Source organism: Phacochoerus africanus, chromosome 6 (genome assembly GCF_016906955.1).
Source record: "Phacochoerus africanus isolate WHEZ1 chromosome 6, ROS_Pafr_v1, whole genome shotgun sequence".
In the NCBI taxonomy this organism is placed as follows: Eukaryota; Metazoa; Chordata; class Mammalia; order Artiodactyla; family Suidae; genus Phacochoerus; species Phacochoerus africanus.
The window spans coordinates 7,815,417-7,957,806 of record NC_062549.1 but is presented as its reverse complement, the minus strand read 5'-3'; the positions used below and the strand labels follow the sequence as shown (position 1 = coordinate 7,957,806).

Sequence of the window (142,390 nt, the reverse complement as noted above, 5' to 3'; positions counted from 1 at the left end):
TGACTTGTGGCTAAAAAGAGCTGGTAAACCAGGAGGAGAAAATAATTCCCAGTTGATCTTCCAAATCCTAGATGGCTCTGCACCCATTGAACCTGAACCACTCTGAAGGCTGCATCGTTTATTTCATGCTCCTCTCCCACCCCCACCCCTTGCAGCCAGCTCATGCCCTGCCAAAGTCCACCTGGAATGAACCCTCGCCACCAGGGACCTTCCAAAAATCCACCCTCTGAATTCCTCTTCCCTTCCCTGGTCTCCTGCCAAACCTTGAACCTCTCCAATGAACCTTATCTCCTCTCTTCCGATAAATGGTTATCCGTGTATCTACTGATTTCTTTCCACTTGGCTGTACATCGAGGACTTTGTCTTATTCAACTACATAAACAAGAGAGTTATCAGGGCCAATCCTCAAAGAATTGAACCATCTATAGGAGCGTCCTGGCTAAAGAGAAGGCCTGGCTGTCCAATTACTCATTCTTCCTTGGCACAGACTAAGCATATAATAGGCCCTTAATGAATATTAAGAAATAATTTATGTCAATCTGATATAAAAACCGTATTTAAAAATGAGCAGATGATTTTTTTTCGAAAGAAGACATGCTGATGGCCAACAGGTACGTGAAAAGATGCCCAGCATCACTAAGTAGCAGGAAAAGCAAATCGAAGCCACCGTGAGAGTCTGCCTCACCCCTGTTGTAATGGCTACTGCGAAACAGACGAGAGAAGTGCAGCCGAGGATGTGGAGAAAAGAGAAGGCTCGTGCTCTCTTGGTGGGAGTGTAAGCTGGTGCAGCCACCGTGGAAAACAGGAGGAGGGGTCCTCCAAAAGTTAATAATAGCACAACCGTATGGTCCATTTCCACTCCTGGGTATTTAATGCCAAGGAAATGAAAACACTAACTCAAAAATGTATCTATGCGTCCAGGTTTATGCAGCAATATAAGCGTCCAGTGATGGCAATGAAAGCAGCCCAATGCCTCTCTGTCCCCCTGGGACCCCACCCCCACCCCCAGGCTAGGGGTTGCTTCTGGGCTCATCTTGAAGTGAATTTGGAATCTGAACAGGGGACCTAGTCAGACACTGACAGCTACCCAGGACCTCCCCAGTATCTGTGGTTTGGAGGTTAAAGGGTGAACTTGAATTTCTTCACCACCTCATGGGGTCTTTACATTTTAAATATGGGGAGCTCCCTGGTGGCCAAGTGGTTATGGATCCTCTGTTGTCACTATGGCAGTACAGGTTCAATCCCCAGGGCCTGAGAACTTCCCCATGCTGTGGGTACCACCAAAAAACAAAACAAAACATAAGTTCCCACCATGGCTCAGTGGTTAACGAATCCAACTAGGAACCATGAGGTGGAGGGTTTGATCCCTGGCTTCGCTCAGTGGGTTAAGGATCTGGCATTGCTGTGAGCTGTGGTGTAGGTCAGAGATGCAGCTCGGACCCCGAGTTGCTGTTGCTGTGGTGTAGGCCGGTGGCTACAGCTCTGATTCAACCCCTAGCCGGGAACCTCCATATGCCATGGGAGCAGCCCTGGAAAAGACAAAAAAAAAAAAAAAGAAAGAAAGAAAAGCCTTTTACATCTGGATTTCCAGAGTTCCTGCTGTGGCTCAGCAGGTTAAGAATCCAACTAATAGTGTCCATGAGGAGGCAGGTTCAATCCCGGGCCTTGCTCAGTGGGTTAAGGATCTGGTTTTGCCGTGAACTGTGGTGTAGGTCGCAGACGTGGCTTGAATTTGGTGGTGTAGGCCTGCAGCTTCAGCTCCGATTCGAGCCCTGGCCTGGGAACTTCCATATATCACAGATGTGGCCATAAAAAAAAATCTGGATTCCCGGATCCTAGAAGCCCAGCCCAGTTTTGGCAGAGCAGGAAAGGAAAGAAGCTGTTTTGCTCTCATTCATCCACTTAATAAATGTTTATAGAACTCCTACTATGTGCCAGAAACTACCCACTGGGTGTGAATTGGTGAATAGGAAAGACGCAATCCCTGCCCTGGGTGAGCTTCGAGTCTGCTGGGGGCAGAACACAATCACCCAGTGAACACGCACCCAAATGCCCTGTGTCACTGTGACACTTGCTCTGAAGGCAGGAAAAGGACTAGAGCGAGTGCAAGAAGTCACGGGGGCTGGGGTGAAACCGACTCTGTCGACGTGATTCGTGGAACATTTCTATGGAAAGGAAACACTGAAGCCAAGACTTGGAGGGTGAGAGGAAGGGAGTCGAGGTGGCAGAGCCTTCCAGGCCGGGGATCCGCGTGTGGGACCCGAGGCGGGAAAGCGCCTGGCTCCTTGGATGCAGGAGGCGAAGGGAGGCCGGGTGAGGAGCAGATGGGAGGAGGCCAGGCCCCCGGGGCCCATGGGAGGAGCTGGGTTTTGTTTGAGGCGCCCGGGAGCCCCCTGTGTCTGGTGTGACCCTGAGCCCTCTGGCATGCTGCTTATTCCCCACTAGGCTGGAGACAAGGCCCTGCCCCTCGGGCACACACCTGCAGATCCCAAGCTCAAGCCGGGCCTTGGCTGCCTCGAGAAAAGGAAGTGTGACTCCGCCCATGACTTTTCTATCAGCCTGAGCATGGGGAAGTTCCTGGGCCAGGGATGGAACCTGTGCCACAGCAGTGACACCCTGGATCCTTTAACCCCTAGATCACCAAAGAACTCTTCCCCCACAGTGTGTGTGTGTGTGTGTGTGTGTGTGTGTGTTTAGCCGCACCCACGGCACATGGAGGTTCCCAGGGTAGGGGCTGAATCAGAGCTGCAGCTGCCGGCCTACACCACAGCCACAGCAACACCAGATCTGAACCTCATCTGTGATCTACACCACAGCTTTCAGCAATGCTGGATCCTTAACTCACTGAGTGAGGCCAGGGATCGAACCCAAGTCCTCATGGATACTAGTCGGGTTTGTTACAGCTGAGCCACAACGGAAACTCCCAGACACTCCTGTTTTGCTCCCACGCCAAGGTCCCCTGGGCAGTTCGCTGGGTCCCCAGAGCTGGTGATTCTGCTTGGAACTTCCGGCCACTGCAGGCAGAGGGGAAGGAGAGACGCTCTCAGGGTCGGGAAAGGAATGAGGGCGTCCCCCTCCCTGAGGAGTAGCCTTTGGCTCATGACCCTTGATTCCAAGGCTGCCTCTGTGCCTAGCATCCCTTTCGGGGCTGGTTTCGGGGCTCCATGTCTGGCAGAACCGACTTTGTGTCCTGGGACCACCCCCCCTCTTCCCCGCTGTGTGACTTCAGGCAGGTTGCTTGACCTCTCTCTACTCTGCAGGCATCTCCTGCATGCCCGGCTCAGGGCTGTAAGGGGTGAAGTTCAGGAGTTTTATTCCTCCCTCCCCTCCGACCTGGAGGCAGTCCCTTCCCAGTGGTACAAACAGGAACTGAGCAGGCTGGGATGGCTGTTGAAAAGAACTTTCTGGCCGAGAGGGCGTGTCTGTACAGTTTGGTTGTCTGCCCCCAGGACTCTGGGAAACGTTCCAGACCTGAGCAAGTTTATCAGATTCCTTTCTTTACCCACCCAGCCTTGAATTTCATGGAAAACAAAACAGAAAAGAAAAAACAAAGCAACCTCAAACTTGAGTCAGTTACTGCATGGAGTTTAAAGTCTTTTAAAGCTGAGTTTCTGCCCTTGACCATTGGTTAAATGGATGTATGCAGGCAGTGTCTCCAAGCTCTCAGAGCCCGTGTCCTTGGGCTCTGGGTGTAAAATGAACACAGTAACAAAGACCCAGTCATTGTTGCCGTGGGTTTAAGGATGAGCAGGCATTCCTGGAGAGCATGCCGAATGGTCCTAGGCAGGAGGCCCATGATCTTGGTGTGGCCACGATCGCTGGCATCGCGCTGGGCAGCCCGACCTCACGCCAGCCTCTGCCTCCCCTCCCAAACACGTCCACATCCCTAATGCCTGGAATACGTTACTTTATGCAGAAAAAGGGGCTTTGCAGATGCGACTAAGGATCTTTAAATGGACCAATATGATCGCAAGGGTCCTCAAGAGAGGGAGGCAGGAGGAGCAGAGTCAGAGCTAAAAGGAGCTGATGGGACCACGGACCCGGAGTGGGAGGCGAGGTCATGCGGGGCCAGGGGCCAAGAAACGTGGGTGGAACCTAGAAGGTGGGAAAGGCAAGGATCAGATTCCCCCTCGGAGCCTCCAGAAGAAACACAGCCCTGCCGGCATCTTGACTTTCGCCTTCTGACCAGCAGAACTGGAAGACCATACATCGCTGTTGCCTTCGGGTACTGAGTTTGCGGTGATTTGTTGGGGCAGCCACAGAAAACTAACCCAGACCCTCATGAGCCGAGGAGGCTGAGACCCTGGAGCTCCCAGTTGCCTCCCTTTCCTGGCTCTGCACCTCTAGCCTTTTCTCTGACTCTGTTCCCTGATATTCAGCATCGTCCGTGCTCCCGGCACTGAGCCCAGCTCCCCGGGTGCCCACGGCTGAATGTGTTCTCTGCACATTTGGTGCTGTTTACACCACCGTAAACGTGTATTTATATTTATATATTTATATGCATTTATAACTCGTGCATTTAGGAGCTCTGATGTTTGGTGCATAAATATGTACAGTTGTATTTTACCGGGGAACTGAAGGCTGTGGATGCTCCTTTGGCCATTTCTTTCTTTCATCTTTTGGTTGACAGTTCTGACTCATAACAGCTGATAAAACACAGGCAGATGGCGGTTGGTTTGGACTTGTGGCCAGTACTCAAAGGAGGAAGGTTATGCTGGATGGAACAAAAGCGAGTTTTAAGTTACTTAAGCTGCCCTTCATGTTACAGAAAAACACACGAGAAAGATGAGTCGGGCAATTGGGGTCTGGGGTCCCCCTGCAGCCTGGAGGGTTGATGCCGATTGCCTTGAGTTGTGGTAGCTGATGGATGATGGGGGCCACCCACTTGTGACTTAGGGGTTCAAAGGGAGCAAAATCGTGGTTGCAGGTGTGTGTGATCCACAGAAAGGCCCCTCCCTCCCTGCTCCCTCCCATTTCCATGAAGGCTCTGGGGCTGATGGGCTGAGCCTCTCAAAGATCCTGTGGTTTCCTGTTGATTCTGAATCTCCCCTGAGACTGCGAGCTCCCGGAGGTCAGCTTCTGCTTCATCTTCAGTCCTCAGCACCTGGCAAGAGCCTTGGACCCGGTTCAGAGTGGGTACCCAGCAGACATGCGCAGACTCTAACTTCCGCTTCTCTGGCCTCCTCTCCTGAACGAGGCGATGGCAGTGCTTCATACCTCCATCACTCTCTGTTTACCAAAAACTCCTCCCAAGGTCCAGAGGAAAGAATGTCCATCTGAGTTCAAGTTCCAATGCACCCCCTGGCTTGACCTCTGGGAAACCTCGCCTGTGCGGGCTCCCTTCAGCCGTGGAGTGGGGAAGAGCACCCTCAGGGGTGGACAGGTCTGCCTCCCCCAGGAGATCTCACAGTGCATGCTGGACCCTTCTCCTGTGGCTGCCAGTGTCTCCTTCCTTCTGAAGCAGGAGGGACCTCTGCTTTATGCCTCCAGGGCTCTTCATTGACCTCAGCCTAAAGGTCGTGCCTGGCAAGGCCCTCTCAGCTCCGGCCTGGCCCTTTGCCTCCCTGGGCCCTTTGCACCCCTCGCTTCTAGCTCCTCACCCACTGGGGATGTTTAGGCCTCCGTGGCCCTGCCTCCGTCCCTTCCCTCTGCCCTCCACGCCAGGCCCATGCAGGTGGTCCAGAGCAGTGGTTACGGGGTGGGCTCTGCTGGGGTTGTAGCCTCAGTTCTCCCGCCCCTTAGCAGCGCGGCCTGCGACATGGGACTGAGCATCTCTGGCTCTCTCTTTCCTCCTTGGTCTAATGGGAAAGCAGTACACTTCCTTCTGAAGCCGTGGATGATCTAAGGAATTTTTGCAGGTAGAACTTGGACCATTGCCCGTTATGCACACCATGCGATGTCAGTACTAACTCAGTCTTTTTGCTCAGAGATTCTTCTCTGGCATTTTCAGTCTCAGCTCAAACCTTAGTCCTTCCATGGAGGCTTCTTTGAAATCTTCTGCTATTTTGGGGGTGTTGTCTCTTCTGCTATCAATTCTATCAGAGTTTTCCTCACATATTTCGGAGCTCTGATGTTTGGGGCATAAACATTTATAGTTGTCATATCTTCCCAGGGAATTGACCCGTTTATCATTATATAACCTCCTCCTTAGATTCATGTGGCAGTTTTCACTTACAGCTGTTTTGTCTGTTACTAGTAAAACCACACCTACTCTATTTTGGTCACCACTTTTTTTTTTTTGGTCTTTTTTTGCTATTTCTTTGGGCCGCTCCCGCGGCATATGGAGATTCCCAGGCTAGGGGTCAAATCGGAGCTGTAGCCACCGGCCTATGCCAGAGCCACAGCAACACAGGATCCGAGCCACATCTGCAGCCCCCACCAGAGCTCACGGCAACGCCGGATCCTCAACCCACTGAGCAAGGCCAGGGATCGAACCTGCAACCTCATGGTTCCTAGTCGGATTCATTTACCACTGAGCCATGACGGCAACTCCAAGAAAATATTTTTTTAAAAAAGAGACTATGCGAAATTGTCAATCAGCACAAATGTTTTCTCCATTCCCTTGGGGTGCTTTGTCACTAACAATATTAATTACTTTAGGGAGTTCCCGTCGTGGCACAGTGGTTAACGAATCTGACTAGGAACCATGAGGTTGCGGGTTCGGTCCCTGCCCTTGCTCAGTGGGTTAACAATCCGGCGTTGCCATGAGCTCTGGTGTAGGTTGCATACTCGGCTCGGACCCCGCGTTGCTGTGGCTCTGGCGTAGGCCGGTGGCTACAGCTCCGATTGGACCCCTAGCCTGGGAACCTCCATATGCCGCGGGAGCGGCCCAAGAAATAGCAACAACAACAACAACACAAAAGACAAAAGACAAAAAAAAATTACTTTAAAACAAACAAACAAACGAAAACTTAAATAGATCAGTGTGTCATTCCCCTGGCTCTTAAGCAGTTTTCTGGTAGACTCTGCCATGCACTTCTGGCTTCCTTCTCTCCCTGCCTTCTTCCAGGTTCATTGGTTACTCTATCATAATAGTCTCATATCTTGAAAGTCCATAGGAGGGGTGGCATCCTAAGAAAATAACCAGAGCTGCAAAAATAATTCTGGGTACAATGTTAATCATCAAAGCCTTTGTTGCAATGCAAGCTTTGATACAATCTCGATGCCCAGCTATTATGTACTGAACAGGGATGATAAAGATAAACCGTATGCTGGAACCATAACCATCATAAAAGGCATGTTTGCACGTATTTGTTGAACAAGGAAATTAAAACTCGGGATATGCTAGATTAAAAAGCAGGATAAGATAACTGTATATATAAAACTATAATTTCAATCACCCAAAAAATGTGTGTAGCAAAAAGAATCTGAAAATTAAATTACAAAAACGTTAGCAGTGTTTCTCTCTGGGTTGGGATTTCCGGTGTACTTTCTTTCCACATTTTTGTATTCTTTAGACTTTACATAATGTGAGAGTATTATGTCTAGAATCATAAAAAGGGAAGAGAAATGCACATATTTGCAATGGCAGGAAACACAGTTTCACCCGGTTTGAATTGCATGGGTGGGACGCGGTGGAGGTGGCAGCTGGTTTTATGGCTGCCTCCGTCCAGCTGAAAAAGAACATTCCAGAAAACCCGCAACAGGTGGGGAGCGCATCAAGGGGAGTTTCTCTTCCCACTGCCCCTGAGATGGTCAGAAGTGGAAGAGGTGGCCTGGCTGGGGCAGGATCCCGCACAATCGGTTGAGATGCACATGGTCCGGCCGACCTGCAACAACATCCCAGGGAGACCCTGTGCACCCCTGCCTGAGGCCGATGCCACCCGTGTCCCAGGCCTGCTCTCTCGGAGGCCCATTGCTTCTTTCCCCAGGACTGCAGTGTCCCCCAGAGCCAGGGCAGTCTCCGCCTGTGCCCGGAGGAGCCCAAGAGGTCCAGGAGCCAACACGATCAACAATGGGAGCTGGTGGCTGTAATCAGTAGTTTTCACCCCTTGATGAGACGGCGCTGGGTCAGGCTCCCTGCAGTCTCCCAGAGAACCCCTTCAGGACGAGCCCCAGGGACCCAAAGCTGTGACCTGCACATGGATGCATCTGGTATCAGTGTTTGTCTCACTTTCCCCCCCGAGTGCTCTCTGAGATATTTCCAGTAAGATACTACGCTACCAAGCTACCAACAGGCAGACCCTTGCGTTAGGGTCTAATTCTTGGGAAACTCAGCCTAAGACATTAGATGTCTCTCGCTGGCTCTGCTCCGGCTTTTTTTTTTTTTTTTTTTTTGGTCTTTTTGGGGCCACACCTGCGATGTATGGAGGTTCCAAGGCTAGGTGTCAAATCTGAGGTGCAGCCTACGCCACAGTCACAACAACCCCAGATCCGAGCTGCGTCTGCACCTGCACCACAGCTCATGGCAACACCGGATGCCTAACGCCCTGAGCCAGGCCAGGGATCGAACCTGCTTCTTCATGGATGCTAATCAGATTTGTTGCTGCTGAGCCACAACGGGACTCCACTAATCGGGTTCTTAACAGCTGAGCCACAGGGGAACCCCTGCTCTGGCTCTTTGAATATTCTTTGCTCCTCCTCCCTCTCACCCCAGGGACTCATGAAAGTCACCTGTCTTGTCCCAGGTACTCGCTCCTTTCTGGCGTGCCCTGCCTGCCCTTCTCTGGTTCCCGACCCCCTGCCCTAATCTTTGCATAAAGACCCATCTGTGCTTTCTTTTCCAGTTTTGCAAAATTGGTGGCCATTATGTGCGGATTCTCTGCTCTGGCTATTTCCCTGGTTCCATGGGCCTTTATTTTTTATTTTTATTTTTTGTCTTTTTGCCATTTCTTGGGCTGCTCTCATGGCATATGGAGGTTCCCAGGCTAGGAGTCAAAACGGAGCCATAGCCGCTGGCCCACGCCAGAGCCACAGCAATGCAGGATCTGAGCCTGAGCTGATGTCTGCAACCTACACCACAGCTCACGGCAACGCCAGATCCTTAACCCACTGAGCAAGGCCAGGGATCGAACCCTCAGCCTCATGGTTCCTAGTCGGTTTCGTTAACCACTGAGCCACGACAGGAACTCCCCATGGGCCTTTATGACTCTGCATGAGGGACTGTCAGCTGTCCTCCACCACCCATCATCTGCTCCATTCCATTCCCTCATCCTTTAAGCCAGGGGATAAAGATAGAAACCCCAAGGAGTTTGCTGGAATCCTTCAATGAGATCGTGGCTGGAGGAGCCAAGCACGGTGCCAGCACCCACCAGTTATGGACCCCCTGCTGGCCACACATCCGTGGATGCCAGTGCACTCTCCGCCTGAGTTCTGCTCCTGGTTTGGGACCTGGGACCAGGAGGGTGGCCTGGGGAGGGAGCTCAGCCCGGCTCTTATGGGTGGAGCCATATGAGTCATGATACATTTACAGAAATCATAACATTGGCTGGATTCCTACTGGCCCAGAGAAAGGCTCATGTTTAACCCAACTGATGGCCAACGATCAGTTTGGATGGGTCCACGGCATAGTAGCCATCTTGCTAACAACAACAGCAAAGGCAACAAAAATAACAATAACTTGTTTCTTGATTTTCTAATGCTCCAATAATGTGAAAAATAAGGTAAAAATAGAAGATGGAGAAATGAGGAAAACAAAGGGAAGATATCCAACTTAGTTATAACTAGGGTTTCTGAGAAAGAAACCAGAAAAATAGAAGAAAAATTATTCACATATGTATTAGAGAGAAACTTTCCTGAAATAAATATGCAGATTCAATGGGCAAAGTCCCAGGGGGAAAAATGTCTGCAAAATAACCAATGCCAAGATGTAGTTATGGAACTTCACCGCTAAGGATAAGACCTTGGAGACGTTCAGGTAGAAAAAGCAATCACGTGTGAGGGGGGATAAAGCCAGGCTGACTTCTGACTTTTCTCCAGCAGTTTTAACTGCCAGAGACAATGGCGATGACATTTTGAAGGAAGGAAGCAGGGCTCCAACATGTAAAATCCAGCCGAGCTGACTTTTGTGTATGAAGGCAATAGGCAGATATTTGCAGTCAAGAAACCAGAGGGTTCATGAGTTCTTTTTGGGAAAAAAGAAGAAAACAAGATAAAAACCAGTTGATCTGAATTCTTGTCACCCAAGCAATAAATCAAATACTGGATGCTGAGATGGAGAAATTCCGCAAACTGATTAATGATGAACCCTGAGTCCATGTAAACACCCAGGGGATTCAAAGCAAATGCAAGAACTAGGATGCTGAATAGACTGCAAGTTGTATCACATTTAATATTAAGGAGTTCCCGTTGTGGCTCAGTGGTTAACAAGCCACACGAGTATCCATGAGGATGTGGGTTTGATCCCTGGCCCCACTCCCTGGGTTAAAGATGCAGCATTGCCGTGAACTGTGGTGTAGTTGGCAGACGAGGCTTGGATCTGGCATTGCTGTGGCTGTGGTGTAGGCTGGCAGCTTCAGCTCCAATTGGACCCCTAACCTGGGAACCTCCATATGGGTACGGCCCCAAAATGACCAAAAAAAAAAAAAAGTTAATATTGAAGTATCACCAGCCCTAGATGCAACAACCTGCTGGTGGATATAAAAAATATTAGGCACATACACAAGGGTGTAGACTCCCTTTTTGTTATTACTCATTCATCATTCATTCAACAAATATTCATAGCGAACTTACTGTGTGCCAAAACAAGGCAAAGTCTTTGCCCTTGTGGAGCTGACATTCTACTGGGCACTGGGACAATAATTCCCACCACCTGTGTAATTTGGGGTCTTGTTATGAATCCCTTGAGGTGTTTCAAAACCTGTCATACGTGTTCAGACTTTTAAGTGTTCTTTTTACTTGCAATGCTTTTCCTACTTTTCCTGTTTTGCTTTTTTTAACTCCTATTAACTTTAAATACTCAGTTTAAGCATTTCCTCTTCCAGGAAGTCTTCCCTGATCTCACGGTCTGGCTGTTTTTGCTATCTTGATATTTAACACACATTTTGTAATAGGCTTTTATTTATTTGTCAATTCTTCTAGAAGCTGAGCTATTCGAGACGTAGACGATGTTTTTGTGTTTTGCTTTCTGATCAGAGGACCAAGCAGAGTCATAAGTACTGGATAACTGTTTCTTGAATAGATAGATGAGCAGAGGAACCGTAGCTGGATGGAGGGGAGGATGGATGGATGGAGGGATGGATGGAGGGGTAACTGGATGATGAATAAAAGAACGGATAGATAAATCGTTTAATGGGCAGATGGAGGATGACTAGTTGTATGGATGGATGGTAAAGAATGGACAGATAGTTGAATGTAGGTATGATGTATTTATGAATGAACTAAAGATTGGGCGAATGGGGAGTTGGATGGGTGATGGATTAAAGAATGGATGGACTGATTGCATGGGGGATGGACAGCAGGGGGGCAGTGGATGAGCTTGTCCCCCCTTTACAGCAATACCCTCTATAATCCACCGTCTTATTGTAAACTAGAAACCTAACCATGTCACCGAGTCTCAATCTTTCTCCTCTCCATTATCTACTTAATAAAGTCCAGGCCTTTGTGATGTGTAGGGCCCTCTATGATCTGGGTTTTTCTTTCCTCCACAGGCTATGTCTCAAAGTTTCTTCAGCCCCAACTCAACCAACACCTATTACATATAAGTAGCTACAAGCTCCAATTTGGAATTACAGTCAATTTCTTGACATGCCTCTAAGTGGCATCTTTTCCCTTTTAAGTTTCTGTTTATCCTGTTGCTCTTCTGGGATTTATTTTTCCCCCAAGTTTCTTTTTCTTCTTGTTTGTCATTCCATTCTCTGTATAAAATTACATCTCTCTCTCTCTCTTTTTTTTTTTTAATCATTTTTGGCCACCCTGTGGCATATGGAGTTCCTGGGCCAGGAATCAGATCCAAGGTGCAGGTGTAACCTACACTGCAGGGATAGCAACACCAGAGCCTTTTAAACCACTGTACTGGGCGGAGATCAAACCTGACTCCTGGTGCTGCAGAGACACTCCCAGTCCTGTTGTGCCACAGCGGGAACTCCTAGAATTACATCCTTACATCGAAAACTCTCGAAGTTTCTTATGTGTTTACCTGTTTGTCATCTGTACTAGCCTGTGAGTTCCTTGAGACCATAGTCCTAAATCTTGTTCCGTTCAGAATGAGATACCACACACGGCAAAGAATGAGTACTCAGTAAGTATATGTGAAAATAGAATTGTGTGACAGGCAGACTAATGGCCCTTAAAGGTGTTCACGTCCCAACCCCCGGAGTCTGGGAATATCTTATTTTTGTGGCAAAAGGTAATTTTCGTATGGGACAAAGTTAAGAATTAGTTCATAAGATAGGGAGCGTGTGCTGGTTTGTCCAGGTGGGACCCAGGTTATCACACAGGTCCTTAAAAAAGCAGGAAGGAGGTAAAAGGGTCAGAAAAGGAGATATGATGATGGAAGCACCTGTCTCTGAATGAGGCGATTTCTGATTTTGAAAATGGAGGAAAGGAGCTCCTCTTGTGGCTCAGCGGGTTAAGAACCTGACAGAGTCTCCATAAGGATGGCTGTTTGATCCCTGGCCTTGCTCGGTGGGTTAAGGATCCAGTGTTGCCGCAAGCTGCAGTGTGGGTCACAGATACAGCTGGGACCTGCCATTGCCATGACTGTGGCATAGGCTGGCGGCTGCAGCTCTGATTCAACTCCTAGCCTGAGAACTTCTATATGTGGCAGGAGAGGCCCTAAAAAGTGGAAAAAGAAAAAAAAAAAAAAAAAGAAAGAAAAGAAAATGGGGGAGGGAGGGCATGAGCCAAGAAATGCAGGCTGACTCTGGAAGCTGGAAAAGACAAGGAAACAAAATTTCCCCTGGGGCCTCCAGAGGGCATCACAGCTCTGCTGACCCCTGAATTTTAGCTCAATGAGTCCCACCTAGGACTCCTGACCCCCAGAACTGTAAGATCCCAAGTTCGTATAGTGTGGAGGCACCCACTAGCAAACGGACAGCGATCTCTAGAGCAGCGAGAGGAAAGAGCATCACACAAAGAACGCTCACACGTCTGGAAGGCCCCCTGACCTTCCCCTGAGCTCTGCACGCTGTGTTGCTACGTCATTTAGCCCCCGGAGGCTGGGGGGTGAAGGGACCGTCACCTGGGTACTAAGTGGCCGGTGGGGGTTGGAACTTTGGCTTCAGAACCCCAGCTCTTGGCTGCTCCCCTGAAACAAAGCACGCTGGGTAACCTCACATCTGTGATCCCAAGACCCACCGGTTGCCTGTGTTAGCGGCGCTTCTGAGAAGGAATCTAAAAGGATCTTAGTTCCATCCTAATACAGACCCAGAGACGGGAAACCCTCTTTCCTCTTTCACTTTATTTTCGGCCTCTCTCTCCCTCCTTCCCTGGGGAGGAAGGAGAACAGTGGCGTGGTGGCGACCAGGCCGGGAGCCAAGGGAGCTGGGAGGCAGGTCGGGGAGCCAGCCAGGCATACCCCCCACCTCTGCCCTGCACCCCCCCCCCCAGTCCTGGCCTCCCACTGAGGAGCGGAGGCCTTAGGGTGCCAAGTTGGCCTCGGGCGCCAGCCAGGTGGGCTGTGGCTTTTCCCAGAAATCCTCACTCTGTGCCAGTCTTCTCCTGGAATCCGCGTTGCCCACAGTGCCAGGCAGAGTTCTGGTTCTGCTGCTCTGCTCAGCTCCAGTGAGAGCGGGAAGCCCAGGGCTGAGAGCAGCTGCGCATGGCCTTGGGCAGGACAGGCCTCGGGGTCCCTCTCCTGAGCTCTGCTGGAGGCCCACACGCTCGGCTCCCTGAGCGCAGAGCAGAGGAGAGGAGATGTGGCCAGCGAACAGAAGGAAAACAGCTCCCCCCCAACCCCCTCAACCCCCCCAACAATCAAAGGAACACCACTGGTGACCTACCACGTTCCTGCAGTTCAAAATGCTAGTACTCGTGCTCTCTCAAAGGTCCTGGAACAAATTTGCTGGAAGTCCATTGAGTTTGTTTTTTTTGTTTTTGTTCATGTTTTTGTTTGCTTTTTAGGCCTGCACCTGCCGCTTATGGAAGTTCCCAGGCTAGGGGTTGAATCGGAGCTGTAGTGGCCGGCCTATGTCACAGCCACACCAACACCAGATCCTTAACCCATTGAGCAGGGCCAGGGGTCAAACCCGCATCCTCATGGATACTAGTTGGGTTCTTAATTGGCTGAGCCACAACAGGAACTCCCTCAATTTAGGTTTATGTATTACTTTGAAAACTTCTTACCCTGTACCACTAATTCTACTTCTAGAGAATCACAATCAAAAGGGAAAGAAGACAAAGCAGATATCTGAACAATAATTTATGAAGAAACATCACCATTATTGTGTTAGGTATAAGAATAAAAAGAGGAAAAAAAATACAAAAGTCAGATTAGGGGATCAGGGAGTTCCCTTGTGGCACAGCAGGCTAAGGACCTGACATTGTCACTACAGCATCTTAGGTCGCTGCTGTGGCATAGGTTCAATCCCTGGCCTGGGAACTTCCGAAATCTGTGGGCTTGGCCAAAAAAAAAGTTAGGGGATCAGTTACTTTTTGTTAATTCCGTATCACAGTACGTAGACTGTAAAATGAAAATTGTATAGGACTTCAATAGCATGAGAAGCTTTTGCTGACAAACGATTATGTGAAAATGAGAAAATACAGAAGTTCCCCTGTGATTCAGTGGGTTAAGGATCAAGTGTTGTCACTGCAGCAGCCTGGGTCACTGCTGCAGCATGGGTTCAATCCCTGGTCCAGGAACTTCCCCATGCCACAGGCACAGCCAAAAAAAAAAATGGAGAGAAAATATAAACATATGCATCCTGTGTGATTCAATAAGGATGCAAACACACACACACACACATTTTTAAAAGAACACACTAGAATGCTAAACATGTTTAATTCTGTGGCTGCAGCATAGGTACATAGGTTTTATTTTCTTTCTTATAATTATTCTTACAAAGTTGTTCCAAAATAACTTTATATCAATTTTAGGTTACTTTTGGAGATCCCACTGTGGCTCAGTGGGTTAAGAACCGGACATAGTGTTCATAAGAATTTGAGTTCAATCCTGGCCTCACTCAGGGGGTTAAGGATCTGGCACTGCTACAAGCTGCAGATCCAGCTTTGCTGAGACTTTGACGCAGGCCTGCAGCTGCAGCCCTGATTTGACCCTGGCCTGAGAACTTCCATATGCCACAGGTGTGTCCCCCCAAAAAAAATTTTTTTTAATTTTATGTTACTTTTTTTTTCCATTTTTGTTTTCATTTTTATTTTGGCTATGTCCATGGCACAGGGAAGTTCCTGGGCCAGGGATCAATTCTGCACCATAGCAATGACCCGAGCCGCAGCAGGGACACCACCAGATCCTTCCATGCTAGGCCACCAGGGAACTCCTAGTTTATTTTTATTTAATTTCATCATTTTTTCCCTAAGTTACTTTTACATCCGAGTAAAGGCAGGTGTTATTTGTTTAACCCACATCAGAGAAACACTGTCTCCTTTATTCCTCATGGTTCCTAAGTGTTGACTCTGTGGTCAGTGCTAATCAGGTGGGCGTTACGGAGTCGCTCAGGGCACAGGAAGGCGGCGAGGGCTGTGGCTGGCCCAGTGACACGGAGCCCTCACGAAGCCCCTCTTCTAATAAAAAGAGGCAGGTCTGTCTGCGAGCTCCGCCAACACCTGCACATTGAAGCCATCAGCCTGGGGGTTGTCCGCTGACCTCGCCAGGGCTTGAAACATGCCTTCCCGGGAAGGATTCCAGGCCCTTCAGGTGGACGTTTATATTTTCGGAAACAAAACTGTTCAACAACAGGCAAAAGCCTTCTCTGCCTCCACTTTCAAACCCCCACATCCGATCTCACAATGCGGTGTCTCCAGCTTCCTCCTCCCCCGTGTGCGTGTGATGTGGCACAATTACTATCTCATTCCTTGAGCTTAGAGAACCATTTCTGGAATTTCAGCCCTGGTGTCTGAGCCACAGGCCCCTTCCCTGCTCCTTCCTATGGTATAGCCGGTCCTCTTTCCCCAGAAGACCTGGCGGTGCAGCCAGGAGGCTGAGAGCAGAGTGAGAGCCAGAGCCCCGAGCCTGAAGTCCGGCTTCATCACCTACAAGCTGTACGACCCTGAGCAAACCCCTAAGCCCCTTAGAGCTCAGTTTCTTCTTCTGAAAAATGGGCACAAGCCTGTGCCACTTTCAAGGAGATGGCTTTATGAGTGTTCCTTGGTCTGAATAAATATTTCCTGAGTTCTTCGTGTGTGAGGCCCCTGGCTCAGGGGGGAAGAGGCTGGGCTGGTAAACCACATTCCACAAAAGAAGGAAAAAGCCCTGATGTGTGGCCTTTGCCAGACGCTGTGGTGTAAACACGCCCACCCTCATCCATTTCAAGCTACCAAAGGTTTAACTGCTTGACAAGATTCCTGCCTCTTTAACAATCAGCACTTTTTTTTTTTTTGTCTTTTAGGGCCGCACCCACAGCATATTGGAGGTTCCCAGGCTACGGGGCTAATTGGAGCTGTAGCCGCCACAACCACAGGCACAGCAATGCCAGATCTGAGCCGCGTCTACAAGACCTACACCGCAGCTCATGGCAACGCCAGATCCTTAACCCACCGAGCAAGGCCAGGGATTGAACCTGTGATCTCATGGATGATAGATTCATTTCCGCTGAGCCACAACAGGAACTCCCAACAATCGGCTTTTAGGATCTTACGAACTTTGGCACGCTGTCTGCCCCAAAAGGACAAACTTAATCCCAGCCTTCACAGGCTCCTAGTTTAATGGGAGAAAACTAAGAACCATTTGTATAGTAATTTAATATTTATATGTCTCACCTCTAGGCTTTGTGATAGAAGAGACAATTTTTTTTATTTCCCCAATACATTGGTTTTTTTCCTACTGTCCAGCATGGTGACCCAGTTACACATACATGTACACATTCTTTTTTCTCACATTGTCATGCTCCATCATAAGTGACTAGACATAGTTCCCAGTGCTACACAGCAGGATCTCATTGCTCATCCATTCCAAAGGCAGTACTCTGCATCTATTAACCCCAAGCTCCCATTCCACCCCACTCCCTCCCCCTCCTCCTTGGCAACCACAAGTGTAATCACCAAGTCCATGAGTTTCTTTTCTGTGGAAAGGTTCATTTGTGCCCTATATTAGATTCCAGATATGTGGTATCATATGGTATTGCTCTTTCTGCCTTACTTTACTCAGGATGAAAGTCTCTAGTTCCATCCATGTTGCTGCAAATGGCATTATTTTGTTCTTTTTTATGGCAGAGTATTATCCCACTGTGTATATATACACCACATCTTCCTAATCCAATCATCTGTCGATGGACATTTGGGTTGGTTCCATGTCTTAGCTGTTGTGAATAGAGCTGCAATGAACATTTGGGTGCATGTGTCTTTTTTAAGGCAAGTTTTGCCCGGATATATGCCCAAGAGGGGGACTGCTGGGTTATACGGAAGTTCTACGTATAGATTTCTAAAGTACCTCCATACTGTTCTCCATAGTGGTTGCACCAGCTTACATTCCCACCAACAGTGTAGGAGGCTTCCCTTTTCTCCACACCCCCTCCAGCATTTGTTATTTGTGGATTTATTAATGATGGCCATTCTGATTGGTATGAGGTAGAAGCTCATGGTAGTCTTGATTTGCATTTCTCTAATAATCAGTGATGTTGAGCTTTTTTTTCATGTGCTTGTTGGCCCTCTGTATCTTCTTTGGAGAAATGTCTATTCAGGTCTTTTGCCCATTTTTCCGTTGGGTTGTTGGCTTTTTTGCCATTGAGTTGTATAAGTTGTTTGTATATTTTAGACATTAAGCCCTTGTCAGTTGCATCATTTGAAACTATTTTCTCCCATTCCGTAAGTTGTCTTTTTATTTTCTTTTTGGTTTCCTTTGCTGTGCAAAAGCTTGTCAGTTTGGTTAGGTCCCATTAGTTTATTTTTGCTTTTATGTCTGTTGCCTTGGGAGACTGACCTGAGAAAACATTTGTAAGGCTGATGTCAGAGAATGTTTTGCCTGTGTTCTCTTCCAGGAGTTTGATAGTGTTTTGTCATATTGAAGTCTTTCAGCCATTCTGAGTTTATTTTTGTGCATGGTGTGAGGGTGTGTTCTAGTTTCATTGCTTTGCATGATGCTGTCCAGGTTTCCCAGCAAGACTGGCTGAAAAGACTGTCTTTTCCCCATTTTATGTTCTTGCGTCCTTTGTCGAAGATTAATTGACCATAGGTGTCTGGGTTTGTTTCTGGGTTCTCTATTCTGATCCATTGGTCTGTATGTCTGTTTTGGTACCAATTTTTATTTTTAAAAAAGTTTTTCTTGTCATGTTATCTTTAGTTCTGGCCGACAGGAAGAGACTTAGTAACACATGCTGGATAAATGAATAAATGTCTTGAATAAAAACAAAATGATTGAGTATTGAGTTAAATACCAAGATGCAGGAGTTCCTATCGTGGTGCAGTGGAAACGAATCTGACTAGGACCCATGAAGTTGTGGGTTCGATTCCTGGCTTTGCTCAGCAGGTTAAGGATCCGGCATTACTGTGAGCTGTGGTGTAGGTCGCAGACATGGCTCTGATCTGGCGTTGCTGTGGCTGTGGTGTAGACCAGCAGCTGTAGCTGATTCAACCCCTAGCCTGGGAACCTCCAAATGCCGTGGGTGCAGCCCTAAAAAAAAAAAAAAAAAAAAAAAACAACCAAAACTCAGATGCAGAATAACAGGGAGGAAGTCTTTTCAATAGTTGGCATCTCCAAGAAAGATATACAGAAACAGAAATTTCTCTGATGGCCTAGCAGGTTAAGGCTCCTGCTTTTTCACCACTGTGGTTCTGGTTGCTGCCGTGCACTGCAGGTTCCATCCCTGGCCCTGGGGAACTTCCACATACCACCAGTGTGGCAAAAAATTAAAAAAAAAAAATTAAGGAGTTCCCGTTGTGGCTAGGTGGTTAACTAACCTGACTAGTATCCAGGAGGATATAGGTTCAATCCCTGGCCTTGATCAGTGGGTTAACGATCTGGCATTGCCACGAGCTGTGTTGTAGGTTGCAGATGTGGCTCGGACCCCGAGTTACTGTGGCTGTGGTGTAGGCCAACAGCTACAGCTCCGATTCCACCCGTAGCCTGGGAAACTCCATGTGCTGCAGGTGCGGCCCTAAAAAGCAAACAAATAAAAATTAAAATTAAAAAAAAAATAAATTAAAAAGAGAAACCGAAACTCTCTAGAAACTGAAATAAGCGTTGCAAGTCTCATTAAAAAAAAAAAAAAAAAGAATAGAAACCGTGTACTTAAAGACAGGGCAGAGTTGTCTGTTATATAGAAATTATTCAGTAACGCACCCACCCCAAGCCACATCTGTGACCTACACCACAGCTCATGGCAATACTGGATCCTTAACCCACTGAGCAAGGCCTGGGATCGAACCCACGTCCTCATGGATACTAGTCAGGTTCATTACTGCTGAGCCATGATGGGAACTCTGACACTCCCTGAGACCTGAGGACGCTGAGGCTCTGAAACCCTGAGTCACTTGCTTGAGGACACAGCCAGATGCCCATACCCGGCTCTTGGTCTCAGACCTCTGCGGCCTGGCCCACATAGCCTGCCTGACACCATCGGGATGGCCCCTCTGTGCCAGGTCCACCCCACCTGTGCCCCCTCAGCTGCTAGACAGGCCCCTCTCCAAGGGCCTGGTCACGGGGGCCCTGAGGACAAACACAAGACTTCGGATGACATCAGGGATGAGAGAAGGGGCTCCTTCACCCACAGGGTTCTTATGAGGGTCTCGCAAGTCCTCCTTGGTTGCCCTCTGTCCCATCACATGCTCCTCAGCACGGGTAGGAGAGTTCACGGCTAAGCAGCGCCTGTGGGATGGACAAAGGCACATCCCTCGCGGAGGCGGGCACGGAGGCTTGAGAGGCTGGGTGGCCCACAGTGGGGAAGAGGAGCGGGGCCCAGACCTCGAGACGGGAGGCTCAGGGCTCAGGGCCCCGTCCCCAGGGGAGGCCGCATGTCCCCAACCCAGTGTCAGATGTGCCCCCAGCCCAAAGTCCCCGGGGAAGCTGGAGCCACGGAGCTGTGTTTATAAAAGGCAGGTCTGGAGCCTTGGGTCCTGGTTACTCATTACATTTTATTAAATGCTGAGCGCGCCAACGCCCAGAAATAGGCCAAGGGTGCTAAGTCACCGAAAGGCCAAGCCAGACAAACAAGAGCCTTACTGATGAGCTTTTCCAGGCCTGCCAGCTGCTCGGCCGCCTTGGGGAGGCCCAAGCCACCCTTTCTGCCAAGGTAGCCAAGGATCAAAGGCTGGGCCTGTTTGGGGGGCCTCACAAGCCAGCCGGAAAAGGCCCCTGGAGTGGCCCGATCACCCCATTGTGGAGTGTTTTCCAGGGAAGGTGGCCCTTGAGCCCTGCTTCCTCTGACCCCTCAAGGCTCCCCCATAGAGAACCCAGCTTTCCCTGCTCTCTGCCCCCCCGGGGATCTCAGGCACTCAGCTCTCTCCCTTCCCACTGGACCCAGGGCCTCGGCTGCCACCCCACCTGGCTCCAAGCTGGGGACACTGGAAAACTCTTTTTTTTTTTTTTGCTTTTTTTAGGGCCGCACCCGCAGCATATGGAGGTTTTCAGGCTAGGGGTCTAATCAGAGCTTCAGCTACCGGCCTACACCACAGCTCACGGCAACGCCGAATCCTTAACCCACTGAGCCAGGCCAGGGATCGAACCCGCAACCTCATGGTTCCTAGTTGGATTCGTTTCCACTGTGCCACGACGGGAACTCCCGGTAACTCTCTCTGGCGCCCCCAAAGTGAGCCCACACGTCTTCTTGCCTTCAAAGTTCTCGTGAATAATATTTGTAGAAAAACAGAAGGGGGGGACGAAAAATGACCATTCTGAGAAGCAAACAGTAACAACAAAAAAGAAGTTCTAGGAGTTTCCACTGTGGCTCAGCATGTTAAGAACCTGGCTAGTATCCATGAGGATGCGGGTTCGATCCCTGGCCCTGCTCAGTGGGTTAATGATCCGGCATTGCCATGAGCTGCAGTGTAGGTCACAGATACAGCTTGGATCTGGATCCGGAGTGGCTGTGGCTGTGGCATAGGCCTCAGCTGCAACTCCAATTTGATCCCTAGCCTGAGAACTTCCATATGCCACAGGCACGACCCTGAAAAAAGAGAAATAAATAAAAAACAAAGAGAAGTTCTGGAATCTTTCCAAGTCCCCAGGGCGTAGTCTTAGTTGATGGGTGTAAGAGGGTGACCATATGAGTTTCCTGAGGCTACTGCAAAAAAAATGCCACAAACTTAGGGGCTTAAAGCCACATGAACTGCTTACCTTATAGTTCTGGGGGTAAGGAGTCCAAACTGGTACTGTGTCCCTTCTGGAAGCACAAGGAGAGAAGCTTTTGCTTTCTTTTGGCTGCACCCAGGGCATGCAGAAGTTCCTGGGCCGGGGACCGAAGCCGCACCACAGCAGTAACAACACCGGGTCCTAATCGCTGAGTCCCCAGGGAACTCCAAGAATCAACACCCACCAGACTGTTTCTCTTTCCAGCTTCCACTGTGCACCTTCTTGCCTGCTGTCCCTTGGCTGAGGGCGCCACATCCCTCTGCTGTGACACCTCCGTCTGGGACTCTGCCGCTCTGGTCTCCCTCTCATAAGGACCTTTGTGACTATATTAAGTGCAGCGAGCCAATGCAGGATGATCTACTCATTTCAAGACCCTTAACTTAATCACATTTGCAAAATCCCTCTCGCCAGGTAAGGTAACCTGTTCCCAGGTTCCGGGGTCAGCTTCGGGGAGGGGCCGTTATTCAGAGAGCACAGTGGGTTTCACTCTCTCTGCACTGAGCAGGGTCACCAAACTTCCCACTGGCCCACAAGTACAGGCATCCCAGAATTTCCATCCTTAGGGACAGCTGTCCAGGGCCGGGGGGAGCCTTCCCTTGGGGTGACAAGGGGCAGCTGTGCCCTGGGGGTGGAGGGAGGGCACTCGTGCTGCCAGGTCACATCCTCACCTTGGACCCTGATGAGGGTCTGGCTTCTATCCTCAACCAGGGCTCATCTCTGGGTCTTGGCTTTGGATGAGGCCAGGTCAAGGTCATGAGTAACCTGGAGAAATTAGTCCAGCTCCTGACCCTCTGTTTGCTCCTGTGCACAAAAGCGTCCCTGCCCTCTCCTCCCCAGAGCTAGTGTGAGGATTGGAAAGGGTAAACTAGAACTCTCAGATAACGCCCACAAAGGTCTCCTTGCCCTTTGGAAGAAGGAGGATAAGATCTCAGAAAAACACAGCTTGGATTCCGGCGCTCCTGGCTTGAAATGCTCCAGCCGCTTCCACCAGCACATTAAGCTCAAGCTCCGGGCCCAGGCCTCCAGGGACCGCCCACCTCTCTACCCTCAGCCCAGATGATCCCTGCCAGCCCACTTCCGCTTCCTTGAATACATCAGGCCCACTTCCGGGATTTGCCCTTCTTCCTTTTCTGTCTAGAACACTCTTCCCCAGTCGCCTGAGAACCAGTCTCCCTCTCTCCCTTTAGGCCCTTGGCCCAAATCCCATCACTTAGGGCCGCTCCATCTGAGTTGGTTCCCCTGCTTACTCCCCATCGGCCCACTGCGTCTCCTTCCTTCATCGCTCCTCCTCCTGGGCATCCGGGGGAACCAACTCAGTTCCTGAAGTGAGGGGTGCCCACGTGACTGCCTTCATCGCCAATGGCCCATGGCAGAAGGGACTCCCTTCCTCACATCGCTCCCTTAGGCAAACCCCCTGCAGCGTTCTTCCTGCTCTCCCTGCCCTCGTCTGTGAGGCCAGGTACAGAGCATCCTGGGAACTAGGAGGTCCTAGCAGATGTGGGGTGGGGGTGGGGGTGTCATATGCAAGTAAAGCCTGCTCCCCTGAGAAATAAAACATAGCCCACCATATCGGTAAACAAAAGATGCCACAGTCATCAGCTTGATCCCAATACAACGAGGAGGAGGTGACATCCCATGATTTCTGAGTCCAGGTCAGAACAGGCAATGCAGTTTCTTCCTTGTCTGCTGGGATACTTGCTTCTGGCAACCTGCGCTGACTTGGGAGGGGACCACGTCCCCTGAGGCCACCAAAGAGGACCACATGGAGATGCCGTGATGCTGGCTTTGGTCATCAGCCCCAGCTGAGGCTGCACCAGCCACCAAGCCGGAAAGTGCGGATGCCTTTCAGTGTTTCTGGCTACCTGTGGTTGTGACCTCCCCTTCAGCCAAGTCTTCCCGGGAAAGATGCCATATTACTGCACTCAGTCCCAGCTTCCCACCCCAGAACTCAGGAGAAGAATAAAACTGTGATTTGCTGGAAATTCCCATTGCGGCTCAGGGGTAACAAGCCTGACTAATATCCATGAGGATGCAGTTAAACCCCTGGCCTCACTCAGTGGGTTAAGGATCCAGCATTACTATGAACTGTGGTATAGGTTGCAGATGCGGCTTGGATCTTCTTGTTGCTGTGGCTGTGGTGTAAGTGGGCTGCTGTAGCTCTGATTCGACCCCTAGCCTGGGAACTTGCAATATGCAATGTGAGGCCCTTAAAAAAGAAAAAATATTGTGGGGAGTCCCCATCGTGGCACAGCGAAAACGAATCCAACTAGGAACAATTAGGTTGCGGGTTCAATCCCTGGCCTTGCTCAGCGGGTTAAGCATCCAGTGTTGCTGTGAGCGTGGCGTAGATCACAAGACCTGGCTTGGATCTGGCACTGCTGTGGCTGTGGTGTAGGCTGGTAGCTATAGCTCCAATTTGACCCTTAGCATGGGAACCTCCATATGCCAAAGGTGCAGCCTTAAAAAGTAAGCAAGCAAGAAAGAAAGAAAGAAAAGAGGAAAAAAATTGTGGTTTGCCATCACTGGGTTTGGGGGTGCTTTGCTCTACTATAATAGATAGAACCACTAGAACTGCCCTTTCCTGCTCTCCCAGAGGCAAAAAAAGATTTGCCTAAGCATTTCATTATCCACTTCTTTGGTTGTCTGACTCTCTGCCCTCAGGGTTTCAGATTCCACCCCAAGTGGCTTGTGAAGGTATTTTGCTAAACAAAACTTCTCCCTGGGGTGTGTTCTGATGCCAGCAATTAAGATAGCAAAGTGTTTTATCTCTGCCAAGTTTTTGACTGCTTGGCATCTAGAGATGCTGAATTAATGTTAGTTTTGAATTCCGTATTCTTCTTTGAACTCCTGGGGAGCCAGATGAATAGGAGGCTTGGGTAAGGGAGTAACTTTAGAATTCCAGAGATTGTGCCATTGGATCATGGGGGATTCCGCACTTGTATCAAGCAAGACCCAATGATGAAAGAACCCTTAGCAGGAAGTTTAATGGAAGGCATTTAATACAGAGACTTCGTTACAGTGCTGTGGGGAGAAATGAGAAGACTTCCATGTGGGATTACCAGATAAAATACACAGTGGCCAGTTACATTTGCATTTCAGGTAAACAAGAATATTTTTGCGTGTAAGTATGTCCTTTGCAATATTTGGGAATCCCGACTGCTGTTCATCTGCGATGCAAATTGACCTGGACTTCCTGTATTTTTATTTCTTGATTCTGGTAAACTCTACTCACAGGGGACTTTGAGCCAACCCAGAAGTTAGCAATAGCAGGAAACATCCCTTCCTTGGGCTGGGAGACAAGAAGGGAGAGGTTGTTACCAGGGTCTAAGTGCTGAGGCTGTCCCCTGGAGCTGGCACACTGGCAGGCACTGCCTCCCTGGGGCTGGAACCAGGGAGCAGGTGCAGCCCTGAAGCAGAGGGACAATGGGCATAGCTTCCTCCTCCCTCCTGCCCTCTGTCCCCCACCAGTGCCTCCCATTGGCTGAACCCAGCCAGAAGTTGTTGGCAAGCAAGCTTGGGAAGTGTCATTTGCAGGAGTTAGCCCTCTGGGATATAGGTAGAGTAGCCAAGGGCACGGTGTCTACACTGTGCATTTCACCATACGTGTCAAAAATACATTAGACTTCTGTAACCTTCCAATGTTTATGGCACTGCATTAAGCAATCATAGGCACTGTGCCCTCCAATCTTTAGCCAAACTGCAAGGGAGACATGGTCCTTTTTCACATTTTATGGATGAGAACATTGAGGCTTGGCAAAATTAAGAAATTTGCCCAAGCCTACATAAGGGATGTGGCCGGGTCAGGTCTTTGCTCCATCAGCAGGAGGCACTTCATCCTGTGGACAGGGTCAGGGAAGTGTGGGAGTCAGAGAACCACGGAAACCACAGTTCATCACAGACCATTGGGTCTGGAAGGGGCACCTTCTTGTTCTGTGTCCATAGGCTTCATCTACCACTGTTCTGAAATGCCCCTCCCGATGTGCCTCCCCCACCCCCACCACTTTGTTGACCTGAGGCTGGCATGACACATACTTCCCACGCAAGTTCCTGGGCATCCGGACCTACCGAGCGCCTTCTCGGGCCAGTGTTGCACGTGCACAGGGACCTTCAAAGCCTAATGAAGGCCAGCCCTGCTCTGTGTTGTGGGGCCATGGCTAAGTCACCACACCTCCCTGAATCCAGAGCTGGGGGCCTCTGCCTCCCGCTCTATGCAGCTCTGCAAGCAGCAAACATGGTCGTGGATGCGAACGTGCCAGGGGAAGGTCGGAATTTGGAATTCGGCCTGGTGTTCCTGGGGACCCCTGACTCCCAGCACAAAGTACCCCCCGTGGGGTCCACTCCCCCCACCCCCAACCCCAGGTGTGTCCTTCCAGGGGATGTCTCAGTTCAAAACTGCTAACCTGAGTCTTCGGCCTTGGGAAAGTCCCCTCCATGCCACCCAAGACCCCAGGCTCTGAGGCTCACAGAGGGTCAGATCAGGAGAGGGTTTCTGGGACCTGGCCACTCAAATTCGTAGCCTAGAGAATTGGGGTCAGAGGAGGAACAGGTTGGTCCTATGGCTTTCCAGTGGGTTGGGAATGATGCCGCGGGGTGGGGGGCAACTCTCTCACCTTCCCACTACGCCCCCCTCAGCCTTCTGCTGCATCTCTCGCATTTACCTGACTATCTATCCAGCCAGCACCTTTTTATTTTTATTTTTTCTCTTTAAGGCCGCATCCGCCGCACATGGAGGTTCCCAGGCTAGGGGTCCAATCGGAGCCACAGCTGCCGGCCTACACCACAGCTGCAGCAACGCCAGATCCGAGCCGCAGGTGCAACCTACACCACAGCTCACAGCAACACCGGATTCTTAACCCATGGAGTGAGGCCAGGGATGGAACCCGCAACCTCACGTTTCCTAGTTGGATTCGTTTCCACTGCACCACGACGGGACCTCCCCAGCCAGCATCTTTAAGGTGATGCTTTGGCCATTCAGCCAGCACTGACTGAGCACTTGCCAGCTGCCAGGCCCTGTCCTGGGCACTGACTGAGAACAAGAGGACCCCCCTCCCCCATCTCTGACTGAGAGCTGCCCAGGGGACCAGGCGGACAGGAAGGCCAAGACACAGGTCCTTGGAAAAGCATGTTCTGAAGGCAGAAGGCTCTGGAAGCCTGGCAAGATGGGCCGGGGTCGGGGGAGAAGGTGGGTGTCAGAAGGGAAGGGGGATGTGTCCTCCAGCCAAAGCGGAGAGGGTAGCAGATGACTCTCCTGAGGGCCAGAGGGTTCGTCCTGTCCCCATCCAGCCAGCTAGCGCCACAGCAGGAAGGGAGGCAATAGCCACAGCCCAGCAAGGAGAGGTGGCCGAGCTGGAGGGCAAGGGCAGGGCTGGGGCAGGACCTTGGCCCCCTGGGCAGGGACCTGGTTTCCCAAGGAGCCGGCACCCTGGGAAGAATCTGCCCAGAGGCATCTCCTGATCAGCTGGGCTCTTTCCAAGCCTCCCACTCTCTGCCGAGCCTACGTGCATCGGACGGGGAAGCCTGACTCTTTCGCAACCGGGACCTGGAGAGGCTGGCCTGTGCATTTTCCGTCTTTATTCGGAAAGCTCAGCTGGTAAAGGGAAGCCACGTGTGTGCAACAGGAAGTCGGGTTTCCAGGACGTGCCTGCAGTCACAGCTCTATTTCTGGAACAATTCTATGGGCTCAGATTTCTTTAGAAAACTTAAGTTTAAATGAAACCCTGACAGCCAGCTTTTCTCTCTCATTGTTTCTGGTCCTGACCCACCACCCCCGCCTTCCCTCCTCTTCCATCACAGAGCTCTGGCTGTGAGGAATGTGTAACCTGAAGGCCTTCCTTCAGGGCTTCTAGAAGAATCCCCCCGTCGGACACAGGGCTGCTCCTGCCTTCACTGGGGAGTCCGCAGTGGAAGAAGGATCTGCACAGAAGGAGCCCGGCGAAGGGAATAAGCACAGGAACACACCCAGCTCCTGGTCCACACTGCAGCCCTTCGGATAACAGGAGGCATTGATGGAGCCTAGGCTGGGGTCCCTCCCTAGGGTCTGGGCTGGTCCGTCTGCCATTCCCTGAGCCCACAGCATGGAGCCCTTGGCCCAGGCAGACTCGGGTCTCAACAGGGCAGGACCAGGGGGCCTCTCACCAGCCAGCTCCTTGATGTGGGTGACGTCAGGGAAAGACGCGGGTGGAGACACTGCCCCTCTGAATCCCAGATGCTCCACCGCAGCTCCCAGCCTCCCGCCTCTTGTTGGGACCACGTGGGTAGCTCTGGCCCCTGGACCTTGAGCGGAAGCTGTGGGTGTCAACTCCAAGCAGAGAGAGTTAAGAATGAGTGAGTCAGACTTCCCGTCTCAGCAGAAATGAACCCGACTAATATCCACGAGGATGCAGGTTCAATGCCTGGTCTTGCTCAGTGGCATAAGGATCCATCGGGATGAAGGTCGCAGACACGGCTCAGATCTGGCTTTGCTATGGCTGTGGTGCAGGCTGGCAGTTGTAGCTCCGATTCTCCCCCTAGCCCGGGAACCTCCATCTGGCACGGGTACGGCCCTAAAAAGACAAAAAAAAAAAAAAAAGAATTAGTGAGTTATCACCCCTCCCGCCCTTTGCCCGTGACCTTGAAGGCCACCGATTGAAGTTGGAGTTGGCACAAGATGAAAACAGCTAGGGGACCCAAGTCACCACGGGGAGAGATTGCCAAACCCCTCAGACTGTGACACTGCAGGAAACAAACCTTGTTATTCGGTTGTAAGTCACTGGGAGGTAGGGCTTACTGGTGGCCGCAGCACTAGCCTGACAGAGCCAGGTCTGACCTTGAATCCCCCTGATCCCTTACGGAGTGTGTGGCTGCAGCAAGTAACCTAGGTCTCTGAGCCTCAGACCTTCCATGAAGGTGGCAACGCCATCTCACCCTTAGGCCTCTTGTGAGAACGAAGTGAGAAAATGCATCACGAAAGCCTGGCACACGGAAAGGACTCAGAGGCTGGGATGCTGCCTTCTTGGCTTTATAGCTACTCTGTCATTTAATACCCACTTTACAGATTGAAAAACTAAGGTTCCAGAGGTCCAGTTGTGGCTCAGTAGAAATGAATCCAGCTAGTATCCCTGAGGTTGTGGGTTCGATTCCTGGCCTTGCTCAGGGGGTTAAAGATCTGACGTCGCCATGAGCTGTGGTGTAGGTCATAAAAGAGGGTTGGATCCCAAGTTGCTATGGCTGTGGTGTAGGCCAGCAGCTGCAGCTCCAATTTCACCCCCAGCCTGGGAACCTCCCTATGCCATGGGTGCTGCCCTAAAAAGCAAAAAGAAGAAGAAGAAAGAAAAGAAACTAAGGTTCCAAGAGATCAGGCTTACACATAGGTTACAAAGCTATGAGTCTCAGAAAAAGAGTAAGAGTCTGGGAGTTCCCACCGTGGCTCAGCAGAAAGGAATCTGACTAGTATCCATGAAAACACTGGTTAGATCCCTGGCCTCGCCTAGTGGGTTAAAGATCTGAGCTATGAGCCGTGGTGTAGGTCGCAGATGTGGCTCAGATCTGGCATTGCTTTGGCTGTGGCATAGGCCAGTGGCTACAGCTCTGATGGGACCCCTAGCCTGGGAACCTCCATATGCTGCGGGTATGGCCCTAAAAGCCACCCCTCTTCCCCCCCAAAAAAGAAGAAGAGGGAGAGTCTGAAGCTAGTGAAGTTCTGAGGCCCAGAGTTCCAGGCCTAAGGCCAGCTCTGCTGGGTGACAACGGGACACCATGCAAAGCTTTTTAGCCAGTTGACATTTGCTCGGGGTTTTGAGCTTTTCCGGCTGCATCCAGGCTTTCCCCTCCTTGACTCACTTCTCTTGGCTGAGTGGCAGAGATCTCAACGCCCTTCCTTCTCTGGAGGGTGTGGACCTGATATTCTCTGGTGCCAAATCTTTCTACTTCTGACCTGGACTTGTGTGTTTTCTCTTGTGGTTTTCCAGCCCCTTTGGTCCCAACCCAATGGTGCTGAAAATCTGGCTGAAGGTGATTCCATTGCACCCTCTGGTGGCCACTGTCTCTTGTTGTTCCGGTTGATCCCTTGGCCAAGGTCAGGGTGAAACTTCTGGCTGTACCAGGCATTCCCAGGGCAGGGGCACCAGTCCGTGGGGGCTCACCTCCACCATGCTTGGTTCAGAGCAAACAGGCAGTTCCCTGGCCCCAAGCTCTTGGAGGTGGGGTGGGGGGGACTCAGGCCCTTGCTTTTGAGGCCCTTCCTGGCTATACCCTTCCTCCCTGGCAAGTCACTTCACTTCCTGGAAGTTAGGTTTCCTTGTTCGATTCTCCTCTAGAAGGAACGCTGCCTCTTGGCAGGGTTGTTGCAGGATTAAATAAGATTAGTGGAGGCAGAGCACTAGGCCCTTTTGACAGCACGTGAAAGGGAATCGTGTGTTTTATTAATAATATTCTACTTTTCATGGTGTGGCCGCTGTCTGGCTGCCAGCCTGTCCCCCACTAAGACTGTGACCTTCCGATGGGAGAGAACTCGTCTGCCCATCCTCTGTCCCTAGTGGCCCTCGGTATATTTATCAAATGAAATATATATATTTAGGTGTATAGTTTTATGCCTGTGACCTCTAAATGCTGCTTATAGCTGCATCCCAAACTTTGATATGTAGAATTTTATTATCACTCTAAACATCTTCTTTTTGATTTCTTCTTTGATCTGTTGGTGAGCTATATCTCATAAGGACATAATATATATACATATATTTATTTTACATATACATGTAAAGTCTGTTAGTTTTTCACACACTCCCATGAGCAGGCAAATCAGGAATCATCCAATCATCCTGCCTACTGCACAGAGAAGGCTCGTGTCTGAATCCAAGGCTTTGACTCCTGGGGCTTGGGGGTGCCCCTGGTCCCTCCCAGCCCCCTTCCTGGGGGACTTACAAAGGGGAAGAATGTTCCAGCAATCCACAAATCGACACTAACTACGGCTCCCTGTTTTGGACAAAGTTTCAGGAAAGTTGTTTTAAAACATGCCCAGTCCACCTGTTTTAAAACACGAGGGGAAAGAGTTCTCAGAATGGGTTGGTCACTACCAGATGTTAAGCCTGGCGGTTCCTGGACCTGACGGCAGCCTCAGGACATTCAGCTTTCCATGGTAATAGGTCGTGGACAAGCACCCCTTCCCCAGGGCTGGGGTTCGGGATTGATAGCAGCCAGGACCCTTTGCTGAGGGTTACCGTGGGGCAGCAAGTGGGTCAGGCATGTGGCTTCCAGGAGGACCCCCCACCCCTGGCTCGTTGCCCTGATTTGTGAGCCTGCGGACCTGCCCCCCTCCCAGCCCACGGCCGCTCCTGTCCAGCCCCAGCAGCAGTGTCTGGGGAGAGGACCGCGTCCTCTGTCGGCCACGCTGATGTTCCTGCACTGCCATCCGGGCGCAGCACCTTCTTTCCTCATCACGGGGTCCAGAATAAAAAGCTTTAGATCCTCAGGGTTCCCCGTGGAGGGCCCTGACTAATTTCTTTCCCTGCTGGGGGCTGCCGCCTGGGACCAGGGAGTGATGAGCGCCTGCCTGGCGGAGCGTGCCCAGTGGAGTCCAGCTTTGTGCATCGCCACCTGGTGGCCACCGGTCCACACTGCAACTCTAATGTGATACCAACCAGGAGCAAGTCTGGGGGGAAAATGCGTCTCTGAAGGAGCAGAGGGGTCAGGAAGCCTGGTAAAGACAGAGGAGAGCATGGGTATGGCATACCTCATTTAATCCTCAACGCATGTTTAGAGGGGAGGTACTTCATTATCCCAGCTTTATCCATAAGGAAAGATGCACAGAGAGGTTAAGTAATTTCCTCTCTCTCACACAGCTTATAAGCAGGAACCAAGCAGCCCGACTCCTGGGCACCTGTGTTAATCTCTGCACCATCCCGCCTCCAGGGGCTGCCTGAAGAAGGTCATCACAGACAAACTCATCGAATGACTCAGGAGTTGTCACCACAAGGAACAGGGAGCCCCAGACCCGGAGAGGGAAGACTTGGCTTGAACCTCACCTCTGCCCTCAGATGGCTATATTTCTGCACCTGTTCCTCATACGGAAACACCATAACCCCTCACCAGCTCTGTAGGGCTGTTGAGAGAGAGTTCAAGATCCTGCCCAGGGCAGTGGGTGCAAACTGTAAAGTGCCACACAAATGAGGAGGTAGTATTGTTACACCAACTTTACATTACAGGTGCCCAAGAGTGGACTGCTGGAGCTTTTTAAAAACTGGGAAATTTGTATCAACTTTGGATCAGACTCGGACCCATCCATGGGTGCGCTCACCCCTCCAGGAAGGATAGATGCTGACCATGCCCACCCGGGGCTATTTCATCCAGCAAATAGCGTGTGCCTCCTCCAGCCTATGATGTGTTTATTCTTTTTTTTTTTTTTTTTTGTCTTTTTAGGGCTGCACTTGCAGCATCTGGAGGTTCCCAGGCTAGGGGTTGAATCAGAGCTGCAGCTGTCAGCCTACATCACAGCCACAGCCATACCAGATCTGCAAGCTATCCCACAGCTCACGGCCACACCGGATCCTTAACCCACTGAGCAAGGCCAGGGACCAAACCCACATCCTCATGGATCCTAGTCGGATTTGCAACCCACTGAGCCACAGCGGGAACCCCCACGATGTGTTTATTCTTGATCTCACACCCCCTCTGAGGGGCCTGCATTGTGGTGCCCACCAGACAGAAGAGGCAGCTGAGGTTCAGAGAGGTTGGGTGACTTGCCGCAGTCACACAGCAGGGAGAGGCAAAGCTGCGTTTAGGAGGAAACTCTCCATATCCTGACCATCTGGCCACTTGGTAGAGGCGGACATTAACCCAGGCAGCGCCTCGTGCAGACTGAAAACATCTCCTGAAGGGAAGCTCTGAAAGGCAGCCCCAAGGGACAGCCCTTACAGAAAAACCAACATACACATCCAAATGATAAAATAATTATTTTATTTGCTTTGATTTGCATCATTAGACATGTTCAACAATAAATTAAAAAACAAAAACAAAACCCAGAGCAGAGGCTGAGGAAGACAGACCCTGGCCAATTTCATTCAAAAAAGCATCCAGATGAACGCTCGGCTGCAAAACGCGGGAGCGAGGTGGGGGACAGAGTGGAGAGGACACCACCACCAACCAACCCAACCCAACCCAACCGCCAAGAGGAAAAAGTGCTCAGGAAACTTTGGCTTTGGCTGCAGTTCTTTTAAATGATAACGTCCTGGGCGCCTATCCATGCTCACCTCCCGGGGCTGGGAGGGGGCTCGCGACCCAGGCCCCGGCCAGCGCTGGTGTCTGGTCCAGGGCCTCGGGCGGGTGGAGGACAAGGACAGTGCAGGATGAGTGTGGGTCTCTGATGAGCTGGGAGGGAAATGAGGCAGGAGGCAGGCGGGCTGCTGGGAGGAAATGCAGGGCCCTGTGGTGCGGCTTTCCTGGCCCTGCTCTTCCTCCAACACCCTCTTTTTTTTTTTTTTTTTTTTCTTTTTAGGACCGCGTGTGCGGCATATGGAAGTTCCCAGGCTAGGGGTGGAATCAGAGCTGTAGCTGCCCGCCTACACCACAGCCACAGCAACTAGGGATCTGAGCTGCGTTTGCAACCTGCACCACAGCTCACGGCAACACCGAATCCTTAACCCACTGAGCAGGGTCAGGGATTGAATCTGCCTCCTCGTGGAAACTAGTCGGGTTCGTTATCGTTGAGCCACAACGGGAGCTGCTGACCCCCTCTCCTTTTCTCTGCAGAGGTGTCACGGAAGGACACCCCCCGCCCCCCCCCGAGCAGGGCTCACAGCTTCTTAGCCCAGACCCCAGGAGAGGATGACGGCCAGCGGCCAGTGGCCAGATCTGTGCAAACCCGACGCCCACAAGAGAAACAGTGACAATCCCGAGCTCTTTGGAGGGGCGAGGACAGGTGCCCAGGCCTGATGGCAGGTGCCCCGAGTCAGCCGTCTTTGGCTTCCCTGCAGAAAGCCCTTCCGACCAGTTGTGGGAGGGAGTGGGCTCTTTCATCGTTTCTTTTTTTCCTTTGGGTTCAGGTGACTTTGGAGAGGACAGTTTGAGTAAACATCACAGTTCTACACATTCTCTGTGATTCTCTTCCACTTTTGACCCCAAGGCTCAGTTTGCCTGGAGGCAGGGTTGGCCTCTTGCCAGCCCTTGTGGCCACAGCCGAGCCACGGATGCCGCCAAGCCTCTGAACCTGCCTCTCGCTCTAGGAATGGCCTGCCCCGCCTTCTGACCTGGCTTCCTTTCAGGTCCTATTTCCTGGCATCCGGCTTCTCCCACCAAGCCCAGCCCATGTGGCCGGCTGGACAATACCTGATGAAGCCAGGGTTTCAAAGGGAGTCAATTTAAGTCCTTTCTTCTCTGCCCCAGCTGACTACAAACCCGGCCTCCTTTCTCCAACAGGTGGGCGGGGGCCGGTCTCAGGGTGGGGGGTGTGTGGCTGCCAAGTGTTGCTTTTGCTCCAGCTTGAGAAAACAGCCTCTTGGGGCAGGGGCAGATGTCATCAGCCAGGCCTTTATCTTTTTTTTTTTTTTCCTAAGGTCTACACCTGCGGCATATGGAAATTTCCAGGCCAGGGGTTGAATCAGAGCTGCAGCTGCCGGCTGACACCACAGCCATAGCAACACTAGATCTGAACCACATCTGCAACCTACTTGTGGCAATGCGGGATCCTTATCCCACTGAGCAAGGTCAGGGCTCAAACCCGCACCCTCATGGATACCAGCCAGATCCTTGACCAGCTGAGCCACGAAGGGAACTCCCAGCCCAGGCTTTTGATTTTCAGGCTCAGCACTGATTTTTGCAGACAAGGACACCTCAGTTCCAAGGAGCTCCCTATCTGCAGAGCGGACAGAGGCCTGGGCTGGGCTCCGGGGGCCCTGGGAAGCCCAGCTGCATATAATGGATCTAGGAGAGCCTCCCCGCATGGGTGCTGCTTACCCTGCAGCTGATGCTCAAATCCCCATGGGAAGCCCTTTTGTCCAGCTCTCAGCCACCCTTTTACCCCAGCACAGGCCCCGCTGGTTTCAGGCAATAGTGCATTAACCTCGGCTGCAACGGCTGGCTCTTTAAGAGGTGGCTGCTGGGAAGCCAATGAGACACAAAGAGACGTCTGCTGGGGCTATGGGACAGCAAAGTGTTGTCTCTGCCACTGGAAGGATGGTGTGAGAAGGCATAGGTCCCAGCTTGCCTCAGGACCCCGTGGGCAGCCTGAGAATGAAGCCGAGCAGAGGCAGAAACCTACACCCACGGATTCTTTGAGGGGCTGGATGAGCCTGGCTGGGAAAGCCCACCTCTGGGTGCTTTAAATAGGGAACCAACAACATCCCATTTCATCAAAATCTGTTCGACTTGCGCTATTTGTCACAATTGGTTCACATTTGCAAGTCACTTCCCTTTTCTGGCCTTGCTTTTCTCATCTGTAAAGCGGGAGAGCCGGATGGCCAGGGCTGGAAGGCCATCCAGTGGGAGAGAGGGAGAGGTGGGGTGGGGACCGGGCGGCTGGCCCAGGTGGCGTGCAGCTTGGCCATGTGCACCTGTCCACTCGGGGGACCTGAGCTGACTCAGCCCAGCCCAAGGAAGCAGTGCTCCCTCTGAAGCCGTCATCCCCAAATGGACTCGGCCTCCAAAGGTCAGCCCGCACTGTTTCCACGTCGGTGTCCACGTCCTCAAGGTGAGTCCCCGGGATTAATCAGCCGACCAACACATGCCCGCTGCGTCCTTCACGTCAAGCACGGCCGTGAACTCTAGCCTCTGAGGATTTATGTTCGGAAGAAGGACCTCACACGCATCTATGAGCCTTTATTGGTCAGAGCAGCTTCAGTTTGGGAGAATGTTCAAGCTGGAACAAGGTTTTGTTTTGTTTGTATTCTGGATTCTGAATCTTTGAGAATCTCATGAAAATGATGGAACCTCTCCCCAGGAAAAATACTCAAAGAAAGACTCGGGGGAAAAACAAACGGCACGTGATTTCTGGAGGTTTTTGAGTGCCCGCTGCCAGGTCTGAGTTCTGGTTATTCCTCCTCCCCAGGCAGGGGAGGGCAGGGCTTGCCAGAGGGCTGCAGGGAGCGGTGGAGGCAGCCCCGCCACACACACTTCCCAGACTGGCAGCCTTGATACCCTACCGGGATATGACCCTGCCTCTCAAATACCAGTGGCCTTTTAGGAAAAAAAAAAAAAATTTTTAATGAAATGTCAGTACCTGGAGCCAACAATCACTGCCCTCTTAATGTCTGCGACTCTACTCCCCACCCAGCCCTAAGATGGTGCCACTGGGTTTGCAGATTTCTGGCCTGAGATGGAATCCAAGTCCACAAGGAGCAAGAAGAAAGGAGGGGTTGGAAGAGAAGGCAGCGTAGCACATTCTGCAAACCCACCAGCCTGACACCCCAGGCTGTGCCCACCAGTGAGCCCTCGAGCCTGAGACACCCCTGTACCCCTCCACCCTGGCTGAAGATTCCCACAAAACTGGCTTCCAGCGCCCACGCCCCAGCTACCAGGCGAGGCGAGAGCAATTGAACCACAGAGGACAGACGGTGTCTGCTGAATTTTCAAAAACAAAACAATAAATAATCAGGAAGGCTGACGAGGAAGAAAGAGCAGCTGGGATGTGAAGGATGAGGTATCACCTTTCCCCGCTGATGGTCGCCTTCCCAGGATGTCCCCGCAAACCCCCAGGACACCACGCAGGTGGCCCACGGGGATCGGGCCCAGAGCGCAGACCCTTGGGGAAATTGCAGGCTGGTGGCGGCCCCTCTGCGTGGCTCTGGAAGGTGACGGGCACCAAAGCCAAACAGTCTGAGGAACGAAGAAGGGACAGTCCATGGCCGATGGGCCTCGGGATGGCGCAGGGCATCCGCCGAGCTTTGCTCCGACTCAGGCGCTGGCTCGGGAACCTAGAAAAGCTGTCGCCAGCTCCAAAGCAAGGGAAGCGCATTGCTGGGTCCCTTCCCAGGGTGGGGCTTTGCCTCATTTCAGCCCACGCAGGCATTTCTCCCAAGTACAAAGGCACATGGAAGTGGTCAAATCTGCTCTCAGCCATCGTTATAACCTCAAAGCTGGATGACTCCAGGGAACGTCAGCTTGGGAGGACGGCGCCTCCCAGATGCTTAGTGTCTCTGAGGACCTGTGGGGTGGGGAGCCACCACAGGTGGCCTCCGGGCAGAAAGGGGAGGGGGGGTAGTCCTGCCACGCGAGCGGGCCCTATGTGGCCTTCCCGGAGGGGCCCCCCCACCCCCGCCCCCGATCAGGAACTTCCTGGCGAGAAACAAAATGTTGGCCCTGCACCCCTCGGCAGAGGAGCATATCTGCACATCCTCCCTGGAAACCATTCTCTCCCTTGGAACCTGGGCATCCAGATGGAACCTCTCCCGAGCCCCCCACCATCCCCCAGCCCAGGGCAGCGGTGGCGAGGGGTTCTCCCCACCCAAGATGGGTTCTGAGACTCGCTCTGCAGCCCTGGCAGGGCTCGGCGACCTTGCTGAGCAGAGGCTGCCAAATGTCAGGGTGCAAGAGCTGCGAGGGGCACCTGGGCACACCCCTGAGGCTGGGCCACCAAGTTCCCGGGGCTGCACGTCGAGAGGTGAGCTGGTGCAAGTGTCCTTAACCTGCGCGGCGTCATCTGCCCTTGAAGATCCGGACCTTGTTGATGGAAGCCAAGATGGTTGTCACGTTGGACTCGAAGTCCCCGTCGTGCACCCCGGTCTTTCGAAAAGCCCCCGCCGAAGGGTTGTTCTCCCAGTAGTGGTGCCAGTTCCCTTTGCTGTCCGCCCCAAAGCCATACAAGTCCACCTGCCGGGGGCAAAGCAAAGGTGAGACCCGGACAGAGGGGCTGCAGGTGGAACCTCTGAGAAAGGGAGCCTGTATCCCTGGAGTCTGTAAACACCACTTCCAAGGACTCACAGAAACCACTCCACTCCCCCCAGGAGCCCCGAACCCCCAGGGGCTTTTGGGGAAGCAGAGACAAGTTAAGGCAAAAGTCGAGTCCACTGCCGAAGGCACAGTGGGAGGCTCCTGCGTGCAGCTGGCCCTGAGGGGGCTGGGGCCCCTTCTGGGGGTGGGGGGTACAAACTCTCTCCCAAGGCTTGAGGAACAGGGGTTCAAAGCCAGCCTCCTGCCCCCAAACCCAGCTCTGCCTCCGGCTACTACACCCTGCAGGCACCAGTTCCCTTCTCTGAGCCCCACTTTGCTCATCTGGAAAATGGGCCAAGGGTGACAACCACAGTGAGGTGGACGCTGCCCCTTTTCTCCTCTTAGGTGACATCCCCTGGTCCAGGGGTCCTCACTGTCCAGTGGAGGGGGGGCTTCTTTCTTTGATGCTTTTTAGGGCTGCTCCTGCGGCATATGGAGGTTCCCAGGCGAGGGATCAAATCGGAGCTGCAGCTGCCGGCCTGCGCCAGAGCCACAGCCACGCCAGGTCAGAGCCACGTCTGTGACCTACACCACAGCTCAGGGCAACACCGGATCCTTAACCCACTGAGCGAGGCCAGGGATCGGACCTGCGTCCTCATGGACGCCAGTCAGATTTGTTAAATACAGAGCCACGATGGGAACTCCCCACCACAAATGATTTTTAATGCACAGTCCAGACTGAAGCCTTGGCCCCAGACAACTCCGCAGATGACAACTTGCTCCTTTATTCGCCCCCAGAACTGAGCTTCCAGCCACTGGGCCCGGCTCTGCCTCGGGAGCTCACACAGGAGGAGAACATGCTACAGAGGCGGCATTGCACAAGCCCTGCCAGAGACGGGAGCTGAGCTTCCAGAAGAGACAGGCTGTGCTGGGGCCTGGGGGTGGGTGGGTGGAGGTCAGCCCGACCGCAGACGCTCTGCTGCCCACCCCCCTCTTTTTATAATGCTCTGTTGGTTTGTTCTGTTTTGTTTTGATTTTCTTTTTAGGCCGCTCAGCAGCATATGGAGTCCCCAGGCCGGGGATCAGATCCGAGCTGCAGCTGCGAACTACGCTGCAACTGTGGCAATGCCAGATCCTTTAACCCACTGTGCCGGGCCGGGTATCGAACCCACGTCCTGCACAGACACCTCCAATCCCATTGTACCACAGCGGCAACTCCTCACCACCCCTCTTGGCAACCTGGGATGAGCAGCCCTGGTGCCCTGGGAGCGGCGGGCGGCGGGGAGGGCATCCTACCTCGTCACAGATGTGCAGGGAGAAGATCACGGAGAGGATGCCGGTGGACGGGTAGCGCCCGTGGCCCTGCAGCCACCTGTCGAAGACGTACTTGATGAAGGCCGGGTGATAAATCAGGATCTGCAGGGGGAGGACACGGCCCTGCATGAGGGCTGGCGCGGGCACAAGCGCGTGGAAGGTGCCACCCGCTGTTGTGGCCACGGGGGACACAGCGGCGACTGGAACTCACACCCCTGTGCTTGTGGGGCTGGCTACGCTCTCAGGGGCAAAGACAGACTGTAACCTCAATCACAAAGGGACAGAAGATGCTAGAAAAGAATGATGAGACTGTGGAGAGGAATGAAGCAGAGACAGGTGACAAAGCACTGGGAGAAAAAGGCTCACTGACAAGGTGACATCTGATTAACAATCAAATGAGGCTGGGGTGTGCCCATCGTGGCGCAGCGGAAACAAATCTGCGTAGCATCCACGAAGACGCAGGTTCGATCCCTGGCCTCACTCAGTGGGTTAAAGATCTGGTGTTGCCATGAGCTGTGGTGTAGGTCACAGATGTGGCTCAGATCTGGCGTTGCTGTGACTCTGGTGTAGGCCAGTGGCTACAGCTCCGATTAGACCCCTAGCCTGGGAACCTCCATATACAGTGGGTACGGGCCTAAGAAGACAGACAAAAAAAAAAAAAAAAAAATGAGGCCAGGGACGTGAGACTTGCTGGAGAAGGTTCTGGGGAGCAGCAGGAGCTGGGAACAAGGACACTCTTGTCACGCTAGGGGAAGACACACACTCTGAGCCACCCCTTCTGCCTGACCTGGGTCTGACTGACCTCCAGTCTTTAAAATAAGCCCGCGTGCTAAGTTTCCCTCTCCTTGCATTACAGATAAGGAAACTGAGGCTCAGAGAGGCTTAGTAACATGCTCAAGGTCACATCGCCAGCACTGGGAGGACCTCAGCTCCAGCCTAGCTGTGCGTCTCTGGGCAATTTACCTGACCTCTCTGAACCTGATCGTCCATGTACATATGACAGCATGAGCTAAGGTCTGGGGTGGTGGGCCCTTCCTTCATCCCCCTGCCCTCTACCTATGTCTCATCCAACCCCGTACCAGGGCCACTGGGGAAGGTGGCGACATGGAGACACAGGAGGTCAGGTCTGCCTTTGAGATGCTCACGCCGCAGGGCAGCAGTTCTCAAAGGGCACCAGCATCCCCAGGGGACTTGTACAAACCCAGGGTTTCTGATTCAGCAGATCTGGGGTGGGCCTGAGGATTTGCATCGGTGACAAGCCCCCATTTGCGGACCCTCTCTGGGGGCCATCTCTCTACTCTCTAAGTGGGGGGCCATGACCTCCCCCAGCCTGGGGGCCCAGGGACTCTCCGTGGCGAGATGATGCTCCCCAACAGCAGACGGAGCCTTGAGACCAAGGCTGAGCTCAGAGGACAAAGCACTTGAGTCTCGTCTCACCTTCTCCTTTTTGACTTTGATCTTGGCGGGGACAGGAACATAGGTGCTGTGGGAGGACAAGGAGGGTGGTTAGTGTGGGGAGGGAGCTGCCTGGACATCAGCTGCGGGGGCTGGAGAGGCAGGTGGGGCGAGGGGGGCAGGCACAGGCATCCCGAGGGACCCCATCTCCTCAGCAGTGGCCCATCGCGGACGCCAGAGGGCGCTCGTGGCTAATCCGAGGGCCGTGTGCTGTTTCATGCTGCCTTCTCCCACTCAAAGGTTAAGAGGCTCCAGGCACCCCTCAGCAGAAGGAGCACAGGGTGGGGGCACAGCACCCATGCCCCGCTGCTGGGAGTCTGGCTGATGAGGCTCACAAAGACCTCTCTTCCACCTGCAAAGTTACATGTGCCCCCAAGATGAGGGCATGGATGCCCAGGCACCCGGCCTCCCGGTGCACCTAACTCGGGTACAATTCACGCTCCAGCTGTGGGACCAGGAGGAGGAGACGGCAGCTGAGCCCTGGCCTGGTCCAGCTCCCCGCCCACCCCAGTCCGTTTCTCTCGCCGCCCTCCTCCTGAGAGCCCAGCCCCCCAGTTTCCTGCACCTGAATCCCTCTGGCTTCCTAACTGGGCCTCACACCAGTTAGGAGGCATTAGGCCACCTGGACACCAAAGCCACTTCTCTTCAGGCAAGAATGGGGTGAGGGGCGAGCCTGGCTCTGCATAGCGGCCAAGCCTCCAGGTCTCCCTAGAGGACAGAGGTCATGAGACAGACTACGGTCAAGGGAGAGACACGAGCCGAGGGCCGCCCGGTGCCCAGGACACATGCGAAGACGTGGGCTCCCCGATGCTTGAGCTGATGAGGCCCCCGACCCCGTCTCCCTGCCCATGCCCCCACCAGCCAGGCCATCTGACAGTCTGAGAAGTAGCGAGGGGCCGGCATCACCACAGAGACGAGGAAGGGGTCAGAGCCACCACCTGCCGCATCCTTTCCAGGGAGGGCCCGGGGTCTGTTCAGGGGGAGTCTTGAGGAGGAGGAAGGCTGGAACTTGGGGTTCATTAGAGTGAGGGGAGGAGGGGGACCACGAAGATCCAGAGGCGGCCTGGGGGCTGGGGCTCTGCCTTCCAGGAGGAGGCTTGGAGGAGCAGGTGGTTTCGGTAGAGGAACAGCATGAGCTCGGCCACAGTGAGGGGAACAGCATGGCGGGAGGCTCAGAGGCCGTCCTTGGCGAGGAGCAGCCGGGCAGGCAGGACCCTCCCCCAGGTGCCCCAAGGGGACTTACTGGGAGATGGTGCCGGTGGTGGTGGCACTGATCACCCACTCCAGGTCGGTGGTCTTGAAGGGGACCAGGATCATGCTGACCTCCTGCGCCAGCTCCCGGAAGCTCTCGGGGTACACGAAATGGTGGGTGGTCTTGCTCCCGACGTCGGCCTCAAACCCCTCCGTGGGGGCCTTGTTCATCCTGAGGGGGAGGGGGGAGAAGGATACACGTCACGTCGGGGGCACAGGTTCTGAGGGTCGGCGCTGGCTCTGAAAGGTCCGCCCTCCGTCATTCAGCCCCAGCTTCCTCATCTGTACAATGGGGCCATTAAGGCACAGCCCCAGGCTTTTGTGACTTTGTCCTCACTTGCGATCTCATCGGAGCCCAACCACGGCCACCAGTGCTGGCCTCCTGTGCAGGATGCACTGGCCGGGTCCAGGGACGAACCTCATTAACCCTTAATGTAACTGTGTCCAGTAAATATTCTATGGTCCTACTTTTAAGGCTGAAGAAATCTGAGAGCAAAGAATTTATCCCAGGACACAGAGCTACCCTGGCAGCCTTGAATTCGGGGCCTGTCTGACCCTGAACCTGACTCCTTGGCCCTCATAGTAGACCATTCCCACTGGACTCCAGGTACACTGAGGCTCCCAGGGGCTGGGTGAGCATCTAAAGACAGAAGGTCAGAGGTCACAGAAACAGGTGACGATTCCAGAAGGTGCCTGTGTTTCTCACGCAGGGGCGCTGGTGTCCCTGGGTCAGGCGACTGGCATGGTGGCATCTTCCCGGAACATCTATTTGACTTTGGTGACTGGGAAACTTTTATTTTCTTGCTTTTCAGGGCTGCACCTGCAGCATATGGAGGTTCCCAGGCTAGGTCAAATCAGAGCTGTAGCCGCCGGTCTACACCACAACCAGAGCAATGTGGGATCCGAGCCGTGTCTGCAACCTACACCACAGCTCACGGCAATGCCGGGTCCTTAACCCACTGAGCAAGGCCAGGGATTGAACCCATGTCCTCATGGATCCCAGCTGGGTTCTTAACCTGCTGGGCCACAACAGGAACTCCCGGGGAAACATATTTTAGCTAAAAATATATAGTTATGTTGTGGCCTAAACTGCAAAACGAGGGTGGATTTTAAAGATTAAACAAGAGTGTTTCAAGTTAGTTCTGCCCTCACGCCAGGCCTCTCCAGGCCAAGCTCCCGGCCCACCGGGTCCCTCTGTTGAGGGTTTTCTCTCTGCATCCAGAGAGGCGCTGCTGGTCCAGCTGCATCCTGCAGTGCAGGTGGGGAAACCAAGGCCCCGAGGGTGCAGGGAGGGGTCCGGGGTCATCAGGTGAGGCTCGGCACACCCGGACTGGGCTTTCGACCTCCTGACCTTGAGCCAAGGGTCTGGCGCTCACCTCAGCACGAAGTCGTGGCTGTCTATCTGAGGCCCATAGTAGGACTCCTTCAGGTTGCCCGAGTTGCCCACGACGGCGCAGCGCCGGCAGCTGACCAGCCTCTTCTCCAGCAGGGGGTCCACGTTCCCAGGCACCACCTGGAACAGCTCCCTGATGGTGTCGTTCAAGTTATTGGGCTGCTTCTCCCGCTGGAGCCTCTGTGGGCCGAGGATGGAGGGCTCGGGTCAGCCTGGCTGTGCCCCTGCTGCTGGGCTCGGTTACCTGGCCCCTCCCGGGTACCCATCTTTCTGCTGGGCACCTGGCCATGCAGGCGGCTCAGATGACACCTCCCCTGCCAGGATCCCAAGGGCCCCCCAGGGAGGTGGGAAGGCGAGAGATCTCTCATTCATTCTGCAAGGATTTATTAAGGACCTACTATGTGCTAGGTACAGCTCTGGCATCTTGAGGCAATGAGACTGGCCAGTAGGAGTAAAGCAGCCTCCAGCCCACCTCCCCTGCCTCTGCTCACCCTCCCACCCTCTCAGCTCCTGCAGCCCCGGGACCACTGGATGCCAGCCAGAGCCAAGAATCAGCCCTCTGCCAGAGGCACCGAGGCATCCGGCGTCTGCTGAGCCAACGCTTCTCATCCTTGAAGACGACGTCCAAGATCAGCTGCGCGGGGACCTCCCTGCCACCCGGCGGGGGAAGACGACCAGCCCGGGACGGAGGGGTTTTCCTCGATGCAGGACTCTCTGTGCTAAGAATGGGACAAGTGGGTCGCCCCACTGAGGCCTTCTGTACACACACACCCCCCCAAAAAAAGAACTGCAATCAGGATCATGAGCAGATTTTCGTTCACCCCTGTTCAGAACAGCACGAGTGCCAAAAGCTAAACGGTCAAAACCCCTACAAGGGTGTGTCAGGGTGAGTCGATAAAACAACGTAACACAACACAGCATCACCGGCTATGAAGAAGGAACATTTCAGTATATGCTACAAATGGCAGAGTCTCGAAGGCACTTAACGCTTAGTGAAACAAGCCGGACACAGAACGACACACACACTGCACGCGTCCACTTACAGAAGATGCTAGACTTGCCAGATTCATGGAGACAGAAAGGTGATCAGTGGTTGCCAGGGGCTGAGAGGGGTGGGAGGGGCTAAGGATTGTTTACGGGGACCGGGGTTTGGAGGGGGTGGAGTAGTGTGTTGGCAGTGGTGATGGTTACTGAGTGTGATGGATGCATTTAATGCCACTGAATTGCACGCTTATAAGTAGTTAAGAGAATACATTCTGTGTCATGTATATTTCCTCACAAGACAAAAACAACATCTGGACGAAACACCGACTCTGACAGGATCTCCGAGGGCAGGGCCTGGCCCACAAATACACGCTCACCTGAGAACCCCACATCTCACCGGGGATCCCACTAATGTGCGAGAAATGGGCCCCAGACCCGGCATTTCTAACAGGCTCCTGCTGAAGTTCCTGAGCCACGGGTCCCATCGGAGCTGCTGGCCTGCGCCACAGCCACAGCCACAGCCACAGCCACGCAGGATCCGAGCCACGTCTGCGACCTACACCACAGCTAACGGCAACGCTGGATCCTTAACCCACCCAGCGAGGCCAGGGATTGAACCCACGTCCTCATGGATACTGGTCGGGCTCTTAACCCTCTGGGCCACAACAGGAAGTCCCCCCGGGATGGTGTCGATGCCAGTATTCTGTGTTGCGTCTGGAGGACAGGAGTGCTTTCCGGATGCGGTGTCCCAATTCTTTATTCAAAATATGTGGTCCATGTGCTTCAAGAAATCCAGAAGCTCTGAAGGCCTGCTCTTTCTCTTGATTTCTATGTGTGAGGCCCCTCCTCCCCGCCCTCCCGTCCTCTCCCCCCGCCACCCTGAGGAACCCCTTTCACGTGGCCACCGGAGGCTAAACGCCTGCAAAGAAGGACTGCAGGTCAGGGCTGGGATCGGGATGCGGAAGGACAGTCTGTTGAGATGTAGCATCAGGGGCTCCGGTGGTGGCTCAGCAGGTTACCAACCTGACTAGTATCCATGAGGACACAGGTTCGAGCCCCTGGCCTCGCTCATTGGGTGGGAGATCTGGCATTGCCATGAGCTGTGGTGTAGGTCACAGGCATGGCTCGGATCCCACATGGCTGTGGCTGTGGTATAGGCTGGCAGCTACAGTTCCAATTGGATCCGTAGCCTGGGAACCTCCATATGCCACAGGTGTGGCCCTTAAAAAAAAAAAAAAAAAAGATGGTAACATCACATGGGAAAATGCTCAGCTTTCACAAATGCTGAAAGGATGCAAATTCACTATTCCTTGCCCATTAAAGCAGCAAAAATAAATTAAAACGTTAAAACCTAATGTCTGCAGTGTTGTAGAGAAACCTGGTGAGGTGACTATTATTACCTCCACCTGAGACTCAGCACGAGGTTCCTCAGGACCAATCTTGATTAGATAAAGAAAGTCAGGAGCAAAACCCAGGGACCCTGTGTCCCCATCCCTACCGCTCTGCCTTGTGATTGTCTGCTTTCCCTTCGCCCCGATGCGGCCCTGCAACCCAGAAAGGGAAGCCTGTCGTTTCCATGTCACTATATTGGCATCTCGTAGGTGCTCAATAAATCTTGTGTGAATGGCCATTTCTCACCCCCCCTCAATCACTTTGCGTTCAACAACCAGAATGACTTTTCACACAACTGGCTGCGATCAGGGGACTCCTCTGGGTAAAATTCTACGTTGGTTTCCTGTTGCACTTTGAATGAACCCCAGACTCCTCCCCCTGGGTCTTGCCCACTCCCAGAACTCCTCTCCTGGCAGCCTCCTGGGCTCAAGGCCACATAGGGCTTCACAGCTCCAAACACCAAGCTGCCCCAGGACTCTTGCATTTGCTATTCCTGTGACCAGCAGCACTTTCTCCAGATCCTTCCATGGCCAGTGCCCTCTCTGCCTCTGGATATCAGCTCAAGTTCTGCCCCTTCCCTGGCGATCCCACTTACCAAGTTCCCCACTGAAAGCTTTTCCCTATAGCGAACCTCATTGGTCCCCCTGGGAGCACTTCCCTATGAGCCTGTCTTATTTATTTGTTTCCTATCTGTCTCTCTTCGCCAGAACATCATTCCGTGAGAATAGAGATCTTGTCGTTTTTCTTCTCAATACCTGTAGTGGGTTGAACTGTGACCTCTAAAAAGATGCCTCCAAACCCTAACCCCTGAGAATGTGACTTTACTTGGAAAAAGGGTCCTTGCGGATGTAATTAAGGAATCAGAGCGGAAGTCATCCTGGATAGAGGGTGGGCTCTAAAGTCAATGACAGGTGTCTTTCCAGAGAGGCGTTTGGGACCCCGGGAGGCCCGGAGAAGAGACCACGTGCAGGCGGAGGAAGACTGGAGGGAGGGTGCGTCTGCAAGGCCAGGAATTCAAAGTATTGCCGGCGATGCTCAGAAGCTGGGAGAGTGGCAAGCGCCCGACCCTCCCTCGGAGCCCCCAGGAGGGACCAAACAGCTGATGCTTTGATCTCAGAGCTCCGCCTCCAGAATCACAAGAGAATGCATTTCTGTCGCTTTAAGCCACCAAGTCTGAGGTCTGCTGCTGCAGCAGACACAGGAAATGAATGCAGACCCCCGGCTCAGACATCCCTAGCGGATCCTCAGTAAACAGATGCTGAACGGGTGAATGAATGAAGGACTGGTATTCTGAATTCTGGAAAGCGCCTGGCAGGGCTCCCGGGGCACACCCATGGGACCGGGAGCCCCCACCCATGCCAGCGCCAGTCCCGCCCCTCAGCCCCCCGCTCTCACCAGCCACCACTTGTAAGTGTCTTCCTCCAGGAGCGCGTTCTTGGCCGTCAGCAGCGGCTGCATGGACCGGTTGAATCGCTCATCGAACCAGGCGGAGACCCTCTGCTGCTCGATGCAGCGGGTGCAGGTGCAGGGCCTGTAGGGGTATTTCATGAGCTTCTTGAAGTTCTCGGAGAGCTCGATGACCATCTGCTTGGGGAACCAGGCGGTGGTGACCACGGTGTGCGAGTAGTTGAGGAAGAAGGAGGTGAGGAAGATGAAGAGGACCAGGAGGGTGAGCACCTTGAGGGTGCTCTTCTTCCTCACGGGTGCCATGTCTGCCTCCCCGGCCGGGGCGCGGGGCAGGGGGACCCCAGGGATGGGGTGCAGGAACCCACGCCTAACGGACGGGCACCTCCCAAGAAAGATCCCAGAGACGGAAGGGAAGCTCGGTCACAAGGCAAGGCAGGGACTCCCAGGGAACCCCAAAGCCTCCCTCGGCCAACTCTGCTTCGGGGCAATGGCCACGGGCGGTGTCAGACGTGGCACCGTGATGTTCAAAGGCTACGTGGACCACTCATGGTGGGTTGGCTCCGCGGGCGTATAATTAGTCTTTCCAGAAAATAGAGCGGCCTGCTTGTCACCAATCCTTAAAGAGCCGATAATGTCTTGTGATGAGGCTTTCATCAAACTTAACAACGCTGACTTTTTTCCGCATCCGAGGAGGTGGAAGGGTCATCAATCCTTGTGACCATCCAGGGTCCCTGGGGTCGAGAACCTCGAAGGTCACGGGGCAGGTCAGAGGGAAGTTGTTTTTGCCACTCTCCTCCAGAAAGGATCTTAATCAGAGCCTGGTCTTGTCCATGCTGTCACCAGAGATGCGGCAATGAAGCAGGCAGCCGGACGAGGACACTGAAGGGCATCTGTGGCATCTGCACAGAAAAGAGGAAGAAAGTGGGGAGACTGTTACCTTTCATAAAACAGTATCGCTCTTTCTCCATGGCCTCGCATCATCTTCCACTCTGTGGTCAAGCCGACGTGGCAGGTGGCTACGGACACGTTTTTAGCCTCTTGAGCCTCAGCGTGTGCAGGGGTCCCCTGACCGAGCAGTGAACGCCCGTTCTGCAAGGTTGCTAAATGACACGGGAGGTGCCCGCCCACTCTTCCTGCACCCAGAACCTAGGGCATCTAAGCAAACCACCCACGTTTGCGAAATGAGTTAGTGGCGCAAGCACCACCAGGCACACAGATTGCTGAGCCTATGCTACTTTCTCTTGCGTGGAGGCTGAAGTTCAATGACAACCAAAATGGAATGCTTTGGGAGTGGCCCAGGCTTCCACCTGGCCCAGGTTTGGTCCTGGTTTACCAGTTGTCTGACTTTGAGAACGTTATTCAACCTTCCTGGCCCTCAGTTTCCCCTTCTGAAAAATGGGTCAATAATACGCCCACGGATAGAATGGTTATAAGACAAAAGGACTGATGCCAAGTGTCTCGTATTCATTAAGCAATGGCTAAACTTTCATTTTCCATTTTCAATATGTGAACAGATATTTTTGGATGACCCACTAAGAGCCGGATGTGACGGTTTATTCATTCACATCTAGTTCTTCAGATAATCGAGGAAGTATACTATCTGCTAGATAAGGTTTCTCAGGTCGTCCTTAGGAGAAATGGAGATTCAAAGGCATGAAATGACTTGCCCAAGGTCACGGGGAAAGGAAGAAGCGAGGTCTGAATCTAGATCCACCCCCCTCAGATCCCACACCCTGGAGGGGCTGGGGCACCAGGAACAGGGCAGATGTTCTGCCCTGGACGGGGCACCCTGTCTGGTGCCTGGCCTGCAGCTGACCACGGTTGGAGGGATGTAGAGAAAGAGGCCATGAATTAACCCAAGAAAGCCACCAGGGACTCTTCAGAGGCCCATAGCACAAGCCCCCACATCTCGCTGACTTGCTGGGCTTCCACCGAGGGCAGCTGGGGGCATCCGCTGAACCTGACCATGGCTGGGTTGGCCCTTACCTGGACCTACACCCCACCTCCATTTGTCTCATCAATTCCTTCCCCATCTTCAACGTGCAGATGGTCAACGAGCAGGATATAATTTTTCCAGGAAAGTGACAGCAGAAGGGAGGTTTTTTTGGGTTTTTTTGTTTGTTTGTTTTTTTCAGAGCTGGACCTTTGGCATATGGAAGTTCCCAGGCTGGGGGTTGAATCAGAGCCGCAGCTGCCAGCCTACACCACAGCCACAGCATCTCAGGATTCGGGCTGCATCTGAGACCTACACCACAGCTCACAGCAACGCCGGATCTTTAACCCACCGAGCGAGGCCAGGGATCAAACCCGGGTCCTCGTGGATCCTAGTCAGGGTCATTAACCACTGCGCCATGACAGGAACTCCGAGAAGGGAGATGGATTACATTTTGGGAGGAAGAGAGGCAGCTCAAAAACCAGATGACTTCCACGGTGGCTTTCCAGAGACAACCAGGGCTCCAGAGGTGCTGCAGCCCCTGCAGCTTCCTCAGCCCAGGTGAGGTTGAGGCAAGGTCATTCCATTTGCCTCCTGCTCCACGCTACCTGTCACGACAAACTGACGTGCTGAGAACCTAATGGTGTCCCAAGTTGTCCCTTCCAGCTGCCCCCTGCTCCTCCATCAAGTCCCAGGTCTGTCCTCTGAGTTAGATGAACCCGCTTGTCCTCAAGGACAGGCTCTGATTGAACTTGGCAGGCAGAGGATTCCCACCTCCCCCGACCAGTAACTGGTCCAGGGATGGAGAGGTAGCTTAATTCATCCAGAGTGAAGCTCCTGATCTTTGTTCTTTTGCTCTGGCCAGTTTGCCCTTTGGTTATGAGGCCAGGGTCATACTGGACATCTTGCCAGCTCATCAGAAGAGGGGAGAGCTGAATGGGGCCAGGCAAACAGTGCTGAATCCCCCAGTCTAGCCACTCCTGCAGCCCACCCTGCACTCGACTATTCAGTGGCCTGAGAGAATAAAGCCCCTTTACCATGTAAAGCAGACTGCCTGTAACTGGAAGCAATATGACTGACCTACAGGTCACAATTGCTCTGCCTCTGAGTCCTGCCCAGGCTGTCCCCATCATCCAGAAAAATCCATCCCACCCTGCGTGGCTCCAGCTCATTCTCCGGGGCTCAGCTGGCCCTGCCTCCTGGAGGGAGACCTGCCCACGCCTGGCCTGAGCAGGGGCCTCTCCTGCTTGCACAGCATTCCAGCTCCACGCTGGCTGCCCTGTTGTGCTTATCCGGCTCTTCCCCACACTCGGAGCTCCATGAGGACAGAAACTCAGTCCCACTCGCCGTGGCAGCCACCCTGTCACTGGGGACACACATGGTGTGAACACAGAGGTGAACAAAGGGCAAGGCGAGGACCACCGATTCAGAGGAGAGAGCCAAGCGGGAAAGCACAGACACAGAGGCTGATTCCCACCAGGCAGCACGCCCCACTTGCTGTGTGACTATGAACAAGTTACCGACCTTCTCTGAACCATCCCTTCAACTGGGAAGTGGGGCTGATAACACAGATCCTGCCCATTCCTGGGGGCTGTCAACCAGGCCAGGCCTGTCCATTGATCTGATTCACTCCCCACCAATCTCATGGGTCCCTGAGTTGTGCCAGGTTCTGGGCTGGGTGACGGGGATCCACTATGAACGATTCTAAGGTGGGAGCTTCCTGGGCACCTGCGAGGCTCCAGTGCCTTTGAGAGAAAGGAGGCTGGCATCCCTGGATGGAGTGGAGCAGCCGTGAATGTGGGTGACCTGAAGAGTACATGGGGCTGCAGAAGCCAGGATCAAGGCCGAGTTTCTCTGAGTGACGTGGAGACACACAGGCCAGTCTGAGCAGAGCAGCCACACCGTCTCGTTACATTTGTCTTTGCAACGGGCTGAGCCCACGAAGCTCCTACTGACTGTATCCCGATGCCAAGGCCAGAGACAAGTTCACTGCAACAGACGACGGCGGAACCATGTGGACCAAACAGAACTGTGAATCAGGGTCCCTGCTGAGTCCCAGCTCCGAGACAGAGACGTTAATGGTCTAACCGATGCTGGAGGTCGCGCGAGAGCTGGGACGGAGGGCAAGTCTAAGCTGCAGAAGCAGGGGGACCGTGACGCCCTCCTCCCATCCCATCTGGAAGGTCCTGGCAGCTGCATCTACAAGACCAGCGCTCTCATTCTCATCCCCCTGACCAGCAGGCACTTTCAGCCTGGTATCCCTTAGCACTTTCGAAAGCCCTAGAAAAACCTGCAGTGGAAAAGCAAGCCCTCCACCTTTCCCCCAGCGCCAGGGAAGAGACAGGAACACAAGACTTTCTGAGTTCTATGAAGCGAGGCAGCTGCAACACTCCGAGCAGTGGCCCTGGCCCCCCTGACATGAAACCTAGGCCAAGACGCCACAGGCCAGAGATCGCAGGGTGCCAAGTGCGTGGTGAGGGAGGCTGGCCACGCCTCTCAAAGCAAAGAGGAAGAGGAGGGCGGGGGAGGGGACATAGCTCCCGGTCCTTTCTGCAAAGAGGCGGTCATCTCACGGCCACCATCTCACGGCCACCGATGGGGGGCCCGGAGGCCCTGTATGTGACAGTCTGACAAGGCGACCGCACAAAGTGGACACAGACCAGAGCTCTTTCAAGAACTCAGGAAGGAAGAACTTCCCGAAGGAGAGTCACTCATGAAGATGAACTCCCCTGGCAATGGGGACATGGCAGCGATTACCAGCCACTGAGAAGCATTGTTTCAAAGCCTTGGAAAAGCAAATGCGTGAACGGGATGGGTTTGTGAATGTCGAGTGACGCCCCTGCAGCACAGTTCTTACGAAGCCGTGATGCTCTCCGGGCTCGCTGCAGAGCCTCCTGCCCTAGACCTTTGGCGGAATGACAGAGCAAACACTGCAGGTTGTCGGCGGTGCCAGCACTTCTCACAAAGAGCTGCAGGACTGTCCCCCAGGGGAGCCTCATATCACCTGGGAGAAATGAGCAAGCACGCTTGTCTCCTGAAACGGGAAAAGGTTCAGAGAAGGCGAGTGACTTGTCCAAAGTCACACAGCAAGATGGTGGCAAAGCCAGCACTTTGTTCCAGGCTTCCGCCTCCTCCTCCGGCTTCCTCTGTAGACATGGCTAATTGTCCTATGTCACCCGGGACCTGGCCTATGTCACAGCCACAGCAGCTCAGGATCCAAGTTTTGTCTGTGACCTACACACCACAGCACATGACAACGCTGGATCCCCAATCCACCGAGCGAGGCCAGGGATCAAAACTGCATCCTCATGGATACTAGTCAGATTTCTTTTCCCTGCACCACAATGGGAGCTCCTTTCATCACAGTTATTTATTTATTTATTTTTTGTCCTTTTTAGGGCTGCACCTGCAGCATGTGAAGATTCCCAGACTAGGGGTGTAGCTGGAGCTACAGCCGCCGGCCTGCACCACAGCCACAGCAACGCCAGATCCGAGCCGCATCTGTGACCTACACCACAGCTCACAGCAACACCGGATCCTTAACCCACTGAGCGAGGCCAGGGATCGAACCCACAACCTCATGGATACTAGTCGGATTGGTTTCTGCTGTGCCACAGTGGGAACTCCTTCACAGTTATTTTAAAGACCACATTTGGACGAGGTGCGGGTCCATTTCTGTTGTCTGTTTTCTTTCCTTATCTCTCTTTGGTCATTCGGTTCTGTCTCCCAGACTGCCTAGTAACGGTGGACACTGCACGTGCTGAAGGTGTAGCGGCTGAGGCGGAGGCTGCCCTTATTCGGGAGGGATCTTTTGCTCCTGGAGGCAGGGCACACAGGGACACGCGTCGTTCTGGCTGGGGACTGCGCTGACCAGGGCTGCACGCAGTTATCATGATGGCTGTTTCTGGTCTGACTTCCTTACAGGGCCTAGGTCTTCTCAAGGTTGGGCTGCCCACCAAAAGCCCCCTTCCTTGCAAGGCCTCGTGTCCAATTTCTGTCTCCCGAGCACCGTGAGACTGTCAAAAGCTCAGCCTAGTTTTACATTTTCTCAGCTGCTGTTTGCAGCTTGTTTCCTTAGGCTCTGGTCCCAGGCAACTCAAATCCTGGCCAATGTCTTGAAAGGAAAAAGAGCTGAAGAATGAAATGACTCTTCCTGTGGTTTCTGTTGCTCCAGGTTCTGGGCCCCTTCGTTTCAGCTGAATTTAGTGGAGTCCTGAAGCCCATTTGTTGTTGTTGCTGCTGCTCTTTTCATCTTTTCTAGCACCACACCCTCGGCACATGGAGGTTCCCAGGCTAGGGGTCTAATCGGAGCTGTTGCCGCCGGCCTACACCAGAGCCACAGCAACGCCAGATCCGAGCCGCGTCTGCGACCTACACCACAGCTCACGGCAACGCCGGATGCTTAACCCACTGAGCGAGGCCAGGGATCAAACCCGCAACCTCATGTTCCTAGTCGGATTTGTTAACCACTGAGCCATGATGGGAACTCCCTGAAGCCCATTTTTATTTCATCTCATTCTTATTATTTTTCATTCCTGGCCTGTGAGAATGCTCAGCGCTGAGCTGCTTCTCTCCCCTTGTCCTCCTGAGCCTCCTATGAGCCAGGGCACCCCTCACAGAGGAAGGTGGCAGGAAAATCAGGCTCACCCCGCCTCCTTTCCCTTCTCTAAAGGATCTTTGTCCCTCAAGTCCTGGCTGCCTTGGTTGCTCTCTAATACCTTCGAAGAGATACATTTCCAAGTTCCCGTTGTGGCTCAGTGGGTTGAGAACCCAATTGGTATATCCATGAGGATGCAGGTTCGATCCCTGGCCTCGCTCAGTGAGTTAAAGATCCAGTGTTGCTGTAAGGTGCAGCATAGACTGCAGACGAGGCTCAGATCCTGTGTTGCTGTGGCTGTGGCGTAGGCTGGGCAGGTACAGCTCCAATTCTACCCCTAGCCTGGGAACTTCCATATGCCATGGGTATGGCCCTAAAAAGGAAAAAGGAAAAGAAAAAGAAAAAGAAAAAAAAAGAAAAAAAAAGAGCTAAATTTCTACCTTACCCAGCTCTTAGAGTCCTTGGTGGGGTAAATGGTCTGACAAAAACCTCAGCCACAGCCGGAAGCGGAAGGCACGGTATCTTTCCTCTGCCTCTCCATGTGCCTGGCGCCTGATGTGGCATCCTGCACATCTCAGGGGCTTGGTAAATCCAGAAAAGGGGGAGGGGCAGAGAGGCTCAGCAGTGCCAGGGTAAAGCTCCTCCCGGCAGCTGAGCGAGCAGATGGTGGGAGGGAAGGAAGCAAATCAACAGGCGGACGGTTAACAGCTGCAGCCTCTCCTCTGCCACCACCTCCCTGCCCCCGAAGAGGCCCAGCTCCATCTGCCTTCACTCTGCGTCCTCACACACCAGCTCTGGGATACACAGTGAGGCTGACTTGCCGGCTCAACTCATCCTGAGAACATGATGAGTTATTGGGGGGATCAGCATCTGTGACCCTTCCGATCACTGAAAAATGGATCCCACCATGTCTTGGCCTCTAAAGTCCTGGCTGGTCCAGGGTGGCACATGGTGGCATGAAATCAGAGCTGATGGTGAAGGGCCCCCCAAACCTTCTATCAAAGGAGAAGGATTCTGGGAAAGCGGCCAAGATGGTGGAGTGGGAAGACCTTAAATTCACCTCCTCCCAGGGGCCCAACGAAAGGACAGCTATTTACGGAGCAACAACTGAGCAGAAAACATCTCCTACAACTAAGGACATACAGAAGGAACCACAGGAGTTCCTGTTGTGGCTCAGTGGTTAACGAATCCAACTAGGAACCATGAGGTTGTAGGTTCGATCCCTGGACTCGCTCAGTGGGTTAAGGATCCGGCGTTGCCGGGAGCTGTGGTGTAGGTTGCAGACATGACTTGGATCCCGCCTTGCTGTGGCTCTGGTGTAGGCCACAGGCTACAGTTCCAATTCGACCCCTAGCCTAGGAACCTCCATATGCCATCGGTGCGGCCCTGGAAAAGATGGAAAAAAAAAAAAGAAGAAGAAGGAACCACAGCAAGAGGAGTAGGAGGGGCAGACTCACCAGTTCTGGGAGGCCTCAGACCAAGCAACTAACTGGGCAAGGACAAAGCCCCACCCACCAGCAAGACAACTGCTATAAGACTCCCTGAGCCCACAGTGGCCTCTGGGCCCAGCCTACCCACCAGAGGGCTCATGACCAAGCCTTGCACACCAGTGCCCTGACATTAGCCCTGGGACCAGTCTTACCCACTAGTGGGCAAACACCAGCCCCAGGAACTACTGAGCACTGGCTCTACCCACCAGCATGCCAATATACCAACTGTGAGACCCTCAGGGCCCTGCAGTCAGAGACCCCAGGACCCAGCTCTGCCCATTAACATGCTAACACTAGCCCCAGTAGGCCCTGGGCTCTAGCCCAACCCATCAGCAGGCTGACACCAACCCCAGGAAATACCTGCCTTCCCATTTGAGCCCCAGCCCAGCCCACCAGAAGACAGGCCAACACCAGCTCCAAGACACAGCGGACACCTCAGCTAGCTGCTCCAGGATGCAGCTAACTGATCTCAGCTTTGGGACATCCCAGGTCATGCAACTAGCCATGCCAGGATCTGACTCTGGCCACTAGCAGGATAACTTGAGATCCAGGAAGACTGGCCCTGCAACCATCTATCCTGGAACCCAGCTCCATCCGCCAGTGGGCCAGCACTAGCCTTAGGGGCCCCTAGGGACTCACAGCCAGGTGTCTCATTACTCAACCACTCCAACCAGTGGCTGGTAACCTCTGCACAAGGCATGGCCAGGCAACCAACAAGACTGGGAGCAGCCACATCTACCAGAGAATCCACAGTAATCAACCCACCATAACAGAAAGACTCTCAGACTCTTCATAGGGGGCACCCCTAGAATATAAAGCTCTGGTGACCAGAGAGGACTGTGCTGCTGGGATACATAACATGTCTCCTACAAACGACCACTTTTCTAAGGTAGGGAAACACAACCAACCCACCAAATACGTAGAAATAAAAATAGTACATTAGGCAAAATGAGGCAACAGAGGAATATGTTCCAAACAAAGGAATAATAAAAAAAAAAACCCTAGAAGAAGAACTAAGTGACGTGGAGAAAAGCAAAATCCATGTGATAAAAGATTCATGGTAATGATTATAAAGATGTTCAAAGGACTTGAGAGAAGACTGGAGGCACAGAGTGAGAAGTTACAGTTTTTTACTAAAGAGAAAATATAAAGAAGAACCAAATAGAGATAAAGAATACAACGACTGAAAATGAAATCAATAGTAGATTAGAAGATGATGTAAAGGAAAGGGTCAGCAAGCTGGAAGACATAGGAGTGGAAATCGCTGAAGTTGAAGAGGAAAAATTAAAAATATACATGCTGTCTGCAAGAGACTCATCTCAGATCTAAAGACACACACAGACTGAAAGTAAGGGGATGAAAAAAGGTATTCCTTGTGATGATCATTGCACAACTATAAATGTGATCGAGTAGGAAAAAAAGATATTCCATGCAAATGGAAATGAAAAGTATTGTAAAAAGGTTTATAATACTTTTATCAGACAAAATACTCTTTAAAACAAAGAATATAACAAGAGACAAAGAAGGATATTACATAATAATTGAAGGATCAATCTAAGAAGAGGATATAGCAAATATAAATATATATGCACCAACATGGGTGTACCTAAATACACAAAGCAAATATTTACAGAAATAAGAGAAGGATTATAATGGTAATAGAAAATAGGGGGAGACTTCAGCATCCCACTTACATCAATGAACAGATCATCCAAAGAGAAAAATCAACAAGGAAACTGGGCTTACATGACACATTAGACCAAATGGACTGTGTATAGCTATAATATTCCATCCAAAAGTCACAAAATGCAAGTCACAGAATTTCAAGTGCACATGCAACATTCTCCACAATAGATCATCCATTAGGCCACAAAACAGGTAAATTTAAGAAAACTGAAATCATTTAAAGCATCTTTCCAACCACAATGTTATGAGACTAGAAATCAACTACAAGGAAAAAAATACAGAAAACATGGACACATGGAGGCTAAAAAATATAGTACTCAAAGAACCAATGGATCACGAGAGAAATCAATGAAGAAATAAAAAATACATGGAGACAAATGAAAATGAAAACACAATAATTCAAAATCTATGAGATGCAGCAAAAGCAGTTCAAAGAGGGAAGTTTACAGTGATAAAAGCCCAACTCAGGAAACTAGAAAAGTCTCAAATAAACAGCCTAAACTTAGACCTAAATGAACCAGAACTACAAGATGCATGTAAGTAATCATTATGCTGTACATCTTGAAATTATACAGAGCTGTATGTCAATTATATCTCAATAAAACTAGAAGCAAAAAATACCCCAAAGATCTCCAAGTGACCAATAAAAAATAAATTTAAAAAAGAAGAATGACTCTTTCCTGAACTGCTCTGGAGCCCTCTGGTCAATGAACAGTTGCTATCCAGATACTTTGGTTCAGTAAAGAACATGCTAGTGGATCATGACCCATGTTAATTGGAATAAAAACAAATTTGAGCCAGACATGCCTGGGTTCAAATCCCAACTGTCCCCACCCCCAGTTTTGTTCTCAGGGACAAGGCCCTGAATCTCTCTAATACTTGGCCTCAGAATCCACGAAGTTGGACTCATAATGCCCAAAAGGAGGGCTGCCATAGGGTAACATGATTTGCACCAAAATGACCAGCTTGGATTCAGGGCATAGGGCAGGGACATTATAAATTTCAATTCTCCTTCCTTCTTCCTAAGGCTCCTTATTTGTAAAAAGTCCAACAGAGGCCCCGGCTTGCCCTACTGGCAGGGTTGTTTAGAAGACCAAATGAAATCAGGCATGAAAGAACAAAGTGGTGGAATTAGGAAAATGATGAGTCTGACTTGTTTCATCAGTGTCTTCCATTCCTCAAGGGAAAGGACAACCAGCCCTTTTTTGCTTTCTGTTCTACTGCCCTGGACTTCTGAGAACCTACAGGGAAGGGGTCCCAGAGCAATGAATGGGCTAGAGGTGTAGGAGGTACATGTAATTCACATGGCCAAATTCTCTCTTCTAAAGGTTAACCTATGTGCATGTGAGGGCTTTTAGGCATCCCAGTACTTCTGTTTGCAGGGCTGCCATGCTATCTTGTGTCTCTTGGACTGAGGATTCTTTCCTCTGTGCTCTCTTCCCTGTACTGCAGGGGCTGGATGTCTAGAAACTACACTTCCCAGCTTCCCCCGACCACAGGCTGGATGTAATTGAGAATCAGCCAGTAAAAGAAGGGTAACCAGCAGGGAAGCAGGGTTGTCCTCCCTCCCGCGGTGGCAGAGGCTGCAGGGTGGTCTGAGGTTTGCACCCAGTCTGCAGGGTAGTCTCAGATTCCGTGCTGGCTTCCTCTAGCTTCCTGGCCCCTGGACCCCAGCCTGGAACAGCAGGACCAATATACCTGAGGGCACCCACCCCAGTCACCTTTCCAATAACTCCATAAACAACCGGATTCATAATCCAGATCCTTCTGCTTGAGGCTTCTGCCTCAGTGAAGCTTCATCACGTGGGGATAAGGTGGTGCCCACATCACAGGACTGGGCCAAGAAAGACCTGCATCAGTAGGTAAAGCCTGAAGAGCTGTGCCAGGCACACAGCGAGGGCTCCCCCTAGTGTTGGGTTTTATTACTGACATCCCTCCAGGGGTTTCTGTTTTCCAGCAGGGAGTGCCAGTTACCACCCCTGCCCCCTCTCTTGGGCCCCCCTTCAGGGAACAGATGTGGAGGCTGAGCTCAGGAAGGGGAAGTGATTCATCCAGTGACACACAGCAAAGTGCCAGCGCTAAGAGGGGAGCCCAACTCCAGGACAGGCTTGGCTCTTTAGAAGGAACCCACTCCATTCACTCAGTTGCCCTGGTGTGGCTGTTTCTATGCTTCCCAGGGGAAGGAGTTTGGCCGGTGTCCTTGGCTGAGACAGAATGGGGAAGGAGCCAGCAGGGGCCGAGGTGGAGAGTCCAGAATGAGTCTGGCTGCTGCGGCCAGGGGTGGGGCCTGTAGGAAAGTCCTAAAAGCACAGAGTCCTTTGCAGAGTGACCCAGGGTTGGCTGTCTGAGCTTCAAGCCCCTCGTGTAGAAAATGGGGGCCATTCCTGCCCCTAAGGGGGCTGGGAAAGCACTAATGAACCTATTAACAGGGGACACCGTCCATTCATGGGGGGCTCCCTCTTTGCCAGATCCTTCTTTAAGCACAGCACTGGATCAAACTGCCAGAGCCCATGACAATCCCAGCACTAGTACTGGGTACCATCTCCATCTTTCAGAGGCAGGAGCAGAGGCCCACCGCTGTCAACAACCTGTCCACAGGGAGCTAGGATGCTGGGCAGGGAGAGCCCAGCAGGTAGAGGATGCAAACCCTCCTTTCCCTGTTTTGTTTTCAGCCCAGCCCCACCCTCTGAGTCACACAGGAAATTGGCAGCCAGGCTCCTGTGGCCCAGCCTGGACCTGGACCAGCCTCAGCTGCAGCCAGACCCAGGCCCCTCCAGAAAACATGATCCCAGAGAAGCCCAGCCTGGACGAGGTGAGGCCTAAGACGTCCACAGCCATGGAGAGGCCCACGGGCCACGACAGTAAGTAACACGGATATCCTGCCTGACTTTCCAGCCGATCAGCTTGTCCCACAGATGTCACACTGGAGGTTGCAATATCAGCTCCTGTTCCTGTCTAGAGGCCAGCCTTTCAGATCGGGAATTTGCCAGCCCCATCACTGCACGAGCTAATTCCTCATCATTCATCTCTGACTCTGCGTGCGCATCCATTCTCTTGGTTTTGTCTCTCTGGAGAACCCGCTGAGACGGCCTCCTGCAGTGCTGGAGTGGAGCGTAATGGGGTGCGCTGGCAAGCACCCCAAGAACATGCTCATGGCCGGAGGGCTGCAGGAGGGCCTGGTAACTAGGCAGAGATGACAAGGGCCTCCCAGCAGAGGAAGCTGCAGGCGCAAAGGCCTGTCAGGAGAGCAGGCGAGTCCGAGATGAGACAGTCAAGTGGAGCAGAAAAGCAGAGAGGAGGATGCAAGATGGGCTTGGGGGGGGGGCGGGCAGGGGAGGTCTCGCAGCCCCATAGGGCTGGGGCCACATAGCAGGAGCCGTGAGACCCCCCCGCCCGGGCTGGAAGCAGTGGGGTTTCCTGTTCAGGCTCAGGGAGATCCCCACTTGCCTAAGTCACATGGGTGGGTTGCAAGAAAATCAGGACTGAAAGAAGGACACTTCCTGCGGCGCCACCCCCTCCCCACCCTGCCGAATGTGCAGGGCCAGCGGCACCCCGTCCCCTCCCTGCCAGCCAGGGTGGGCCAAATGTGCGCAGCCAGGCCTGCGGGGGCTGGGGGGGCGGTGCTTGGGCAGTGAGCCGGGCACCTTGGCTTTCCCTCCAGATGTTCCCTCCACCTCTCACATCCTGCTCTGGGCCCCGGGGAGGGCCTGGGGGCCTGCACCCTTGGGTCCTCACACTGGCTGGCCTCCTCTGGGCTTTGGCCCATGGAGATGCCAAAGGGAGACTGGAGGGAGAGAAGGGGCTGAGGTCAGCTGCCTAGTGCCCCCCTGTGGGGCAGCCAGGAGCTGGCATCCTCTCGCCCTCGTCAAGCAGCCCTCTCCAGGCAAGGGCTCTGCCCTGCGGTCCCGGTAACATCCTGACCCTCTTCCTCTTGCCTCTTTAGCCCTAGGATTAGAAACACCCCACTGTTTTCATCTCCAGGGACCACACCATCCTTGTGTTTCCCGCCCCAGACCACACCCCTAGGAACCACCCTCTGGGCGGACTGCCCTGCCCCCCCCCCCCCCCCCCCCCCCCCCCGCTCTGAGCACAGCATCTGCATCTGTCTGGCCTGGTGCAAACCCCAGGGCCGATGCAAGTGGCATCCCCTGGAGGCTTGGTCCCCTGGGAGCCCCGCCTCCCCACCCCAACCCTCCCCAGAGAAACCAGCTGCTCTAGGAACAGCCTTGGCAGCTCAGAGGATTTGCAGGAAGAGCTGGCTCAGGCCCGCTGGATCCTCCTGAGCCCCAGCTCCCCTTCTGCCTTAGGAGCTGCTCTTTCCAGAATCTTCCCAACCCTGTTCTCACTGCTGCCAGGACTCACCCATCTTGTTCCCCTCATGCCTTGAGACAGCCCATGGCAGGGATGAGGTGGGAGCTCTGGGTGGGCACCACTCAGGCTCCAGGCTCGCCACATTCTAGGTTCCACTGGGGGGCACCCTAACAAGCTCCGCCCCCAGCCTGCCACCCACTGGAGGGCAGAGGAGCCACAGGGCCAGGCCCCTGTAGCCCTTGGCTGCTCTGGAGGGTGATGAGCTTGACACACACACACACCCAGCTCCTGACCCCCGGTCTGTGCCCAATTCTCCCACACTCTCCCCCATCCGCTCTCTGACTTCTGCTCAACTTAAAACATCCAGGCATCAGAGAGAATCCTCATTGTTTTTCCAGCAGACAGAGGCCCATAGATCATCTCTAACCAGATCCGGGAGCCTCTGGGAGTGTCTCCTTCATCCCATCTCAGGACTGACTGGGCAGCCGCAACAGCCAATTTATCCACCCAGTCTGCCCCGCCGGCTGTGTCAATACCTAAGGTTTTCGTGCTGGACACTTGGCAAAGCGCCCAGTGGACCTCTGGGGCAGGTACCCTTTGCTCTGCTCTGCAGGGGAGGGAGCTGGGCTCTGAGAGGCTAGGCTTTCCCAAGGCTGGGCAGCCTCATAGGATCAGCCAGGGTGTGAAAGAGACAGTGGCTGGTCCAGTGGGGGAGGTGGTATTGTCACCTCCATTTTACAGATGGGGGAGCCGAGGCCATGGACTTGGGTACCTTTCTCAAGGTCACAGGGTTAGGGAGGGCAGGAGCTGATTCCCATGCCTGCGCTCCAATGCCGCCCTGCCTGGCTTCTCACCTGGCCGGGTCTCTACAGCCAGCCTGGCTATCCTCCATGCTCATGAAGGACCAGCATCGCCAAGGAGGGCCCCCAAGGGCCCCCATGATTCATAAGTGGCAGGGTGGTGACAACTGAAGGGAGAGGGAAGGCTCTGTGGAGGAGGAGGCCCCTGGCATTGATGGAGGAAAGCAGAGAGAGTGGGGTAAACCAGGCAGCACCCGGAAAGCACATGGCAGAGGCAGCGGTGATGGGGGCAGTTGGCACAGTCATGGAAAAGAGGGTGCCCTTTGGAGTGGCTCGGGGTGGGGGGCACCCTATAGTCATGGACGTCTTTAGGAACGAGGACTTTGGGATGAAGGCGGTGGGGAGCCAGTGATGGTTTCCGAGCTGCAGATGGTAGCCATACAATCGGTACATGGAGTCCGGACTGGGGGTAAGGGGTGCACACAGCGCCCCCTGGAGTCCGGAGAGCAGCCCCACCGCCATCCTGGTGCCTTGGGAAGCCCATTTTGGGGGGGTCCTCGGTTTCCCTACCTCTTCCAGTGCTGACTTGACTGTTTGCCCATTTCCTCGACACCCCAAAAGTGCGGGCAGGCTGAGAGAACCCTCTCGAGCGCCTGCAAACCCTCGTCATTACCTTCCCCTGGGACCTCCTGCCTGCTCCTTTGCCAGGGGGCTGGAGGGGAGAGCCCCGCTTCCGGAAGCACGTGCGGTGCCTCAGAACAGGCAGTTTGGAGATGCGCCCCGAGAAACATGATTAACCAGGATTAGGGTCATGTGAGAAGGAGCTGGATATATTTTCATATTCTGAGCTGCACAAAAGGAATTTAAATCCACAAATCTTCTTGAGTGTGTAGACCGAGGGGCGCTCAGTTCAGAGCCCAAAGACATCCACACACCATTCAAAGCGTGTAATACGGTCAGGAATTTAAGGAGTCCCACTGCGTATGCACATCCAGGCCGACACTGGCCCCCAGAGAAGAGGGCTTTCCCTGACTGGGGTGGTACCGAACTCATGACAAGGGAAAGAGGATTCAGAACTATGAACCCCCACCTCCGAGGTCTGCCCCTGGTTCTTTTCTACTTTGTTTTGTTTTTTGCTTTTTGTTTTTTGTTTTTTTCCACTTTTTTAGGGCTGCACCTGCAGCATATGGAAGTTCCCAGGACAGGGGTTGAATCTGAGCCACATCTGCAACCTACACCACAGCTCACGGCAACACCAGATCCTTAACCCAATGAGCGAGGCCAGGGATCGGACCTGCATCCCCATGGATCCTAGTCAGGTTCTTAACCCCAATGAGCCACAGTGAGAACTCTGTGCCCCTAGTTCTAAAGAGCTTTGCAGACGGGAAGGGCTGGAAAGAGGACAGGGGCTACAGTTCCAAAGCCTGACTAGCTGTGTGACCTTGGACGAGTCACCTGACCGCACTGTGCCACACCTATGCAAAATCAAACCAGTTAAGAATGCGTGCCTTAGGAGTCCCAAAGGAACAGGATGAGCCAGCAACGAGCTCTGGCCTCCACGTGGGCCAGTCGCCTCTCTGATTCCTCCTCTGAACTCATCCTACTAAGAGAAGACGTATTCTGTGCCCTGACTTGGAACTAACTGCAGCTCTAAGTTCTGGTCTAAGAGTTGCTGGCTCAGTGACTCTATGAATATGCCCATTTCACAGAAGAGAAAATGGAGGCTTAGAGAGGCTAAGCATTTGGCTCAAGGCTGTGCATTTTGTAAGAGTGACGCTAAAAAGAGATGCAAGCAGTAGAGCTGCAGGGTCCCAGCTCTGCGCCTAAGTGTCTGTCCCACCGGCGGGTCCTGGCTGGAGCCCTTCACCTCTCTAGCGGGTGCATCCATGCGAGCTGAGGCCTGTGTCCCCCACTCAGCCCCCCCACCCCCACCCCCACCCCCCAAGGTGTTCACACTCACAGCAGCTACTCACCCTCTAAGCAATGAAGAAGCTTAAGTCGAGCAGGAGAGAGAAAGAGTGAGCTGTGCAGACCCCCAGAATGGTGAATGCCCACGCTCTGTGGCCAGGGGTGCCCTCGGGACAGAGCTGTTCTGCCCCAGCTCTGGGGGGTTGGGGGAGTGCCTCAGGCAGGAGACGGCACCATTTGTCCTCTGCCGCCCATCAAAGGGCCTCCCACTTGGGGACACAGCACTTTCAGAGCCTCTTGTTCTGCCTAATTTTGCTTTAAAACTCACAGGCCTCCTTTCATCTTCTCCTGAAACGCCTGGTGAGAGGCGGGCTTTGAAGAGGCTGGCTGCTGTCCCGGGGTCTCAGAGGCCGGCCAGGATGGCAAGTCCAGGCGGGTCTCTGGGTCTGGCGGAGCACACCTGGCACCAGGCAGGGTCTCCATCTCAAGAGTGCCAGCCCTCCTAGGTGGCCAGCGGGGTGACCTCACCACGCCTTCCTCACCTGTAGACAGGACGATGAAAATGCTCATCTTTGAGGGTCCTGGGCTGACACGGGGACCACAGGGGCTTGGGTAATGACAGGTCTCTCCAGATGTGCAGCACAGAGCAGGAGTCAGGGACGGTGAAAAGGAATTTGTAATTTATGACAAGACCAGGAAATTTTTCTTCACTGTAGGGGCCTCCCGCTTCCATTCTAAGTGTGTATTGTGCATGTGCATTAACCAGACCTCCTTAGGAGAAAACCTTCCTTCTTAATCTTGAAAGGGCTCACGGTGACACGCGACACTGTTCTTAAGCATACATCCGCGTTGTGTAAACTGTCCATAATACGTCATTTGATGCATGAAACTACACATTTTGGGAATTCCCGTTGTGGTGCAGCGGAAACAAATTTGACTATTATTCATGAGGTTGCAGGTTCAATCCCTGGCCTCGCTCAGTGGGTTGAGGATCCGGCACTGCCGTGAGCTGTGGTGTAGGTCACAGACGCGGCTCGGATCTGGCGTTGCTGTGGCTCTGGTGTAGGCCGGTAGCTACAGCTCCAATTTGACCCCCAGCCTGGGAACTTCCATACACAGTGGATTTGGCCCCAAAAAGGAAAAAAAAAAAGAACCAAAGACCTTACACGTCTGGACCACAAACAGGCAGAACAGTCCACAGAATTTTCTGAAAGACTATCTCCTGGGCTGTAATCCCCAGGTTGGCTGGAATACAATTTTCCATTTTGGGGAGTTCTTTTGTGGCATTGCGGGTTAAGGATCTGGCATGGTCATTGCAGCAGCTGGGCTGGATGTTGTGGTGAGGGTTTGACCCCTGGCCTGGGGAACTTCCACGTGCCAAGAGTGCAGCTGGAAAAATTTTTTTTCCATTTCTTTCTTAGATGGACTATTGATGAATGCTTTTTCATCCACCTGGACAAAATCTGAAGGGGGCAGCCCTAGCTGTCTTCTCTCCTTCTGTTCCTTTTTTTTGGGGGGGGGGGGCACACAGACATTCCCGGGCCAGGGATCAAACTGACGCCACAGCAGTGACAAGGCTGGATCCTTAACCCACTGAGCCACCAGGGCCTCCTTTTTTTTTTTCTTTTTTTTTTTTTCTTTCGGCTCTCTTCTTTTGCTCTCTGCTGACCCTCTCACCTCCTCCTTTCCGCTCCCAATGAATGGCCAACCCCTCCATCAGGGCAGAGACTGCAGGTGAATATGCTACCTGAGAGTCTGTGTGTGGGGAGAACAAGAGCTGCGTATCAAACGGTTTGGTTCTCAGTAAGGAAGAGAAATCCTCTCAAACCTGGGATGAGCTGGCCTCCTCTTATTAACGCAAATCCTAAGTGCAGGACCTTCAGATCCAGCTTAGACTCATGAGGCCCCCACAAGACACCTGGATGCTCATCTCCTCCCTATGGTACAGGGAGATCCGCAGACTTAGTAAGTGCTTTCTCATAAGCCGCGCCCCGGTATTGGTCCCCAGAACCGTCTCTCCCTTTTCGTTCCTGAGCTCAGCCTCTGAAAAGTATTGACTGAGCTTGCCATCCTCCCTCAACTTCTGAAGAGTTCATCTGAGCTCAGGCTCCAGGAGTGGCGCCTCTCCCACTTTACGAAAGCCTCTCGTCTCTGACCCAGGAGTCTCCTGCCTTCCGCCAGCATCCCTAAAACACTAACAGACTAGCTTATTAGCTTGTGAGCAAAATAAAACCAAATGCCAGCCTTACGCCCCTGCTGTTCTATTGCTCTATTTTATACAAAGGGTTTTGTTATCAACCGGATGTCCTTGTGGGTGGAGGAGCTTTCTGTCTCCTGTCCCCTCCCAGCCGGTCAACCTCACGTCTCCAGCATCACCTTCCTGGGAACTTCCCTGCGCCCCTCTCCTCCCCTTTTCCCCAAATTCATCTGAGACGAGACGGTTTGGATGGAATGGACCAAACGGGACTTGACTGAGAGAGACATTAGCTCTTAGAAGTAAACACAGAACGCGTTAAGCCAAGAGAACTGGGGGCAGGCGTTGTGCAAAACAGACAACACAGAGGCAAACATTTCTGAATGTTTACATTTTTTGTGACCTTGAGAGTGAGCTCAGCCATAAACACTCTACAGAGTCGGACCAAATGGAGGAAGTGGGAGTTCCTGTTGCGGCTCAGCGGGCTAAGGAACCGACCTGGTCTCCTCGAGGATGTGGGTCCAATTCCTGGCCTCTCTCAGTGGGTTAAGGATCCAGCGTTGCCGCAAGCTGTGGTGGATGGAGGTCACAGACGCGCCTCGGGTCCATTGTGGTCGTGGCTGTGGCACAGACCTCAGCTGCAGCTCTGATTCGACCTCTGGCCTGGGAACTTCCATAGGTCATAGGTGCAGCTGTAAAAAGAAAAAAAAAAAAACATTGAGGAAATGGTCAGGTTGAGTCTGAACTGCCCTTGAGAGCACAGACTGTGTTTTCTATAGTTCTGTGTCTCCGATGCTATGCCCTTGGCCCTGGCCCCTCCCAGACCAGTCCATCTGTTAATGGACAGATGGACAGGTGGGTAGCCTCATGACGCCGATGGGCTTGCTGGTCGACCACCAGGCTGCCTGCTCCTTGGGGAGGAAGTAGGGAGGGCTGGGCTCTGAGCCTCATGGTACAGGAGCTTTTTTGACCCTTTCTTCGGCGAAACTTTCAAGGAACTCACAGTAACCAGGCAGAACTGCTTTTTGATTATTATTTTTCCAGCTGAATGAAATTCTGTTCATGGAAGACTTAATAAGTCCTTCTGGGCCCCAAGGAAAGAGCAAAATTCTTCTGCTGCCGGAAATGAGTTTCTGGCTCTGCAGCCCTGGGTCTCAGATCCGGGAGGTGAGAACTATTTGAAACTCTTATCCAAATGCCTGAGGCAAGACGGCCAAGGTCACGCTCCCCTCACTGGGCACCGCTGCTGAGAGCCCCACGTCTGCAGAATCAAAGGGAAGCTGCCAGAAGGCTCTGTCCTGGGCCTGGCTGCTGCCTGCCTTGGAGGCGAAGGCTCCTGGCATTGCAGGATCACAGAGCATCCGAGTGAGGATCGCACCTTGCTGTTTCTTTTCCAGGTGCTGAAACAGAGGTTCGCAGAGAGGATGCGAGTTGCCCAAGGTTGTAAAGGAGGAAGTCATGGCCCCGAGATGAGAAGCTGGGGTCCCTCCATCCCAAAGCGTGTTCCTTCCTGCACACCTGGCCCAGGAGCAGTTCCAGCAGGAGGTAAACAAACATTAGGACCAAGGCAGATGCCAGGATAAACTGAGCCCCAGATAGAACAGGTCTGCCCAGGATCACAGCCTGCTAGTGGCCATGCCCCCGCCCCACCCCAGACTCGGCGTACCGGAGCCCCTGCTCAGCCTGGGGTCCGCGGTGCGGTGCCAACCCAATTTCTGGCTCTGTTTCTGTGGTTTTAGAACCCAGATTCCTGTCCTGCTTGGAAAGATGGGCCCACAATAGTGCTTTACAGTGCACTGGAAACTCACAGTCTTGATTTAAACACGCATTTTGAGAGTAAATGCCAAGTAAGAATGTGAAACTATTTCAACTGTCACCCAAGAATGAACTGCACAAGGAGGATGAAGGAACGAGACAAGTCATTTCCTGTTTGAGACGCACCTTCCTTCTGCCCCATTCAATCCTGTTTGATTTTTCTTACTCTCCAACCTCCATGCCCTGTCACACCCTAGACACCTGGGGGTTACAGATGGAGGGAACAATGGGATGATGAGGAGCTGTGTGGCTGGGAAGGTGGGGAGGCCAACACAGAGAATCAGAATCTAAGAACACAAAGGTATAATAAGTCCATGCCCTGCCCCAGGGCCTTTGCACGTGCAATTCCCTCTACCTAGAATGTGCCTATGCTGGAACCCACATGGCTAGCTCCCTCTTTGCATTTACACTTCTGCTCAGGTGCCTTCCCTAGAGAGGCCTTCCCTGATCTCCCTAAGCAGCTTCTCTAGCCCTGTCCCTGTCCCTGTCCCTTTGCTCAGCTGCATTTTCCTTCGCAGCCTTAATCACAATTGTCCCTCCATTGTATAGTGAATTCCTTCTTTGTCTGGCTGTCTGGCTGCCCCCCACCAGGAGGGCAGGAGCTTCATCTGCGTCCCTCACTGCTATGAGCCCCCTGCTGGGAACAGTATGAGGCTCTCAACGACTATGTGTAAACAGACAGCGGAATGAAACCATGCTCCAAGCTCAGCGGGCAGAGGTTCATGCTGGCGGCTGCATCGGGAAAGGTAGGGGCTCTTGGTCGTTTCCGGGCCTCAGTGCCCTCCCATAGTCAAGGGAATGATTTCAACGACAGCCTCCATCGGTCCTGCCCCTGGGCGGCCGCCCACAGCACCCAGCTCTGAGCAGGTGCCCTCTGATCTTTGGACCTTGTGTCTCGAGGCTTCCTCTCCTCGCTGAGCTCTGCGTGTCCCCGGCCGAGCAGCTCAGCCAGCCTCTGGGAGAGGAAGTCAGAGCCCAGCCTACAGATTTCCTTTAGCTTTTGCAACAACAGCAAAACCCAAAATACTACAAAACTGCACTGTGTACCCGTGCAGCGTTTGGAGCTGTGGCAAGAAGGACCGAGTCCTGCCTGCTGGGCTCCTCTGTGGCTGAGACGGGATGCACAGCACGAGGGGAGGTACCTGGCCCCACTGTGAGGCCCACGGGTCTGGTTCCCAGAGATCCTGGAGCCTAGGACTGGCCTCGCTGTCTGCTGGGATGGTCTCTGTCAGCCACGGGAGGTCATTCCTCGACCCACATGTGTACCTGCCTCTGGGCTTGTCCTGACCAGGATATGCACAGAGGGAGAGCTTATTTTTACCCAATGCCACCCCTTCACAGTCCTCTGCCCCCAAGGCTCTGTCCTGCCAACCCAGGAATCTGCATGAGCTTCAACAAAGGCTCCAGCTAAGAAACCACAGCCGAGGGGCAGCTTTAGCCGGACTTGGGTCATAACCCACTGTACAGGTAGGCAAACTGAGGCCCCGTGAAGAGGAAAGGCTTGGCAAAGTCCACACAGTGTGATGAGACAGAACCAGACCGAGAACCAGCTGGACCAAGATATCAGCCATTAAAGGGTGGTTTTCACATTTTCTTTCAACCGAAATCTCACCCAGGCAGAAACTAGTTACTGAAACTGAGCTTTTCCGGCTGACACGGGGTTAGGGACCCCAGGCCCAGGGGCTGCACCCCCTCATCGCCTTCAGGGCGGTTTGAAAATCAAAGCCTTTAACAGCCCACACCCACTGTCCATGCTGGTGGTCTCTGAATGTCACACCCATTCCTACCCCCAACTCCAGGTTCTCTCTGGGGACCTGGGAGCCCAAACAGGTAGTTGATTTGGGCCTTGTTCATTCTCAAACGTTTTTCAAAATGGGTTCTAGGAAATCTGAAAAAGAAGAGAGCAGGTTTCAGAGACGAGAAAGAGGAGCTGAGAAGGAGGCAAGGAAGAAGCAGCAGGACCAGGAGAAGGCGGACGTGGCAGAGCCTCCGTGAGGATGCAGGGAAGGCTGGCAGAGAGTTAGCACCTAGTGGATGTCCACCTGGATGCGGGTGAAGGCACCGGGGACCCACGTCCATCCTGTCCTGCTCTCCTTCCCAGCATGAAGTCAAGGCTCCTGCTGTTGGAATCACAAAGAAAGACACATCCATCTTCAAAACAGGCCATCGATAGAGTCTGCGGGTGAACACCTGATCTCTACAGTGGGGGTAGGGAGTTCCCATTGTGGTGCAGTAGAAACGAAACTGAGTAGTATCCATGAGGACATGGGTTCAATCCCTGGCCTCGCTCAGTGGGTTAAGGATCCAGCGTTACTGTGACTGTGGCGTAGGTCGCAGATGGGGCTTGGATCCCACGTTGCTGTGGCTGTGGCATAGGCTGGCAGCTATAGCTCTGGCAGCTGTAGCTCTGATTCAGCCCCTAGCCTGGGAACTTCCATATGCCCCATATGCCACAGGCGAGGCCCTAAAAAGTAATAATAATAATAACGGGGGTAGAACGCATTTCGTATTTGCATGCGTTGGCGACTTGCTGATGCATTCGAATGTGGCAAAACGGAGCAAGACTTGGTTAACCAGAATTTTCCAGTGACTGGCAGGGGCTTCCCATTCCCAGAATAGAACACTGCCTGACCACGTGGGATGAGAAAGGACTGCCTCCTCGACACCCCGTTTATATGGAGAGCCCGCCGCATCCTGAATGCTGGAGGAGGCACGGGCAGAAATACAACAATAACCAAGTCACAGGCCTCCCGCACTGGGGTGGAAGAGAACAATCAATCGTTTCAAGGTACAATGAACAAGTGATTGAAAGCAGATCCTGCATCCAAACCCAGCTCTGCCGCTTACCGGCTGTGTGACCCCGAAGAAGTTCCTTAACCTCTCTGAGCCTAAGTTGCTTCATCTGAAAAACAGAAAAAATATCTAGACTTACCGAGGGCGTGAAGATCTAAGGAGAGAGCCTGGCCCCTGCTCAGCTGAGTAAATACCCAGCGCAGATGTGAAGTGACAGCCACGATGGGGGAGGGAACAGGAGTCCCCTACAGAGGCCTGGGGGGAGTCAGGGGATCTGAGCTGGAGGCGTCCTGAGTCAAACTGTAAATGAAAGCAAGCGCTGCATGCTGCCTGCTTGAGACCGCTTCCTGCTCGAGACAGAAGGCAGAGGAGGGCGTGCTCTGCCCCCGAGACTGCCACGCGCCCCACACTGAGTTAAGATGCCCCACACACGTTACCCTCACGGCCTCCGTGGGAGGGAGCAGGAAGCTCCTCAGGGACAGCTCGGCGGGGGTGGGGGTGGAGGCAGGTAAGGAGCAGGGCTGGAAGCCCCTCTGTCACGAGGACTCCTTCTCTATGGGACAGGGACAGGGGACAGACCTGAGCAGGCGGCACTTGCAATGAACCAGTGGCAAGTCCCAGATCACATGCAGGGTGGGGGGGCAGGGGGCTCGGACTCTGGAATGTTCTAAACAGCAAACAAACAGCTCCACATTTTGGGAGGGAGGGAGGTCTTGAACCTAAGGATTAGGGAAGGTTTTCCCTAAATGCCTAAAGGCCGCATGCAGGGAGGCCCTCCTAAGCAACAATGCCGACACCCCGCGGTATTATTATTATTATTATTATTATTATTATTATTATTATTATTAATAAGCTTGCGGGCCTGCAGCAGTTTCGGTCACATGCAGCCTCAGCTCTTGTCCCCTTGAGATGTGTCAAATGCTTCCCTCCTGACAAGTCCTCCAGGGCCTCTCTCCCTCCCCCTCATCTGAGGGCACCCCGCCCGTCTGGGACCTGAGCTCCCAGACCGTCAATAATGAATGACTCAGAGGCCTGGGGAGGGACAGGGACGTTAGTATCACATAGCGGCCACCCCGGCCAGCAGGGGGGGAGCCCAAGGTGGGCCTGGCCTGCCTCTGACTCTCCATGGAAACAACACGAAAGGTGGAATTTTTACACATCAAAAAATAGTTTAATTAAAAGTAATGAGTTTCCAGAAGAAGCAGCACGTAGTGCTTTCACCCTTTCTCCCACCCCATGTAGGGAAGCCGCGGGGGAGGGGGCCCAGAGTCAACATGGGGCGAGCCTCAGGCCATAGACCCAGTGGCAAGGGGCACGGGCTGTGACGCCAGCCTGCCAGCTCTGTCGCTTCTGCCTATGAGTCGCTTCCTCAGTTTCCTCATCCGTCAAGTAGGAATACGGGGAGTGCCCACCTCCTTGCTGAGAAGATTAAGGTCCACAAAAGTAGCAAGGAGTTAAGTGCTCCCCACAGGCGAAACTGCCATCACCGCCATCCCGTCCTCATCACGCGGTTGTCATCACCGTCCTATCTCCCCACGACCATTACCCGTCACGTCGTCAGTATCATGTCAATATCATCGTGCCTTCCCCACGATGATCCTGTCGTCAGCATCAGGCCATCATCCTCTCATCGACACCACCCTGCCGTCATCACGACGTCCCCGTCACCATCACACCTTCATCGTCAGCGCGTCATCAGCACCTCCACACAGTCGCCACCATCATAGAGTCACCCCATCACTATCACCTCATCACGGTCACGTCACCCTCGTTACGTCACGTCCGCATCCTCACATCATCATGATGTCATCACCACCGAATTACCATCGCCATACCATTATTACATCATCGTCATCCTCCCTGGCTTAGAGGCTGCACATCTCCCAGGACGCCGCATTGCTCCCATCTCCCAGATGAGAAAACTGAGCCTGAGAGAGTCAGCGCACACTGAATTACGCAGTACACCATCAGTAATTCGCAGCCAGCTGGGAGAAGGCGGGGAACTTTCGCACAGTGCTCTCTTCTCCCCGACACTGCCGGCGGAGCACCTCAGGCAGAGGGCGTGGAAAGGCCGGCTGTTCTCGTGTCCTGGGATCTCCTCGTGCCCAGCTAACAGAGCCAGCTGCTCAATAAGCATCCTCAGACACGGCCCTTCCTAAGCAAGGCCAGGCGTGGGGAAGGGAACACGAACCAGGAAAGAGAGATGGGCATGGAACCTCCGAGTGTAGCCGTGGAATCCAAAGAGGTCACTCTACACTTGGTGGGTCCGTGTCAGAAACCTCCCCGCACACAAAGTGGTGAGAGCAAGTTCTCCTGGTACCCATGCAGGCCCAGCCCCGTCACACAACGGTGCTTTGCTGGTGGGGGACAGTATTTGTGCGAACTACTGTCACCTCGGAGTTGATAACGGTATCTTCACAAAAAGAGGATCTCTGAGTCCACTCTGGCTCTGAATATTGCCCAGCTCCTCGGTGTAGGCACAAAGGCCATGAGAAAAAGAAATCAGCTGAGAGTTTGCTGATAAAACTGCCTCTGTCTTAAGATGATGGATCCTGGCTGGGCCTGAGACAGGGACTTATCCACACAGCAAGTTCACAACAGCCAAGAGCACAGCCCAGGGCCTCCTGACCCTGACTGGCTGCCTGTCAACTGCTTCACGCTTCACTGTAGGATTCCAAAAAATGTGTTTTTGGAGCACCTCGTTTGTGTCAGGCTCTGGGCTAGAGGCCCATTTCTGCAAAATGGGCATAATGACCCCACCCCCACCCTGGGGTTGTGGCAAGGACTTGGCTGCTGCAAGGTAGAAGTGCTAGAAAGTTCTCTGCCAGCACCTGGCACAGTAAGGGATCAGCAAGGCTGGTGAGCGGGGTGATGGTGAGATGAGTCAGGCTGTGTTCGAATCAAGCTGTCGGTTCTCTCTCAGCCCTGCCTTGGGCCAAGTGCTCCCTCGGTGTGGCCAGTATGGAGATCTACGTTCTCTTTTTTTTCTTCTTCTCATGGCCGCACCTGCAGCATATGGAGGTTCCCAGGCTAGGGGCTGAATCAGAACTATAGCCCTAGCCTCCCCCACAGCCAGGGCAACACCAGATCCGAGCCATGTCTCTGACCTACACCACAGTTCACAGCAATGCCGGATCTTTAACCCACTGAGTGAGGCCAGGGATGGAGCACCCTCAGGGATACTAGTTGGGTTCTTAACCCAGTGAGCCACAGGGGGAACTCCTGGAGGTCTGCCTCCTACAGGAGGGGGCACGGGCTGGACCCGCTTGGGGGGGCGGGGCCGCAGCATAAACAGGAAGGAAGGAGGGGAGGAACTAGAGGGTCTGGCTTCTCTTCTCCCTCTCCAGCCCCACCTCACAGATGAGAAGCTGAGGCCTAGAACAGGGGTGTGACTTCCCCAGGGTCACAGAGCCACCAGGGTCACAGAGCCACTTGGCATCTGTGGCCACTTGAACTAGATCTTGGTCTCCTGAGATCATCTCAGGCATTTTCCTCTGCCCCCTGCCCTTTAAGGAGGAAAGAAGATGCCTTCCTTATGCCCGCCTAGAAGGCAAAAGTCAGGTTTCTCTAACTCTGTGGGAGAATTTGCTAAACGCAACATAATTCAACAAGCTCTCCTTTGAGTCACCTCGAAACATCTCCCGTGGAGTTCCCGCTGTGATGCAATAGGACCCACGGGGTCTCTGCAGCACCAGGATGCAGGTTCGATCCCCGGCCCTGCACAGTGGGTTAAAGACCCAGAGATGCCGTAGCTGTGGCATAGGTAGAGCCTTAGGCTTGGTTCTGATCCCTGACCCTCAGAGTCCATATGCCGCAGGGCAGCCAAAAAGGAAAAGTCTCCCTTCTCCTGCTGGGAGAGTCACTCCTGTTCACGCACTCCATGGATCCCGGAATGGGAAGTAGGGTAGCCAACTGGGAACTCAGGGCAGGGCATGCGGGTGGCATTGGTGGGCTCTGCATTTAGTCTGGAGTCCTTTCTAGTTGATGGGCTTTCGCCTAAGCCTCGAAATAGGCAGCGTGGGGAGGGGGGCGTGGGAAGCCTCTGTTCTCTAGGGCTGCTGGTCCAGAAGAGAGAAAGGATAGTCTATGCAGAGAAGAGACAGGAAGGGCGGCACATGGAGGGCTTCAGGGAGGAGGGGAGCCTGGCACTGGTTCTAGAAAGTTGGGAAGAATATGACCAGGCAGAGGAGAAAAAGCCTTGCAGAGCCTGGTGGGGTTTAGAAAGGAAGCCGGGAGGACAAACGTCCCATGTGTCTGTGTTGGTTTGTGTTCAAGGGGTTGTGGGCAGAGGTGATAACAGGTAATAAGGAGAATCCATGATATGAATGTTCAGGGAGCCTCGCTGGAGTGAGCCTCAGTTTATCCACCTGCAAAATGGGGAAGCTGCAGCCAACTCCATAGGCCTATGGAGGGTGGGGGATGATGACACCCACACGGGACATCCCAGAGTATTCCCTGCAGGTGGTCCAGGTTGCACTGCCCAGCACAGCAGTCACTATCAAGAGGCAGCTCTTCCTACGAAGAACTGGTCTCCGTGAGATGAACCCTAGAGGTAGAAGCCCACAGCTTCTGTCCTGGACCACCTTTTCAAGGATGCAGAGGGAGGGAGTTCCTGTTGTGGCTCAGTGGGCCACGAGCCCAACTAGTATCCATGAGGATGCGGGTTCGATACCTGGCCCTGCTCAGGGGATTAAGGATCCAGCACTGCTGCAAGCTTCGGTGTAGGTCATAGCTGTGGCTTGGATCCGGTCCCTGGCCCAGGAACTTCCATATGCCATGGGTGCAGCCATTAAAAAAAAAAAAAAAAAAAGATTGGATAGGTTTGCTGGTTTGCTTGGCACATCTTACAAAAGATCATGGATCTTTGTCTACAAAGCAAAGCCATGGGACTTGGGGAGAAAATAAATGACACAAACAAAGCTCAGGCTTCCTGCTATGCTGTGAGTAATCGGTCTTTATCTCAGATCCAGGAAGCTCGTGTCTTCTGCATCATCTGCCAACAGGCTGATGTGTACCCTGCACGCAGACTACACATCTCAAGATTTTAATTCTTCGTAGCCACTGGTCACATGTGGCTCCTTTCAATTAAAATTAAATAAAGCTTAATATACAGTTCCTTGGTTGCATCAGCCACGTTTTAAGCACTTCGAAGCTGCCTCCGGTTAGTGGTGACCAGACTAGATGGGACAGAAGGGGACATTCCCATCACTGGGAAAATCTATTGAAGAGCCTGGTCTGGAGGTAAGAGCACAGGGTCTGGGGCCAGGCCAACTTGGGTTCAATCCTTGTTGCTACAATTTCTGGCTCTGAGACTTGGAGCAGTTTCGTTCAGCTCTCTGAGCTCCTTTTGCTGAATTAGAAGGCAAGACAAACTGACCTCACGGGTCTCGTGAGGATCCCACAGGATAACACGGCAAGGGTGCAGCCCAGCCTGGACACACGGCGCAGGGTCCTGGCACAGGAGCTCAAGCGTTTGCTTATTGAACAAACACCAGATCCCCTTCATATCACAGTGGGAGGCGGTGGCCGGCGACATGGAGGGCTGGGACCGAATAGGAAACACAGTGACAAACACAGACCTGAGGAAGCCAGGCCTGAAGCTTTGGCCTTACTCCGAGGGCAGGTGGGAGCCTCAGATGATTGTAGGCAGAGGGAGGCCTCTTCTCTGGCCCTCCAAGCTCACGGGGGCCATGCGGAGGGGAGAAAGTTCACAGGCTTTGTGAGAAGATGTGGGTGTCTCTGGACCTGTGGGGCCGTGGGGACAGATATTTTACCTCGAGAGCCACAGCCCTCCCATTACAAACACTGGCCTCCTAAGACCCACCTGGCAGGGCTGCTGGGATAAATGGGATGATACATTTAAACCTTCCAGAACGGTCCCTGGCACATGGTAGGTAACGAAGAACTGAAAATCCGTTACTCCTTTCTTTTCTGCGCTAGCCTGGAGGATTAGCAGGAAACCTGAGTGACGTGGGGGACAGGGTTGGTAACCAGGAGCCACTGGCCCTTCCCGAGGTAGCAGGTCACTCCCCCTGGCTCTCCGAGTCACCCCACCTGGAAAGGCAGGTTTCAGGTTTTAAGTTCCTCAGCTGGGGTCAGGCTACTTGGAAGGGGCCGGGTCCCCAGAGGGTGGAAGCTGTTGGCACCCAGCCCAGACAGCCTTTTGGGGCCAGCCACCACCCCTCAGCCACTGTGTCTGCTGGCTGCTCACAGATCACAGGACCACCCCCTGCCCGCTGCCACCCCGGTGCCCCCAGACTAGGACCAAGGGAATCCAGGGCTGCAGGAAGCTGGCCCGCTGGCCCTCCACGGGGAGCCAGCCCTGCGATAGTAGGCAGGTGGGATCCCGTGGGGACAGGCCGCAAGCTGACTGCAGTCCGAGGCACCTCCTGGCCCAGCCTCTGTCCCCACCTCCTGGGCTTCTGGAAGGCTCCTCCGTACCCCACATGCACCCAATATCTGCCTCAGGCTCCACTAGGAGGGAACTAGCTCCCCAGCAGAAGGCCGGTCTGAGCCATGACCATCACGAAGAGAAAGCCTCAAGGTCACAAAGGAAAGTAGGGCCTGATGTGGCCCCAGGAGGCCACTGCTTGTCACCCTGCAAATCAGCAAACCAGCCACCTCCTCTGGGTGAGCTTCGTCCTTGGGAAACCAGCAGCTGGCCTGACCCCCTGGGGCTCCCAGGCCAGGACCCCCTTTCACGTCGGCCACTTCAAAAGCAGCAATGAAGCCCAGTGGCCGTCGGAACCCCAGCTCCACTTTGCAAAGTGTCTCTCCAGGCTTTCACGTGATGGTGCCCAGCAGACACGAGGCTGGTCAATATTTCATCGTTCTTGGTTTCATCGCGCAGCAAATGAACAAGTGGTGGGAGGGGTGGGGAGAACCTGCTGGACGGGAGCAGAGCAGAGGAGGAGGAGGAGAGGGTGGGCTTCTGGTTGCGGGGAGAGGGGGTTGCTGCCCTTCAAAGGCAGCTATGGGCCCTGCTGCTTGCTGGCCAGGCAATTTGAAGCCAGCCCTGAGATCTCTGGGGCCTCAGTCTCCTCCTCTGGGAAATGGGAATGCTGGCAACTCTGAGCGGGTGCATTGAAGGCGGCTCACAAACCAAGCATAGTGAGGACAGGTGACAGGTCTTCACAATGACAGTGCCGCGTGGCCGGACGCAGCCATCCTCCTCCGCCTGGGGGCGGCCCCCATGGCTGGGAGCAGCATGGGGGTGTGGGGCAAAATCCATCACTGGCGAAGGACAGAGCAGGAAGGGGAAATCTGAGGACCCAGCCTCCAGCTCTTTCTTCCTGCGTCCCCACGCCATGTGATTCACGTGAATAACCCGTGACCTTTTCAAATAGGACTTTGGGTGATAAACGGAAGTGCTTGTTGCCACAGCTGCTAGAGGGCAAAGAACGGAAAACCTTGCCATTGCCCTCTTTAAATCTCCAGCCTTATTATCCAGCGCCTGAATTAAATCCTTCTGATAGACTTGCACATGTGGGCACTAAATACTTATCTCGGGTTTTAAAAGATCGACAAACATATTTTGAAAATTCTCATCAAGCCCAGGCTTGCTAAGGACAGAAAAGCAAGGTTATGTGGGCTTGGGGCTTTCATTAATGATGTACAAGGAGGTAAATATGCATGAAATCCACAGTCCCTGTGAGAGAAGCAAAGATTAACACAAGGGAGTTATTCTGGAACATCTAATAACACAGAGGGGTGACTGTCTTTCATGAGCACCTACTACGTGCTCGGCACTGTACCTACAATTGAACACTCACTAACCCCTTATGTGTGTACTGCTTCTAACACTTTATGTGGATAAAGCCATTCCATCTTTCAGATAACTGGGTATTAGGTGCCCTATTGTCTGTCACCCCATATTTAGGCAAGCACAGAGAGGTGAAATCACTTGTCCAAAGTCACACAGCAAGGAGACAGCAGAGCCAGTAGCAGAATCCAGATTGCCAGGACCCAACGCCAACAGGGACAAACTCCCCTAAAGTACCTCTCCACCTCTTAGCTACAGACCTTGACAATGACATATCATCGTTGCCATTATTATGATTTTTTTTAGCCATGCCCACAGCATGCAGGAGTTCCAGGTCAGGGATGGAACCCATGCCACCGCAGAGACCTGAGCCCCAGTTGCAACCTATGCCACAGTTGCGGCAACACCAGATCTTTAACCCACTGTGCCAGGCCAGGGATCAAACCCGCGTCCTGGCACTGCAGAGACGCTGCTGCTCCCATCGTGCCACAGCAGGAACTCCGTCATTTCCATTCTTAAGGAGGGTCCATCAAGCTGCAGTAGATGAAGGGCTTTTCCCAGGTCACAGGCCAGCTGGGAGTCAGCTCAGGGACAGTCCAAGTCCCACGCCTCATCCCGAGGCTAACCAAGCCGGGGGGGGCGGGGGGGCAGGCTGGGAGGAAAGGAGGACAAAGCCATCAGGCCTCTTCAACTTCGGAGAAACGAATGCTTCTTCCTATTTTCCTTCGGCCGGTTTGGGTTTTCAGTGAGTAATAAAGTTTCGGGAGGAAATTTGTATCTTGTGCACAGCACGGGGTATAAAGTCATCTTGGAAAGAGGATCAGAAAAGTCTCTTTTGGCTTAGTATAAAATTTCCATGTGATTCTTCAGTTGTTAGGCTGACAACTCAGTCAATGGAAGCGTCCAGACTGGGGGAAAGGGGTGGTGGCTTCTGTGGAAGTAGGGGGTCCTCACTTGGGGTCCTACTGAGGCTGCCGGGACTGGTTGGTTGACTGGAGAGGCACCTCGAGACACGATGGGCCAGGGTCCTCTGAGAACAGCATTCAAGGTCAGGAGAGAAGCACAGAGGGAGAGACAGTGCTGTCCCCACTCCAGCCACCCTGCTCGAGGATCCCAACAGCCTCCCTGCCTCTGACTTTGCCTCTGCCTGCAGCAATGCCTTCCCTCTCTTCTCCTACTGGAGACCTAAGACCAAACAAGATGCAGGTCAATGCAGCACGTCCAGGATGCCGTGTCCAGAAGCATCTGCTTACGCCACTTCTCGGTACATTTTTTTATTGTACTATTTTTTCCCATTTCACCTTAGAATGGGGAAGATCTCTGCTTAGTGTAAAACTCCGTGTTTATATCAAGCAAAAGGCTGACTACATAAGAAATGTAAACTTCTCTAAGGCAAGGGTTGGAAAACCACAGCCCACAGGCTGGCCCCTGCTTTTGTAAATAAAGTTTTATTGGAACATAGTTGTGCACATTCATTTCCCTATCGTCTGGGGCTGCTTTTGCGCTCCCATGGCAGACAGGTGAGTAGCTAGTTTAACAGGATGGTTCTTGAAGCCTAAGATATTTACTATCTGGCCCTTTATGTAAAAACATTGCCTTTTTTTTTTTTTTTTTAATCCCTGCTCTGTGGGATCAAATGCCTTGAAGTAATCTTTCTTTTTTAAATGCGGAAAGGACATGAAAGGCAAATCAACACAAAAGGAATGCAGGTGACCCCTACACTATGAAGAATGGTTCAACCTCACTACCCATCGGAGTGATTCAAACAGCAAAGAGACATTTCCTACACGTTGGGATCTCAGGATAACCACGCTGACCGACCTCTGGAGCCCTGGCCTCTGAGCAGATGAGCAAGGCTGGAATGGATGGGGTGGGGGGCTGGCGAGGTCCTGCACTGTTGGGAGTGACATGGGGTCCCGACATCGCAGGGTCTGCCTGCCAAGACCCTGCCTTTCAGGTCCAGGGTTCGAGGCCTTTTCTTCAAGCTTGGGCTCGCCCAGAGTTTTAGAGACAGGGAGCCCACAGTGGGCATTTCTACACTGGCCCCTTGGCCAATCCAAAGCCCTCTGGGCAAAATCCAGCTTCCTCTCACTGGACAGCCAACCCTACTCACACTCCATGGCGCAGTGACCCCCCTCCTTTGATGTCTTTTGGGGGTGATTCGCCTTCCTCCTCCCCACTGTCTTCTCCATTTTTCAGACCTCTTGTCCCCCCACCCCCAGGCTGACCTGTGCACCTTCAGAGCTGAAAGCGTTAGTTCAGCACATGCACAAATAGATCCCCTGCACAGGGGGAGTTCCCTGGCATAGCTGCCTCTCATGGGCCAGCCTTTTCCTGCTGCCTGACGACAAGTCAGAACTTGCCCTCTGCCACGCTCTTTACCAAAACCATTCCAGGGTCATTTCTGGCAGCACCGTTGGTGGACAGTCCCATGGAGGAGGGCCCAGAAGCCCCAGCCCTACCCCAGACTCTGCCATTATCAGCTGTGTGACACAGAGCTAGCCTCTTTCCCTCTCTGGGCCTCAGGCCCTGCCTTGGGAGAAGGTGGGGTTAGGAGCCCCCTGGGATGCCAGACCATTCTTTATGTCCCTCAAGGTCAAAGCCTCCCCAGGAAACTTTGCCAAGTTCCCCCATTCTGTACCTCAGTTTCCCAATCTGCCAAATGTCATGCTAAATCAGAGGATATGGAAACTCACAAGCCTCGCAAGCCTATTTTGTCTGCGCCATACCGCGACTGACAAAACTTTGAATTAGCTCTAACTTTCAAAAATCAGAAAGAGCTACATAAAACCCTGGACCTCTGGCTCTTCTTTTGGTAAAGCAGGAGCAGATCAAGGAACCCTGAGCCCATGTTCCCCAAAGCAACAACCCCAGGGGCTGAGCAGAACCTGGTCAGAACCTGATCAGTTTTCTAGTTTGTCACAGGCCCCACTACTCCCTATTGCCCTACCCAGGTCTCTTTATCTGTTCATATAACCCACATGGTCCTTGTGAACATAGAGTTTGTGCCTCCTGAACTGGGTGTCCCCAAGGTCTCCTTTGCTCCTGCTTTCTGTGACTTTCCTGATATTATTCACACACCACTAGTGCTGGCTTCCCCTGGAGCAGAGAGTGGAGGGCTGTCAGCTTGAGAACGCATCCTCCGGGGCCACCTCCCACTGCCCTGCTGAAGAGAGGGCCTGCCTCTGCCAGGATTCCGATCCCCTGGTCAGGATTCCGATCCCCTGGTCAGCGGAAAGATGATAGCCTCTGAAATGCACCAACCAGCGACACCAGGCCACACAGAGCTCCTTGAGGCCGCTTCAGCCTCTATAATTACCTGCAGTGTGTAATAAAGCCCCATTTAGAAACCTTAGAAAGAAGACTGCAAAGGGAACTTTTTCCTGGGTAATTTCCTGATCACAGAATTTCAGGGCTGGAAGAGACTTTGAAAAAGCATCTAGACCAACCCACTATTTGATGCTTAAATCTCCTCCAGAGAGGCTGACAAGATTTGTTCCAGGGCTTTCTATCTACCCAACACCGCCAGGAGCTGAAAATATAAAAATGCAGCAATTCCAGCTCCACCCGCGACTCCTTCCAGGCTGTGGAAGCCGGTCTGATGGCAACGCAGGACCGCATGGGCGCTGAAACCCAGTGGCTACCGTGAATTCAGCCCTGCTGTACGCCAAATACTTGGCATAAATAAGCTCAGGAAATTGTCAAGAAAATTCTCTCCCAGGAAGTTTTTTTTTGGGGGGGGGGCAGAGGCTTACACTGTAATTATAACTAGTAGAAGTAGAAGAGAGGGTGGGGCTGGGGGAGGCAGGTGACAGTCTGTATCCCCACCGCTCAGAATTAAGCTTTTTCTTTTTCTTTTTTTTTTGTACCCCCACCCCAACCCTTGGGGGGGTACTATTTTTAACCCCTCATTTGCATGTGAGGACTCTGAGGCTCAGAGACTTAGTTAAGGCCCTTGGTTGAGGTTTCTCAGCCTGTAGGTGATGGAACAGGCTTTGATCCCAGCAATATGAGCTTCCAGACCTGAAAACATACCTTTAGCTGCTATTCTGGAAGGGCGGCCTGGGGAGCAGAGGGGAGAGGCCGGGCACCAGAGCCCACTTCAGGGACAAATGTCTGTCCTGAATCTTGAAGGACGCGCAGAAGAGAGAGTGAGTCCAGGGTGGGAGAGGGGACAAGCTGAGGGCAGGGCAAGCGCATCGGTCCAGGGCCTCATGAGCAATCACAGCAATGCCAATAAAAACTGCTGAGACATTCCTGACACCTATTAGCTTGGCTCAAATGACCAGGCACTGCAATGCTAAGTGCCGGGGCGGGTGCAGATACCGGAACCCGTGCCCTGCTGATGAGATGGTGGGCTCATGGGCCGCCCTAGGACACCCCCTGGCAGTACCAGAGTAAGCTACCTGTGGGTATCTTCTACACCCCAGCAATTCCCGGGCAAGCTATTCCAAGTGTTAAGGAGTGTATCGAGCAGGTTCTGGAATGTTCTTATATACGTTAAAGGAAGAAAAATTCTGGCTCGCCAATGTTTAACAACATGGGGAAGGTTGTTGCAAGGTCAAGGAGGCAGGCATCAGGACTCAGACAGGATAACAACGGAGCCACCTCGAGGGGTTACCCTGCATGTGTCTGAGATGATGTAGCAGGCACACTTAATAAATCAATGTGGTCAAGTCCTACTACTTCAAACAACCGTGATCGGGGGACAGTGAGCTGGCTTTTACATCTTCCCCCATTCTTTCATTCATTCAATCAACATATTCACTGAGTACCTGCTACATGTCAGGTAATGTGACGAGTGGTGGGGCTACAGCAGGGGCACCATGGGTGAAGGGAACTTAAGTTCTAGGTGCACGAGAGACTCAGCTAAGAAGTAAAGGCATAACAGAGCAGATGTCCAGAGGCCAGTGACAGAGAATTAAGAACGGGGAATGCTCAGAGAGTGCAGCGAGGGGAGGTGGGTGTGTGCACAGGCAGCTGCTCTGTGTAGGGGGATCCTCTGCAGTGAACCCCATCTTGCTGGAGGCAGCTCCCATCCCAGCAGCACGGAAGCATCTGCGTCCCGCCACTTCCACCTTCTGAGGGATCCTAGGCATCCCAGCTTCGGGTGAAACTTCACGGAGCTCGTGAGGACTCCTAGAGCTCCTTTGGAATCATCAAGAAGAGATGCTAAGTCTGGTCCATTTGGTACCTTTCCTCTGAGGCGGGAGCACATGGCTTCTGTTCTCTTTTCAGCAGCAGCACGAGCCCCTGCAGCGGAGCTCTGCTCACTCGTCTCCAACAAGAGGGCATTCGTGTGCAGCATCAAAAGCCTCCACGAGAGCTCGGCTCCTCCTTGCAGGAACCTGTTCCTGGAAATGGCTCAGCGTGCGGACAGAGGGGTTTATCATCAAGTTATTTTTGTCTTTCATTCTCACTGAGATAGAATTGACAGGCGGCACTGCATAAGTTTAACATGTGCAGCATGATGGTTTGACTTGCATCAGGCACTTATTGTAAGTTTACAGAAATCCATCGCCTCATATAGATACAGAATTAAAGAAATAGAAAAAATTTCATAATAAGAACTCCTAGGATTCAGTCTCTTAACAATTTTCCTATACAATATACCGCAGTGCTCATTTTATTTATCACGTGGTACCTTACGACCCCAGTCCTTACAACTGGAAGTTGGTACTTTTTCACTCCTCCATCCAATTCTCCCTCCCCCACCTTCCCACCTCGGGAACCACACATCTGATCTCTTTTTTTTATGAGTCTGCTTGTATGTTGGATCGTTTTTGAAGTGTAACTAACCTACAAACGCTATGTTAGTTGCTGGCGTACAGCACGGCTATTTTTTTTCTATATATTTCAAAACGATCACCACGGTACGTCTAGTTATAACATTGCACCATGCAAAGATGGTACATAATTGGAGTTCCCGTCGTGGCTCAGTGGTTGGCGAATCCGACTAGGAACCGTGAAGTTGCGGGTTCGATCCCTGGCCTTGCTCAGTGGCTTAAGGATCCGGCCTTGCCGTGAGCTATGGTGTAGGATGCAGATGCGGCTCGGATCCTGTGTTGCTGTGGCTCTGGCGTAGGCCAGTGGCTACAGCTCCGATTTGATCCCTAGCCTGGGAACCTCCATATGCCGAGGGAGCGGCCCAAGAAATGGCAAAAAAAGAAAAAAAAGATGGTACATACTTACTGACTATATCCCCCCCATTGCATATTTCATAGCTGTGACTCATTTATTGCTGTCTATCTCTGAAACTCTGTTTCTATTCTGTTATGGTTGTTCGTTTGTTTTGTGTGTTAGATTCCACATAGAAGTGAAATCAGACAGTGTTTGTCTTTCTCTGCCTGACTTTTTTCACTTAGCATAATACCCCCTAGGTTCACCCACATTATTGCCAATGGCAGGATTTCATTCTTTTTTACGGCTGAGTAATATTCCATGGTATATAAAAACCACAACTTCTTTATCCACCATCCTGTTATTTTTCATAGCAAAATGCCACAGAGCTCCAACACGATCCACCTTAAGGAGATTACTAAGTGTATCGTGGTATGAGAAATAGCTGTCATACCATGGAAAAGTCTGCATCTCACTAACACTCATGAGGAATTTAAAATAACAAGGACGAAACATCTGCTACACTGTTAAATTGTTAAAAGACAAACGAAATAACACCAGGATCAGAATGACAGATGTAACAATACAGGAACTGAAAAACATACAGCAAAAGGAAATTCTCCAAAGTGTTAAGATAGGTACTTTCCAGGAGGGGTGGTTCTGAGAGATTTCTTTTTCACACTTCCTCTCTTTGCAGGACTTTCTTCAGTGGTCATGGCTACTTTTCTGAGTGTGTAATAAAACTACCCCCCCCCCCAAAACCTACCCCAAGCCCCGGAAAATGGTGCACCTTTTTCTCCAGCCACCTGAAGCTTGTCCCCAGGACCTTGACCTAGCAAGCTCTCAAGGGCTGTATTTAATGCGAAAGCCTCCCAGGATTTGAGATTTCATTTCCAGAGGCTTAGATCCACAGCAGAAAAGGGAAACTAGGAAGCAGCAGATGAGGCCAGCGAGGGTGTGTGAGAATGCAGATGCAGCCAGGCCAGCCCTGCCTCCCAAGAATGAAGGCTCGGGAACACTGTCCCTGGATTCTGAGGCTCGCTAGGGCCCCACCCAACCCCACCTTCCGCTCTCCAACCCCAACCAAAAGCCTGTTCATCCAGGAGCACTGACAGGTCCTTCTCCGCCTTTCAAACCACCGTCACAGGCTCGAAATGGGTGGATCTGCTCGCACTATCCTGGTGGGAACATATGTCAATGTCATGTATTATGTGCCACAGCAGAAGGTTTGAGGCTCAGAGAGGTTGCCCAACTTGCCTGAGGCCACACAGCTGGTACGAGACAAAGCAAGGAATGAGACTCAGGCTTATGCTCTGACCCCCAGAGTAGTTTATGCTACACCCCAGCTGGCCCACGAGCTGAGCGCTGGCATCTAGAATCCTGGGTTCACGCCCCAGCAGAGTCGCTCATCAGCCATGGGCATTTTGCTAGTTAACCCCTAAGGGCCCAGGTTCCACTCACCAACTGAAGGCAAACCTAATCCTGACCCAGGAGATCAGATGCCAAGCTGCTGGCACCCTGTAAACACATCATAAATACTATCACTATTATTAGCTTTTTTATGGTCGCACCCACGCATACAGAAGTTCCCCAGCCAGGGACTGAATCTGAGCCGCAGCTGCTGGATCCTTTAACCCACTGCACTGCAGTCTGGGTCTTAACCCACTGTGCTACGGTGGGAACTCCATAAATACTATTAATGCTGTTTGTCACTTTTGTCCCCCCCGGAGTAAGGACCCTCTCTGGGCTCGAGGTGTGCCCTAGCGCACTGCCCCCTCCTTCCAGCATCCCAGGCCAGAGAAAGGCCCCCCCCCCCCCGACCCTGCGCCGGTGTCCATCCCCAGTCCAGTGTGAAGAAGGTGCTGGGCAAACAGGCCTTGGAGTAAAGACTGAGATGGAATCGCAGAAGAAGCGTCGGCTCTGCTGAGACTCTTGCCCAGTGTTTCCAAACTCAGTTTTTTGGCTTCAAATGACTGCTTTCTGGCCAACTGTGCTCAGTTCCTGTCTAATTCCAAACAGATGGGTCTGTGCCCCACCTCCGCCTTGCTCAGTGGCTCCCCGCCCGCTCTGGGGGGCCTCCCGCCTTCGGACCAGACCAGAGGGGAGCTGCGTGGCCTCCTGGGGAGAGTGGGGTGCAGCCCTGCCTGGGAGGTGGCTCGGGCCTCCAAGCACCACAGGGGCAGAGACAGAGAGGTCCAGGCCGCACCAGCAAAAGGACAGACAGGCCCGGGCCGCCCGTGTCTGCCTCTGTCCCAGCACATGTCACATGGCGACAACCATGCACGTGGCAGCTGTTGTTCCCTCCACACTGAGAGTCAGTAAAGTGGTCTGAGTGGTTAAACACACAGACTCGGGGCCGAGTTGTCTGAGTCTGAGTCTCTGCCAACCTTTGCTGGGCACCACTGGGCAAGTCTCTTAGCCTCTCTGTGCCTTTTTCTCCTCCTCTGTAAAGCAGGAATGGTGATGCTAAAACTAGCACCTACCTCAAGGGGGCATGGATTGGGAGTTTATGTAAAGACTCAGACGACTCATGCTGCTGTGGTTGGAGGCCAGCGTGGCCAGCCACCTCTCCCCCTCAGTGTCAAGGACACAGTCAGCTGGGAGTCCCAGGACCTCCCGCAGGTCTGCACTGGGGTCAATGTTATTCCCGCGTAACATCTATGGCCCCTCAACAAATATTTTAACGAGGGTTGAGCTAGTTATTACCATCCCAATTTTTCAGATGAAAATCTGAAACACAGAGAGGTTAAGAACTTATCCAAGGTCACCCAGCCTGTAAGTGGTAGAACCAGCACACAAACCCAGGCCGTACCCCCAGGACAGAGTTTGACCACCAAGCAATACTGCCACCTCGGGCTGACATCACCGTTTTGCAAACGAGTGGATCTTGCCACTTTTTTTCAGTTTCCCCCAAAGGTAGCCTTGCCTGGAAGGCAGGGCTGGACCCCGGGCAGCCTGAATGCTGCCAAGCACCTGAGCTGAGGATCCCCCCACCTCTGCAGACATGACAACGCCCCAGCCCTGGACACCAGAGACCCTTGCCCTCTGCCGATCTCCAGCCAGCATCCAGGTCTGGGCTCCTACAGATTGTAGGATCAAGAAGAAGGAAGCCAGAAAATAGTTGATCAAGACTGTAAGGTTCCCCAACCATCCAGAGCCAGCAAATCCATGCAGAGGCTTCATTAAAGGGTTTGCCTAATCACAGACTTCGCTACAACCAGCAAATGCCTTCCTTTTCATCCAGACATCTGTCTCCATAGAAAAAAAGCATCCTCTGAGGGCCAGGGGCCTAATTGCTGTGGGTTCCTAAGATACGATTACATGTCAGAGAGAAACAGAGCGAATACTGGGACTTTCAGGCAACAGAAAAACCACTGTAAAACCTTGCAATTACAGGGCAAGAACAAAAAAGTGAGCTGCCTCGGCCCCTGGGGTGGAAATAGCCCAGTGTGGTTTCCTGGACTTGCAATACCGCCAAGTGAGGGTAGGGCGGCTGCTGGAAAGAGGAATCGTGGGACCAAGTTCTGCAGCAGGCGCAGTGGGTGGGAGGGTGCTGGCACATCCCTGGTGCGGGGGGGCGGGGGGGAGCGAATGAGGAAGCGGGGACCAGAGGCCACACTAGCTGAGGGCCAAGGACTCCGTGATGCCAGATACACCACGGAACTCGGCTCTCAGAACACCTCAGCCAAGGGCAGCCTTGAGGCTTCAGATGAGCAGTCAGACGGTCAGAGAGGGGAGCGTTGCCCGAGTCCCACCTGAGTACTGATTCTTGAGCCCAGATCTAGCTGCTTCCAGAACCAGATAACCCACCCATGTTAACTAAGGTGCATGTCTGTACCGTTACTTCCTGGAGAAGGGGCACCTTTTGAACAAAGACAAGAGGTTGTATTGTTCTGGGGGGAGAGGGCTCACCTCTTTTTGTACAGGGTTTCAGAGGGGTCTGGGCTCATGGATAAAGCACTGGATCAGAAATCAAATCACCAAGCTTCAAATCTTGCCTCTACTACCCATGCTGTGTGACCTTCAGCCGATTGCTTGAGTTCTCTGTGCAATTGTGTCCTGGCAGGAGAGAGGGGATTGGGTGATGGGTGAGTCGGATCCACCCTGGTTCCCTCCAGCTCTGCATCCTTTCTATTGCATGTGAGCATGGCATGGGAAGTCATGAGCCAAGGCCCTGGGTCAGATCGCTGGGTTCAAACCCCAGCTCTGCCCCCGCGCTGTATAACCTCTGTGACTCAGTATGCCCTGTGGAACATCAGGCTAACAACACCCCCGGGATAGGCGGTTATGATGATTAAATAACGTGTGTGCTTGGAACATACGAGGCACCGCCTACGTGTGTGTCGGGACGCAACAGGCCCATGCAGAGCCCAGGATGCGCAGAAGCAAGAAGGGAAGAGCTTGCCTCCCGGCGGGTATGACACCTCAGGGCCTCCCTTTCAGGGATTAAGGGTGGACAGGAAGCTCCAGGTGCCCCAGGCCCCAGCACAGCTCTGTGGTTAAGGCCGGGTGCTTAGCGGTCTGCAGGTTGCCACCACGGGGAAGGCGTTTCTAGGACAGCAGCATCTGGAGGGCTGAGCTGAGTCCTCCCAGGGCCACGTCCAGGGTGTGCTACCCAGCCTCAGCCGGTAAACTCAGTGCAGAAACGTGCACTCGGAGGAGGGGCCGGGTTCCATGCCCAGGGGCCCCAGAGACCACGCCCGGCCCTTCCCAGGAATCCAGCGCTGGGAGGGAAGGGGCAGGGACCAGCCCTGTGTCAGGCACCTTTGTCACCGAGGGTGCTCCCGAGCTCTGGGAGAGCCCCTGTCCCCACCCCAGGGGTCCCCAGGGCATCAGCCAACAGTGCATCCGTGTGCGAGTCAAGCTGCTGGCCTCCACGGCCAAGGCTCAGTCAAGCCAGGATTCAGCAAATGACCACCCAGAGGCCAAATCTGGCCGGCCGCCTATTTTGCTAAATGCAGTTTTACTGGAACACAGCTCCGCCTGTTCACTTTTGCGTTGCCTGTGGCTGCTTTTGCACCACCAGGGCAGACCGGAGCAGTCACAACACAGACGACCTGGCCCACAAAGACGAAAATATTTACTCTCTCTGGCCCTCTACAGAAAGAGTTCACTGCTCCTACTCTAGACCCCGAGGGCTCTGAGGACAGGGCTACAGGAATCCTTCTGACACCTCAGAGCCTCCCAGGCTGGTGTGGGAGAAGGAAAAGGCCACCAAAATGGGGGATGGGCTGGCACTAAAGGGGCAGGGGCATCAGGCAGTTTCCCAAGGAGCTGGCCCTTCGGGTGAGTTAGGAATGGCCAGCAGGTGACCCGCTAGGTGAAGAAATAAGAGAAGGTCCCCTCTGGGCAGAGGGACAGGCTGGGCCAGGCAAGGATGCGTGGGAGCCGCAGGTACTGCGCGGGGAGGGCAGTAGCCAGCGAGGGCAGGGGTGTGGGGTGGAGGGCGGTGGGCACAGGAGCGCTGCACAGCCAGGCACCCAAGGCTCGGTCCTCCGGTCTTGTAGCGGCATGTCCGCATCCCCAACCCTCTCCAGCCACAGGAAGATGACATACACAGAGCTCAGGCGGGGTCCCTTGCCTTATGGAATTTAGCATCCAGAGGGGGAATGTGACTGGCAAATGCCAGGCAAAATGTGCTGAGCGCCTGCGAAAGGCAGGGCACCAAGAAAATCTGAGCAGGTTCTACTTCTTTTTTTTTTTTTTTTTTAACGAATCCTTCTTTTTTTTTGGCTGCACCCTTCTTATGTGGAAGTCTCTGGGGCCAAGGATCTAACTCGAGCCACAGCAGTGACAATGCCGGATCCCTAACCCAGTCACAAAGAAACTCCAATCTGAGCAGCTTCTGATAGAGGAGAGACTGATCCATCTGGGGGACAGGATGAAAAGGGTCCTAGGAGAGCGGAAATTTCAGAAAGGACCTGGGGCTTAGAGGCTGGGGGGCTGGGCGGGGGGGGCTCCTGGACAAGAGCAGAAGGTCACAAAACCCAGGACCAGCTGCTGCCCGCTTGGCAGATAGAAAACTGAAAAACCCAGCTAACGGGTCTTAATCTGGAAGGTGGGTTAACTTCATCTGAGTTCGGGAATCGAGGCTGGAGGCCGACATGGGAGCCCAGACTAGGCGCTCCGGGCCCAGTCACGGCTCCGGAATGGTTTCCCAGAGGCAGCGAGGCTGAGTAATTAATTGAAGAAGCTTAAGAAATTAGTCACAGGGAGTCACTCAAATCCATCAAGAAGCACAGGGTCAGAGTTCCTACTGTGGCAAAGCTGTAACGAACCCATCTAGGTATCCAGAAGGACCCAGGTTCGATCCCTGGCCCCACTCAGTGGGTTAAGGATCGGGCATTGCTGTGAGCTGTGGTGTAGGTCACAGATGCAGCTTGGATCCCAAGTTGCTGTGGCTGTGGTGTAGGTTGGCAGCTATAGCTCCAACTCAACCCAGAGCCTGGGAACCTTCATATGCCTTAGATGTGGCCCTGAAAAGCCGGAAAAAAAAAAAAAAAAAAAAAAGGCAGCAGCAGCACAGGGTCACCCTTGGAAACAAGCGCCCCTACAGTCCTCATCCCCTTTCCTCTCTGGCCCTCCGCTGGCCCCTCACTCACTCAGCAGGGCAGCCTGAGTCCTCTGCCTGTCAGATTCACCAGGCGCACCCCTCCCGCCCAGGGCTTGGTCACCACTGTCCCCCGCCACCCCCCGTGCCCACCTGGATCCCTCACCGCCTCCAGGTCTCTGCGCACCTTTCTGCTGTCAGCGTGCCCAGCCCGTCGCCGCCCCCAGCAGGCTCCTAACTCCCCTCCTCTCTTCTCCCGTCTGCTACAAACCCTTGAACCGAGGTGTTAACTCCGTCCTTTATCAGAAACCCACGTCCATCTCACAAGGAACTGTCGTCCGCTGACAGAAGCAGCCCCAGCTCACTGGACCCGCCCGGCACTAGGAGGGGGTCCCATCAGTGTTTATTGGTCGAATGAATGAATGAAGCAGGTGGAAGAGGAGCCAGTGCTTTACCAAGAGACCCTCCGGATTCCTCCTCCTTGGGTTCAAATGCTGTGGCTGAATCATCCACACTGACCTTTTATCTTTTTTTTTTTTTTGGAACTGATGTGGATTTTCAAAGGCTGAGGCTGAGCTTTGCATATCCCCCTCCCCTGCCCCAAAGACCTTCCCTTCCTCCCCCTTTTCTGAGGGCCCATCCCCCAGCACGGAGGGTATGTTCAGTGGCTGAGACTAAGAGTCTATGTGAAGGTCCTTGAGCCCCTGGTGGCGTCTCTCGCCTGCACAGCCCCTGACACAGTGCACAGGACACGCTGGCCCAAGCGGCTCTCAGACAGGCTGGCCTTGGTTCCCTCCCACGTCCTTCTTCCTCTGCCTCATTATCCTGATCCGAGAGGTCGGTGGGCCATTCTGGCAGGACGTGCCTGCTTCACAGAGGCCAAGGCGTGCGGATCTATAAACAGCAAAGGTTCTGCAAGCACCCGGGGTGACCGAGCTGTGGGCAACACAGAGAAGGTGGCCGGCCCGTAAGGACCATGAGCCCGCAGACACAGGCTCCCCCACCTCCGGCTCTCCAAAAGCTGGAGGCGGAGGTCTGTGGAAGTGGGGCAGGCAGGGTGATGCCAGAGGAGGGGAAGATAGAAATAAGCCCTGAGGAGGCCCAGGCCCGCATCCAGCCCAGCAGAGCAGTCAGGTGGCTGGACCTCGTGTTTACCAAACCAACACCAATAGCCAGGGCTGGTTCTGGGGGCTGAGACAAGTGGGCAAACTGTGCCAGCTTTCAGATGCCCGTTCTCGGCCCTGGAGATGCAGAGATGCACCTGGCACAGGTGGGTTCTCCGTACAGCCCCGTGAAGATGCATCACGCGCTCCTGTTCTCCGTGGAGCTCCTGGGCTGACAGCGAACAGGGACACGCTCCAGAGCCAGGCACCGGAGTGGGGTCAGTGTGTTGAGAGTCAGACACGCACGAGGTGTTTGGGGACATTTGGAAGGAGGAGGGGTGGCGGAGGATGTGAAGAGATGGTGCTTGAGTTGAGTTTTGCAGGAAGGACAATGGACTCAGGGAAGTGACTTCATTTAGAGGGAATGTTATTTAGGGAAATGAGAACAAAGCAGGCAGCTCTATCTATGTCCCCATCTAAAGCCAAACATCTGTATCTGTGCATCTGTGCGTAAATGTTTACCAGTTAGCTTTTTTGGTGGTAAAATAAGTGGTTGACCTGAAGCTTTTCACATTAAGCATCTATTTCAAAGATGATTGTTCTTCTTGAATAAACACATCACTACAGCTACAAACTTGATAAACAGCCAGGTGGCCCCACCCATTCAATTCCCTATTCTCGAAAGCCCTGAGGGATCTAGACAACTGACCTTATGGGTGGCCTCGCCTTACCCTTCCCATGCTGTAATTCTCACTCCTCTGTTTTAAATTTGCCAGTAGAGTGATTCTGCAAAACACGGGGCACGCCGCCTCGATCCCAATCAATGCAGAACCCCAGCTCTGTGTATGCCAACCCCGCCCCAACCACCTTCCTGCATGGCCCCAGCCATGCCATGTGCCTCCAGAGCTTACAAGTGATAAACTTCGGGTTTTTTCCAAAGTTCCCTGACGGGGGTTGCTGAGAGGCATTTTGCAATCACAGCAAGAACCACCGGGGCCAGGGAGCAGTAGGAAGGCCAGGGATCTTGGCAGGGCCCAGGTCGTGATGGCCCTGGCTGTCCTGCTACGGAATTGGACTCTGTCCCGGGGCCTGAAGGGGCACAGTCACTGAAAGCAGGGAAGGCACAATCGGATGCCTTTGGGAACAAAAAGGTTATTGGTAAGTGTCCAAACGCTTATCGGCTGGACCCGACTTGAGTACAAACTACTCTTCTAAGGATGTCTCAGGCTGGGAACTTGGCTCCTGAAAGCACAGAGCAGACGTCCACGCTCTGGGTGGATTTTCCCTCCTCCTGTGACTCCAGCATCGTTAAGGCCTCTGGGCCCGGCCACAGAAGCCACCCCTGCAATGTCCATCCTTGCCTGGAAGAAAGGTCTTTGCTGGAGCCAGACCCCTTCTCAGCCACCCTCACGGCTCACCCACGTGCCACCAGAGCAGCTCAGCTATAACACGGTGATAACAAGAACATGGCTGTACCGTACCCGGCACGGGCTGTGGGCCAGACACCGTGCCCAGCTTCCTGAAGCATTATCTCATTTAATCCTCAGCATCCCTCCCAAAGGGTCCTGTGATTTTTCTCCTTTCTTACAGAAGGAGAAGCTGAGTCGCAGAAAAGCAAAATTCCCGCCCAAGAGCTGGAGAGAGGCGGACACAGGTGCCCACCAGGCGGGTCCCCCGCTGGGACCTTAAACCAGAGAGAGCTCAGGTTCCGATGGGGTCCGTCTTTCCTGCTGGATGAGACTGGCCCCGTTTATCAAGAGAACAAAGCTTGGTGGGTTAAAAAAGAACAGTTGGCAAGCGGAGAACTGTCTGGAAGCTTGTTCTTAGGAATCCAGGGCTCGTGCTTCCTTCCTTCCAGCCCAGCTGTCCACCAGGGCTGGCTCTTTGGATGTCCAGGGAGCAGGGTGCTCCCTGCAGCTGTCAGAAGCCTGACCCTTCTGGAAGACGGTAAGCATGGGAGCTACACCTGCTGACACCTATGAGGAGGCCTGTGAGGGCCTGGCCCAGGCTCCAAATGAGGGACGAGCCCCTGCAGGGAGGGGCTGGATCTGAGGGCCCTGGGAAGGTGCGCCTGGGGCGACATGGAGGGAGAAAGCAGGGACAGAGGCACAGACGGAAGAAACCTGCAAGGCAACGAAGCTGCACGACAGCAGAAACCACATCTGAGTTTGTCGCCGCCGTATGCCCTGCACCCAGCACATAACAGGGACTCAGTTAAAATCCACTGAATGGAAGTATGAACACACAAGCCATTAGAAGCATCCAGCAGAGGGTACAAAGGCTGGGAGAGGGTCCGAGTGCTATTAGCGTTTAGTGACTGCAGACAGTGTTAACTGCCGCCATAGTCCACCTTCGCATCTCATCAAAGCATCTCAACGTGCCAGTAAGACCTCTTCGCATTCATCGAACAGGCATGATCCCATCCGAGGTTGTACTGCAGCTGTTCCCCAATACTGGCCACTGGGGGTGTTTCCAGCATGCAGCTTGCTATTTACCAGCTGTGCATATGTGAGTAAGTCACTTAACCTCTCTGTGTTCCATCATCAGTAAAACAGGGAGAATCACAGCAGCCGGCTCTCAGAGTGGTGGTGGGGTCAAAGCTGTGGGTCTTGGGGGCTCTCAGAAGAGTGGGTGGCCCCTGTCAGCCCTCTGCGTGTGCTCACAGACACTCCACCAAGACTTACACTCCGTAAGTCCAGGCAGTTTCCTAAAACACAGTCTCAGAAGTAGGTCTCAGAAGGGAAGCGCCTTTGAAAATCCCAGCAGCAAAGAGGGTGTGGAGAAAAGAAAGCCTCTCTACACTGCTGGTGGGAATGTAAATTAGTGCAACCTCCCTGGAAAACAGTATGGAGACTGCTCAGAAAACCAAATATAGAACTACCATATGATCCAGAAACCCCACTCCTAGGCATAGATCTGGACAAAACTACAATTCAAAGACATACTTGCACCCCAATTCTCACTGCAGCACTGTTCACAATAGCCAAGACATGGAAGCAACCTAAATGTTCATCAATAGATGAATGGATTAAGAAGATATGACACATATACACAATGGAATACTACACAGCCATAAAAAAGAGGAATAATTCCATTTGCAGCCACATGGATGCTACTAGCAAACTATTACATGTACCATGGGTAAGCCATGAGGTCCTACTGTACAGCACAAGGACCTGTGTCCAGGCTGTTGGGTTAGAACACGATGGAGGATGATATGAGAAAAAGCAAATATGTGAAAGTATAACTGGGTCGCTGCACTGTCCAGCAGAAATTGACACAACACTGTAAATCAACCATACGTGAGTTTTTGAAAGAGTTTTAAAAAATTAGAGGAAAAAAAAGAAAAAAGAAAATCCCAGCATCACTTGTCCAAGAATAAGAGCTCAGAGGACCCAGAAGATAAGGCCACCCTACTACAGGGACACCAGAATTCCCACTGCCCGCCTTTCTGCCAAGTCTTTGTCCAGCCTCCTGCAGGGAACAAACTCTCATGCCCAGCCAGCCCGGTGGCTCCAGGTACAGTGACAACAAGCACTTTCCCCCACCCCAGAGGGGGCCTGGGCCATGCCAAGGAAGCTTAAGCTCCAGGGCCCCACCGCGGCAACCCACTTGTCTAGGGTTTGTATGTTAAGTGCCCAACCTTGCATTCTTTTTTTTTTTTTTTGGTCTTTTTAGGGCTGCAGTTGTGGCATACGGAGGTTCCCAGGTTAGGGGTCTAATGGGAGCCATAGCCGCCGGCCTACACCACAACCACAGCAACATGGGATCCAAGCTGCGTCTCTGACCTACACCACAGCTCACGGCAAGGCCGGGTCCTTAACCCACTGAGCGAGGCCAGGGATCGAACCCGCAACCTCATGGTTCTTCATTGGATTCATTTCCACTGCCTCATGACGGCAACTTGTTGTATTCTTTTCCTTAAAGAGAACTCCCCAAAGTGCACTAGCCTCAGGCCTCACAGAACTGGGAACTGGATCCGTGTATACCACGGATCTGCTCATCCGTCTGTTTCTCCCATTAAATTCTTAACATTCTGAGGACACAGCCCTTATCTTGTTCTGTTTTGCCTCCAGCGCTTGGCACAGTGCCAGGCTTTTGTTTGCTGAATGACTGAAGGAATGAAGCGATGCATGAATCAACTGGGGGATGAGAAGGAAGAAGAAGCACCCCGTGAACTGAAACCAGTGACTTTCACTCATTCCTCTTGGATTCCCTCCTCTAAGCCGCCCAGGACAAGTGCAACCTCCTCCCCCTGACAGCCTCTCAGATATTCAGGAGGCCGGCGCCAGGCCTCCTCTCTTCCGGGGAAACAGGGCCCTGTTCCTGGAACCAGTGCTCTTTTCTTAAAGGTTATTGGCCACAGGAATCCCACCGGCTTTCCCCTGCTGTCTGCTGTCACAGCTAATGACCGCCGGCTGTGCTGAGATCTATGCAAAATGCCTTGGCCTCCCATCTGTCTGCGGGCCGGCTGATCACTTTTTTTTTTTTCTTTTTGGAGGAAATGCTGGAGGTGTGAGGGACAGTGCCCGGACCCAGGGACTCTTCAGGCCTGGAAAGGATGCCGTGGAGAAAACTGGCCTGGCTCTCCGGGATGCAGGTCCCTAGAGAGTCCCTGGCGGAGATTAAATGAGTCCCCGGCCTGGCCTGGCCTTTGATCGGCAGCCCCTGCTCCCCCCACTCGGCACTGTTTGTCCTCTCTGTCTTATCAGCCGTGGGACTTGGTTCCATAAACATCTCCTCCAAGTGACCTTCCTGGACCACCACACCTACACTGCCCCCTGGTCCCCTGCTAGCCCCCGACAGTACCATTCATATATATTTTTTCCTGCTCTATCAGTCTCCTCCCTTCCCCACTCTTTGCTATAGGATGGGAACTCCCCAGAGTCGGTCCCGTGCCTGGCACATAACAGAGATCTCAGAGAGTTCCCGTCGTGGTTCAGCGGTCACAAATCTGACTAGGATCCATGAGGAGATGGGTTCAATCCCTGGCCCTGCAGAGAAGGTTAAGGATCTGACATTGCCATGAGCTTTGGTACAGGACGCAGATGCAGCTCGGATCCTGTGTTACTGTGGCTGCGGGTAGGCCTGCAGGTGCAGCTCCAATTCAACCCCTAGCCTGGGAACTTCCATATGCTGTGGATGCAGCCTTAGAAAGCAAAAAAAAAAAAAAAAAAAAAAAACAGCAACAAAACAGAAATCTCATTGTTGATGCGTGAATGAAATCAACATTTATTGACTGCACATTTTGCATATATCCGGCCTGGAGCTGGGGGTACAAATATGTTTTGTTTAAGCCTCTGTGCTTAAGCAGCTCACCCAGGAAAGCCCCACTGCAAGGGAGGAAACGCCCTCGCCCCAGAGAGGCCCAGTTCCCTAATCACACCCTCCACTTGCTCAAGGTCTGTGCAAGCAAGGACAGCAGCCACGCGCGCCCGAACCCTGCAGCGACGTGACGCAGGCACACAGGCGATCCCGTTCAGAGGCCCATTCCCCCAGCGCCACGTGGATCGCAGCACCTGCTGATCTACGTCACGTGACACCTTCAGTGACCCAGGGCACAAGCACGGGTCTTGGGGTGCAAGGGAGGTGGACATCCACCCCCCACTTTTGGCTTTCTTGCTGCTGTGGGGGTCAGAGACCCCAGGTCCATGGGGACAAAGGGTCTTTTTGCTCCCACCTTTTGCTCTTTTTGTTTCTGGGACAGTACCGTCTCCCCGGGCCTCCTGATCAAATGTCACCTGCAGACAGGCCCTCCTCTCTGCGAGCTTGCCACGTGCACGAGTGACACCCCTTTGCACAAGTGAATTAGCTTTTCAGAATCTTGTCTCTTCCTCTGAACTTGGGCCATTGGGCTTTTGTGAGCAGGAGCAGCGAGGAAAGGGGCTGGACAGGACCTAATCCACAGTTTAATAGATGTGACGGGTGGTGGCACTGATGGTGGGGGCAGGGTGGCTGTGCAGCATCATTTACACCTCATCTTGGCCAAAAGGCCGAGAAGCAATTATGCAGCATCATTTAGACAGACGTGAATTTCAAGAACATTCTGGCATCATCAGCGTGCACTCATGGTGGTTTAACACACAGAGAGGTTGATTTAGAAATAATGGAGATGATGTGTATGTGCATTTACACACACATACATGTGCTGTGAACGGATGGATGTATGGATGGGTGTGCATGTGTCTATAAACATGGTGCGCACACACACACACACACACACACACACACACGCATGCACAATTTCACACTGCCCAGCTCTGTCTCCTCAGAGGGCCTGGGAGCAATGCTATCCCAGCAGTAATGGACACCTCTTGAGACCAGATGGTATTTCTAAACACCATCCTGCAAGAAAGGAGCCAGGGTTCCTTGAGAAAATTCTGATTCCGAGGCTGGGGCGGGGAAAGCACAAAATGAGGCTAGACTATCGTGCTGCACGAACAAGTGAATGCTCAAAAAACAAGAGAGGAATGTTAAAAAGACACAGGAGTCAGCCTCCACTGGATACATTTGGGATGACTTAAATAGCAAAAAAAAAAAAAAAAAAAAAAGATAACCGGAGATTCAAACCTACTGAGTAAAATTCCAGTCCACGAGTAACTCACGAAAAGAAAGGGTGGAGAGAGGAAAGGAAGGGTGAAAGGAAGAAAGTTCTTTTTTACAGCGGAAAACCAACTAACGACTGAAAAAGAAATGATGAGATTAGAAAAATCACTATTTGGTATCCATGCTAATAAAGTGATTCAAGGAAGAACTGTCCATAGATGCTAAAACTAGGGGACAATAGGTTAAAGAATGACAGGATATTTACAATACAAAGTCTCAGAGAAGCTCCCCTTAAGACACTTAATGGTTATGAAGGTGAAAGAGTAACTTCCGGTAGAGACACCTGGCACATGCCACCTTGACCGAATGATAAAGCACCATCACCAGCTGCAGGACAGACCCTCAGCCTCCCAGCATGAGGCCCTGACAATCCAACATCAGTTCTGTGGGATTCCTACAGAAGCATACAAGTCAAAATCTAACCATAAGGCAACATCAGACAAACACAAACTGAGGAACATTCTGGAAAATCACTGGCTTGAATGTGTCCAAAAAAAGTTAACATCAGAGTTCCCACTATGGTTCAGTGGGTTAAGGATCCAAGTGCAGGGGCTTGGATCACAGTGGAAGTTCAGGTTCAATTCCCAGCCAGGCATATGCCATGGGTGCAGCCAAAAAAAAAAAAGTTAATGTCTTGAACTACACATCAATGGTAAGTCTCTGACTCAGCTGTGTTGTGGATATAAGAATTCTGTGGGAGTTTCTGTCATGGCGCAGCAAAAACGAATCCAACTAGGAACTATGAGGTTGCAGGTTCGATCCCTGGCCTCGCTCAGTGGGTTAAGGATCCAGCGTTGCCAAGAGCTGTGGTGTAGGTCAAAGATGCAGCTCGGATCTGGCGTGGCTGTGGTGTAGGCTGGTGGCTACAGCTCTGATTACATCCCTAGCCTGGGAACCTCCATAAGCCGAGGGTGCGGCCCTAGAAAGGACAGAAAGACCAAAAAAAAAAAAAAATCTGTAATTTTAGGAATACAACAAAACATTAATACTTGAGAAGCCTTGATGAAGGTATCCACGATTTTTTTTTTGGCCATGTGTTCAGCATCTCTGTAAATTGCAATGACGTAACAACAAAATAATTGAAAAAAATTGTGAATTGAAAAGAACGCTCAGGGTTCATATGACTGAGAAAGAGCGGATTTAAGGCTTAGCACGATGGTCTGCACATTGTGTGCACATGCCCAGTAATTTCAGGCTATAATAATAGTCATTATTATTACTTGCAGAACAGTGCATCTGCCATGTCGTAAGTTGGAAAGAGATGAACAGTATCATCACTGTCAATCACCACCATCGTTTTCATCATTCTTGATGTGTTTGGAATTACAAAGTGAATACCTTTATTATTCTTAATTCTGATTACTTAATGTCTTCATTACACCCCATTATTTGAAGGTTTGTTTTAGAAATACCTGTTCCAATGCACCCAACACGCACCTCTAAGAGTGAGGAGCTTGAAAGCCAACCAAGAGAAGAGGGGCAGAAGCCATCTTCAGACCTAGATGTCTAGGAAGCAAATCGATCTTTTTTCATCATCTGAATTTCTACTTTGTTCTTTCCTGGCCCTGGGCCACCCAAGGGTGAGGAAGCCCAGCTTGGAAAGACACAACTTGGGGTCTTTGTCCAGGCCCCTTGGCCACCTAGAACTTTTTCTCTGTTCCGTCTTGGAACCCATCCTGACCACTGGGCATCCTGTCATTCCTCCCTGCACGCTGGCTTAATCAACAAGTGGAACCTCCTATTATGCCCCCGTCCTGACCCATCCAAGATGGCAGGACTACTGCCAAGTCCAAGGCTCTCCCCACAGGCCTGTTGTATGGAACCAGCTGTGCCCAGCTCTGAGATGTGATTAGATCCCAACCATCTTTTCCGTGTTCAGCGCTTCTTTGAAAGTAAGCCTGTGACTCTTTCCCTATCAGCTTTGGTCTTCATCCTTCCTCATTCCTCCAGAACCCAAAGATAGCTTATCTTCAGCTCATTTCCTGTCCTCTCCTTGTTTCTTATCTCCCTAACCCCTATCTTCAGCCTGGGGGAACACCGTGGCCATTGCTTCTTCCCTTTACAGGAGGCCCCATCCTGTGTCTGCCTGCCTGTGACCTTAGCGGGGTTGAAGCTCGTATTTACAGCTCCCTATCTGCACACATAAAACAAATAAATCCCAAGACCCAAGCACCTTAGTTTCTACATGGACTCATGCAGAGACCACAGGTCGACTGCCCAAAGAAATGTTAAAAGTAATTCCATTTGGGGGGAGTCCCCTGGTGGCCTAATTGTTAGGATTGAGCACTTTGACCTCTGTGGCCCAGGTTCAATCCCTGGTCAGGGAACTGAAATCCCACATCAAACCGCTGTACACAGAGGCCACCTTCCCCACAAAACCCAAAGGAAAACCAAATAAGAATTTCTTTTTTTCTTTTTAGGGCTGCACTCTTGGCATATGGAGGTTCCCGGTCTAGGGGTCAAATAGGAGCTATCGCTGCCAGCCTACGCCACGGCAACACCAGATCCTTAACCCACTGAGTGAGGCCAGGGATCAAACGTGCCTCCTCATGGATCCCAGTAGGGTTCGTTAACCACTGAGCCAAGATGGGACCTCCCAAATAAGAATTTCTGATAAAAAAAAGATTTTTTAAAAAAGGAATTCCATTTTTATAAATGAGTAGGTAGGTAGAAACACGTCTTGCCAATAATGACACAGAACAGCTACACACACATACACACCTGCACACACACATACACACACCAACCTGCCTTCTTCCTCAAGGGTTACAATTATGCCCACACGGAGTGAGAGGCTGAAGGAGTGAGGACAGGCACCCCGGGCGGTCAAGGTTGCCCAGGCCACGATGGGAACGTTCTCAGTCTGCAAGGTCCAAAATGGGAGCCATCAGCCCCACCAGCCCCACCAGCCACTTGCACTTGGAAAGGGGTAAGCGCCACCCAGGACTAAATGTTTAATTTTGTTTCCTTCTCATTCACTAAATTTAACAGCCACACAAGGAGTGGAGACACTAACCAGACAGCCCAGCTCTAGGGGACTGGCACATTTTTTCTTTTTTCTTTCTTCTTCTTTTTAGGGCTGTACCTGCAGCATATGGAGGTTCCCAGGCTAGGGGGTCAAATCAGAGCTGCAGCTGCCAGCCTGCACCACAGTCACAGCTACGCGGGATCCGAACCACGTCTTTCTGCGACCTACACCTCAGCTCACAGCAATGCTGCATCCTTAACCCACTGAGCAAGGCCAGGGATCGAACCCATATCCTCGCGGATACTAGTCGGGTTCTTAATCCTCTGAGCCACAACGGGAACTCCTGGCACATTTTTTCTGTTAAGGACTAGATCATAACTACTTTCAGCTTCGAAGCCACACCTTCTCTGTCGCAAGGGCCACACAGACGACCCTGATGGATGAGCCTGGCTGGGTGCCAGTAAAACTTTATTTATAAAACATGGTCAGGCCGGCTTTGTCCTGTGGGTCATAGTGTTGGCTGCTGAGCACTCACTCCAGGACACAGCAGTGTCACTGCAGGCCTTCTTTGGGATGGCAGGCCCTTGTCATGATAGCATTTACCAGTTTTCGTGAGAGCTCAGAAGATTTTCCTTTTAAGAAACAGAGAGGTTGCTTGATACTCTAAAAGGCCTGCATTTTTCCCTGCAGGAGAAGGTGCAATTCCCTCTTGATGGACTATCCCAGGAGAGCATGCCAAGTTACAAAGAGACCAAGAGGCAGGAGCATCGCCCTGCCCCTCCCAACGTCATCCATGGAAGAAACCAGAAAAACCGCCTCTCACTGGTGCAGGGCGAGTCAGTCAGTCAGTCATTACCTCAGTGGGCTGAGGGAGTATCCATTCCTGGTCCTCAGATGGCTGTCCTGGTCACCAAGGTCACAGCATCTGCTCGCCACAGCCCCTGGAGATGCTCATTGCTCCTATCGGCATTTCCGCGTCCGAACGGTTGCATCTGAAAGTGGTACCAGCTGGAAGGGAAGAGGAGAAACAGTTAAGACAGGGGTGTTTTTTTTTTTTGGCTTGTTTTTGTTTGTTTGTTGCTTTTTAGGGCCACACGCTCGGCACATGGAAGTTCCCAGACTAGGGGTCTAATCACAGCTGCAGCTGCTGGCTTACACCACAGTGACAGCAACACAGGATCCAAGCTGCATCTGCAACTACACCATGGTTCACGGCAGTGCTGGATCCTTAACCCACTGAGGGATGCTGGGAATTGAACCCGTGTCCTCTTGGATACTAGTGGGGTTCGTTACCACTCAGCCACGGTGGGAAGTCCCCAGTGACGTCATTTTTGACACATTTAGTTCACCTGCCACCTTCTGAAGATGACAAGATGATTAAAACGCACTCACCCACCTCTCCACTCACTCACCCGATGAGTAAGGCATCAAATATTCTGTAAAGAAACCCCTATTCTGTTTCGTGCCTGGAGCCAAGAGCCAGAGAGGGAAGCATGAGGGGGGCATAGCCCATGCCCTCCAGGAGCTCAGCCAGGTGGAGAAAACAAATAAGGAAAGCAGGGCAACAGGTGCCAGCATGGGGGCGACCTTTGGGAGAGCCAGGGAAGAAACGGCCAGCTCAGTCCAACAACGAGTGTGAAGAGGGCATGATATTCTCAGCTGCTCGTCCATCAAGGTACAAGTGAGATGCTGAAGTGCAAAATCTCGGGGGAAGTATCTCTAAGGACAAAGATAAAGAACTAGGAAGATGTGGAAGTGCAATCTGTGAGATCAAGGTTAAGATTAACCAGGCTGGGGCTGGACAGGAAAGGGCTCATCTGAGAAAGACCTCAGCTGAGAATGGTGATCTGGGACCCTCGGCTGAGTTCTTACTGCGTCCCAAGCCCTGCGCTGTGCAGACCATGGGTTTTCTCAGCTCATCCTCTCACGAGATCCAACGTGACCACACCAGTGACCCCCCCAACACGGATGAGCTGCTGAGTCCGGGAGGGCTGACGTGAGCAAACTCGCCCAGGATGACCAAGGCGGCAGGTGGTAGAAAGGGACCACCCCAGGATACCCCTTCTGTCAAGTTACAAAGATCCTCTGAGCCGCGGGGAGGGCTGATGGCAGAAGCGGCCCCATTGGCTCACGTCACCTGGGAGCAGGCCCTCTGTGCTGTGCCTCTGCTTCCCCTCCCACCACCAAGTGGGGTCCATTTCTCCTTGGAGTCTGAACTTGGCCATGTGACTTGCTTTTGAACAATAAGCCACTAACACACATGACACAAAGAAAGGCTTACAAGTGACGAGGCAAGAACATCCTCGCTTGTGTGGCTGAGCTGGGAATCACTCTGCTGCCATATGAACACACCTGAGCTGGCCCCCTGGGGGACCAGAAACAACCTGGGGAGAAGACGGAGGCATCCGAACCTTCCCAGCTGAGCCCCCAGCTTATTTTTTATGGACTGTTCAATTTTACTAATATATCAAGTGACAATGCAAACATTCCTTTAAACTTTTTCTTTTCTTTTTAGAGCCACACCTGTGGCATATGGAAGTTCCCAGGCTAGGGGTCAAATCGGAGCTGCAGCTGCCAGCCTCCGCCACAGCCACATTAATGCTGGACCCGAGCCCCATCTGTAACCTACACCACAGCTCAGGGCTATGCCGGACTCCCAACCCACTGAGCGAGGCCAGGGACTGAATGTGCATCCTCATGGATACTGGTCATGTACATCACCCCTGAGCCACACGGGGAACTCCCATTCCATTATACTAATTGTCCAGAAAGATATTTATAACACGGATCATTATAGAAACTTAAGAGTAAAAGCTGATTATGATCTTTCCTCTAATAGCCCTTGACTTTAATACAATGAATGTATTTAAAAATTCACAGCAAAATCCACACACGGTCAATTAACCCACGACAAAGGAGGTAATAATATGCAATAACAGGCAATCAAGGAGCCTTAGCCAGGCTGCTCAGACCGAAAGAAATACCCAGTCTAACCAAAGCGTCAGACGTAATAAACATCTGTTGTTAGAACCACTAAGTTTGGGGGCTATTTGTTACTCAGAGAAAGCTAGCTGATGTAACCAGAATGTTTTCTTTAGGCTGCTGGCAGTGATATAACCTGATTAACCTTCATGCTAGAAAGAGGTCAGCCCCAGGGGGCTAGTTATCAAGGGCTGATGAGGGCCAGGGCTCAGGCAGGGCTGTGGGCATGATGGGGAGTGGAAGACTCGAGAGCTATTTTAGATGTAAAGTCAACAGGATTTAGTGCCCAACCAACCCCAGATTTGTCTAAAGGCATCTGGTGTTGACAATAAACAGATGCTATTTGGAGCTCCTGATGGGGGCGGGATGTTTACCCAGAAGAAAGAAGCCAGAGCCAGTTAGAGGAAGCTAGGCTAGGGGTCTAATTGGAGCTGCGGCTGCCAGCCTACACCACAGCTCACAGCAATGCCGGATCCTTAACCCACTGAGTGAGGCCAGGGGTTGGACCGAACCTGTGTCCTCATGGATACTAATCGGGTTTGTTACTGCTGAGCCCCACAAAAGGAACTCCCCAGCTCAACTCTTAAAAATGCAAAGAGTGACATGACAGTGAAGAAGTTCCCATTGTGCCACAGCAGCAATGAATCCAACTAGGAACCATAAGGTTGCAGGTTCAATCCCTGGTCTAGCTCAGTTGGTTAAGGATCCAGCATTGCTGTGGCTGTGGTATAGGCTAGCAGCTGTAGCTCCAATTAGACCCCTAGCCTAGGAACCTCCATATGCATATGCCGTGGGTTCGGCCCTAAAAAACAAACAAACAAAAAAAAGTGTGAAGTATGTTCATGCACACAGGCTATACAGGAAGACAAATCAGTTACACTCTCCATTTGGGGGGAGGCCTGGAAAAGCCCATGTGACTCTGTGAGATCACTTGGGAGGAAGCCGGGGCCCAGAGAGGCAGGCCCAAGGGCCGGGGGGCCGAGAGGAAGGCAGGGGGACCACAGGCCGAGGGCTCTTCCTGCGACCAACCCGACTTACTCTCAGCCCAGTCCAGCCCATTTCGCCCCCTTATTTCTCTCCATCCAGCTGGAAGCCACTAGCTACCAACTGGGCCTTTAGTGGTGCAAACTGCTGGGCTTCAACCAGGAGACCTGGAGTCGAGAAAACTGCCCATCAATTCCAGCCGATGCCCTGAAAAGAGGATCAATTCCAGTCAAACAAATCAGCTCTCCCGTCTCCCGTTCTGGACCCAGACACCATTCCTTCCCCGCCCCTCTCAGCACATGCCTCCCCTGAAGGTCCTATCTCCTGCGCCATGGACTCCAATAAATCTTATAAGAGGCTGTGTTCTCCGATGCTGCGTCTTCCTGGGGTACAGCTGGGGACTGGAAGGGCAACTCCAGCACAATAGAGACCCTGGAGGAGCATAGCCCGTTTGCTTTATAAAGCATTGCTTTTCTCTTCCAAGCAAAAAAGCCATCATCTGAATCCGTATTAAGCCTGGGCCTGGATGCAAACTATTACTGCATTTTTAAATGACAGGAATCTCTGCTCAGAGGCCTGCGGTCGTGTCATGTTCCAAGCCCGTGTGGCCGGCTGCTAGGTGGGCCAAGCAGAGGAGGTCAGCCAGGTCTGGCTATGCGAGTTTAGAAAAACAGCCCTGCTCTGAGTCTTAGTTTACTCGCTGGTAAAATGGAAAGAGTACCTGCTTCGATGCTTTAGAGGACTGTCCTGCAAAGCAAGGGAATAAGAACTGACATGAAGTTGCTTTCATAATAATTGCAAGGTAAAACCAGCAGTGGCGAAGGGAGCAGATGGCATTTTTAAATGCTTACTAACACTTGGCCAAATTTTAGCCCTTTGTACCCAAAGGCCCAGTAGATTCTCCTGTGATGTGGGCATAATTATTATCATTATTATTATTATTATTGTTATTGTTATTGTTATCATTTTCATCACTGTGGAGACTTGCAGAGATTACGTAACTTGCTCAAGGTCATAGTCAAGAGCAGAGCCTCAGGGATTAGACTAATTCCGAGTGAAGATCAGGACTAGCCCAAATCCCTTCCATCAGCATCAGCTGCACTGCTTCTGTTCTGTGCACGGACCCTGCTCCGCCCTGATGGGGACAGCAGGACACTCTTGGGCTGTGGCCAGGAGGAGGCCACGGTGCAGAGGAGGCCTCGAGCACACAAGTAAGAACCACGCCACTCTGTAGCCAGTGGCAGACACCACATGCTTAAGCGGATGGCTTCTTCATCTGGATTCCTGACCCACACACGAGGACCATGGGAAAGGAGGTCAAGAACTGATCAGAGTTCCCGCTGTGGCTCAGTGGGTTATGAACCCAACTAGTATCCATGAGGATGTGGGCTGGATCCCTGGTCTCGCTCAGTGGATTAAGGATCCAGCAATGCCATGAGCTGTAGCTCAAGTCCCGTGTTGCTGTGGCTGTGGTGTAGACTGGCAGCTATAGCTGCAATTCGACCCCTAGCCTGGGAACATCTATATGCCATGGGTGTGGCCCTAAAAAGAAAAAGGGGAAAAAAAAGAGAGCGAGAGAAAGGAAAAAAAAATCCCATAGGTCCACAATGAGAGGGACGGTGTGGCCCAATGGTGTGTCCTGTGGCTGTGCTCCCTGCGGTCACCCACGGCTCCCCAGTTCTCTAGGGACCCGGCTGGACACCTCCAAGTGGCTCTCAATTTCTAATTTTGCAGCCCCTGAGTACAATCAGCTCTCAAACCCCAAAGCGATGAGGTCACCAACCCTTCTTATGTGGGAGCAGCACGAAAACTCCCTCGATGATGCTCAGGGCTCCGCCTCCCACTCTCTACACACCTCAGCCTATGGGTTTGCAAAAACACGGGTCTGGCTCAACGGCTTTCAGCAGGAAAAGATCACCCCTCACGAATGGAAGAAGACAGGGTACTTAGTGCCCATCAAGCTGATGCCCTGATGTGTTCCTCTCGCATCCCTTCCACCTACCCATCCCACGACTGGGGAGGCACCCCAGCTCTGGCTGTGGGTGACCCCCTGGGGTCCTGCGTGCACTGCCTCTCCCCCTCCTTGCTGCTGCTGTCAGAAGCTCCCACCCAGCTCCCAGCTCCTAAGACCCTCTGTTCTCCAGGCCTTCCCTCCACCCCTCCTGTTTGATGTATCTCCTGTTTCTCAGCCAGAAAGAGGGCAGTGGTACTTCCAGAGCACAAGTAGGGAAACTGAGGCTCGGACAGGAAGACACTTCCCCGCCCCTGCCCTGGCCAGCCTCCGCCCCCGTGGCCTCCAGGACAGGAGGTGCCCCCAGCCCTCCTTGTTGGGTACATGGACTTGGGCTCCGGAGGCGGGAGATGCTGGCAGGCTGGGCAGCCTCCCTGCACCTGATGGGCACGGCTCTGTCTGCCGGACCCGGGAGAACTCGTGAAATTTGCATGTGGGTTTTCAAGGCAACCGTGACCTAATTAGGAGGCATAACTAGCTTCTTTCGGACAGGATTTGTGGGTGAGGGGGAGACGGAAGGCAGAAAGAGGCACAGGTGGGAGGGAGAGAAGGAAGGCAGAGAACGAGGGTGGGAGGAAGAGCACCTGTACGGACGGTGAAAACCCTGGGCTGGAGGACACGCTGGCATCAGGCAGCATCTCTCCTCGGTGAATGTGACACGGAGTGCCACCATGACCTGGCCTGTTTCCAGCCCTTTGAAATACGTGGCTTGGGGAGGAGGGACTTCATGCTTTGGGCCTCTTATCTGATTCTCAGAATAATGTCAAGGGGGGTGAGAGGAAGTCTGAGGGCAGATCCTGGCCCAGGAAGCTTCTACCACGTGGCGGGTGGGGGGGACACTGGAGGGAGACTCAGGGATGTGCTGGGAGGGACTGTTCCCAACCCGGGGGTGGGGGGCTCAAGTCAAAGGGGGCGACTTCCATGTGCCCCTCAACCGTCAAAATGCTGCCAACAGGACAGAAACGCCCTATTTCGCAGGTTAAGTGGGTCCAGAGAGTCCAGGAGTGGCCTTTCCTGGGCAGACAAGAAGGAAGGATGAGAGGACAGAGAGATGCCCGAGGTCGCCCGAACTAGTGCGGACCTGCTGGGGGCGGGGGGCTATGGTGTAAACACGAAGGGGGCGCTAGTGGGGACCTGGCCAGCAGGGCCACCTGGAGACGTGGCATGGGGATCCACACCTGCTGCTGACACCCGGAGCTGCCCAAGGGGGGCAGAAAACCAGGGGTGAAAGCGGGCCACGGCAGCCTTGAACGCACGCGAGGCTGGCTTCTCGTCCTGGCTCTGCGGGCTGAGGAGTCACGCGGGTCAGGATTCTGTCTGAGCAGTCTCAGCAATGAAATACAGGGAATGACTCTAAGGGCAGGTCCAAAGTCTCAGGTGGGCATCATCTCCCACTAGATGGGACACACCACAGCTTCTTAAACCCAGCAAACTTTCCAGCCTTAAATTCAGATAGCTCCGGAGATTCCCCCAGCCTACCACCTCCTCCAGGAAGCGCCCCTGGGTTGGAAGCTCTATGTGAGGAAGAACTTTCTAATCCACAGAGGCATCCAGGCGTCAGAGGGCTGCGGTGTGGGACACAGAGCCGACCGTCACCGGCAGCATTCGAGCAGAGGAGGGGTAACCACAAGGCAGCATCAAAGTGACGAAGTTAACTCATGGGAGCTGAGCAAGGGACGTCTAAACACGAAAGACAATGATCAAAGCATGTACTCAGCCAGCACTTGTAAAGCAGGCATGCTTCAGAATGCCTCACTCTTTAGAAGGCACTCAGAATGAAAGTTCAGAGAGGTTAAGCAGCACGCCGAAGGTCACACAGCCAGGAACTGGCAGAGCCAGGACTTCTCTTGAGTGAATCAAGGAAGGACTCATTTGATGAATAACTGAAGTCTTGGAGTAAGGAAGGTTGATCAAGGGTACTGCTAAGGATCTTTGAAAATGCTCGGATTTTTATAATTCCTTCTGATTTCACGCTGTTTGGATGTGCAAGCTCTGTAACTTATTATCATTTGATCACCTCAACACATGACTTCCTCCCACCCCCTTCTGTAACGGGTCACCGCTTATGACACCACGGCTCATGTTCGGAGAACCCCCCCCCTTACTCCATCCCGGGGGCCGGTTCCTGATCACGCAGAAGTTATTTCGATATTCAAAACCATCCCGGGGGCCAGTCCATTTTGTTCTCCTTGTTCAATGTGTGACATTGTATAGACCTCAGTTTAATTCACATAATCCTGTGGTTTGGGCGCGACGTTTGCTTAGCTCCGTTTGTCCCCTATCTTAGGTTAGAGACAGAAGAACAGAAGCCGCCCTTCTGTGGGAACCAATTCTTCAAATTGTTCTGAAAGGCGTCTTTTTCCCTTGAAATGTCTCTCCGGCGAAGCACAGCCTTGCTCTTCTAATCTCTTTCTTTTGTTTTAATTTCCTTTTTCGCCCAAAGACTAAAGTGTTGCGATCTAAGGTGAGGTTTCAGAAACAACCAGGAATATCCCCCACCAAGACATTCTTGTTGGTGGCAGATGATATGTTTCCCCAGTAACAGTTTTTATTCATCAAACTCTCCACCAGGAGGTAGGATTAACAGCATTTTCAAGTAATGAGAACACAAACCCTTCTCTCTGTGGTGAAAATGTTATTAAAAGGGAATTTTTTCATGTTGCCAAGAGCAACTTTATTCATTTTTCCTGAAGCGCACAGCCCGAGATACACCTGTCTAGAGGTCTGGGTAGGTTTACCTGCCTGATGACAAACTTATACAAAAGCTTCCTGCTCACAGTCCTTCCTCAATCTCCCAGGCACCAGGGGGCTCTGAATTCAATGTATGCAGACAAGCCGCCAAAGGACAAGCACTTGCAAATCAGCAAAGCAGGATCCACTCAGAGATCTGAGAATCCAGCCAGATTACCATGGGCTAAACAAACCCATCCAACCAGCCCCAAAGGGTAAATCGGGAAAAGGCTTGGCGTCACAGCCTTTGGCAAATGGCGCGTGGAAGAAAACCTGAACCTCCCCCCAAAATGATGCCACGGAACTTGGGTCCATTTGTCGTGGGCATCAGATGAGATGGCACACCTCTTGGGCTATGCATGGGGACAGACGCCCGGTGTAACGTGTTTCATAGCTGCACCTCTCAGGGAGGCTGCCCTGCCCTCCCTGGTTCCCGGATCTAGAGATCCTGGCAATGGCAGGATCTTGGGCTTCAGGCAGAGGTGGAACAAGCTGCAAATTCTGGCTCTGCCACTTTCTAGTTATGTGACCTTGAGCCAGGGGCGTAACTTCTCTGCGTCTGTTTCCACATCGATAAAGGGGATCATGGGAAAAGCACAAGCAGCGACTTTACAGGGCCGTCCCAAAGACGAGGGTTCTAATATTAAAGGAACTACGAGAGCCCTGACAAGGGAAAGCGTGCCTCCCGGCCCAGCAGCGGGGTAAGCACTGAAGTCAGGCCTGGGCCCAGGGAAGCCAGAGACCACCTGCCACGAAGCTCCACAGTCAAACTCTCAGAGTTTTCTAGAAAAATCCATCAACTGAAATTGCAGCCTTTGAAATCCTACAAGCACAGAACACACACACTAACCTCTCTGCTTGCTGACAGTTCAAAAGTTTATCACACCCCACCCCCCAAAAAAATGCGCAGGCAAGCATCCCTGCTCCCCGATGTCTGGAGGCTTTTTCTCCTCAGTCCTTTCTCCTAAATTCTGTTTGTGCCATTGTTCTAGGACTTTGACTCCATGTACTGGCTGACTCCCTCCCCCAGGAGGAAATTATTGATCAGCAAAATAACTAAATACCAGGGAAATTATCTAGGGACCTGTCTGGGTTTTTGCTTGACAGCTCCTTTCTGGAGGTTCCACTGTGACCTGGACCAGCAGAACCCAGCCTTGGCCCGCCCCCAAGGCTCCCCGGGGCACGGCCCTCTTCAGCATGCTAATGCTAAACTGCTTTTGGGCCCAGTCTGTCTCTGGTTGCGGTTCATCCATACCTACTTTGCATGAACTGTCAGTGTCAGGTGTGGTTGGTACGTGGTGTGGTGTGGTGCTGCGTTGTCTTGTCCTCTGTTGTATTATGCTGAGTTGTGCCCTGCTGTATTACACTGTTAGGATAACAACGTTTGGTCTCCCAAGTTGACTCCAGGATCTAATGAGGATGCTGAGATGCAGTTTATGGATTTCTTGGCCACGGTTCTCAGATGGAGGGAGAGGGGGCAAGGTGGAGACGGCAAGGCCATAAGGATGGAGGGGGCAAGTTACACAGGTAGTTGCAGAAGTCCCAGTCGGGGACCACAGAGAGAGAGGGAAACCGAGGGACCTTTGGGAGATCACTGTAAGTTAATAATTGCTCAGGAGAGTCATCAGAACATCTTGGAGCAAAGCAGGATTGCTTAACTAGAGAACCTAAGATATGCCTCAGGTTATTAAGTCATAGATAAAATGAGGCCTGCATTCAAGGTCAATGAGATAATGATCCTTGGGACCAAGGACAGGAATTTGGAGGAAAGATGACCTTCCAAAGTAGGAGACACTCCTTATACGGAAACCTGAGATGGTTCGGTGTATCTTAGCATTAAGTTACCACCCCGCTGCTGCTTTGAATAAGCACCTCGACACTCCTGGTTCGAACTCACAGCATCAAACATTCCTACCGGATATGAAGGAGGAGCTAGTGATGTAAGCCTGGCGTCTACTCGAAGAAAGAGAAAAAAAGCATCTTTTTCCCTTTCCCACTTGGATTATAAAAATGGAGCCCACCTGATCCTCGGGGTGAAAGGATGAAAATGCAACCTAACCCTCCCAGAACCCAGGAAGTTAATAAAAAGCCCTAAATGCCCTCGAATTCCAGACCCTCTTCCCTATAGGTAAAAGATCATACTTCCTGCTATTTTAGGGCTTGCTCTCTGTTCTGTACAAAACTATGTGGAAGGGAAAAACAGGCCCCTGAGTACGTGCCTCTAGGTATGAAACTTCTTGAAACTGCTTGAGATAACAGGGAAAAGGGTTCCTAAGTGCTTGTTTGGCTTCTGTAAAGCTGCTTGCATAAGATAAAAGGGGGAGAAGTTAATCGCTAAACCGACCCCAGTAAGATCCGTTGCGCCATAAAATGTTAAAAATCCTGATAAATATATCTTGGCGACAATATGTCTCCCCCGCCCAGGAACAGGCACAAACACGTAACTCCAGAACAACTTAAAATTAATTGGTCCACGAAGCGCGGGCTCTCGAAGTTTTAAAATGACTGGTTTGTGATATTTTGAAATGATTGGTTTGTGAAGCGCGGGCTTTGTTGTGAACCCTGGGCTTTGTTGTAAATCCCATAAAAGCTGTCCCGACTCCGCACTCGGGGCCGCAGTCCTCTACCCCTGCGTGGCGTACGACTGTGGGCCCCAGCGCGCTCGGAATAAAAATCCTCTTGCTGTTTGCATCAAGACCGCTTCTCGTGAGTGATTTGGGGTGTCGCCTCTTCCGAGTCCGGACGAGGGGGATTTTCCTTCTACTAGCCTTTCAGGGGCAGTGTTTTTTAACGGCTCACTTGCCTCCGATCTTAATAAACCTATTTCTTGTCTGCCACTTTGTCGCTCAATGAATTCCTTCTGGGCTGAGACACAAAGAACCTGAACCTCAGGAAGTCCAGACGCTGGGTGAGTGATTCTAATGAAAAAAACCCTGTGGGTTCAAATCCCAATCTGGGTTCTGGCTGGGTTCGAGTCATAAGCGTTGTAGGTTTCACTGAGGGACCAGGATGAAGGGAGGTGGCTCCACCAAAATCCAAGGCGGTTTCCTAAGCACACGGCCCTATGTGGACCGGGTCACCTGGCTAACCTCCAGCTCCCTCACCTGTTCGAGGTAGGAAGTGTGACGGTGGGGGCTCCAAGGTCTGAGCAGAGGAAGATGCATAAGGGGGCTTCGAGGCGACGGAAGTGTGGGTTTCTTCCCTTCTCAGGAGCCACCTGCTTCCCACGAGGGTAACTGCAGGCACAGGGAAGATCCGAGTACAGGGGTGACAGGGTGGCTGCTGCCGAAACTCGGCCTCTGTCCACGGGTGCTGAATAGCAACGTGAAGACAGAGTTTTGGGTGAAGGAGAAAAAGGTAGCTTTTATTGCTTTGCCAGGCAAAGGGGGCCACGGCAGGCTAATGCCTTAAAGACTCTGTCCCCCTTGGGAGAGGACAGGAGATGGTCTTGCAGTGTGGGGAGTGGAAAATAGGGCCCCAGATAAGGATGGGGTAGAAGCAAGTTTGCATTCTTCTTCAAAACTGGTGTTTAGTGATCTTCCTCTGTGGTTTTCATTTGTCGAGGCTTTTATCTGCAGAATTCAAAGATATTTTCGTGCGTATTTCCTTGAGGAGGAACCGGGTCCCTGCCCCCGGCTGCACTGTGGTTTCTCGACGCTTCCTCTCAGGTCTCTGCTTTCCCGCGCTTCCCTGATGAGCCACTGTGTGAACCCCCTTTGGAACTCAGGGAAGGTCATGGAGGCTGATACTTATTTCCTAAAACAAGGAAAGGGGGACACAGAAAGGCTTGTGTCCAGGGTCCTGCTCCATTTCATGACCTTGGGTGAGCCACTCAAGGGCTTGTTTTTGGGAAACAAGGTAAGGACCCTAATCCCAGTGGAGCACAGGGGGGCTGGAACTGAGGTCCAAACAGGGTGAGGCCTGCGGGTGCTGGGTGGGCGTTTCAGAGGGCGTTTGGCTCTCAACCAGCCGCGGGTCTCTGAGGCTGGGAGGGAGAACACAGCCTTTCGCTACTTGGCCAAATGCAAGGGATTTATTTTGGGCTCCAGTCTAGACTTCCGAGGAAAAAGGGTTTTTGTTTTTCTTGTTGCTTTTTTCTTCTCTTTCCACCGAGCCTTTTATTTCTGCAAAGGTAAATGCCCAATTAGATGGATTTTCATCTTTCATGTGGAGCTGCTTTAGGCTTTGTGAGCATGAAACAATATTTTGGAATCGTTTTACCCTCTCAGTTAGATTTGCTTTGGTTGGGTTTTTTTGGTTGGGTTTTTCTCAAGAGCCCTCTGCTAAGTAAATATGCATGAAGGGAATTTTTAAGCACTCTGGTCTGTTAGTTCAATATGGATTCAAATGGATTTTTTTAATGCAGCAAAATCTATTACCATGATACCTATGTGGACTTTTTTTGTGGATTTTTTTTAAGGTGTCTAGTGGAATTCAGAGAAAGCATTCTCTTTGCACACCCAAATGTGGACCTTCCAAAAGTCATTTGCAACCTCTTTTTTAAAAATTCTGGGAAGTTCCCATTATGGCTCAGTAGGTTAAGAACCTGACTAGTATCCACAAGGATGCATGTTCCATTCCAGCCTCCCTCAGTGGGTTAAGGATCTGGCATTGCCATGAGTTGCGGTGTAGGTCGCAGACATGGCTCAGACCCCGTGTTACTGTGGCTGTGGTGTAGGTTGGCAGCTGCAGCTCTGATTTAACCCCAAGCCTGGGAACTTCTGTATGCCACAGGTGTGGCCCTAAAAAGCAAAAAAAAAATTAAAGATAAAACTTTGCCAAATATTTGCAACTAATGTTCTCTTCTTAACTTCTCTGATTTATTATAAATGATTTTTCATTTGTATTTTATATTCTCATAAGGGTTCCCTAGTCAGACCTCATTAAATAGCTTTTACGTATCTTAGAGTATAAATACACACACACACACACACACACACACACACAGGCAGAAGAAAAGGTCCAAACATTCCCAGATGTTGTGTAAGGAAAAAACCTTTAACATGGGAGTTCCCTTTGTGGCATAGCGGAAACAAATCTGACTAGGAACCATGAGGTTGCGGGTTCGATCCCTGGCCTTGCTCAGTGTGTTAAGGATCTGGCATTACTGTGAGCTGTGGTGTAGGTTGCAGATGCGGCTCGGATCCTGAGTTGCTGTGGCTCTGGTGTAGGCTGGCAGCAATAGCTCCGATTAGACCCCTAGCCTGGGAACCTCCATGTGCCGTGGGTGTGGCCCTAGAAAACCAAAAAATTAAAAAGAAAAAACCTCAGGAGCTTACAGTAATAATCATATCTTATACCTGACACCTGTACTTTGCAGGTGTAGACAGAGCACAGTAGGTTAACACCTGGGCCGTGTGGCCTCGAGCCAGGGCCTTCTCTGCTGTCTGCAGCTCGCCCCCTCCGAGGACCTCAAACCTCAAACCTCCAGGTTTCTGCAGCATCACTGAGGGCACGGGGCACAGATCGCCCTCCAGGCCCACTCCTGACCTGGCTCCATCCTGTCCTGTCCTCAAGAGGCTCCAACAAGGAAGCACTTGGCCTCTGGCTGCAGAGAGGGCTCTGCTCCTGATGGCAGAGGGGTGGTGGGGGGCAGGTGGGACAGAGCAAGGGGGCAGCGTGTATCCGACTGCCCCTCCCTGCCAGGGGCGGGGAGGCTCTTCCGCAGGCTTCTATCACCTCCTACTGCCAGGCTCTCCGGGTTCCCTTCACCCGCCCTTCCCTTTGCCTCTTCTGGGGGGCGGGAAGCGGGTGGTGGGGCCTGGTCACTGGGCCCAGGCCCTGCTACACCCCTTGCTGGTTTCCCTAAATACTGCTCCCAGCTCTGTAAGCACTCTTCTATTTATTTATTTGTTTGTTTGTTTATTTTAAGGCCAAATCTGCGGCACATGGAAGTCCTTGGACTAGGGAGTCTAATCTGAGCTGCAGCTGCCGGCCTACACCACAGCCACGGCAAAGGCAACACAGGATCCAAGCTGACCTACACCGCAGCTCACGGCAACATCAGATCCTTCACCCATGGAGCGAGGCCAGGGAGTGAACCTGCATCCTCGGGGACACCGTGTCAGGCTCGTGACCCACTGAGCCACAACAGGAACTCTCATAAACACTCGATTAAACACTCCACTCAGTTTGAGTGTGCACGCTTTCTACTGCAACACCAGATCTGAGTTAAAAATACTCGCCACTATACTGGGCGCACACCAAACATTTAATAAAAAGTAGATGCTAACTAGTTTGTAAGCAATTAAGGCCTGTTCCTATGCCTCACCCTCTCTTTGGGGATCTATAGCGCTTCTACTAATGGGGGAAAAGGAGACCCCGATGTTCAGGGCGAGAAGGAAAAATGTCACCTGCCCTGTATCACTAAACAAAGGATGTTGCAGCCATGGAGCCACTACAGCCACCCCCCACCAGCATGGAGACAAAGGGGCTGCCGCAGCATCCCCCAAGCCCTCAGCTACTTCGGTCACCCCCCTACACCCTGTGGGGACTCAGGATAAGAAAGCCTGGGTTACGGGCCCTAGACAGCTAAGGTGCATAGCAAACGAATGATTTCAGTGAGCCCAGGCTCTTGCATCTTTCCCATAGCTAGACAAGTGCTAAATTCATTAACTTGAGGTGTCTGGTTTTCTTCAATTAAAAGTAATCTTCTGGAGTTCCCGTCGTGGCGCAGTGGAAACGAATCTGACTAGGAACCATGAGGTTGCGGGTTTGATCCCTGGCCTCGCTCAGTGGGTTAAGGATCCGGCATTGCCGTGAGCTGTGGTGTAGGTTGCAGATGCGGCTTGGATCTGGCATTGCTGTGGCTGTGGTGTACGCTGGCAGCTGTAGCTCTAATTAGACCCCTGGGCCTGGGAACCTCCATATGCCACGGGTACGGCCCTAGAAAAAAAAGGCAAAAAGACAAAAAAAAAAAAAGAGAATCTTCTGATGGTCCCACTACCTAGTCTTTGTCGCAAAACCCCCTCCAACATCCTGGCTCCTCCTGGATCAATCCCTCAGAGCTCCTGAGAAGCTGTCTCACAGGCCTGAAGTCCCCACAAGATCTACCAAATGAAACAGAATTCTCAACTTTCATTTAATTATTTATTTACTTAGCTATTTTTAGGGGCACACAGGCAGCATATGGAGGTTCCCAGGCTAGGGGTGGGTGGAATCAGAGCTGCAGCTGCCGGCCTACACCACAGCCACAGCAACGCCAGCCTACATCACGAGGGATCCTTAACCCACTAAGTGAGGCCAGGGATCGAACCTGGGTCCTCGTGGATACTAGTCAGACTCATTTCCGCTGAGCCACAACAGGAACTCCTAATTCTCAGCTTTTGGACTATGCATTTTTGCAATCCACAAGCAGTGTGCCCAAGATCGCTGGGCAGGAGCAGGGGGAACGGGATCAGGACCCAGGATCCCCCCCCTCCCCGCCTGGAGGAAATATCCTGACACCAGAGGCTTCTCTCTGATATTTGTCCCAGGTCTGACCCGCTACAGAGTCCACTCCAGGTGCCTTCCACTTGGACACATGTCATGTCCCCTGCTGACCAGCAAGACCAAATGGAGACAGGCTCAGGGAACAGAGCGGCCCTCCCCACCGCCTCCCCAGGTGTCCCTGCTCCTGGTAACTCTCCAGGTCTAGCCCTAGGGAAAAAGAAACTTTAAAAAGTTGATACAACCTGCAGGAAGGAGAAAAGAATGCTCATCTCCCAACCAACCGGGCCATTCTGTTAATGTTAAGCCATTTAACAGGAAAGCCAGCCTTGGGTTTCGCGTGCTTTTCCGTGAGCTTTCCACAACTTTCCACCTCTGGTCACCTCCTGCATTTCCACCCGTTCTGTCCGGAGGCAGCATCTGCAGCCAGCAGCTCTTCCTCTAGAACCAGAGTCTAGAACTGGGATCCCGGGGAGGCTTTGGGAGCCCCGCCCCCTTCGCAATACCCTCTCAGCATGACCTCCTTTCCTCCACACCGGGGGTCTGTGTCCCGGGGGGATAACCACCCACCTGCATCTCAAATCTGGCCCAGGGGGCTGCACACAGCTGGACCGCAAGCAGCAGGATCCAAGCTCACACAGCTGGATTGCGGCAGCAGGATGCTGATCACCTGGCCGCCTCCACTGCCTGCCCTGCCACTTCCTCGCACTCTCCCAAATCGGCTCATTCAATCTGAGCAAGTGTATGAGGACGGTATTAAGGATGACGCATCGCATTTTATTTTTTCAAAAAGCCAAAGCAAAGCAGCCACCGGCCTCCTCACAAGCTTCTCTGAAGCCCGGAGCCCTTGGAGGGTGGCACAGTTAGCGGCACGCGCTCTGGCTGAGGAGCACCGGCCACAGGAACCGAACTCGACCGTAGATCAGGGCACAGTGCAGGAACCAGGGTCCAAAGCACTGAACCCCTACAACCTCCAGTTCCCTCACCTCTGCGGAACCACGCACAACAGACCTATGGTCCATCTGTCATTTTCCTTTCTTTTTCTCAAGCACACAGGGCATGCGCCACTTTGATTAGAAACCAGTTCTGCAGATTCAGGAAAATACCATTGCTCTCTTGCAGTCTGATTGATGACTATAAGAGTTCCTCAAGTTAACCAGGGACTGTTGCCTCAATGGATCCTTCTGTGCACCCCCCCCCCATTCCCCAAAAGGCAAAGGAATCCTGTCTCCCACTGTCCCAACCCTGTCTCAGCCGGTGCATATTTCTGCTCTAGTGCAAACCACACTGCAGCAGTAACTCTTCATGCACACGACACCATGACCTCTGGCAGGATGGCGGGTGGGGAGGACAAGGACCAAGCACAAGTCCTCCCATCTCTGTATTTCCAGCACCTTGTAGGGTGCCTGGAACACACTAAGTTCCTAATAAATGTTGGTTCAATGGAAATCAAAACAATCCAACCAACAACAGCCATTTCCAAGGATGTATTGGTCTCCTAAGGAAACGGAGACGCTAAGTGTATGGAAAAGAGTGGGCCTGGGGAAGGCGGAGCCCAGAGGGCTAATCTAGGTAAAGTTTGAGACCAGCCAGTATTCGAGATCAGCTCTGTCACTGCAGGTCCCTGTGACCTTCCCAAGGGGCCTCGGGATGTTTGCATAAAATGAAAGTTGAACAAAATCACTTCTAAGACCATTTTCTCAGCTCTTACAGTGGGAACAGACCAGGTCCTGGAGAGGCTGCTGTGGTTCCTAGCTGCAGCAGGCATCATCTGGGTATCTCCCCTGATGTCACCCCAGAATCTGAAACTTCCAGGTCCCCGTCTTCACAGCCAATGCTGAGAACTGCTGGGGCTCGGCGTTGCCGCGTGATGGTGGGCCCCCAGGACCAGATGAGGTGGGAGCCCCCTGGGTGCAGGGTTGGCTAGCACTGCCTATGACACCAGGGATGTGGGGAAGGTCCCTAGGACAGAGCTGGAGGCAAAGGCAAATGGGCAGGGGGTGCTGGCTTCACAAAGAAAGGCTCTAGTGGCCCCAAGGAGACACCCACACAGCTTTTTTTTTTTTTTTTGCTTTTTAGGGCCAAACCCGCGGCACATGGGAGTTCCCTGGCTGGGAGGCGATTCAGAGCTATAGTTGCTGGCCTACACCACAGCCACCGCAACTCGGGATCCGAGCCACATCTGTGACCTACACCACAGCCGGATACTTAACCCACTGAGCAAGGCCAGGGATCGAACCTGCAACCTCATGGTTCCTAGTAGGATTCATTTCCGCTGCACCACAACCGGAACTCCTTTTTTTTTTTTTTTAATGATTTTTATCTTTTCTATTTTAGTTGGTTTACAGTGTTCTGTCAATTTTCTACTGTACAGCAAAGTGACCCAGTCACACACATGTATGTACATATATACACATTCCATTCTTTGTCTCACATTATCCTCCATCCTGCTCCATCACAAGTGACTAGATATCGTTCCCAGGGCTATACAGCAGGATCTCATTGCTGATCCATCCCAAAGGCAATAGTTTGCATCTATTAAGCATAGAACACAGGCTCTTGCAGGGGCCCCAGGCTGGGCTCCTGGCACCAAATGAGAGCAGGAGCATACCCAGACCCTCCGCTCTGCAAGGAGGAGGTGCCGGACATCCCATAAGGTTCCAGAATGGAACTAAGGGCAGGCAAGCCTTATTCTAGAATAATTCTTTGTGACAGGGCCAGCTCTCCCAGTGGCCTGTGTGGGGTGCGTGCAGATCCACACGGTGGACCCACTGGGAAGCAATGTAAGGACAAGATGACTGGCGGATTTTATTTTTCACTCTCTTGGCTGCTTTTTGTGGTGTGGGAGGGGACCTGGGAGAGGGTTAAGGTTTAGATCCTACAAAGCAAAGCCTTGTCCAAATATAATTCCTTTGAGTCAGCAACAGACTCAGGCAAGGTTAACTGACCAGAAGACTGAGAGAGGCCCTTTCCTGGAGTTCCTGCTGTGGCAAAACAGGACTGAGGCATCTTGGGAGCACTGGGATACAAGTTCGATCCCCAGCCTGGCACCGTGGGTTAAGGATCCGGCGTTGCCACCGCTTCGGCTTGGGTTGAGACTGAGGCTTAGATCTGATCCCATATGCCCCAAGGTGTCCAAAATAGAAAAAAAAAAAAAAAAAAAAAAAAAGAGAAAGAGAGAGAGGTCCTTTCCTAGGGGACTTCAGACAGCTTGCCTCCAGGTGAGATTCCTGGGGCTGTTCGTGGAGAGAGGAGACAGAGCACCACCGGCACAAAGCCCCACCCCCCCACCCCCCGAGGCTCCAGGACCTTCGGGGACTCTCACTGCCAGGCCCACTGATCACTGATGAGGGACCCTGCCCCCCAGAGCTGGGGCACCAAAGGCTCCTGATGGCAAGTTCTGGGTGGCTCTTGACTTCAGGAGGGGAGTTAGTGGGCTTCCAAGTGGAAACAGACCTGAGGGCAGCAAGAGGCTGCTTTGCTACAAGAAGCTTCCCCCTGCTGAGAAGAGCTTCCAGCAGAATCTGGAACCCCCCAAGAAATCCCTCTCCCTTCACTTCTGGCAACACTTCCTGGTTTTCTGAGCCCAGCGCTGGAGGGGGGTGCTGCCCCGCCAAGGACTGAAGCGAAGGCTCTGCTCAGGCCCTCCCTCCCAACCATAGACCCGGATGGCCAGTGCAATGTGGGCCCAGCCAAACACAGGCACAGCAAGCTCCCTGGCTCGGGGGAGCGTTCAAAAGTGGCGGAAGGGGCCCCCTACTTATTCTGTCATATATTCAGCAAAATAAAACTTTGGTAGGAGGAAATCCCTTTCCCTACACTTGAAGTCAAGGCACAGGCACACATACATACCATGTATTATAGTGTGTGAACGAGTGTATGTATTTACACACACATTCACACAATTACATTAATGTTTACTTTGTAAGGCAATAGTAATGACCCCATCTTACAAATACGGAAACTGAGACTTGGAGATTAAGTCTGGAAGCCAAAGTCAGAGAGAGATGATGAGAGACTAGAAGGGCCCACACTCGAGCCCAGATCCGGGCATGTTATGGTGAACGCGGGTCTGTCTTTGCAGCTACCTGCAGGATTTCAGATAAAGGCCAGGCCATGGCTTTTGGGGGTAGGAACCAGAGGTGCAAAAAGATTCAGGGAGCGTGCGGAAACCCAGTCACCCTACCACCTCCGTCCCTGGGCAGCCTCGGAGCCAAGCGGCAGTTTCCAGAGCCGCCAGTAGGGGGCAGTGCACCTTGCCTTTTCAGAACTTCCCGACTGCTCTCCCGCAGCAGGGGGAAAGAAAACCTGGCGGCTCCGCCCGCAGCTTCTAGGAACAGCATAGCTTTGTGCCTCGCACATAGTAGGTGCACCAGGCACATGCAGAAGCCCAAGGTGCTTGACTGGGTAGATGAATTCGAATTCATAGTAAACGTGGAGAAATATAGGGAAGGGACATGGGGCCCCTGCCAGCGCCTTCCCTTAAAGAGGCCTTTTCACAAGGCCTGCGTACCTACTGTGTGCCGGGCTAAATCTCATTCCTCGGCCTACCTTATTTTCCCCCTGGCGAGTACCGGCCCTCCCAACACACACAAACACACACACAGCCGCAGAGCGGGGGTGGGTACTCACTGTCTCCCTAAGGAATCACCTCGGCACAAATCCGAGTGGAGTGGGACCCGCGAGGAGGATGAGCTCGAGGAGGCAACACGTCCCCCGAGGGGGGCCATGAGGAAGCCTAGGCGGATGCCTGATGCAGCCACGCAGCGAGGAGGTCACTGCCCTCAGGGTCAAGTCTGTCTCCTTCTACAGGGCATGCAGAGCCCCAGAGACGGAGTGACCCGCCCAGCCCCCATCGGTATTCGCACACTTCTGAGCGCGCACGTGTCCGCTCTCCCAGCGCCCCCACCAGACCCCGCGCGTGGTAGGCGCTGGTTGGGACCCTCGAGTTAGAGGGAGGAAACACTCAGATCTCCAGTGGACGAGCAGAGCCAGGACGATCCCAATACCTTTCCCAGGAGACCTGGCCGAGGGATAAGGCGATGGCGCCCTGGGGCATAACTGTGCCCAGTTGGGGCGCAACTGTGCCCAGTTGGGGCGCAGCCTCAATCCCCATCTCAAGTTCCGCCGTGCTTGCTCCCGCAAGGTCAAGCTCAAACACTCACGCCTGGCGAAACCAGGAGCTGAAAGTTGCGCCACTGTCCTGATTCCAAATCAGGCTCTATCCCATCCGGGCGCTCTGCCCTGTGGCACTGCTCCCGGACCCTCCGCTCGCCCCAGGAGCGGCCCCTGCCCCGCGCAGGTCACACACCCGAGACGCAGACAAGTTGCGAACTTTTGTGAGATTATTTCGCGGCAACGGCGGCGCCTAACGGGACTGGGGCGGACTCAGAGTTTCGAGTTGCCACCAACACCACCCCCGCCACCCTCCATTTCGCCCACCCCTCCGCTGCCCACCACGCCACGTCCAGCTGTCCCAACCTCTCCACAGTATCCGGAGTAACGTGGGCCGGTGGTGTCCCCAGGGACTAGAGCCACCTCCCCGATCTGCGCCTGCTCGCAGCGGATTTGGAAGCTCGATCGGATACCATCCCGCGGCCGCTCGACCGGATCACTGGGCGGCCTCTGCGCGCCCCCGCAGTCCTGGGTTCCGCTCTAAAGGGCGGGAGCCCCGCCGCCCCGTGGGGGTCTCATCCCACTGCGGCGCCACTGGCCACTCCACCTTTCCGCCGATCCGGGAGACGCCAGCCCGGCGCCGAGTGCAATGTCACTGGGGCCACCCCGGGCACCGCTGCCCCAGACCCGGTGTAGGCTCCCCGTTGGGCTCCCAGCAGCTCTTCTGGAAATGGCTGAAGACCCCTAAGTCCGACCGTCCTCCCCGACCTCCTCCCTCTTCTAAAGACCCCGGCGGCGCCTCCGCTAAGGAAGGGGTCTCCTTACGTGTGCCCGACTCCCTCCGGGCGCCTGGGGTTTTTAATCCACTTCCACCCTCCTGTCACACCCTGCGGGATCCTTCCCCACCACTTGAGTCCCGGCTCCGGACAATCACCCCTGCGCTGGGAGAGCACACACGCAACTGCCGGAGCCCCAACTCCGGAGGACGCAGCCCCCCGTGCACCCCCGGCTCCGCGCGCTCACTCACCGCCCGCCGTGGGAGCCACGCGGAAGTTTCTGGGGCTTTGAAGGGAAGAGGGGCTGAGGGGGAGAACAAGCGGGGGGTGTCCCGAACACGCACCCCTTCCCCAGCTCACATCGCCCCTTCCTTCTCTCTCTTCCTCCTCGTCCTCCTTTTCCTCCTCCCTCTGGTCTTTGTCTTTGCAAAGTGTCGAAACTGTCTGGCACCGAAGCTCCGCCGGCGGAGGCTGGAGCCGGGAAAGCCGGGAGGCGGGGTGAGGATGGGAGCGGTCTCGGGAACACCTTCCCCCGGGTGTAACGGGAGGGGGAGGCGGGCCGGCCGAGGAGGGGCGGCGCGGGGCCGCGAGCCGGGCCGCGCCGGAGCCGGGCGGGCGCCTCTGCTGCGCGCGGCCCGCCCCTTCCTCCGCCCAGCGCCCGCCCCTCGCGGCCCCGCGCCGCCCTCGCCCCCGCCCCCGCCCCGGCCCGGCTCCCAGCCGGACTCGGCTCGTTTTTCCGCTCGCTGGGGGCTGCCTGCGAGCGGAATCTAGAGCTCCGAGCCACGTGGACCCACGCCGGCTCGGCGGAGGCCCGGCCGGGGAGACGCTGGAGGCGGCGCGGGGTCCGGATCGCCGCCCCGAGAGGGGCTCTGCGGAGATGGTTTGGCGACCCTTCGTGCCGAAGCCGCCGCCTTCAAGCTGGCAAGGCTAGGGAAGAGTGGCCTGGGGGCCGGGGGCCCGGGGGATCAGCCCCGCGGAGGAGGTGAAGGGCGCCCTCTGAGAGGACGTGGCAGAGCTCCGAAGAGCCCGAGCCGGGTGCACGGTAGCGAGAACGGGCCGATCCCCCTGCTGGCGGCTGGGCAAAGCCCCCGACTTCTCTAAGGACACGGGACTCGGCGGTGGGCTTTAGGAAGAGGGAGGGGAGGAGCGCTCAGAGAGGCTGAGCGGCCCCGGAGGCCCGGCCGCTACCCGGACCCGCCTGCCTGCCGCGGTTTTTTCCTTCCTTCCAGATGCGGAGGCTGCAACGTGATCCAGAGCAGGACAAGCTGTAGGCATCATCGGGGGGCCGGGGCTTTGGGCGCCCGGCCCCCTTTCTCGAGGTCAAGTCTGTGGAGTTTTTGCCCTTCCTCCTTAATGGGGAAGTGGGGGCAGTAGGGATATCTTACTCAATGACAGAATGCCAGTCCTAGAGGCTAAGTTCTGTACACAGGATTCAAGAGGCATTAACAAAAAATCTGGTTTTACAGCTCTTACCGCCTTATTGGGACTTCCCTCTTTCACAACTTTTCTGAGGAGTGCTACGAGGAAAGAGGCACAGCTCGGCCTAGGGGTCATGTAATACTTTCAGCCACGCTTGTCCCAGTGGGCGAGGTCAGCCTTATGCAATGGAAGGGGACAGAGCTCCTTGGCCAGTCATCAGAGGGATGTGTAGTATGTGCTTTCAACTAGGACCAGCTGGACCAGACTTCTTGATTCACAGTCTGCACGGCCACTCCCCACATGTGTGATTGTAGGCTAGTTTCTGAATCCCTTACTAGCTCTGGGCCTCGGCTTCTTCGTCTGTGAAAATGGGCTTAATCCTCTCCGTCCCACAAGGTTGCTGTCATGATTAAGTGACCTCACATATGTCCAGCCCTAAAGCCTGTACTTAGTATATAGCAACTGCTCATTAAAAGTGAGTTGGACTGGAACGTCCCTTCATGGCTTAGTGGTTAACGCACCTGACTAGGAACCATGAGAATGCAGGTTCTGTCCCTGGCCTTGCTCAGTGGGTTAAGGATCTGGTGTAGCTGTGGTGTAGGTTGCAGATGCGGCTCAGATCCCGTGTTGCTGTGGTTGTGGCTGTGGCTAGCAGCTGAGGCTCCGATTCAACCCCTAGCCTGGGAAACTCCATATGCCGTGGGTGCAACCCTAGAGAGACCAAAAAAAAAAAAAAAAAAGGTGAGTTGTGCCAATAATGGACTTCTCCAATACCAGGTCCCTGCCCACAGCTGGGGGAAGCCTGACCTGGAGCGTAGGGTGGCGGTATTGGAGATTACTGGGACTTGAGGGAGAAAAGGAGAGGTATTCAGAGAAGGAAAAGTGACAGTGATTAAAAGGGGCAGGGGAGAAAGAAAATTCACCATGAGAAGGGAAGGAAAGGAGGCATCCAGCTGTGCGAAGAGCAAGAGCAGCGGCGGGGGTGGAGGGGGGCAAAACTTAAAGCACATGGACCTGCAAGAATTCTTCCAGGAGCCCTGCCAACCTGCCCTGAAGTCCTACTGCCTGGCTGAGCTTCTGCCCTCAGTGAGAAAGGTTTTTGGTGTTTCATGACCCATTCTGAGACCTCTTGTCTGATGTCATTGGTTTTCCATTCGAATCTAGAGGCGGGTGGAGGTGAGCCTTCCTCACCTTCTGGCTGCCTGGAAGCATCTTGTGGGCTTTGCTCCTCTGGGGTGTGAGTCAGGGTGTCCGCTGCCCTTGGCATTCCCTCAAATGCTTTCGTGTTCAGGACGAGGAGGGCAGCGAGGCTTCCTAGGAGCATCAACTACTACGATTGTCTCCGCAACAATCGCATCTCCCAGCCAAGGGGACCTTCTGGACTTGAACTTCTCAGACTCAGCACCAGGGGGGATGGCTTGGCCATCATCCCGCTGCCAGTCGTCATCTGAGGTACAAGAGTGGTCACCTTGCCGTCCTCAGGGACAACTGCCTGCAGCGTCCTGTTGATTTTCATGATGACGTAATTGGTAGCGTTTGCCTTCTGATTCGCTTCAGCTGGCTGTGGACAGAGAGTGCGTTGTGTTCTGCTCCCTACTGACTGCAGCGCGCATCTCCCGCCAGTTACATGCTAGATGCTCAATAAAGAGATCCTGGATGGATGAATAAAGACTTGTTGTTTATTACAAGGATCAAATGATATCGAATACGGAAAAGCACTTTGCAGAATAGAAAACGCTACAGTCCTGACGACGGTTCTATCCTAGTAGGAGAGAGGATCAGGTTGGGCAAGCAAATGGCCCCAGATCATCCAGCTATTCTGCGTTGCAGCCAAGAATCAAAGTCGGCTCTCAGTTTCAGCCCTGGGTTCTTGGCAGTTCCCCTAGATGACTCTGCAGTGAGATGGAAATTTTTATTAAGTGACTCTGGTGAAACATGCATTAATTATCACCTTATCGATGGAGAAAGAGGTACATCAGACACATCTTTTTCCACTCTCGGGTGGTTAACCTTCTTTTCACAATATATTCCTTAGCAGGTAGCAGAGAGAGCCTCTCTCCCTCTCCCTGTTTTTCTAGAGTTGTGCCCTTTTATGAAAGCACTTCTGATGCCCTGGCCTGTTTCCAGGAGCCCAGATCTGTGGCTGTGTGTCAGAGGTGAGTGTGGAAGAATATTCCTCCTCCTGACCCTGACCCTGACTGTGTCTCCCAACATGGCCTGGAGAGAGCAACTGGCAGCAGTCATGGCTGGCATGTCTGCACAATGAGTTCCCCCAGGAGCCCTGACATTGATTTAATGCTCGCTGTCACCCCGCCCCACCCCCACCGTGTTTTCAGAGCAGCAGCAAAGCTCTCAGCAATCATGGTTAAGGAAATTGATTTCATCCTTTCCCCATCCCCTTTCTTGGCACATCAGAGTGGAAAGATCCTAACAGGTTCCGATGCCATCTGAGTGATTGTGCAGGAAAGAGCTGCCTTGCTTGTCAAAGGGAAGCTCAGAGCTGCTGGGGACTTGCTTTGTTTGGGGTGGCATTTTACTTCAAGTTTTTGGGGCTGTGAGGACCTGGCCCAATTTGCCTTAGGTAAAAGAAGTGATATAGGAGTTCCCGTTGTGGCTCAGTGGGTTAAGGACCCATGTTGTCTCCCTAAGGATGCAGATTCAATCCCTCGCCTCGGTTATGGATCTGGTGTTGCTCCGCACAGCAGCATAAGTTGCAGATGTGGTTTGGATCCAGTGTTGCCCTGATTCGACCTCTAGCCCAAGAACTGCTAGATGCTGCCGATGCTACCCGAAGGAAAAACAAAGAAAAAGGAAGTTGTGTAGGGAGGGACAGACTGACCCTGAAACTGGTTATCCTGGCTCTCTGGCTCCCTCCTCTCCCCACCCATAGGCTTTCTCTGTTAAGCCCTGAAGTCAGTCCTAAAAGTTGTCTGCGTATTTGTGGCCCCAGCCCCTCCACATCGCAGCAACTGTCAGCATCATCCTATCAGCTTGAATTCCCTCTGTTCATCCAGCCTGGGTTTCAGGTTTTCTGGGCGAGGAATCCAATTGGCAGCCCTCACCCTGCTATAGGTCAGCAACCCAGCGGTGAACTGGCTCCCCAGGTAGCATGTACCCACCTGCAGGGCAAAAATGTGGAAGGAGAGCTGTACTGGAGATTTTGCATCTCGAGGAATGTAGGATCCATGACCCTTAATTCCGCTTCCAACCCTGAAAAATCCCAAGGCATTCCAGTCCGCAGAAACACGATACGCTACTCACACATATTAGATCCAACAGCTAAGGCAGCCGATTAATCTTGTCCAATCATGACTACCCTAATCTCTTTGCCAGAATTTGGCTCAGGGAATAAATAGAATTAATCTCCATTTGGATCAACAAAATAGAAATATACTTGGAACTTATAGGAAAGAAGTTCTTAAAAGTGAGGCCTCTCTTTATTTCTAACTGGCCATGAAAACAAAAGTATTTTTAACTGGGTTTCTCTGGAAGATATCTAGTGCCCCAAAGGGAAGCCGAATTGAAGCTAAGTAGATCCAGATAAATCAACTATAATTAAAAAATCTTAAAAAAAATAAATCCAGAGCCCAGATCACACCATACCTGAAGCCTACATTCTAGCCTTTCTTTTGTATGAGTCAATATGATTATTTTGTTTCAGCCACTTTAGGTCATGGTTCTGTTACTTGCAGCCAGACTCTTGATAACCTATACACAACCACAGCCAGAGTTATTTTCCTGAAGTCCCCCTTCAGGAAAGTTGTTCTCCCAAGTCATTCTCAAGCTGAAAACCCTTAAAATTTCAGAGGCTCCCATTGCCTAGAGAAGGAAATCCAAACTTCTATTAAGGTCCTGCTGGGTGTGATTCCAGTGTACCTTTCTCACGGATTTCTTTCCCCTCGTCCTCTTTATGAACCTGGCATAGCAGACATGACTCAGCCCAGAAGCTCTGGTTAAATTACAGGTTGTTGTGTCCTTGAACTCAGCATAGCAGTCCGTGTGGCCGGGCTGCTGAAGATTCCCTAACATCCAGGAAGGGGCTCTTCGACCCCCAAGGAATGCAAAGATCCAGAGGTCTGACGCACGCAGGGCCGGGGACAAGGGAACTCTTCTACTTAGCAGCATATGCAATGAACAGGCAGAGCCACTCTCTGTCCTAGGCTGTGTAACCCATAGAGGACCATGGCTCCTAAACGCCCTTGTCATGTGGTCCAGCCTTCCTGGATGTGTTCATTTCCTAGGGCTGCCAAAACAAATGACCACAAACAGGATGGCCAAAAATAGCCGAAGTTTCTTTTCTCACGGTTCAGGAGGCCAGAAGTCTGAAATCAAGGTGTCAGCAGGATAGGTTCCTTTTGGAAACTGTCTCCTGCCTCTTTCCCAGCTTCTGGTGGCTTCTGGCAATCCTTGGCCTTGGCTTCTAGAGGCATCCTTTTGCTCTCTGCCTCTGTCTTCACCTGACACCATGTGTGTGTGTGTGTGTGTGTGTGTGTGTGTGTGTGTGTGTGTGTGTGGGAGTGTGTGTGTTTTCTCCTCTTAGAACACCAAGATTTAGGGGCCCCTCCCTGATCCAGTTTAATCTCATCTTAATTTATGTAACTACTAACAGTACAAAGATAAGACATGTTGAGAAGATCACATTCTGAGGTTCCCCGGGGGAGCATGAATTTGGAGGGGACACAATTCAATCCACTAGATACCAGGGACACTTGAGGTCCCTGCTCACCCCTCTAAAGCCTTCTCCAGGGCTCCAGCTGACTTCCAGCCTCAGAAATCCTTTTGGCCACTGTCCTATCTAGTGTCCTCCAGGAGGACACGCCGCTCCTTTTCTTATGTAAATGGATTGAACCAGTTTCAAAGAATCCCAACTTACAACTGTCCCTTTGGCTAAAGTCTTTGAGGCAAGGAGACATCCAAGGCCTGGCTCGAAATGGGGAAAATGGGGACATATAGGGGACGAAAATCACAAATTTACTTATTTAGTTATTTATTGCTGGAAAGAACTTTTAATGATGTAAAAAGTGTAGAAAATTGTGTAATAAAATATATGCAAATATCAGAGAATTCATAGTGGATATAGCCTTGTCAATGACTCTTTTCTGATATTCCTTTAAATCGGAATATGATAGAGAGTAATCCAAAGTTAAAACACTTAGAAAAATTATTTATTAGTGTGGCTCACCTTATCCAGGGGAGAGATGTTTGACAGGTATAATTCTTTTCAGTAGTATCCTTATTTATATTGACATGATTTGAAAATGAAATATTATGCAGAGTTCCCATTGTGGCTCAGTGGTAACAAAACCCACTAGTATCCATAAGGATCCAGGTTCAATCCCTGGCCTCCCTCAGTGGGTTAAGGATCGGTGTTGCCATGAGCTGTGGTGCAGGTGGCAGACGAGGCTTGGATCTGGCATTGCTGTGGCTGTGGTGTAGGCTTGCAGCTGTAGCTTAGATTCGACCCCTAGCCTGGAAACTTCCATATGCCCAGGGTGCCACCCCCCAAAAAATTGTATGTGTGTGTATACATATATATATATATATTACATAATTCAGCTCTCAAATTACTACAGGCTATGCCTTTATTGCTAGTGTGTATGTGAACTCACGGTTTTCATTGTTGCTGCCTCTAAGATAATAAGAGAAATCCTATCTTAGGCATGAATCACTTATATCTATTTTTCCATGAAAGACCCTGAAAAGTAAACTTTACAATGACAATCTAAATAGAGATGCTGACACACATATATTTAAATAGGGTGCCCTGCTATGCCTCTCATACCAGACCTTCTGCAAAACCCACCTGGAGGCTCTGCATATGGCCTACTGGGGCCCTAGAGGGCTCTCTCTTCAACACAAATTTATCAAGCACCTATAATGTGTCAGATACTGTGCTAAGTGCTGGGGACGAGGAGGTGGCCGTGACACAGTTCTTGTCCTCCGGGAGCCCACCCTTTGCAGGGGACAGGTGATGGTCGGTTATTTCACCATATTTGGACTGTGCAGTGACAGGCTGACAGGTGGGGGTAGTGAGGTCACTTATAGCTTGTTGGTTTTGCAACCTCAGGAGCTTTTGGTGTGAAATCTGAAACCAGTCCCATACATGGAGGGCAAGGCGAAACCAAAGAAAGAGGCACCCTTGGGAGTTCCTATCGTGGCTCAGCAGTAAGGAACCCGACTAGGATCCATGAGGACACGAGTTCCATCCCTGGCCTCACTCAGTGGGTTAAGGATCGGGCATTGTCTTGAGCTGCGGTGTAGGTTGCAGGGTTTGCAGGATTCAATCCCCTGGCCTGGGAACTTCCATATGCCGTAGTAGGTGTGGCCCTAAAAGGACAAAAAAAAAAAGAAATAAAAAAAAAGAGGCACCACTTGGGACCGGCAGGTGCAAGTTTAGTAAGCAAGGACGTATACTCACGAAGCTTGTTTTGGGCAGCAGACAAGTAGATCTCGGCATCCACCCGCCAGACTCAAGAGTTGATGGAGAGGCCTTAAAGGGGTTTGGTGACGCACGCATCCAGATGGCCTCACATGCTCTCTCAAGACTGTGTCCTTGAAAACAGCCGCAGTTGTGGAACATTGGACAGAACGTACCTTCCAAGGGTGGGGGAGGGGACAGGGGTCTCTGACTGCCTGGTTCCAGCTCACGGGTCAATGTCCCCTCGACGAGCGCCTTCAACACTTTATTTCTGGTGACTGGCTTTGGAAAGCCACACGGCCTCGGGCAGGTGAGTTTTCAGGACTGGAGTGCAGGATCGGGGTGTCTCCAGATTCACAGGGGGTGGTGGAGACCAGGTGTGGATGAGGTCACTTGGGGACAAGGTGGATAATAAAAAGAAGGACAAGGACGGAACCCTGAAGACACAGTGGTTGTCGGTAAATGATTATGGGATGAGTAACTCAGTCAGGTGCGGGCCTCTGGGTAGGTAACCTCCAGGTGGGCAGGTCTTCAGTCTGGCCCCAGGCAGGAGAAGAACAGCTGTTAGCTAAGCCTCCACTTGCCTCCTGGAGTCAAACAAGGAACCTGGGGATCTGCTCCTTGGTCTTCAGTGCACCCAAGGGTGACTCCGGGAGGCTTGTTCCAAACTTGCTCTTCCAGGTTCCATTCCCACAGGTGTGGAATTCAGCAGACCGAGGTAGGGGCCAGGAATCCGCCTTTTAAAATAACTTCCATCAGGATGTTGATAACGGTGGAGGCACTACCTGAGGTGGGGCAGGAGATATACAGGAAATCTCTGCAAATTCCTCTCAATTTTACTGTGCACCTAAAACTTCTCTAGAAAATAAGAGCTTATTATTTTGGCTGCAAAATAGCTTAGGCAAAGCCATTTGGGGAGAATTCATACCATTTTGATATTAAGCCTTCCAAACCATCTTCATGGTATTTCTGTATATTAATTTGGATCTTCTCTAACTGTTGTCAATAAGATTGATCATTTTTCTCCATCAAAGCTTTACACATCTTTGGAGTTCCTGTTGTGGTACAGCGGAAACGAATCCGACTAGGAATGATGAGGTTTTGGGTTCGATCCCTGGCCTCGCTCAGTGGGTTAAGGATCCGGTGTTGCTGTGAGCTGGGGTGTAGGTCGCAGATGCGGCTTGGATCTGGCGTTGCTGTGGCTGTGGGGTAGGCTGGTGGGAATCTCCTAGCCTGGGAATCTCCACATGCCACCGAAGCGGCCCTAAAAAGTGAGGAAAAAAAAAAAACAACTTTACATATCTTTTGTTAGGTCTATCCTAGGTACTTTACAGTATTTCTTCAAGTTACAGGTTTTATAAATTTTGTCTTCTATTATTGCCGATGTACTGAAATGTAGTTATTTTTGTCTCCCCACCTTACTAGCTGCCATATTAAACTCTTACCATTAAAAAACAAAGATAAGACAAAATAACTAAAATAACTTCCATCTGTAATATGGCTGCAGGGCAGGAGTGGACACTACAGTCCTCAGCCAGTCAGCCGTAGATCCCGGTGGGGCCATGGACAGAGTCTTTTTGGTAAGACGTCCTGGTTCCAATCCTGGCTCTGCTACTTTGTAGCCACTTGACTTCCAAGAGTTTCCTTCTTCTGACATTGGTTTTCTCATCCACACAATTGGGAGACTGAGTTAAAGCAAAATTCTCCCATTGTGCTGTACTGGACCTGCAGGTTTCCATGCTGGATCTCCCTTTGGCTTTGATCCATTTCACGAATATTTGCCATAGGCTGGGCCCTGGGCTGGATACTGAAGATAGGACAGAACCAGTGACTGATTATCACTATGAACGGTACCTGCAAAGAGAAGCAGGAGGGAGTTCCTGCTGTGGCTCAGTGGAAATGAATCCCTCGCATCGCCATGAGGAGGCGGGTTCGATCCCCAGCCTTGCTCGGTGGGTTAAGGATCCAGCATTGCTATGAGCTGTGGTGTAGGTCGCAGATGCCGTTCTAATTCAGTCCCTAGCCTGGGAACTTTAAATGCACGTGGCCTTAAAATGCAAAAAAAAATAAAAATAAAAATAAAAATTAAAAAAAGAAAGAAAGAAAGAAAAAAGAAAAGCAAGAGAGGGAAGTGACACGGAAGGTATGTGTGTGCTTCTCACTGGGTTATCCTCAGGACAAACTTCCCTGGATTGAAACCACCAGTTTGGATGATCTCGCACGGTCCTTGCAGCAAGAAACCTTCTGTTTTATGATGTTTTTCAATGATTTCATTTCTGAGTAAAGTCAAAACAGGCAAAATGCTAGCGCCAGCTTAGAAGGCTGTCTAAGACCCCAAGGTTAACACCTCCATTCTTGAAAAGAGAGTGTGGGCTCTTTAGGGATCGAAAATGTTCTCTATCACGGTTTTATGATATTTAAAAACCAGCACCTTAGTCTGGGAAAGTGAGTGAAAAAGCAGAAAAGAACGAACTGCAGCCCTGCTTGCTGGAGGAAGCAGTGGAGCCTGGAGGCCCAGGGCAGGGGTTCTGGATTCCGATGTGTGCGCTGAAGCCACTGGTCAAATGATTTACATTTCCTTTGTCTTCCAGTTTTCATCGGCAGAATGGGCTTGTGGTACCTGCTTCTCGGATCATTTTAAGGAGCAAGATTATGTATAAAAAATTACTTTTCCCTGCCAGGTATTTAGTAAGCATTCAATAAATGATAGCCATTATTAATTTAGCTACGCTTCTAATACATTTGATGCTTGTCAACATTCCTGCAAATGTGTTAAAAATGAGAATAGGAAACGATGCAGTTTAAGAGTTGCCCAGTATCCTGGCTCTGCCAGGCCAACAGCCTCTCTCCGAGGGCAGAAGGCCCTATAATTCTTTTTTAAACGGCAGGCTTATGGTGATGTTGGCCTTCAGATTTTCAGTTTGCCTAATTTTTTCCCCCAAAAGAGAGCAAGATATTTTTTTCCCCAGTTGAAACCACACCTAAGTATCCAAATTTGGGATAGAAGGATTCCATGTGCATTTATTTATTTCTAAATTAATTATTTGATTGAAGTATATTAATTTACCATATTGTGTTAGTTTCAGGTGTATAGCACAGCCATGCAGCTGTGTGTGTATATATATATATATAGTGTATGCATGTGTATTCTTCAGATTCTCTTCTCTTAGCAGCTGTTACAAAATATAGAGTATAGTTTTCTGTGCTATACAGTAGATCCTTGTTATTTATCTATGTGGCATATAGTCGTGTGTATCTGTAAATTCCAAACTCCTAACGTGTCCCTCCCCCCTCCTTTCCGCTTTGGTAACCATCAGTGTGTTTTCTATGTGTGTGAGTTTTTTCTGTTTTGGAAATAAGTTCATTTGAAGGATTCCATATTTTAAAAGAATGAAGATGACATCCTAATACACTGTTGCGAAATAAAAAAAAAGAGGCCTTGTGGAGTTCCTGTCTCGTTCAGTGGAAACAAATCTGACCAGCATCCATGAGGACTCAGGTTCCATCCCTGGCCTCGCTCAGTGGGTTAAGGATCCAGCATTGCCGAGAGCTGTAGTGTAGGTTGCAGATGCGGCTCGGATCTGGCATGGCTGTGGCTGTGGTGTAGACCGGCGGCTACAGCTCTGATTTGACCCCTACCCTGGGAACCTTCATATGCTATGGGAGCGGCCATAAAAAAAAAAAAAGACCAAAAAAAAGAGGCCTTAAAATTATTTCTCTGCATTTTTTTGTAGTTTAATAGCTTAATTTTCCTTGAGACTAAACATGCAAACATCTTTTTTTTTTTTTTGATAGTTAAAACAATATAGAGAATGCACAAAGGCTAGAGTACCTCCATAACTCAGTGATTTGTGGGTGGATACATGTATGAACTCAGGCAAAACCTTTAGCTTCAGCTTGCTTATATCTAAAATAAGGATATTGAGACGCTTGACCTTCTAGGACTGCTGGGAAGGTTAAATAAGGTGGTTATTAAATGGGTCAGGCACATACTGGGTGTACAGTAAATAGCCATTGCCGTTTGTTTGTTTGTTTGTTTGGCCACGACATGGCATATGGAGTTCCCAGACCAGGGATCAGATTCAAGCTGCAGTTGTAACCCACATGAAAGCTGTGGCAACACTGGATGGATCCTTTAACCCACTGCACCCAGTGGGGGATCAAACCCAAGTCCTGGCACTACAGAGATGCAGTTGTGCCATAGCGGGAACTCCAGGCATTGCTATTTTTATGTGTATTGCTTGACTAAATAGTTTGGTGTTGACTTGTATAGTTTGAACTGCAAACTCATAAACTATAAGTTAACGTTGGCTTCTTGCACTTCATGATCTGCATTTAATGATTCTGGAAGCAGCTAAATCTATCTGCCTGGAGGTTGTGTTGGGGGCTACAGCATCAGGTTTAAGAAATGTGACATCTGCTACAAATTTGGGGTGTCAATTTAGTAAAAATCATTCAAGTCACTAGGATGGCTTAGGACTGTGGTCTATAGCCAGACATGGGAGAGGGCAGAATTCCATTGGGCAGTAAAATATCTGACGGATGAACAATCCGGTTGTTGGAGGAAAGACTCAGAATTTCATCTGTGCAAATCAAATGACAGTATCTCTAGCAGTTAGGCCTAGGTTTGGCTGCAGAAAACCTGAAATAGCAGTGACTTAATTGGGTAGAAGTTAATTTCTCTCTTTGGCAAGTCCTGGAAGACAAGGCTAATATGGCATTGTACTGTCCCAGGGACCCGGGCTTCATCTACCCTGTCGCCCCTCAAGAGTGCACACCATCCATTCATAAGCTTACGTCCTAGTCCAAGGTGACTGCTGCAGCTCCAGCCATCAGATCTTTATTCCAGGCATTTAGAAAGAGAAAAGAGCATGTCCTTTAATGCCCACATCAATCTCTGCTAAAGTCTTATCCTCCAATCCACTTTGGCTACAAGGGATGCTAGTAATATAGCCCCCTGCCCTTTTTTTTTTGTCTTTTAAAGGCCACGTGCTTGGCATATGGAGGTTCCCGGGCTAGGGGTCAAATCAGAGCTGTAGCCACTTGCCTACGCCATAGCCACAGCAATGCAGGATCCGAGCCATATCTGTGACCTACACCACAGCTCACGGCAATGTCGGATCCTTAACCCACTGAGCAAGGCCAGGGATCGAACCCACATCCTCTTGGATGCTAGTCAGGTTCATGAACCACTGAGCCATGACAGGAACTCCAGCAATATAGTCTTTACCCTGGGGATGTGTCCTGGAAGAAGTGGTATCTGGGAACAATAGCAGCCTGTGTTGCAGGGTTAAAGGGGCCAGATCACTCAGTTTTGACTGGGTACAAGAATGCAGAAGCTATTCCGTGTGTGAAGTGTGGACTCGGGGCTGCTTGTTGCCATGCTAAGTAGAAAAGATTGACATGTCAAGTGTCCTGAGGAAAAAAATTGTCCTTGCCCCTCAGACCCCCTGTTCTGGCCAGAATTCTCTGGCTGATAAGCTCCTAAATTTAGGATGGCACTTGCTTATGATGTTAATACAACTAGTCTAGAGTCCTAGAGCTAAAACACGTTTCCACACTGGCAAGGTTGAGAAAGATACCAAGTGATGGGAAAGTAAATCGCAGAAATAATACTTGTGGGGGATCAACATATGTTTCATACTTGAAGTATGTGGTATAATAAAAAAAAAACTTGACATATTAGAGACAGATTCGCCTGATAATGCCATTTTAAAGAGTAACCAAGTAGCAGTTTAATGTACACTTGCAAATTTTCTTTGGAAATTTTCAAGAAAATACTAGAAAATGTGTCATGTTTGATTGTTAAGAAGAATCTAAGACTCTTTAAACTTGTTTGAAAGTTTATTGCTTTACTAGACGCTTTGAAAACTCAGGAGGGCTTTTGTTTATTGTATCAGGATAAACACTGGAAGGGATTTAATCAACTGATAGATAATTGAGTCCACCATTTTTTTTTTTTTGTCGTCTTTTTTAGGGCTGCACCCACTGAGGTGTATGGAGGTTCCCAGGCTAGGGGTTGAATCAGAGCTACAGCTGCCAGCCTATAGACGCCACAGCCACAGCCATGCCAGATCTGAGCCGCATCTGCAACCTACACTGCAGCTCACAGCAATGCTGGATCCTTAACCCACTGAGCGAGGCCAGGGATCGAACCTGCAACCTCGTGGTTCCCATTCGGACACCCATCACTTACAGTTATTTAAGTTTCAAGTTACCTGGTGGCTCAGCAGGTTAAAGATCTGGTGTTGTCATTGCTGTGGCTCAGGTTACTGCTGTGGTGCAGATTTGATCCCTGGCCCCAGAATTTCCATTGCTGTGGGCATGGCCAAAAAATAAAATAAAGTTATTTAACTTTTCAGTTTTTAAGCATTGAAACTCCCTGAAAGTCACTGTTAAAATATAGTTTATGTTTAAAGAGAATTATTGGTTGAAGTCAAAGGCCTAAGGAAAAATGGATTTCTAAATTATTTCTGTATTACTATATTTACAAAAAAATCAACCTTAAATATTTTTCTATGTGAAAAAGCTGCCTAATATTAATAATAATTATAATGTAATAAACACTGACAACTTCAAGTTATACATTTTAAATTATTCCTATATCAAGTAGCAGGCTCTGGGTGTATTTGCTTTTTCCTTTTGGTAGTAGAACATTTTTTGTTTGTTCCTTAGTTTGTTGCTTCAAATTAAACCTTATGTGGAATCCATTGTTGGCCTTTGTTTTGAGAAGTGACTCATACCCATTCCTAGAAGTCTGGGGAGTTTTCAGTCAAGGCCACTTCCCCTTCCTCAGTTCTGAGGCCTGAGACGGCAGGGCAGGTGTCGCATCATCACAGGTGACACTTGGCCCATCACAGGTGACACTTCTCTGAAGACAACAATCACTATTTTCTTCTACGTAGAACACTTGAATTTATCTTCCTGCTTCATGTTTTTTTAGCAGCAAAAAGCACTGGCTCAGAAACCAGATTATGTGAGTTCCCATCGTGGCTCAGTGGAAAGGAATCTGACTAGGAACCACGAGATTTCGGGTTCGATCCCTAGCCTTGCTCAGTGAGTTAAGGATCCGGCATTGCCATGAGCTGTGGTGTAGGTCGCAGACACAGCTCAGATCTAGCATTGCTGTGGCTGTGGTGTAGGCTGGTGGCTACAGCTCTGATTTGACCCGTAGCCTGGGAACCTCCGTATATCGAGAGTGCGGCCCTAAAAAGCAAAAAAAAAAAAAAAAAAAAAAAAAAGAAGAAAAGGAAAAAAAAAAAAAAGAAAAGAAACCAGATTCTGTGTGTTCAAATCATGGCTCTGATGCTGCCTTGCTGTGTGACCTTAGGTTCATTACTTAACCTTTCTGAGTCTCAGTTTCCTAATGTATAAATTTAGCATCTTAAGTGTCCTCTTTATGTAATATTTCTGTAAAGATTAAGTGAATTACCTATATGTGGAATCTAAAAATAAAAAATACAGGAATTCCTGTTGGGGCTCAGTGGTAACAAACCTGACTAGGAACCACAAGAATGTGGGTTTGATCCCTGACCCCGATTGGTGGGTTAAGGATCCGGCGTTGCTGTGAGCTGTGGCGTAGGTCACAGATGAGGTTCACATCTGGTGTTGTTGCTGTGGCTGTTGTGGCAGGCTGGCAGCTCTAGATCTGATTTGACCCCTAGCCTGGAAACTTCCATATGCTGCAGGTGGAGCTGGAAGGAAGGAAGAAAGGAAGGAAGAAGGGAAGGGAAAGAAAGAAAAAAAGGATACAAATGAACTTATTTGCAGAACAGAAACACTCAGACTGAAAGTTTTATGGGAGGGAAGAGTGAACTGGGGATTTGGGATGGAAACATTCTAAAATTGGGTTATGATGATGATTGCACAACAATATAATTCATTGAATTATTAAAATTGAATATTTAAAATGCAAAAAAAAGATTAAGTGAATTAATACATGTAAAGCTCTTGAGTGGTGCCTGGCATATAATAGGTGCTCAGTATATGTCAATTATTATTATTTCTAGTTGAGTTTTCCTTTCTATTATATGAATGAACTCACATTTTTCAATTGGATTCCTTTTTTCCTCCTTACTTTTGAAATGTGAACTATTTTTGTTCCCTGCAAGCAATGCTTTCTGGCTGAAATAACCTCAGTGTAAGAAAAGATACCCTCAGAGGAGGGGAGGTGGGCCCCTTTGCCCCTGCACCTGCCACAGCAGCTTAAGATCACCTCCTGGATCATGGACACCAAGCGACAGCCTGAAACCCACTGCTGCCAGTCGTTTAAGGGCTCCTCCTGGTTCACGTGCTCTGATTCCCTTCGCCAGTCCTGTTGTCCTGCCATGTGGATCCCATCCTGCAGAGTGACCTCAATTTCTGGACAAATATCCCGGGGGGGAGACCGGTCTATAATGTTTAGAAGAGTCTCTTCTTGTCAAGACAGAGGAATAAACTCATACATTTACACGGTGTTCAACCAAGGTCAACTTTAGAAGGAAAAGAAGAAAGAGATGGAGGAGGGTGAGAAGAAAGCCACCACCCCGACTCAGGACCACCCGGATGTTCCAGTGACCCCTCCAGTGTGTTCCTCTATGAGTCCTCTCACCTACGGGATAAAAGTGGCAGCTCCTCAGCATGACATATGGCCCTTCCGGGACTGCCTTTGGCTGCCTCTCCATGCCCATTTCTCCTCCATCTCTTCTCTCCCCATCATATTTCATGTTGCCTAAGTACCAGACACCTGCTCCATCTTGCTCCCGGCTTTCTCATGCCTCTGCATCTTCATGGATTATCTTTCCTCCTTGTCCTCTTGTCCACCGGGCACTGACCACTCATCTTCAAGCTCGGATCACACCCTCTCTTCCCTGAAACAGTCCCTGACCCCTGCACCCCTCACCCCTTGCCATGAGCTGCTGAATCCTTAGCCCTCCTTCTCTCTGCGCCTTGCACCTAACCCCATTTTTCCCTCGTCGGATGTGACCTCCCTGTGGCAGGGTGTCGGTGTCTCTACACTTCTGCATCCACTGCCAGCCTAGTCCCTGACCCAGAGCGGGTGGTCCTAAAGATCTATGGAACACGGCTTCCCCAGACCTCGCCCCCTGCTGCCTGGCTTCTCTGAGATGCTCTCCTTCCCCGGGCCTGGCTGTTAGGGCGTTCTCTCCGCGGCACATTGGGGAGAGAACTCTGCGCTGTTGGGGAGCTCAGTGGTCTGATTTCTGAATCTCCTCTTAAATGATGCTCAGAATAGAGGCCGTCATCCCTGTTCCCTGTTGGATCTCCAGGGCCCAACACGAGAGGCTTAAAAAGATACTCAATTCACCATGTATTAAATAGAATAATAAACCCATCCACCCCTCATTCTGCATATCTCTCTGAGTCCAAACCCATCCTGTCCTTAAATAATTTCTGCCAAACCAGATGGACAGTCATATCCTCTTTGTCCCAAACTGAGGGCTTGTCCGACCTTCCTGGAGAAGCAGAAGCATGACTCCTGGAATCTGCAGATGCCAGGGTTTGGTGTCAAGATGAAATGATTCTGATAGCCGTGAGCAAGGAATCTGGTCCTGTGATACCAAGGTGAAACGAAAAGAATGCATGTCAGTGCCACTCTCAGGGGACAGTGTGACAATGTCAAAATAAACTCACAGCAAATGCTGTCAGCTTGGACTGAAGGGAAATGTTTGGGCTTCTGCAGAAACGAGACCCCAGCCAGGAAGATAACACTGCTGTATGGCTCTCTGTCCCACTGTCCCGACCCCTTCATCCTCCAGTGACCCCTCAGCCTCGACCTCTTCAAACCTACAGAGGAAGTCTGTGGCTCTGAATTTCTGCCCCGGCCATTCTCCTAAGAAGGTGACATGCCTTATTTATTTCATGCAGTTTTTTCTTTAATAAAATATGGAATGTTTTGTGGTAACACTTGCAGAAACAGAGACAGCATCTTGCAGGGAAAAAAAAAAAAAAAACTTAAAAAAACCCCAAAGCAAAGATTCATGTATTCCAATTTGTTGGGTAAGCTGAAGTAGTCCCAGGGAAACTTGGATTGGGCCTCTACCATGGGCCAGGTTCAACATGTAATCTGGCAGACAGAGAAATAAAGTGAATTCTCCCCAAAATGGGCTGTTCCCTCCAGAATATGGGCTTTTCCTTTATCAAGACCCTTACATGACAGCCCATATTTCAGTCCATCTGGTCTCACAATCTGCCCCCAGGCCACTGGGCAATTGTCCCCCTTTTTATCAAGGACCATCCAGGATGCAGGACACCCTCTCCGTAATCTGCAAGTCACCATGACCGCACCAGCCCTCTTGTCACCTCTTGAACACCAGAAGTGACACGTCTCCAGTCTTAGTTTATCAGCACTGGAACGGGATGATGGGTATCACTTTGTATGGTTTCTGAGTCAACCAGATCCAGATTTGTATTCTCCCCTCTGGCTCACTCTGCAACCACTCAGTTCCTCAAGCTTTCTGAGCCTTCTTTCTCCTCTGCAAAGTACAGGGACTCACCGCAGCCTCCTAGACCTCTCGTGAGGATTAATAATGGTGCTACTAATTAAGACCATTTATATGAGATTGTAAGACCTTCCCTGCCCCACGATGGTGCTAGACTGGCACTTGGACCAGGTTCTCTTTAAACTACCCAGAGTCAGAAGTGGGCAGACACTTGATTGGAACTCAAACCTTTCATTTTACTGCTAAAAACCCCCCTGTGGCTCAGAGAGAAACTCACTAACTTCCTTAGAGTCCTGCATACAAATTCAGGGCATGGACTTCCCTTTGTGGCTCAGCAGTAATGAACCTGACCAGTATGCATGAGGACACGGGTTCTATCCCTGGCCTCGCTCAGGGAGTTAAGGATCCGGCATGGCCATGAATTGTAGTGTAGGTTGTGGATGTAGCTCAGACCTGGCATTGCTGTGGCTGTGATGTAGGTTGGTGGCTTCAGCTCTGATTTGACCCCTAGCCTGGGAACCCCCATATGCCAGGGGTGCGGCCTTAGAAAGACAAAAAAAAAAAAATTTCAAGGAAGAGGTATTTGTTGATGTGCATGTTTAATAAATACATAAACTATACTTATACTAATTCAGATACTGTCCTAGGTGTTTTTTCAAATACCAGAACATTTAATATTTGCAGAAACTCTGTGATGTAGGAATTATTATTATCTATCTGAACGCGCTCAATTACAGGCTTGTAATTAGAGAGGGCTGCAGACCCAGGCCGTTGGCTATAAAATCTGTGCCCTTACCTTGAACCACCGGACCGGGCCCAACCCCTGGAATACTCAGGCTTCTTTAACATTCATCCAGAGCCAATGCCAGCTCCTCTCTCCTCCTTTCTCTCTCTCCCCGCCCTCTCTCCCTCCATCCCTCCAGCCTTTTATCTATCCTAATTAATAATAATGAGAGTGAAATTACTTTCTCTGAGAATCCCACTGAGCAGAGGCTGAGCAAAAGCATATGTGTTCCGATTTGACGAGAGAATTCAAAGCTGGAGAGAGAGAAAGAGGAGGCAGGAGAGGAGGGGACACACTGGTT

General features: G+C 52.0%; 1 protein-coding gene across 4 annotated transcripts; it reads right to left on the bottom strand.

Annotated features, from left to right (window-relative positions):
* Positions 1-32,249: 32,249 nt before the first annotated feature.
* Positions 32,250-123,415, bottom strand: ST3GAL1 (ST3 beta-galactoside alpha-2,3-sialyltransferase 1). Of its 4 annotated transcripts, none has more exons than XM_047783208.1 (8): positions 123,281-123,415; positions 101,860-102,011; positions 46,356-47,266; positions 42,568-42,764; positions 41,184-41,363; positions 39,923-39,968; positions 38,468-38,587; positions 32,250-37,111 (listed from the first exon to the last, which is right to left on the bottom strand). In XM_047783208.1, exons 3-8 carry the CDS (start codon positions 46,668-46,670, stop codon positions 36,938-36,940), a joined length of 1,032 nt encoding a protein of 343 aa, XP_047639164.1. In that variant the 5' UTR covers positions 46,671-47,266; positions 101,860-102,011; positions 123,281-123,415; the 3' UTR covers positions 32,250-36,937. The 4 variants fall into 4 exon arrangements, with proteins under 4 accessions (XP_047639164.1, XP_047639165.1, XP_047639166.1 ...); XM_047783209.1 differs by lacking the exon at positions 123,281-123,415 and adding an exon at positions 107,565-107,612; XM_047783210.1 differs by lacking the exons at positions 101,860-102,011; positions 123,281-123,415 and adding an exon at positions 70,034-70,216.
* Positions 123,416-142,390: the final 18,975 nt, after the last annotated feature.

What these genes read in the sequence shown, in the direction of transcription:
- ST3GAL1 (XM_047783208.1), bottom strand. Translation starts at nt 46,670, where the DNA reads ATGGCACCCGTGAGGAAGAAGAGCACCCTCAAGGTGCTCACCCTCCTG. An exon ending in ACACTTACAAGTGGTGGCTG is followed by an intron (nt 42,765 to 46,355) that starts GTGAGAGCGGGG and finishes CTCGGCCCACAG; the next exon opens with AGGCTCCAGCGGGAGAAGCA. An exon ending in TCAAAGTCAAAAAGGAGAAG is followed by an intron (nt 38,588 to 39,922) that starts GTGAGACGAGAC and finishes CTCCCCCTGCAG; the next exon opens with ATCCTGATTTATCACCCGGC.